At 26.8% G+C, this 121,896-nt stretch overlaps 8 protein-coding genes and 6 long non-coding RNA genes across 24 annotated transcripts; 9 read left to right on the forward strand and 5 right to left on the reverse strand.

Moving 5' to 3' along the window:
- The first annotated feature begins 8,040 nt into the window (after positions 1–8,040).
- Positions 8,041–19,315, forward strand: LOC105252022 (proto-oncogene tyrosine-protein kinase ROS-like). Its single transcript, XM_025410473.1, has 10 exons — positions 8,041–8,242; positions 12,724–12,865; positions 13,419–13,512; positions 13,651–13,983; positions 14,164–14,484; positions 14,718–16,177; positions 17,423–17,524; positions 17,702–17,922; positions 18,189–18,659; positions 18,893–19,315. Exons 1-10 carry the CDS (start codon positions 8,090–8,092, stop codon positions 19,238–19,240), a joined length of 3,645 nt encoding a protein of 1,214 aa, XP_025266258.1. The 5' UTR covers positions 8,041–8,089; the 3' UTR covers positions 19,241–19,315.
- An 11,709-nt stretch (positions 19,316–31,024) lies between these two features.
- On the forward strand, positions 31,025–62,622 carry LOC112638535 (proto-oncogene tyrosine-protein kinase ROS-like). Of its 2 annotated transcripts, XM_025410471.1 has the most exons (15): positions 31,025–31,357; positions 32,877–33,018; positions 33,603–33,696; positions 33,835–34,194; positions 34,503–34,649; positions 34,844–35,146; positions 35,380–36,815; positions 38,446–38,539; positions 55,172–55,504; positions 55,707–56,009; positions 56,233–57,671; positions 58,872–58,988; positions 61,017–61,237; positions 61,492–61,965; positions 62,200–62,622. In XM_025410471.1, the coding sequence occupies exons 1-15, from the start codon at positions 31,211–31,213 to the stop codon at positions 62,545–62,547; spliced, it is 5,958 nt and encodes a 1,985-aa protein (XP_025266256.1). In that variant the 5' UTR covers positions 31,025–31,210; the 3' UTR covers positions 62,548–62,622. The 2 variants fall into 2 exon arrangements, with proteins under 2 accessions (XP_025266256.1, XP_025266257.1); XM_025410472.1 differs by lacking the exon at positions 55,707–56,009 and having other exon boundaries at positions 31,026–31,357.
- On the forward strand, positions 39,892–44,352 carry LOC112638538 (protein sevenless-like). The gene is made up of 5 exons (XM_025410476.1): positions 39,892–41,204; positions 42,491–42,592; positions 42,776–42,987; positions 43,254–43,727; positions 43,959–44,352. Exons 1-5 carry the CDS (start codon positions 39,893–39,895, stop codon positions 44,304–44,306), a joined length of 2,448 nt encoding a protein of 815 aa, XP_025266261.1. The 5' UTR covers position 39,892; the 3' UTR covers positions 44,307–44,352.
- A 3,280-nt stretch (positions 62,623–65,902) lies between the features above and the next one.
- LOC105259110 lies at positions 65,903–67,280 on the reverse strand. Its single transcript, XR_889792.3, has 4 exons — positions 66,978–67,280; positions 66,684–66,779; positions 66,415–66,613; positions 65,903–66,252 (listed from the first exon to the last, which is right to left on the reverse strand). It is a non-coding gene; the product is annotated as an uncharacterized LOC105259110 (long non-coding RNA).
- Positions 67,281–67,815: 535 nt separating this feature from the next.
- Positions 67,816–72,731, forward strand: LOC112638539 (geranylgeranyl pyrophosphate synthase-like). The gene is made up of 7 exons (XM_025410477.1): positions 67,816–68,034; positions 68,153–68,307; positions 70,821–70,965; positions 71,379–71,499; positions 71,759–71,898; positions 71,984–72,083; positions 72,269–72,731. Exons 1-7 carry the CDS (start codon positions 67,972–67,974, stop codon positions 72,475–72,477), a joined length of 933 nt encoding a protein of 310 aa, XP_025266262.1. The 5' UTR covers positions 67,816–67,971; the 3' UTR covers positions 72,478–72,731.
- Positions 72,732–77,222: 4,491 nt separating this feature from the next.
- LOC105252667 lies at positions 77,223–77,736 on the reverse strand. Its single transcript, XR_003123072.1, has 3 exons — positions 77,640–77,736; positions 77,459–77,564; positions 77,223–77,373 (listed from the first exon to the last, which is right to left on the reverse strand). It is a non-coding gene; the product is annotated as an uncharacterized LOC105252667 (long non-coding RNA).
- A 73-nt stretch (positions 77,737–77,809) lies between these two features.
- LOC112638541 lies at positions 77,810–79,670 on the forward strand. 6 transcript variants are annotated; one of them, XR_003123069.1, is made up of 4 exons: positions 77,810–78,379; positions 79,191–79,248; positions 79,324–79,429; positions 79,515–79,670. XR_003123069.1 is itself a non-coding variant. In XM_025410480.1 (4 exons), the coding sequence occupies exons 1-4, from the start codon at positions 77,907–77,909 to the stop codon at positions 79,352–79,354; spliced, it is 348 nt and encodes a 115-aa protein (XP_025266265.1). In that variant the 5' UTR covers positions 77,848–77,906; the 3' UTR covers positions 79,355–79,507. The 6 variants fall into 6 exon arrangements, 3 of the variants coding, with proteins under 3 accessions (XP_025266264.1, XP_025266266.1, XP_025266265.1); XR_003123070.1 differs by having other exon boundaries at positions 79,324–79,425; XR_003123071.1 differs by lacking the exon at positions 79,515–79,670 and having other exon boundaries at positions 77,848–77,920; positions 78,135–78,379; positions 78,544–79,248; positions 79,324–79,507.
- A 655-nt stretch (positions 79,671–80,325) lies between these two features.
- Positions 80,326–88,828, forward strand: LOC112638536 (proto-oncogene tyrosine-protein kinase ROS-like). Its single transcript, XM_025410474.1, has 10 exons — positions 80,326–80,825; positions 82,287–82,428; positions 82,982–83,075; positions 83,214–83,546; positions 83,727–84,047; positions 84,282–85,735; positions 86,999–87,103; positions 87,274–87,428; positions 87,702–88,175; positions 88,409–88,828. The coding sequence occupies exons 1-10, from the start codon at positions 80,679–80,681 to the stop codon at positions 88,757–88,759; spliced, it is 3,576 nt and encodes a 1,191-aa protein (XP_025266259.1). The 5' UTR covers positions 80,326–80,678; the 3' UTR covers positions 88,760–88,828.
- Positions 88,829–89,962: 1,134 nt separating this feature from the next.
- LOC112638543 lies at positions 89,963–93,936 on the reverse strand. 3 transcript variants are annotated; one of them, XR_003123075.1, is made up of 3 exons: positions 93,416–93,934; positions 93,137–93,345; positions 89,963–90,156 (listed from the first exon to the last, which is right to left on the reverse strand). It is a non-coding gene; the product is annotated as an uncharacterized LOC112638543 (long non-coding RNA). The 3 variants fall into 3 exon arrangements; XR_003123074.1 differs by lacking the exon at positions 89,963–90,156 and adding an exon at positions 91,127–91,237 and having other exon boundaries at positions 93,416–93,932; XR_003123076.1 differs by lacking the exon at positions 89,963–90,156 and adding an exon at positions 92,616–92,971 and having other exon boundaries at positions 93,416–93,936.
- Positions 93,937–96,375: 2,439 nt separating this feature from the next.
- LOC112638540 (geranylgeranyl pyrophosphate synthase-like) lies at positions 96,376–101,224 on the forward strand. Its single transcript, XM_025410478.1, has 7 exons — positions 96,376–96,542; positions 96,615–96,769; positions 99,313–99,457; positions 99,870–99,990; positions 100,252–100,391; positions 100,477–100,576; positions 100,768–101,224. Exons 1-7 carry the CDS (start codon positions 96,480–96,482, stop codon positions 100,974–100,976), a joined length of 933 nt encoding a protein of 310 aa, XP_025266263.1. The 5' UTR covers positions 96,376–96,479; the 3' UTR covers positions 100,977–101,224.
- Positions 101,225–105,711: 4,487 nt separating this feature from the next.
- Positions 105,712–107,239, reverse strand: LOC112638542. Its single transcript, XR_003123073.1, has 3 exons — positions 106,097–107,239; positions 105,916–106,021; positions 105,712–105,830 (listed from the first exon to the last, which is right to left on the reverse strand). It is a non-coding gene; the product is annotated as an uncharacterized LOC112638542 (long non-coding RNA).
- Positions 107,240–111,075: 3,836 nt separating this feature from the next.
- Positions 111,076–112,095, reverse strand: LOC112638544. The gene is made up of 3 exons (XR_003123077.1): positions 111,461–112,095; positions 111,280–111,385; positions 111,076–111,194 (listed from the first exon to the last, which is right to left on the reverse strand). It is a non-coding gene; the product is annotated as an uncharacterized LOC112638544 (long non-coding RNA).
- Positions 112,096–112,445: 350 nt separating this feature from the next.
- Positions 112,446–113,463, forward strand: LOC112638545. Its single transcript, XR_003123078.1, has 3 exons — positions 112,446–113,063; positions 113,139–113,244; positions 113,330–113,463. It is a non-coding gene; the product is annotated as an uncharacterized LOC112638545 (long non-coding RNA).
- Positions 113,464–114,153: 690 nt separating this feature from the next.
- On the forward strand, positions 114,154–119,680 carry LOC112638547 (proto-oncogene tyrosine-protein kinase ROS-like). Of its 3 annotated transcripts, none has more exons than XM_025410494.1 (6): positions 114,155–114,635; positions 116,083–116,224; positions 117,798–117,902; positions 118,093–118,249; positions 118,522–118,988; positions 119,222–119,679. In XM_025410494.1, the coding sequence occupies exons 5-6, from the start codon at positions 118,641–118,643 to the stop codon at positions 119,567–119,569; spliced, it is 696 nt and encodes a 231-aa protein (XP_025266279.1). In that variant the 5' UTR covers positions 114,155–114,635; positions 116,083–116,224; positions 117,798–117,902; positions 118,093–118,249; positions 118,522–118,640; the 3' UTR covers positions 119,570–119,679. The 3 variants fall into 3 exon arrangements, with proteins under 3 accessions (XP_025266281.1, XP_025266279.1, XP_025266280.1); XM_025410495.1 differs by having other exon boundaries at positions 118,153–118,249; XM_025410496.1 differs by lacking the exons at positions 117,798–117,902; positions 118,093–118,249 and having other exon boundaries at positions 114,154–114,635; positions 119,222–119,680.
- Positions 119,681–121,896: the final 2,216 nt, after the last annotated feature.

The following is a 121,896-nucleotide window of genomic DNA, read 5'->3' on the forward strand; positions in this document are numbered from 1 at the left end:
TATATGTGTATATGTATAAACAATATTTTTTTCAACATGGAAATATAATTAATTTTTGATATCATGTTTGATATCATGATCGATAATTATAAACTGATTGTAAAATTTATGAGCGAAAGAGGAAACACGAATAAAATCCTTTATAATTGGTTGTGAATATTTAATATAATAAACAAAAAATTTCTAGTTAATTATATTTCCATGTTGAAAAAAATATTGTTTATACATATATATATATATATATATATATATATATATATATATAATCGCAATCATTAGGTTTCGCACCGATTACTCAAAAACACAAATTAAATGTCATTATATTACGTTGTACAATCATGAAAACGGATATGATATTTTTTCTTAATCAAGATTTTATGAAAAGTAAGATTAAAACATTTCTTTTATCTTCATTGATAAATCTAGTTTTGGTCGATTATATTATTTCCAACGATCCTTTAATTAATTGATTAGCGATATTAAGATAATTTATGTTAAATATAATAAAATTTATGTTAAATATAATAATATAATTATTTTTGAATTTTTAAATTTATAACAGTTATCATGTATAAATTTTTGCATCATTCGGGATAAGTATATACATATATTTTATCTTTATATTTAATGACTTACTATATTCAAATTATATTGATGATTACAAAAGTATGCAGTTGTAAAAATGAACATTTGTTGTTCTATCTCCACTAACTATCTAATAAAGCTAATAATGTATAATATTTACACACAAGTACGGTCTATTATTTCGAAAAAATTCTTGTACATATATATCTTTGTTGGTGAATAAAAAGTTTTTATAAATTAAAAAAACCATAGATACAATAATCAGCCTAATACGAGCTAAACTGCGGATGATAAGTCAGTTAAAAAAACAAAAAAGTAGAAAAATGTCGATAAGTCGCATTTATTAAGAGAACGACTAAAAGTGAGACGTTTAGATGCTTACTTGCATCTCTTCAGTCACGAAGTGTTAAAATTCAAAATATAGTGATTGCATCTCGAATATAGGAAGTCAACGTGTGCTGTGTGACAGCTTAGTTTCTGATAAAAATTACATACATAAAATTACACACACAAAATATAAAAGAATGAATAAAGCAAAAAATGCGCAAAAAGTAAGGAACCGTTACAATTAAAATAAATCATTAGTAAAAAATCTTACCAAATCTCCTAAAATTTGAAACCTCCACATAGACTCGAGTCTTAGTATTACAATTAAAAATCATTGTTGCGACAACGGCAGACAGTAAGACAATGAGAAGATACGTTATTCTCACCGCAATATAAATAGACCAAGAACAACAAGTACAATGTGAGACAAACAAACCATCATAAGGAATCCAATAACGGAAAATACATATTATTTAAAGCTGATAAATCCTCAATTTTATTTAATCCATTTTTTTGTTTTTTGATAAAAATAATTTCCGAGATCTTTTAAAGTAATGGGGCTCATAGTCAAGTATTTTAATTTCGTCCCATGCTATGGAATGATTTTCATTAATAATGTGGTCAGTGATGACCGATAGTTTGAAAGGCTGTCTAACATTATTCTTATGTTCCCTTAATCTAGTTTCAAGATGTCTCTTTGTCTGTCCCACATAAGAAGCGTCACAGTCCTTACAATTAATTTTATAAACGACATTATTTTCTTTTAATTTTGAAGTACCTTGTGTACCTTGATGAAACGATTCAAGCGGTTGAAACATTTGAAACCTGTAGAATATTCCGTGTTGTTAAAAACTTTACAAACACTTTCAGATAAACCTTTTATATAAGGAACAGCTATGTATTTTTTATCCTTTGAATCAACATCAATTGAACTGTTATTCGTATTATGATTTTTTGATTTAGTGAAAAGAAGTTTTTTTATTCTAACGGACACGTATTTGAAAATGAACGGAAGAGGGTAGCTATTATTTAATAAGATGTTAATGCTAAGATTGATGTTCTTCCGATGGAAGGTTGTGATAACAGAATTGATTTATCAATTAAGTCATATATCGTACTAATTTTGTGACAAGTAGGATGATTAGAAAAAAAGAAGAGATATCTGCCTGAATAAGTATCCTTATAAAACCAATTTAAAATTAGCTTATTATTATTAATATAAATTTTGAAATCTAAAAAATTAATGCTTCTATTCTGTTCCGGTTCAACCATGAATCTCAATCTATTATAGAAGGAATTGAAAATTTCAACCACATTCTGTAATGCATCTCTATCCAACGCTATCAAAATATCATCAACATAGCGGTAATAAAATTTGATTTTTTTGCCGATTTTAAATAAGGCTTTATTTTCAATGTCCTGTAAGACTAAATCTGCCACTATCGGTGATAATGAGGAGTTCCAAACGTTTGCCTGTACACCCACCTTTCTATCAAAGTTAAAAAAGGTGGAGTCGAGGATAAATTTGATTATTCTTAAAAATTCTTTTTTCGGTAAATTAGTGAATTTTTCTGTATATGACCATCTGTTTGAGATGGCACTAATTGCTAATTCAGTTGGAACATTAGTAAACAAGGACACCACATCCCATGACACCAAAATATGTCCTCTATTATGGTATTCGATAAAATGTTATAGAGCTGGTAACTATTTTTTACAGAACTTCTGGCAGTTGAAAGACTGCTTAAAAGAATTTTTTGGACAAATTTTGCTATGTTGTACAACGGGCTGTTAATAGACGAAACAATGATGCGAAGAGGAAAATTTTGCTTGTGGATTTTCGGTAAACCGTAAATTTTTGGCAATAAGCCATCACAGATCTCAGTATATAATATTGTTGTTTGGATATATAATCATTGTTTAGCCACATTTTTACAATATTATTAAGTTCCAGCTCTATTTTTTTACAAGGATTTTTTAAAATCTCTATGTATGTACTAACATCGCTTAGCATATTATTGATTAAGTCAACATACTTATTTTTGTTAAGAGCCACAGTAATGTTTCCTTTATCTGCTCTAGAGAAAATTATTTCAGGGTGTTTCTTTTTGTATTTCTTGCTTTTTACAGACAGATCAATGAATCTTTTATCATTGTTAGAAATTAAGTGCTTTTTCTCATTAAATTTTTGTAATTGTGGAATAATCAAATTACGAATTTTAAGTCTATCATGTTCCTTGCATTTTCTTAAGTTACTTTCTATGTCTTTTATGAATTCTGTAATTAGTTTTTATAAATTTATAAAATGTTTGAAAATACAGCTATTATTATGCACAAATTTAGAAAGAGACCGTTATATTAATGCTTAAATTATTAAAAATGTTCTTATACAGAATCTTTTTAATAATATAAAAATTTTAAAAATAACAATGTATATTATTTAATATATGAATGGACTTTAATATATGAATGGAAATAAGTCACCAAAGGAGAACAAAGCATCACAGAATTATTTTCAATTATATTTCACGTAAATAAATATTTATCACATTTTTTTGGAAATAAAGTAATTGATATATAGCGAGAGAAAGATGGAATTTAATTGAATGCACTAATGCACACTAAGGCATAATAAAGACTGTCGTATCAAGAGACACGGTAGTGTCTTGAAGTCGAGGCATCATCACTCAGGCGCAAGACACACCGTGTATCTTTACGCGAATAAGATGCGAGTAATGCATATTATCGGTTCTCAATAACCGTTGAATCAATCAAATTCTTATTAGGTTCAATCAATTGCTTGGGTTTGATTTATATAAGGAAAGTGTCTTTATTTTTGCTCTATATGCTCTATAAGAAATATAACGATGCAAAGTCTCAATGTGAAACTTTTTAATAATTAAGATACGTCACCGTCGCCGTCATGGCTACATTTTTCACATATTTTTCTTGTACGACATATTTTTCTTGTTCGCACATTTGACGAAAGAGGCACTGTGTTCTCGTGACGATGAGAGATGTATAATTTTTTATTATGCGAGAAATTACCGACTGTAATTGGAATGAATTGATCGGTACATAGTATACTTTCCGATTCATGCATGATGCGCATGAAGTGACAGAAAATGTATAGTTCATGTCACGCATATTATACATTTTCTGTCACTTTATGCGCATCATGTATGAATCGGAAAGCACCCATAGATGTCAATTATTTGAATCAACCATGCATATCGAATGTAACACTTATCCAAATAATTGCTACCTATGTATCGATTAATTTATTGCAATTGCAATCACCCAGGTAGCAAGCACACGTCATTTTGACGTTTCAAATTGGTCATTCACTGACGTCACGAATTGACGTTTTTATGATGTAAAAGTGACGGTCTAATGTCCCAGATTCTTGATGTCATGACATGTACCGCATTTTGATGTCTTTCTCTTAGCATAATAATATATTTAATAATGTTGTCGAATAAAGCACTCTTTAAAAGTGAATCAGTGTATTATCACTGAAAAACAGTAAACAATCACTGATTACAGTACTTATAAGTACAGCGCTGTAAATCAGTGATATTTTATTGAAAGAATCAATTAATAATTTTGACTATTTCAGTAATATCTCAGTTATATTTCTTTCGTTATTGCCAGTAATACAATTCATCTCTCTATTTCATAAATATAATATAAATATAATAAATATAAAAATAAATATATATATATATATATATATATATATATATATAAAAAAGTCTGATCGCGAAATAAGTCATGTTATATAAAAAATTTTAAAAGATTTTTTTTATGGGATCGATGTACTAACTAATAACATTCATAATAAAATAATCGTCACTTTATGATTGAAAAATGACGTCAAAATAATGTTATATCAAGACGTCAATATAAAGTGACGTGAGTATCATGTAACAATAATCAGTCATTTTGATGACATTATGACCAAAAATGATTAGTTTGGAACGTCAAAATGACGTGTGTTTGCTACCTGGGCAGTAATCCCTCGCATAAAAAAATTGGTACACGAAATAAAACTCATCCTATATGCTGTCTCCTGCACTATCACACTATCTAGTAACATTAATAACAGATTTTTAAAGTTATTTAGAGACGATTTTTCTTCATTGAAAATGTCGAAGGTTTGCAACTAAACCCAAAATTAAAATTTTATTAAAATGAACTTCACCTGGAATTAATTGAAGAATGTAGTTTTGTTAATATTTTAACTTTACGAAGTTTTGCAAAAAGTATGTTAAGTAGAGAAGATCGTCATATTTTAATGAAATGACGGGGCGGATTCTTTGCTTATTTATTTGAATATTTAACATATCTTCAAAAATTACTTTTTTAAAAAGTATAAAAAAGTTAATCATGTGTCAGTATTAAATTGTAAAAATTTTTATATTATTGTAAAAAATTGTTTTATGCAAAAGACATAATATTATTTAAACTACAAAAATGTTACATTAAACAAAGTTAATGTGCAAAATAGTTATTTCTTAATTGTCTACAAAAATTAGTGATATCCTAAAAAAATTACCTTTTCAAAAAAAGGTAAAAAAAAGAAGTCGAGTCATCTCAGTAGTAAAACATTATTGTATAAAACTATTTTACAAAAAATTATTTTAATAAAAAATTGCTGTATTAAAAAAAATTGTGTAAAATAGTTGTCATAATTATCTACTAAATAAATTTGGCAGCGTGGAGTTTTTTAATAATTAAAATTTTTTAAGTTACGAGCTACATGAATCAACTGTTCATCGTTAAAGAAATCAGGATTCTGACTTTTACGACAAAGATGTAATAACTTTCGACGAAAATATAAACATAATTTTTCTTCATCTAATTATTTATCAGCAGTCAATCACATCTAATACACACACACACACATACACACACTATAGGATTATTCAATGCAAATAATGATAATAATACTCGTGCAATTAATTATATTACTTATTTTATATATTACTTATTATATTACTTATTTAGTTTGTATGTGCTGCTGTAAATTTGTACTTATTTATACTAGTGCAAAAATGGCGTTACGCATCTCTTGATTCAAACTGTATTATGTGAATGTACAGAAAACGCATAAACCATTTTTTTAAATTCATTTTTACTTTTTTTTATAATCAGAATATCTTATTATGTAGTAAACGTGTCCTTAGGCCAAAGAGAGGTACTCAGAAATAAATTAATATAAAAAGTTTAATAATATAAGTTTAAAAATATAAAATCCAAACAATTATATATACATATAATTATTTTTATTAATAGAACTATTTTTGTTTTATAATCTTACATATATAACCTTTACATATATAACCTTTTTGTCAAACAATTTTTAAAGACTTTAATTCTTTTCTGTATAACATCAAGTATTTCCGTAGAGAAAAATAAATTACAACGGAATGCAGCTAATAAGACATCATGGTCAGAGACCAGATCTTGTTGTCGTTTTTTCCACTCCAAGTGCATGCTAGCGGCCGAACGCCGCGAAAAGTAGTACCATCTATGTCGGTTTAATGATGGTAGCAAAGAGGACATCGTAGCGTAGAAAAAATAATTTATATTAATAGAATATAGAATATATGTTCATTTAATATTATACATAACATATAAAATAATATAATAAAATAATATATATATATAATATATATATATATAATAATATAATATATATATATATATATATATATATATATATAATATAAAGTATATAAAATAATATAATAAATTATTATATTTTTCTTTTTCTACACGACGATGCCCTCTTTGCTACCATCACTAGACCGGCATAAACCGTATTTGTTGCTGCTTGTACCTATATACCTCTTTGTCAAACAATTTTTAAAGATTTTAATTCTTTTTGAAATAACGCCAAATATTTCCGTAGAGAGAAATAAATTGCAACGGAATGCAGCTAATAAGACGTCATAACCAGAATCCGGATCTTAGTGTCGTTTTTCCCACTCCAAGTACATTCTAGCGGCTGAACCCCGCGAAAAACAGTACCGTCTATGCCAATCTAGTGATGGTAGCACAGAGAGTACCGTCGCATAGAAAAAAAAACATTTATATATATATATATATATATATATATATATATATTAACATAAATATATGTTTATTTAATAATATTCATAATATATAAAATAATATAACAAAATAATACATATATTAAATAAAGTATAAAATAATATAATAAATTATTATATTTTCTTTTTTTACGCGACGGTGCCCTCTTTGCTATCATCACTAGACCGGCATAGACTATACTGCATTCGCGAAGCACTGTCGCTAGCATGTCCTTGGAGAGAGGAAAACGACATCAAGATCCGGTCTTTCAGTCATGGCAACACATGATCAGATTGATTATTCGAAGTCAGTTACTACTGTGATCGCTAGCCAAAACACGCTATCGCGTTACTTATCGTTTAATAACGCTACCGCGTTACTTATCGTTTGATTCAAACTGCATTATAATAAATAAATTGAATATAATAACAAATTATGTACAAAGAATGGATTTATATACCGATTTTTGCTCACCAATAATGGATTTTGAAAAGCATACATAGTAATACAATTGTACGTAGTAACACAAACGTACGAACGAATTGTTATAATTACATATTTAATAAAAGATATAGAAAATATTGAAGTCAATTCGATTACATGTTACGTGTGCTTGAATATAGCTCAAAATGTTACAAGATCTATAATTCTATATCTTCTTTGAGCGTTTGTAATTTGATTGTGATTATCTTTTTATCGACTGTTTTTCTATTATAATATTAATGAAAAAGGAAAACTAATAATAATTATATTTTTGTATTCGTGATACAATCCAATGAATATGAACCATTTTGCATTGTCATTTGTTCTCTTAAAAAAAGGAATAGAAATTATTTACTTACTAGAAATTCTCTAATTTAATCTTAAGATATATACTGTGATCGTGACGTAAAAAGAAATCTAAAAACATAACATTAGAAGATAATAACTTGCAATTCGTTAAAACTGAGTTTTAAGAAATCTATCGAGAATATATGTATATATGTGAATTAATATCAATTCGATCAACACATCAGAATTAGTGAGAAAACAAGTAATTGAAGATTGGAAATCGATTTATTGCAAACATTTACGAAAAATGCAAATTATGTTTGAAAAAATTTTATGTGTATTATTGAAGAGTTTAGTACTGACAAAGGCAACTGTCACGTTTATGCCGACAGATTATAACACTTCAAACAACCCTCAGAAAGAAAATGTTGATATGTGTCCGTATTTAAATATCACGCAGGTAAGAAATATTTTTCGCTTGATTAAGAAACATTTGAATGCTATTGCAGTTAGTAGTATAACTAAAAATGAATGATAGTAAATTACATATTCTATATAATTAGACAAGATAAAATAAAACAATTTAATATAAAAGAAAAAAGTATGTACGTTGTTGTAAAAAAAAGATGGATAAAGTTTCGAAATTTTGTTTACAAATGGATGTTATATAGTATATTAAATTTAATTAAAACGGTATTTTAAAATTTGAGTTTATTATTCTCTCTCTCTCTTTATATACAGGGTGGGGCATTTATCTTGAGACAAGATAATATCTCGATTGGAGTCGATTATTTTGAAAAAAGTTTTAGACAAAAGTTGTATGGTTTCAAGGGGGACATAAGATGGTGTTAATAGTTTGATCTTGAAGAGCTACCTGAAGGACACGCGAAGGTCAGCTCCAACTTTTTAAATGGGACACCCTATATGCTTTTGCATATTCTTGTAGCTCATCTCAAGAGCTTTCCAAAACACTATAATTAAGTTAGTTTTCATTAAGTACTTTCCAAGTTATGAGGTTTGAAATCGTTTTTTAATTTTACATAAACCGTAAAATATCTTGTAAAATATTCATTTTTCGATTATTTTACCTTAATACTTTTATGTACAAAATAATGAGAGGAATCAATTGGTGTAAAGAAAAGACATAGTTATTTTTAAGAAAAAATATGTAATTGTTAATTGCAAATTACATTTTTTTTTTCGAAACAACTATGAGTTTTCTTTACACCAATTGATTTTTCTCATTATTTTGTACATAAAAGTATTAAGGTAAAATAATCGAAAAATGAATATTTTACAAGAGATTTTACGGTTTATGTAAAATTAAAAAATGATTTCAAGCCTCATAACTTGGAAAGTACTTAATGAAAACTAACTTAATTATAGTGTTTTGGAAAGCTCTTGAGATGAGCTACAAGAATATGCAAAAGCATATAGGGTGTCCCGTTTAAAAAGTTGAAGCTGACCTTCGCGTGTCCTTCAGGTAGCTCTTCAAGATCAAACTAATGACACCATTTTATGTCCCCCTTGAAACCATACAACTTTTGTCTAAAACTTTTTTCAAAATAATCGACTCCAATCGAGATATTATCTTGTCTCAAGATAAATGCCCCACCCTGTATATACACGGTGGGCCATTTTAATCGATGCACTCGAATATCTCGAAAACAGCACTCTTCAGAAAGAAATGTTTCAAACAAAAATTGTAGGGTGTGAAGGGGGACATAAGATGGTAGCATTGGTTTGACCTTGGAAAGTCATTTGAAGGTCACATAAAAGTCACCTTCAATTTCTTAAATTGAACCCACTATTTTTCATTACATATTCTTGTAGCTTATCTCGAGAGCTTTTCAAAACACTACAGACAAATGTTTTTTCATTAAGTACTTTTTGAGTTATAAGGCTTCAAAGTTTGCAGTACTTCGATATAAAATGCAAAATATCTCGTAAAATATTTAGTTTTCGGTAGTCTTACCCTAATACTTTTATGCACAGGATAATGAGACAAAACTATTGGTGCAAAGAAAACGCATGATTGTTTATAACAAAAAGTGCATTGCAAATTACACATTTTTTCGAGATAAGCTACAAGAATATGTAATGAAAAATAGTGGGTCATGTAATGAAAAATAGTCAATTTAAGAAATTGAAGGTGACTTTTATGTGACCTTCAAATAACTTTCCAAGGTCAAACCAATGCTACCATCTTATGTCCCCCTTCACACCCTACAATTTTTGTTTGAAACATTTCTTTCTGAAGAGTGCTGTTTTCGAGATATTCGAGTGCATCGATTAAAATGGCCCACCGTGTATATATATATATATATATATATATATATATATATATATATACAGGGTGTTTCTGGATTAAAAGGCCAAATTTAAAATATAAATTTGGGATCTCAAAACAAACAAATATTTCTTCTGGAAGTTTGCTCGCAAATGCTTCGTTCAAGAGATATCGACTTGTTAAGTTACAGAACCATAGAAATAAATAATATCGAAATAATTTAGGTTTATCTTTTTTGTTGCTTTTTTATTGCTTTATAGTAATCAAAATTTTAATTATTAAATATTTTGTTCAAAATAATAGCCTCCAGCTTGGAGACAAGTATTGCACCTATCGACATATTGTATTACTTTACTTCACGAAAGTATTCAATAAACTAACAATTATTTGGTACACTGCGCGAAATCGATTCTGTTTCTAAAAAACAGAAGTCTATGAATGACCTTCAATCTTCAAAACAAAGACAAAACAGAAATATTTCGGTATTATTCATTCTTATGGTTCTGTAACTTAACAAGTCGATATCTCTTGAACGAAGCGTTTGCGAGCAAACTTCCAGAGGAAATTTTTGCTTGTTTTGAGGTCTTAAATTTATATTTTAAATTTGACCTGGGAACACCCTGTATATCACGCGACGCGGTAGCGACGCGACGCCAAGTACATAAAAAACAAGTCCAAGCATTGAGTTCCAAGCATTGAGTTGAGAGTCACTGCTCTTGACGCGGTGCTACCAAGTACCTTATCCAGATTTTCGCGTCAAGTAAACTTTCGGTTAAGATATTTAATAAACTAAAGCCGTAATCAAAAATCTAACGACACTTTTATTATAAAATGTGAATATATGCTTTCGAGTGCGACCTGTTTGAACAAAATCGGTGCAGTCAATCCTGAGAAATGATAATCGAATATCAGAATTGTGACATTTTTCGTTTTCCTTCATTTCCTTCATTTTCTTCATTCCCAGTATCTCACGTACATATGCTCGCACGCACACACGCAAAGCGAATTTGTCCCTCAAGCGGCATTCACATCGCTGCGTATACGATTATTGCTTCGATATGTACAATGCTTTAAATGAGAAAATCATATGTGTGCATGTGCGCACATACGTGTACGATATGTATATGTATGTGTACATACATATGAAAGATAAATTTATTAAAGTATAGTGCGGAATAGTGTAATATGTACGTACGTATGAAAGATAAATTTATTAAAGTATAGTGCGGAATAGTGTAACAAGGAATAGAAGTGACACGTTACTTGTTTAAAAAGACAGAAGAGAAGTGACATATTAATAAAAGTTATTATCAAGTGACGCAATAGTGTCGCGACGCCGAGTGCATTGATTAGTAAAAAAAAAACCCAGATTTGTGACACTTAACGACCACCAAGTGGACTGTGATTGTAAAATTTTTCTCATTTTTAGATTAGACATAATATATTTTGACATATTATATTAATAAAGAGAATAGACAGTTATCATTTTGTGGAATATATTTGTATAATTTATAATTATATATATATATATATATATGTGTGTGTGTGTGTGTGTGTGTGTGTGTGTGTGTGTGTGTGTGTGTGTGTGTGTGTGTATGTGTGTGTAGAAATTTACATATTTGACTGCGCAACCATAATTATAGTTACATAGACATTTGTTACATTTGCCTGCGTAGACACAAATATAAATACGCAGAATATTCATTACATGTATAATGATAATTATATGTATATATGTGCGCCAAGTTTTTGTAAGTTGTTTTAGTCTTAATTTTTTTAGTTCCAAATTTACTTGGAACTTATTTTGAAATTCATTTTTATTTTGTCGAGAATCTAATATATAAATGCAAGATTGAATTTGTGACAAATATTTCAAATTACAAATCCCTATCAATTGCTTCAATGTACTTGGCTAATTAATCATTGATTTCATATTTAGTTTTGATTTTTTTTAGGAAAATTATATATATTTTTTGAGGGAAAATTTTCATAAATTATTTATTATAAGGGTATTTTTTTATTAAACGTTTTGTTGCAAGGTGGAATATTTTTTATGTACTTGGCGTATTTTTTTTACCTTTGTAAGGTTTTTTTGGAAGGATATTTAAGAACTGTAAAGAAACAATATTTTTAACCTTCTTATGCTTCAAGTACAAACATTAATAGAACTTTAGTAATATTGGCAAATTTTTGAAAAAAATTTAAGTTACGTAAAATTGAGAAGAGTTAACTAATTTATCATGAGAAAGAATCAAATTGTTAGACAAAATTGTTTTAATAATTGCAAAGAACTACACTTTCGCTTCTACTACTTGATAAAAGCTGTTATGATTCGTCATTGACTCTTGTTAACCTATATTGATTGATTTTCTTTTTGATATGAGTTATGTTTGATATACAAGATGTTTAAAAAAATAAAAATAAAAAATAGAGTTTACAATATGAATAAAACTACATCGCATTGAATATATATCATTTAGGAATGGTTTATATCAAACCTGTATTATTATACCTATATTATTATACAAAAAACGAATGGTAATTTTTCGTTTAATTTTATAATTTATATAATTTATCATTAAAAGCACCAGAAACAACCGCTTCAACGATATTTATTTTATAATTCTTTTCGTATGTTACACTTTATGAAGAATATTTCAATGTTCGAGAAAAATTATCATCGTATATTAAATTTCAAATCTGACCGATGTCATTCTGATAGTACTGTGAGAAATGAGCGAGAAGTCGATGAAGTTACGCTTGCAAATATTTCTATCATCTCAGAATCTATCGGTAAGTTACAAAAAATGCATCAAACATTAATAACATAATCTATGACGAAAAAGTGTAAATACAATTTAAGTTTAAGAGAGAGTGGAAATAAATTTAAAAATACCTTTCATCAGTGAAAAAAAATATAAATTCTATTTTGTCGAAAAAAGAAATAAAAAAACATAATATAAACATAACATTGTACATAAAAATTGTCATGATTTAAGGTAAAGTCACTTGGATTAATTTGCTACTTGATTATAAAACAATCACAAATATTATATTCCTGATTTCTTACATTGTAGAAATTTTTCGAAAAGTACTTGTCATTTTATTAAAAGTTATTTATTCGTTTTTGCTATGTATTAACAATTACTTTTCTAAGTCTTAAATGACGCAAAAATTTTTTATATCATTTCATTTTTTAAAGATCAATACTGTGCTAATTTTCATATTTTGTAATTTAGATTTATTTTTCCTCTTTCCTTTATTTTCATATTAAATTGTTCTTTCTGATTTACTGAGATATCCACATAATTATTAATATAATTATAATATGTACAATCTATTCTAGAAAACAATTTGAACAAGCCAACATCTCTCAGAGCATTTGTACAATACGACAGTCAATTCACAGAAAAAGTAAACGACATTTTTGTGACATTGAGGTAAAGAATCTAAATTACCAGTTTGTATTCTTTCATTTTTCTCTTTTTTCTTAAATTCAACGACATAAATATATCAAAATGTTAATTCTGTTATAATTTTACTAAATATAAAAAGACTGAAATATTATTCTTTTATAGATGGAACCAACCTAACTTTTCCGATGAAATAATACAAGGGTACACGGTGCAGTGTTTTTTCATCGAGGATTTAAAAGAGATTCAAATCTGTGAGGATAAAAATATTACCACTACAGAATTGGAGCACACGGTTCACAATCTGATCTTTAACACGACATATTATTTTCGAGTACGTGCGCATACTAAAATTGTTGCTGGACCTTACACGGATTTAATTAATGTGTCGACTACACATGAAAATCCAATACCTAAATTATTACTCATAACGTCTGGAGATATCCAAATATGGGACGTGGATTTAAACATCATTACTAATTTAGTAATGACGTCACAGTACGTATACTGATAAAAAAAATAGTTAGAATTATGAAATTATTTTTGACACTATAAAGTTAAACTTATTATTACTACGCACAAGTTTATTATCAACATTATAGTAGTAATAATTATAAAATTAGAAATTTCAACTATAATTTTTTTAATATACTATTATAGTTGGCTTCTTTTTTTCAGATCAGTAAGAAAAGCCGTTTATTCGATACAAGAACATAGAATTTATTGGAGTAACATGGAAGGAGACCTAATGACATTGAAGATTAATGAAAATAATATCACAAAACTAGCTAGCTTTGATGATGATATACTCGTACATGATCTCTGCATTGACTGGGTAGCAAGAAATCTATATTTTACATATGAAGAGTATGATACATCAGACTACTATTACATTGTAAAGTTCGACTTAACAATGTGGGAAAATGGCATAATTAAATTTGATCAGATTTTCAAATCAAGAATTCCTATTAACTATTTAAAAGTATCACCGTCTATGGGGTACGTTTACTAAAGTTCATCATATTTTCAAAAAATAATTTTCCATTAAAGATTTATGCAAATTTGTAATTTTTCTATAATTTTACGTAGTTTTATAATTAAGATCATAAGTAAAAAGACATAATAAGTTATTATATAATTATAAGAATTTCGAATTTTTACCACATATAAATTTCTGTTTTTGTTAAAATAATGTTTTATAAGAGTGAGTAAAATAATTATATCTTTTTTAGAATTTTATATCACATATCATACAATTGGATGAGTGGAAGACAAGTAATGATGAAATATCATCTCGATGGAAAAAACGAGCAAATTGTTAAGAAAAATGCTTCCCTGTTTTATTATATTATATATCCTTTTACTAATATGATAATTGATAACATGAATAATGGAGAGTCGTTAATTTACTGGTTAAATGATTGGAGTATAAATGTAACAGACATTAATATTTCTAAGTTCAATCAGATTTTACACAAGGAAGACATAAGTGAAGTCATAAGTGATAACATCACATTCCAATATATGACGATTGACAAAACAAACATTTACATTTTAACATATAATTCTCAATATAATTCATATACCTTGCTCGTTTTGAAAAAGAAATATGCAAGTCTCACCAAGAACGTCCCATATGCATACAAATATGTTATAAAGATACCAATAAGCTCAGATAAAAATGAGTTTTTTAAAAACACATATATTTACGCTTTTGATAAATCTTCACAACCATATCCTCCAATGAGATGTCTGACATTTGACGAAAAAGTTTATAATTTTGAGAATGTGACTGCAACGACAAACAGCATTATTGTAAATCTTCCGGAGCCAATTGTAAAGAGTGGATGCAAAAAATATAATTTACCAACTACTATATATACTATTTTTGTAAGCCATTGTTGTTTAAACAACAACCTCAACAAGTCTGAAAAATTCAATGTGCAGACGTTCGAGAGATATTACGAGATTCAAAACTTAACATCATTTACAGAGTACAAGTTGAAGTTTACTTTAAGCAATTTTTACTTTGATCAATTATCAATAAATCCATTCGATTCGAACGTGACACGAATAAAAACTAATTTGGGCAAACTTAATGTACCAGAAAATGTAAGTGTTTTAGCTTTGACGCCTACTATAGCAGTAGTTTATTGGATGCCACCCAAAAAATTGAATTGTGTGGTTGTGACCTATGAAGTGCATTGGAAGTTAGTGAACGACAAGCAACAAGAGAATAAACAAATTATCAATGTGCCGAAACGTGTGGCAGACGGCAGATATTTCACAAAGATTAACTTGTCGCTACCAGTACAAGATTTCTTGATATACGTGCGTGTGTATCCAAGTAATTTCAGCGATTTTTACAACGAGAGTAAAAAAAAGATCGATCTCATATACTTAGAACCAAACAATATTACTATGAGCGAGGTCAACACAAATAGCATGAACATTTCTTGGATCTCAAACATCAATCTGACGATCTCTTCTGCACTAGAGTACAAAAACGTTTCAACAGAAAAATGGCAAACAACGAATGATATCAGAATGAATTATAACGAAGAAGTAATATACCATATCAAAAATTTACAATCGGGAACTTTATACCAGTTTCGCTTGATATTGAGATACCTCGAATATGAGGAAACTTTTACATGGCCGTCTGATGAAAGATTTATTTTTTCAACACGTGGTAAGCAAATGAAAATATTCATACAGCACAATAAGGTTGCAGATATAATGAAGAATAATTTCATTGAAACATTGCAAATTGATTGCGAAACCTTGCTGCGTCATTGCTATAAGATGTGATAAAGTTAATCTGTCCGTTTTTTGCAATGAAACATTGTAGCAATATTACAGTTTAATATAGTGAAAAAAATGCAATATTATTATCATTTAATAATATTACGTATAAAATATTTTTGTTTTTGATGGATAAATATCTTAAAAACATATAATTAAATTAAAAAACTTGATATAAATAGAAGTTTGCAATATTTAAGATAATCATATCTAAGATAATATATTGAAAAATTATATTTAAACGTAATCATATAAAATGTGTTTTTATACGAAATAACTTTAAACTCTTATTTACGAATCATTTTTTTTATTTTAAATGTTCTATATACTTTTATAATGGGTACTTTATATATATATATATATATATATATATATATATATATATATCTTTCTCTAATGGTTAATTAATGTTTACACATATATAAACATTAGTTATATAATTAATTAAACATTACTAATTATATTTTTATTTAAAAATTTTAAAAATCCGTTTGTATTTATTTGTATGGGAAAAACATAAAAATACATTGAAAAATAAAATGATAGATATAAAAATATCTATTCTTTATATAATAAAAAGATATCGTATTCGTACATAAAGTAAAAATATATTATAAAATATATTTTAACATTGATATAAAATGTTATCTATATTTTAATATAAAAATAGAAATGCTTATCTTTAGCTTAGAATTGTATTTACTCGACTGATATTATTTCTGTGTCATTAATTCGTTTGACTTGCAAAAAAATAAAATTCATTGCATATATATAAATATAAAAATATATATTATTACATTATTTTTATAAATAAATTAAAGAGTGTAATTTCCCAATGGTTTCAAAATATCAATATTACATTGCTAATACCCAATTCATATTTTGTTAATTTATATTTCTACAATGTTTGTGTAATGTTGCATTGCAATTTGTGATATTGCAATATTGTTGCAAAGTAGTTGTAACATTCTGTACTGTATAGATATTATAATATGATATATTAATATTTTTAAATGTGAATAGGCCTAAAATTAAAAAAAAATAAATTTTTGTAATAAAGTTACAAGTAAAAATAAATTTTGAAAAACATATATACACGAAGATATTAAAATTATATTTTTACTTAATACAGATACTTCAGACACTCCTCGAATAATAGCGAAAACATATTACTCATTGATGTCAGGTTTTATCGTTATAGTTATTATAATCTGCCTCTGCTACTTTTATTGTTGTAAGTATTGTACATTTGATGTTGGTATCAACTTGAATTATAATATCTAAAAATTTACTAAAAATAGTAATTTACTTATATGAAAGTAAATGAATAAATTTAAACTAAAAAATGAAAAATTGTATAATACATAATTAATACATATTATTACATAATTAAGTCGAAATTTTATAACAGTGTGTCGTCAACGCAGAAGTAATAATGAACAATTTTTGTCTTCAACAATGACCGATGATATAGAATTGGGGATGCTACATGAAGTATTTTGCCAATACACTCGATTCAATACGAATTACAGTCCTATGTTACACTATAATCCGGATGAATGTGCGATAACTGAAATTGCACGTAAACAGATTATATTTGGAAAAATTATTGGTAGCGGCGCATTCGGAGAGGTAAAAATTAATGTTTTCAATCAATGTTTCAAATTAATTTCTGAATCAACAAAACAGATATGTATTTTCTAATAAAGATACAAATTATATAAACTTTTATAATAGATTATAAGTAATATAAAATTTGGATGAGACAACAAACATTCACTTTATTATATATTTTTCGTTAAATTATTTAATATAAAGCGACATATAATATTACGTGACATTAAACTATACATTTTCTAATAAAGTACGCATGTAAATTTGTGGGAAATATTTCGCAGGTGTATCAAGGAAATGTGAAAAACTTAGAAAGTTCGGGCACAGAGATATCCATTGCAATAAAAACGCTTCGGAAAGATGCTTCTTCCGATGAGGAAAAGAGATTGTTAAAGGAAGCCAAGCTTATGAATCGTTTTCGACACAAACATATATTAAGATTGTTGGGCGTTTGTTTAGATGGGATTTCACCATTTCTAATATTGGAATTGATGGAAACTGATCTGTTAAAATATTTGAGAGATTGTCGAAATTTGGAAGCGTCAGATTCGCACGCTCTGCGTTTGCAAGATTTGTTCGCCATGTGCGAAGATGTTGCGCAAGGTTGTTGCTACTTGGAAGAATTGCGTTTCGTACATAGAGATCTAGCGTGTCGCAATTGTTTAGTATCTTCGAGAAATCGCGAGAATCGTATTGTCAAAATTGGAGATTTTGGATTAGCTAGAAATATCTACAACGATGATTATTATCGCGTGGTAAATACAATTATTAAAAAAAATTGAAAATGAGTTCTTTTGAAAATACTTTCCATTTTTTTATCATAATAGTATCGTGCATTGTTTCTTCAAGTAATATGGAATATAAATAGTTTTTATTTATATATAGCAAGAGATAACGTTTTTCTTTTTGCACATATTGTAAAAATGAACAACTTGAACCAGAAAATTAAATGTTTTAATGTTTTAATTTTGTTAAAATCATGTTTTAGAGAGGAGAAGGTTTGCTTCCTGTTCGCTGGATGGCACCCGAATCTTTGATGATCAGAATATTTACTTCTCAAAGCGATGTTTGGTCATTTGGTGTTTTAATGTGGGAAATTACATCATTAGGTGAACAACCTTATGTTGACAAGACTAATGAGGAAGTGATAATTTATGTACTTGCTGGAAACAGGTTGCCGATGCCTCTTAACTGTCCGTCCGCATTGTACCAGTTGATGCTACGTTGCTGGAGTTCAGCGGATGCTAGACCAAATTTCGGATTTTGTCTGAAAAATATTATAGCATTGCGAAAGAACATAGAAGATGCCGTACTGAGTCCAGTCAATATTCTTTAGCCGATATAATTAAATTAATGTTTATTTTCTTTTCCGAATGATTCGATAAATCTTAATGTAGGAAAAATATATAGATGTTGCAAAATATTGTAAATATCTCTTTTTTTATATAAAATATAAAGAATTTATATGTACCATTCTATTATAGCCCTTATTTATATATTTTTATTATAATTTCGATATCAGTATAATATTTTTAAGCTTAATGTGCTATATATAATTAAATTATAAAATTTAATATAATTACAAAATAATATTATTATTAATAAATAGGTTGTATGCACACAGTCTTTTAGTTTCTAATCATTTCCAATCGCATTTCTATCCAATATATTTTCTCCTTCGAGTTCTTGGATTGTTATTATGGTTTATTGTATTCCTTTGTTTTAACATCATAAAGATTATCATCACTTGTCATGTTTATTCCTTTCTGTCGAGTTCTTCGGAATATATAAATCACTCACGTTTAAGATATATTCAAATCACTGTAATTGCCTTTTATTCAAATCACTGTAATTGCCTTTTCTCGATTACCATCTCTTTTTCTTTCATTTTATTCAAAAATATTAATGTAATTAATATAATACATTAATTAACATATAATTTATTACGCGAAAATGTCCAAAATATACGTATAATACGAAATTTAGTAAAAAATTTTATATAGTTTAGACAAACCTGATAAGCGATGATTAATTACGCGACATTTATCGTTAATAATCGATATGCAATAATAGAATATAATAAGTAGAATAATAGAATAATAGAATATAATAAGAGCCTAATTCTTTATCTATTTATTAATTTGTTAAAATATAATAAGTTTTATATAACGTAAATAATCGTGATTAAAAGAGTCATTAATAAAATTATTGATCATTTCTTCGATTGTAGAAGAAAGTATTTACATTACTGGCGCCTTTTGTGTAGATTATCAAAGAAAATATTCAAAACGCGAAAAAATAAAATGAGCTTTGATGTAAATCAACAATTAAATTACAAAATAAATCGCGATTTAAAATTCGCGAGAAAACGCGACGAATAAATCGATAATATTCAAAATATTCATATTGCGTATAATTTTTATAATATAATAATCGAAGCCATCAAATACGCTGGTGACAAATCGGTATAATAAAAAGAGGATCGATTTTAAAAATGGAGAAAGATTAACATCTTGTTCCTATATCAGATTTCGCAAGATCAATCTATGAAGAAAAATTAAGTGATCCATTGAACTTCGGGAACTTTACTGTAGAAGGAAACGAATCCCGGATCTTCCGGACTATTCCCAATAGCAATGATTTCATTTACTAAATCAACGACAATTATCCCTCATCATTATTTTCAATTCACCAAATTGATATTCACGTTAGAAAACATGTTCTTTCATTATTAAGAAATATATTTCTTTATTGAAAATTAAGTGGATATAACAATTTTTTAGAAATATGATTACGAACGATTTATAAATAATATTATAAATAATAAAATCCATGCATCATTAGAGTTTGTGTTGAATATGCGAACACATATAATAATTTTCGGGTACCTTTTCACGCGCGCGAAACGAATCGAATCCGATAATAGCAAGATTTAAAATTTTAATTGGAATAGTTTGCAAAAAATAAATGAATTTAAATTTTTAAATCAATTTTAAATAATAATAATTTTAAATAATTTTAATTCTAGAATAATTCTCCAAATTCTTATTCTTATAACGTTTAAATTAATAATTTTTTTTCTTTTAATCAATTTCTTACTGATACAGGGGTACCCATTCGATTTGTCTCGAAATTTTTAAGTATTCGCAGATTTTATGTAACATTCATATATTATTTCGCGTATATATAATATACATATAATATTAATACAAATTATAAAAATATTTTGGATACGTTAATTTATGCATATATTTTATATTATGCATACATATATAAAAATGGCATATATTTAAAAACTAATGTTCTGAAATGGCGATGGATGTCCAATACCTGTAAATAGTTTCAAGAAACTAAAAACTAACATTAATATTTCCAGTATTTAGAAATAATCTTTCAAAAAGGATATTAAAAAGGAATTATATTAATTAATAAAATATATTCGTTCATAATAATTTTCTCAAAAAAGTTAATAAAACCTAATTACAATATGCAATTACTTGAAGAATAGAAATTTACAACACTATATCCATATTTAATCTACTAATAAATCTTTCTGGCATTAGACAATAATAATACCAATCCTAATAATGATAGAACATTTTTTACGAAGAAAAGAAAAGATACATTTCTCTCATCTAAATATATATTATTTAAATTAATTCGACATTAAAGAAGAATATCCGTTGAATTACTACCGAAATCATTGCTTTTGAAAATTGCCAGGTAAAGCTGGGATTAATTCCTTCAATTTTATAATAAAAATTCCCAATTTTCAACAAGACATCGAACTAGACATCGCGAATGGATTTCACAAGAATCAGTGAGAAATAATTCTTCATGATGAAAATCATTTCGACTCCTCGGCAGTACGAGCCACGCAACTTTCGTTAACGTTTATACGGAAGGAACAATGATAACTCTTTTACTAAAAGGACAATCTCGTCTAGGAACGCGGAAAGAAACGCGAGGAAAATATGGTGTTTTCGCAACGGTAATTTATTAATTTATTTATGAATATTTTCCGATACGAAAAAAAAAATACGTAAATATAAATATAACTAAAAACAATTAATTATTAAACTCATAATAATTAACTCATGATTCTATAATATCGAAGGTAATCATTAAATTTTGTGAAACTAATATTTAATCGTTGATTTATCACATGAAATCTTCACTCTCTTATTCGAGATTTCTTTATATTTAATTAGCAATATTTAAGAATATTATCTGACGAGAAGAACAGCGATAAAATTCTTCTGTTAAAATGATAATCTTGTGTAAGGACGCGAAGAGGACGTGGAAAGAACACGGTATTTTCGCAATCATAATTTAATAATTTATTTTAAGAATATTCAGTTTCGCGCGATATAGAATTCATAAATAAATAAAGTTAACGAAAAGCATATTACTAAATTTATAATAATTGACTTGCGATTCTGTAACAAAGGCGTCCGTCAAATTTTATAATACTTATATTTAATCATTAATTTAGCATCGAATTTTTACATTTGATATAAAAATTTTCCGAATTTATTAATAATTCTTTGACATGAATATACAAACCATTACTTTTTTATGAATATTCCAAAAATAAATATATTATAGAACAAACACTTTAATTTAATGAATTACTATTTTGTTAATTACTTAATTATGTAATCATTATACGTATACTTTCGATAATTTTTCGTGTTATTTACATAAGAATTTGCAATTGTAAATATAATTTTATAATACAATAATATAATTATAGTCATAATTGTATTGTATTTTACAATTAAAATATCAATGTTAGATTACAATTAAAATATAATTATATAACTATTTATAAATTACAATTTACAATTTACAAATTTATGATGCTATAATATCAAATAATAATATTCCATTTATTCAAATATTTAATAACATCGATATAATAATTTGATATTGATAGCATTAACATTTGGATTTAATATTATATTTGATTTAATACACATATATTTTTTAAGTTTTTAAAATAAAATATAACATGTTAAGATTTCTTAAACTTTAATAATTGTGCAATTATTTCTTTAATATTACTGGAAATAATTTTGATAATTTAAATTTTACTTTTAAAACATTTTTATTCTTAAAACATGTTATACTTAATTTCACAACGTCTTTAAAAATAAATTCAACTTAATTAAAATTATTTTAATTTACCACTAGGATTATTGGAATATTAAAAGAAAGAATGAATCTTTCTTAATAGATAACCTAACAATCCTATTAAAAGATTCTAATAATTTTAATAGCTCTAACAATCTTATTATTACAAAATTCTAATGATCTTAAGAGCCCTAACAACCCTAATATTAATAGAAGGATTCTAATGATTTTTCTTAATAGCCTTAACAATCCTACTTCCTGATTATCTAAAATTATTCGAGATTTGAAGAACCTATCTCTAATCATCATCTCACCTAATCATGTATATATTTTAATCACGTGCCCTAACCGTACTCTTCAGGCCAGTTGAACCTACCTTTCGTTGATCCTGGCCACTTTCTTTCTCGATCTCTAATCAGAGATCGAAGAAGGAAATAATTACTCCTTTTAATGATAATTCCGGATAATTACTGACAAAAGAGCGTGAAATATTTACGCTCATTTAGTAACGATCGTTCGATTTTACGATCGCTCGTTAAATACTGAATATAACTTTATTTTAACTGAAAATTACTACAAATTACTACAAATTTCTATAAATTATATCTTATAATAAAATACATAATTAATGTGTGTATATTTATCATATTACAAATTATTTAATTAATTAATCATTTGGCTTTATATTAAGTTAGTAAAGTTTAGAAACAATATCTACAAACAAATTCTACGATGGATGAGCTATGAGCAATTAGAAGATAAGTGCGTATTATAAGAATAAATTAGCATCAAAAATTGATAAAATTGATAATTGTTAATGCGTGTCCTTTATTTAATAAATTAGACAAAATCTTTACAAAAAAATAATATTGTCTTGATCTCTTCTTTTTTTAATTAATATTTTAATATATTTTCTCAATAGATGTAAAGCATAAGTTCGAAAGAACTTATTAAACTTATTTAATTTAATTTAATGAATTTAATTTAATTATTTAATTTAATTTATTTAATTCAATCCATTCTAGCTCATCCATTTTATGGCAACGGATTTATCCGCAATCTACAATCTACATTTGCATGTACATCTCTACGAATCCGTTACCTTAAGTTAAATAAAAGTTTTTCGCACTCACCGGCACTGATGCGCAACAGCGGAGTTGTTATTATCGAAGCTAGTTACCTGTAACATACAAATATAAAATTTATTTATAATAATGCTCACCAAATGCAATCAATACTTCAAAAAATTTTTATCGCGCGGAATTTTATATCCGATGTGTAAAATAATAAGCAGATAAACACGTATGGAAAAATTTTATAAATTTTTGAAACTCTTTTTTAAATAGAAAATTTTATGAGTTTTATAAATCTTTCTTTTTAATTCATTTAAATAATAAGATCGAATTATTGTTCGTTTATAATAAGTTAATGATTTATAACAATTAATATACAAACAATAGATATTTACCATCAGGTTGTCCTGCCGTTGCAAGATGCCTCTCCCAAGCCTCCTCCTCCGCTCATGTTGTTGGCGAGCGAAACATTTAACGACACTCCCGCACTCACGAGCGATATTTTTATATCGCTATTTTCGTTATTTTACGCGCGATACTGAACGGCACTCCCGCACTATTTCCATGCGATTAAAAATTTCATATTTGATCGCGCGCTGTATATACTTAATATGTATATACTTTTAACAGCACTCTCGGTTTTGGTACGAGCGTAAATCCCATTTCACTTACAAGAATCCACTTCGAGTCAACAGGTCGGCAAACTCGAACATCTCTGTTAATTGGCATCGGAAGTAGAGACTCGTGACAATAAATGAAATTGGGATTTTATACGAAAAGTCCAAAAGTTCCGCGAAAACGCGACAATGCGAGAATACAACGCGAAAACGCCACGCGTTGACGAAGCGCTTGCTGTCCGTGGCACGTTGATGACGCACCGACGACGCGAAAGGGTACTTAGCTTCCCATTCAGGCACTTTAAGATTTATCATAAATTGAAAAAATTTAAGATAAACCTCAAGACACCATCCAAGTACTAAACCCTCCCACCGCGACAAGGTTTACCCCATGGGAAGGTTATATTATATTATATATAATTTTATATATAATATAATATATAATTAATTTTGTAATATACTATATAAATTTTAATTCGCAAATATAAACGATAAATAAAAATATAAAAGATAAGAGATAATCTATTATATAAAGCAATGCTCAAAATAATTGTTAGAGAAAGAATTTGATAATATATGGAACGTCTCACATCACTACCTCACTGCTCGAAGGCCATTGAGGGAAATGATGGTAGGTCAGAAATATTACCGCGATCCTGTTTATATCGCCAAGATTGACTATAGAGAGAGAATTTGATAATATATGAAACGTCACTACTTTATTGTTCAAGGTTACTGTGCGAATGATCGTAAGTCATAAACATTACCGCGATACTGTTTATATCGCCAAGGCCTACTTATACTATGTTATTGTTATAATTCGTCGTTGAAATATTCTACGAGTGATTGCCGATTAAGAAAATTTAAAGCATTGATGGAAATGACTTAATATTCCAAACACATTTTCGGAAACTCTTCGTGCGCGTGAGAAACGGTAATTAAAAATTCTTTTCCATCTATCTTCCTGAATTTGCGAACCAGGATATGGTCTCAGAAGATATTTTTCGATAAATTTTAATAATTCATAAAATTTACATTGCGGCATTCTAAAATATTGGTAAAATTTATCGTCATATTTCAGTAAATCTTTGAATAATGTCCAATGCTCTCCTTCAAGTTTTCTCTTTTTTAATATTGAACCCATTTTCAGCTTCTTTTCTTTATTTTTTTGACTTCAGCTTCGTCTTCGTCTAAAAGTAAAGCTATAAGAGCCAATTCATTGTCGCTGAATGATTCATCCATTTTATAATTTGTAACTGCTAAATGTCAACTGACGGACAGTTGCCGAAGTTTAAACAAATGCAATAATTTGTCGTGCCGGTGCCGGTATCGTTGTCGATACGTGTCGGTCCGTGCTGTATAGTCCGAATCGAAAATTCAAATTCTTATTTCGTATCGTTATCATATCGTTATCGTATCGAATCGTCTCGTATCATTACCGTATTGTATCGTTACCGTATCGTATCGTTACCGTATCGTATCGTCTCATATCGTTATCGTATCGTATCATATCATATCGTATCGTTACCGTATCGTATCGTTACCGTATCGTTATCGTAATTATTTGTTATTGTAATTATTAGTTTTTCATTCTGCTAATTATTTGCATTTATAATTCGTTTGTTTAACTTCGTGTTTTCTCACAATCCAAATTATGTTTACATTGTCAAGTAGAACGATACGATAACATGGATGAAATATATTTGTGACTCTAAATATTAAACAACAATTTAGTAATTAAGTCCTTTGTAAATTATAAATTAAAAAATAAAAAAGACATAGAAAACTAAAGTGAAATGTCAAGAATTAAAAAAGTTATCGAGCATCAATATATATTTATATCGCACTGCAATATAATACAAAAAGGAATCAGAAAAGAATATGAAATAAGATATGATACATATAATTGTTTATAACGTTATGTGCGAACTTTTATCCACGTTTTAAATAGTTTGGAGGATTTACAATCATAGTGTGATTTAATATAAGCAAAAAATGAATTGTCGGAAAAACGCATAATTTCAGTCTAGCGTATAAATAACAAATATATCTATCTAAATCTATCTAAATCTATCTAAATATTAAAATAATAATTATTGCCCGTAAAAATCGCAACGTAACGATTATTTAATATTTTAGATTCCTATAATTTAATCGATTCTCGATTAAATTGTATATTGTTTAATTAACAAGGATTGAGAAAATTTAAAGCATTGTTCGAAATATATTTAATTTTAATATTGTAATTAGAAATGTATAACTCTTTCTATTATTAAATTAACATTATAATCTAACATAACTCAGCATACATATCATAATTACAATACTTACAGACGACATCACATTTCCCTTTTCTAATCAAAATATATAAAACGACAACTTTATCACAACACTCTTTCTTAAGTAACAGTTAGATATTTGAATTTACGCATACGCCGAAGTCTGTTTCGAAAAATAATCACCATGGGGAATCCAGCTGTGAAAAAACGGAATGGAATAATGCCGATTGGTTAGCTCCCCACCATTCCACCTTTCCGATTCCGTTTCCGATTATTCCGACGTGGAAGAGCTTAGTACTTGGATCGTGCATGGGATGGCACCCACAAGCTCGAAACCGCGCGCCCATGCACATTCCGTACTGGATATACGTTCTGTACGGCCGGCATCACCAAGTGTCGCGATGCACGTTACAGAGCAACGACTCGGTGAAATATCCAAGTTAGTTGGCATCGGAAGTAGAGACTTGTTGAAATAACGAAATTAGGATTTTGAAAACGTGAAAACGCGATAACGCGAAAATGCTACAACGCGAAAATGCGGTGACGAAACGTCGCCGTCCGCGGCACGTTGACGGCACCGACGACGCGAAAAGATACTTAGCTTCCCATTCAGGCACCTTAAGATTTATCATAAATTGAAAAATTTTAGATAAACTTTAAGGCACGATCCAAGTACTAAGCTCTTCCACCGCGACAAGGTGCACTCCATGGGAGGGTTACATTATATATAAATTTATATATAATATATTATATAATTTGGAATTTATCTAATAATAAAGGATTTAAATAGTAATAAAGTATATAAAGTATATAGTCTAGTAATAAAAAATATAAAGTATATAAAAAATATAAAGTATATAAAGTATATAAATTTAAATTTACATAACAAGACCGTAAAACAAAATCATCAGCTCACTGTTTATGTCCCCAAGGTAGGATACTAAGTTATTGTTAATTCATTGTGGAAATATTTTAACATATTAATGTATCTTATATATCCAACATATTAATGTACCGTAAGCTTAAAAGATTAAATTAATATATATATATATATATATATATATATATATGTATATATAGATCATAACACATAATTAATTCTCTTATCTCCTTGTATGTATCGCCTGTTTCAATTTTTATTTGCAGTAATGAATGATTGCGATAAGAATAAAGATTTATCGTTGCAGAACATTTTCATGTCGTTTATCAAAAGTAATTTTTAATTATTAATAATTATAGCAAATTATGTTTCGATACTAATCGTAGTCGTGTTCAAATTATAATATACGAGGCGTTTCGCACCACCACTTTATTACTCGAGTGTCACCGTGCGAATGATGACAAAGCCCTAACATAGCGCGCTACTGTTTACATTTTATATTGCCAAAGCCGAACATCGTATTATCGATAATTCATTGCCGAGATATTTTATATATTATAAAATATACACTAACGCGGAATATTAAATTATAGAAGTATTTTAATTTATTGATTAAAATTGATAATTTATTAAATAATTCATCATGGAACTTTATGCATAAAATATCTAAATAATATATTATTGTGAAGCAATTTATAAAATATTACTATCTCTATAAAGTATTAATTAATACGAGAACATTTTATAGATATTAAGTATATTAAAATAAAATCCAGAATATTTTATATGTTATACTAATGTAATTTAAAAATTTAAATAATTTAGATAATTTAGAATGAGAGAGAGAGAGAGAGATTCGTAATATAAATATTCGTAAATAAATAAAATGAATTATTGAAAATGAATTATTAAATGATTAAAATAAATAAGATGCAGACCCGAGATAACATCATATAAACAGAATCATTGAAATTGAAATTGAATAGGCGATCTCGGAATCACATCATAAAGTACTTATTGACGTCAGCTGCGTTTCATAAAATGTTTCGCCATCTATTGACAACAATTGATGGTAGTTAAAGAATTAACTATCCATTGATTTTAATAATCTGTTGTTGCAATACAGCGAAAATTAGATTCAAATTTTTTCTCAAAAATATTATATTAGAAGTGACATTGAAAAGATAATTTATTGAATCCAATAGATATTATCAAACTGATATAAATAAATTATAGAGGAATAAATTGTAAACAGATATTAATATTGGAATGTTCTTTACAATATTTCATTAAACATGCATATTTTTGTATTTCATGTAAGATTTGCGCTTTAATGTATTAACTAGTATTAATTATTCTGTAAATTTATAAATATGAACACACACACACACACATATATATATATATATATATATATATATATATATATATACAATTGTAATTTTCTTTTAAGTCTTTTTTACATTATGTTTTACAGCTCTTCCATATTTCAATTATATATATAAATTTTTGTACGTACTAATATTATTCTAAAGAGAATAAATTTTTATAAATTTATAAATATTTGTAAAAATATATATATTATTGTGCATCCATTTAAAGAAAACATTATATAAACACTTGTTTAAATTATTAAAATTATTTTTATGCAGAATATTCTTATGTCTCTTTAATAATACAAAAATATTTTTGGAAATAAAAATGTTATATATCATTTAATGAATGAACTGAATGAGTCACAAGAGAAGACCGATTAATATCACATAATTATTTTCTTATAAATATCATATAATTATTTCCTTAATATTACTTAGCAAAATGTGATTAACGTGTTTATCCCAATTTTTGGAAATAAAATTGATTTATAGCGAGAGAAAGAGAAAATTTAGTTTTATGCACTGATGCACATTAGTGCATTATAAAGGTTGTCATATATAAAATTACAGTAGTATAATTTAAATAATAAAATAATTAATACTATAAGTTGTTATAATATATTATAATATTATAAAGTTATATAATATATAATATATAATATATATTATATAATATATATTATATTAATTATAAAGTTATATAAGTTATTATATAACATTATTTAGTACAAATAACGATAATAATAGCTCGTAGAATTAATTATTTTATTTATTTTTGTTATTTATACAATTTACGTGCTATTGTATATTTATTGTATACTTATTTATATTAGTGTAAAAACGCTGCCGTGTTACGTATCGCTTGATTCAAAATGCATTATGTGAACAGAAAACGTGTAAATCACTTTTTTTAAGTCCTTTATTACTTTTCTTATAATCAGAATATTTTTTTATATAATAAATGTTCTTCTTATGCCAAAGAGAAGGTTACGCAAAAATAAATTAAAATAAGAAGCTAATATTATAAAATAAAATTTATTAAACAGTTATATGTATATAAATATATTTATTTATATATAGAATTATTTTTGTTTTATATATATATATATATATATATATATATATATATAACTTTGTCTTATATATATAAATTTTTTGACAAACAATTCTTAAGGATTTAAATGGATTTCTAAGGATTTAAGTTTTTTTTGAAATAACGAGTGTCTTCGTGGAAAAAAATAAATTACAAACGGAATGGAGGTTAATAAAATGTCATGGTAACAGATCGGATTGACCATTCGAAGTCAGTTATTGCTGTGATCGCTAGCCAAACGCTACCATTTATCGCTTGATTCAAACAGTATTATATGAAGATTAGAGAAACCGTGTAATTGTGTATGAATAGTGGATTTTAAAAAACATAGCACGTAGTAACACAATCGTACGAACAAATTGTCATAATTACATATTTAATAACAGATATAGCAAATATTGAGTGAATTCGATTATACGCTGCGTGTGGTTGAATATGACTGAAAATGTTACAAGATCTATAATTCTATAATTTCTTTGTAATTTTATTGTGGTTATCTTTTTATTGATTGCTTTTCTATTAATGAAAAAGGAAAGCTAATAATAATTATATTCCTGTGTTCGCGATACAGTAAAATATATATGTACCATAGAAATTATTTACTTACTAAGAATTCTCTAATTTAATCTTAGATATATTGTAATTGTGATCATAACGAGAAATCTAAAAACATAATATTAGAAGATAATAACTTGCGATTCGTTAAAATTGACTTTTAAAGAATTTATCGAAAATATATGTATGTATGTGAATTAATATCAATTCGATTAACACATCAGAATTAGTAGAGTGAAAAAAACTAATTAATTGAGGGTTGAACGGAAACCGATTGAGTGCAAACGTTTACCAAAAATGCAAATTATGTTTGGAACAATTTTATGTGTTTTATTGAAAGGTTTAATATTGACAAAGGCAACTATTACGTCGAAGGATGATACCACTTCAAACATCTTTCAGGAAGAAAGTATTTCCATGCATCCGGATTTAAATTTCACGCAGGTAGGAGATATTTTTCGCTTGATTAAGAAACAATTGAATGTTATTGCAGCTAGCAGTATGACTAAAAATGAATGAATAAATTATATATTCTATCTATATAATAAGATAAAATAAAATAAAACAATTCAATATAAAAGTAAAAAATATATATGATGTTGTAAAAAACAGATAGATAAAGTTTCGAAATTTTGTTTATAAATGAATGTTATATAGTATATTGAATTTAATTAAAACGATATTTTAAAATTTGACTATGTATTTTCTCTCTTTATTTCTCTCTCTCTCTCTCTCTCTCTCTCTCTATATATATATATATATATATATATATATATATATATGTAATTATATATATAATTATTATTTCCGGAAATAACAATTTTTAATTTTAATGAAGTTTTCTGTCTGCTATCTGCTACATTAGTATATACATATGATGACATTTCAATAGATTTTTATGTTATTTTTCTTCAATTTCTAAAATTTTTTTATCTTTCTAGATATTTACATTAATATATACATATGATGACTTTTCAATAGATTTTTATGTTATTTTTCTTCAATTTCTATATTTTTTTATCTTTCTAGATATTTATGATATTTATAATATTTATTGATATATAGTAAGATTTATACTAATGTAGATTTTATTATAAGAAATTAATTAGGAAAGTTAGCTTGTTAAGAGTAATTATATAAAAACGGAACAGAGCTAAATATCGAGATAGAATATATGTCTAATCAAAAAATCATTCATCAAACATTCTTCAAACTGTATCTATTAACATTAATATTTCGATCGACAATACATTCGATAACAATTGCTAGAATTTATATTAATTTTCATTGCACATATATACATTTATATACAATTACATGCACATATTCTTATCGAATTATCGGTTTATACTATCGGTTTATATTATCATTTTCAGGATTTGATTGTTAAAAATATAACGACACTCGAGAAAAAATTGACAAGGATATAAATAAAAGAATATATATAATTTCTATGACTAACATTTAATAACTGTAAAGAAACAATATTTTTAACCTTTTTATGCTTGAAGTACAAATATTAATAGAACTTTAATAATATCAGAAAATTTTTGAAAAAAATTTAAGTTACGTAAAATTGAGAAGAGTTAACTAACCTATCATGAGAAAGAATCAAATCGTTAGACAAACTGGTTTTAATAATTGCAAAGAACTACACTTTCGCCTCTACTACTTGCTAAAAGCTGTTATGATTCGTCATTGACTCTTGTTAACCTATATTGATTGATTTTTTTTTTATATGAGTTATAAATAGAGGTTACAATATGAATAAAACTACATCGCATTGCATATATATCATTTAGGAATGGTTTATATCAAACCGGTATTATTAAGCAAACAAAAAACGAATGGTAATTTTTCTTTTAATTTGATAATTTATATAATTTATCATTAAAAGCTCTAGAAACAACCGCTTCAACGATATTCATTTTATAATTCTTTTTGTATGTTACACTTTATGAAGAATATTTCAATGTCCGAGAAAAATTATCATCGTATACTAAATTTCAAATCTGACCGGAGTCATTCTGATAGTACTGTGAGAAATGAGCGAGAAGTCGATGAAGTTACACTTGCAAATATTTCTATCATCCCAGAATCTATTGGTAAGATACAAAAAATGCATCAAACATTACTAACATAATCTATGACGAAAAAGTGTAAATACAATTTAAATTTAAGAGAGAGTGGAAATAAATTTAAAAATACCTTTCAGCAGTGAAAAAAAATATAAATTCTATTTTGTCGAAAAAAGAAATAAAAAAACATAATATAAACATAACATTGTACATAAAAATTGTCATGATTTAAAGTAAAGTCAATTTGATTAATTTGCTACTTGGTTTTAAAACAATCACAAATATTATACTCCTGATTTCTTAAACTGTAGAAATTTTTCGAAAAGTACTTGTCATTTTATTAAAAGTTATTTATTCGTTTTTGCTATGTATTAACAATTACTTTTCTAAGTCTTAAATGACACAAAAATTTTTCATATTATTTTCATATTATTTTCATTTTCATATTATTTTATTTTTTAAAGATCATTACTGTGCTAATTTTCATATTTTATAATTTAGATTTATTTTTCCTCTTTCCTTTATTTTCACATTAAATTGTTCTTTTTGATTTACTGAGATATCCACATAATTATTAATATAATTATGTTAATATGTACAATCTACTCTAGAAAACAATTTGGACAAGCCAACATCTCTCAGAGCATTTGTACAATTCGACAGTCAATTCACAGAAAAAGTAAACGACATTTTTGTGACATTGAGGTAAAGAATCTAAATTATCAGTTTGTATTCTTTCATTTTTCTCTCTTTTCTTAAATTCAACGACATAAATATATCAAAATGTTAATTCTGTTATAATTTTACTAAATATAAAAAGACTGAAATGTTATTCTTTTATAGATGGAACCAACTTAACTTTACCAATGAAATAATACAAGGGTACACGGTGCAGTGTTTTTTCATCGAGGATTTAAAAGAGATTCAAATCTGCGAGGATAAAAATATCACAACTACAGAATTGGAGCACACGGTTCACAATCTAACATTTAACACGACATATTATTTTCGAGTACGTGCGCATACTAAAATTGTTGCTGGACCTTACACGGATTTAATCAATGTGTCGACTACACATGAAAATCCAATACCTAAATTATTAGTAACAACGTCTCTAGGTATCCAAATATGGGACATGGATTTAAATATTACTAATTTCATAGTGTCGTTCATTTATGAAATTAGGTTTACTCACTCTGAAAGGTACGTATACTGATAAAAAAATTATTTATAATTATCATAAATTATTTTTAGCACTAACTATAAAGTTAAAATTATTATTATTATGCACAAGTTTATATATATCAACATTATAGTAGTAATGACTAAAATAGTTATAATAGTAACATTACTGCAGTAATAACTAAAATTAGAAATCTCAACTATTAAAGAAAAAACTAAAATTTAAACTTAAATTTAAACTAAAATAAATCTCAAGAAATCTCAACTTTAATTAGAAATCTCAACTATAATTTTTTTACTAAACAATTACAGTTGACATCTTTTTTCAGATCAATAATAAATGCCCCTGGAGGACACAAATATAAAAACTATTTTATTCTTAAGATGATAAGCCAAAGAGGAGGCCTAGTAACATCGAAGATTAATGAAAATAAAATCACAAAAACAGCTAGCTTTGTTAATTATCTATATGATAAGTACGTATACTGATAAAAAAATGGTTATAACTATCACATTATTCTTCTATCTCTTCTCTATTCACTATAAAGTTAAAGTTACTATATTACTACGTACATGTTTATTATCAATATTATAGTAATAATAACTATAAAATTAGAAATCTCAATTATAATTTTTTTATTATACAATTATAGTTGACTCCTTTTTTCAGATCAGTAATAAATGCCGCTTATTCGATACAAGAACATAGAATTTATTGGAGTATCTTTGAAAGAGAACTAATAACACTGATTAATGAAAATAACATTACAAAAATAGCTACATTTGATTATGATCTACATGCTCTCTGCATTGACTGGGTAGCAAGAAATCTATATTGGTCCTATTCAGAGTCAGACTACTATTACATTGTAAAGTTGGACTTAACATTGTGGGAAAATGGCATGATTAAACTTGATGAGATTTTCAAATCAGAAATTGATAATGGCTATTTAAGTATATCGCCGTTTATGGGGTACGTTTACTACCGTTTACTACCATTCGCCTAAAAAAATAATTTTCTATTAAAGATTAATGCAAATTTGTAATTTTTCTATAATTTTACATGGTTTTATACTTAAGATTATAAGTAAAAAAAATAATAAGTTATATAATTATAAGAATTTCGAATTTTTACCACATATAAATTTCTGTTTTTGTTAAAATAATGTTTTATAAGAGTGAGTAAAATAATTATATCTTTTTTAGAATTTTATATCACATATCATACAATAGGAAGAATCGAGAATATGATATGATGAAATATCATCTCGATGGAAAAAACGAACAAATTGTTCAGATAAATGCATCCTTTTGCTTATTTCATTATATAGATTTTTTTCGTGATATGGTAATTGATAACATGATTAATGAAGAGCCGTTAATTTACTGGTTAAGTGAGAATTATACAACTGTAACAGACATTAACGTTTCTATGTGCAATACGATTTTATACAAGAAAAACGTAGGTGATAACATCAATTTCAAATCTATGACGATTGATAAAACAAACATTTACATTTTAGCAATTGATTCGCTCCAATATATTCTTTACGTTTTGAAAAAGAAATACGCAAGTCTCAAGAGCGTAAAAGCAAACAAATATGTTGAAAAGATATTAATAAGCTCACATAAAAATGATTTTTATAGTATTTACGCTTTTAATAAATATTTACAACCATATCCTCCAATGAGATGTCTGACACCTGACGAAAAAGTCAAAAAAATTTATAATTTTGAGAATGTGACTGCAACGGCAAACAGCATCATTGTAAATTTACCGGAGCCGGTTGTAAAGAGTGGATGCAAAAAATATAATTTACCAACTACTATATATACTATCTTTGTAAGTCATTGTTTAGACAACAACCTCAACAAGTCTGAAGAATTCAATGTGCTGACAGCCGAGCGATATTACGAGATTCAGAACTTAACACCATTTACAGAGTACAAGTTGAAGTTTACTTTAAGCAATTTTTACTTTGATCAATTATCAATAAATCCATTCGATTCGAACGTGATACGAATAAAAACTAATTTGGGCAAGCTTAATGTACCAGAAAACATAAGTGTTTTAGCTTTGACGCCTACTATAGCAGTAGTTCATTGGATGCCACCCAAGAAATTGAACTGCGTGGTTGTGACCTACGAAGTGCATTGGAAGTTAGTGAACGACACGCAACAGCAGAATAAACAATTTATCAATGTGCCGAAACGTGTGGCAGACGGCAGATATTTCACAAAGATTAACTTATCGCTACCAGTACAAGATTATTTGATATACGTGCGTGTGTATCCAAGTAATTTCAGTGATTTCTACAACGAGTGTTTTAGCAAGATCGATCACATATACTCAGAACCAAATAATATTACTTTGAGCGGGGTCACCATAAATAGCATGAACATTTCATGGATCTCAAACATCAATCTGACGGTTTTTTTTACACTAGAGTTCAAAGATATTGCAGCAGAAAAGTGGCAAACAATGGAGTATATTAAAATGAATTATAACAATGAAATGAGATATCATTTCGGAAAGTTAAAATCGGGAACTTTATACAAGTTTCGCTTGATATTAAGATATCCCGAATATGAGGAAGCTTTTACATGGCCGACTGATGAAAGATTTATTTTTTCAACACTTAGTAAGTAACCGTAAATACTCATACAGCACAATAAGATTGCATAGATATATTGAAAAATAATTTTATTGAAATATTGAAATATTGCAATAAAATATATATTGTAGCAACAATGCAGTGGAATATATTTGGAAGGATGCAATGTTATTGCAACCATTTAATAATATTACGTATAGAATATTCTTGTTTCTGACAGATAATTATCTCGGAAGCATATATGTATAATTAAATTAAAAAGCTTGATATAACTAGAAGTTTCCAATGATTTCATATCTAATATAATACAATATAATATATTATATATATATATAATATATTATATTATAATATATAATATTATAATATTATATTATACTATATTATAATATATAATATTATAATATATATAATATATTATATAATATATTATATTATATTATATTTGATATGAAATCATTGGAAACTTCTATTATGTTTAAATATAATATTGCAATATATATATATATATATATGTGTATATATATATATATATATATGTGTATATATATATATATATATATGTGTATATATATATATATATATATGTGTGTATATATATATATATATTTATATATATTGTAATATTATATTTAAACATAATCATATAACTAAAATATAAAATATTATATTTTGGATATAAAATTACTTTAAACTTTTACTTATACGAATCACTTTTTTTTATTTTAAATGTTCCATGAATTGTTGTAATGGGGTACAAATATATAAACATTAATTGGAATTCATTATACATTCATAACTAATTATAGTTTTAGTTTAAAAATTTCAAAAATACAATTACATATACTTGCATGTGAAATATACATAAAAATGCATCGAAAAGTAAAAATAAAAAATTATAATGTTAGATAATATATTACCTATTCTCTTAATATAATTAAAAAAATGTATTAAAAATATATCTTTGAAAATCTATTAAAACCATATTTGTATGAGTGTATTGAAAATATACGAGTATGTATAAACTATACGAGTATGTAACAATGATATAAAATGTTATTTGTATTCTTTAATAAAAAAAAAAATAGCAATTTTTATCTTCAGCTTAGAATTATATGTTTTTTTAACACGACCGATTATTTCTGTGCCATTAATTCATTTAACTTTATGTGCAAAAAAATAAAGTTCATCCCATATATACAATAAAAAAATAAATAAATATAAGAAAATATATGATTACATATATATGTGTGTGTGTGTGTGTGTGTGTGTGTGTGTGTGTGTGTGTGTATATATATATTATTATTATTATTAATTTGCTACTTTGTTTTAAAGTAATCGCAAGTATTATACTTCCGATTTCCTAAGCTATAGGAATTTTTCAAAAAGTACTTGTCATTTTATTAAAAGTTATTTATTCGTTTTTGTCTTGAATTAACAATTACTTTTCTAAATCTTAAATGACGCAAAAAATTCTTATAATATTTTTTTGAAGATCAATATTGTATTAATTTACATATTTTAGTTTAATACCATAGTTTAGATTTTTTCTCTTTCCTTTATTTTGACATTAAATTGTCCTTTCTGTGATTTATTGAAATAATCCGCTTAATCTTATATATATTTGTGTTAATATGTACGATCTTAAAATCTCTAGACAGCAGTTTGAACAAGCCAACGTCTCTCAGAGCATTTGTACAATTCGACAGTCAATTCACAGAAAAAGTAAACGACATTTTTGTGACATTGAGGTAAGGAATCTAAATTTTCAGTTTGTATTCTTTCATTTTTCTCTCTTTTTCTTAAGTTTAACGACATAAATATATCAAAATGTTAATTCTTTTATAATTTTGTTAAATATAAAATGGCTAAAATTTTATTTTTTTACAGATGGAACCAACCTGAATCCGATGAAATAGTACAAGGGTTTACGGTGCAGTGTTTTTTCATCGAGGATTTAAAAAAGATTCAAATCTGCGAGGATAAAAATATCACAACTACAGAATTGGAGCACACGGTTCACAATCTAACATTTAACACGACATATTATTTTCGAGTACGTGCGCATACTAAAATTGTTGCTGGACCTTACACTGATTTAATCAATGTGTCGACTACACATGAAAATCCAATACCTAAATTATTACTAACAACGTATCTAGGTATCCAAATATGCGACATGGATTCACGCATCATTATTAGTTATGAAATGTCGCCACAGTATGTATACTGATAAAAAAATAGTTAGAATTATGAAATTATTTTTGACACTATAAAGTTAATGTTAATATTATTACTACGCACAAGTTCATTATTAACATTATAGCACAAGTTTATTATCAACATTATAGTAATAATAACTATAAAATTAGAAATCTCAAGTATAATTTTTTTAATATATTATTATAGTTAATTCCTTTTTTCAGAACAGAATTCATAGATGTCGTTTATTTGATACAAGAATATAGAATTTATTGGATAACCCGAAGAGACCTAAACACATTCAAGATTAATGAAAATACTATCACGAAAATATATAGCTTTGATCATGATCTACATCATCTCTGCGTTGACCGGATAGCAAGAAATCTATATTTGACCTATAAAGAGTCAGACTACTCTTACATTGTAAAATTCGACTTAACAATGTGGGAAAATGGCATAACTAAATTTGAAAATATTTTGAAAAAAAACTTTGTGAACTATTTAAATGTATTACCGTCTATGGGGTACGTCTACTACCGTTCGCCTGAAAAAACAATTTTCCATTAAAGATTTATGCAAATTTGTAACTTTTTTATAAAACGTATTTTACGTAGTTTTAAAATTAAGATCATAAGTAAAAAGACATAATAAGTTATATATTATTATATAATTATAAGAATTTTAAATTTTTACCACATATAAGTTCTGTTTTTGTTAAAATAATGTTTTATAATGAGTAAAATACTTATATATTTTTTAGAATTTTATATTGCATATTATACGATGGGATGAATGAAAAATATAATATTATGAAATATCATCTCGATGGAAAAAACGAGGAAATTGTTGAGATAAGTCATTCCTTTTTTCTACATTATTATATATATCCTTATAATAATATGATAATTGATAACATAAATAATGAAGAGTCGTTAATTTACTGGTTAAATGATGATAATATAATTGTAACAGACATTAATATTTCTAAGTTCAATCAGATTTTACACAAGGAAGACATAAGTGATGACATCAAATTCCGATCTATGACGATTGACAGAACAAACATTTACATTTTAACATATAATTCTCAGTTTGTATATACACTCTACGTTTTCAAAAAGAAATATGCAAGTCTCAAGAACGTCCCATATGAATACAAATATGTTATAAAAATACCAATAAGCTCAGATAAAAATGTGTTTTATAAAAACACATATATTTACGCTTTTGATAAATCTTCACAACCATATCCTCCAATGAGATGTCTGACATTTGACGAAAAAGTTTATAATTTTGAGAATGTGACTGCAACGACAAACAGCATTATTGTATATCTTCCGATGCCGGTTGTAAAGAGTGGATGCAAAAAATATAATTTACCAACTACTATATATACTATCTTCGTAAGCTGTTTAGACAACAATCTCAACAAGTCTGAAGAATTCACTGTGCTGACAGGCGAGCGACATTACAAGATTCAGAACTTAACACCATTTACAGAGTACAAGTTGAAGTTTACTTTAAGCAATTTTTACTTTGACCAATTATCAATAAATCCATTCGATTCGAACGTGATACGAATAAAAACTAATTTGGGCAAGCTTAATGTACCAGAAAACATAAGTGTTTTAGCTTTGACGCCTACTATAGCAGTAGTTCATTGGATGCCACCCAAGAAATTGAACTGCGTGGTTGTGACCTACGAAGTGCATTGGAAGTTAGTGAACGACACGCAACAAGAGAATAAACAATTTATCAATGTGCCGAAACGTATGGCAGACGGCAGATTTTTCACAAAGATTAACTTATCGCTACCAGTACAAGATTACTTGATATACGTACGTGTGTATCCAAGTAATTTCAGCGATTTCTACAACGAGAGTTTAAGCAAGATCGATCACATATACTCAGAACCAAATAATATTACTTTGAGCGGGGTCAACATAAATAGCATGAACATTTCATGGATCTCAAACATCAATCTGACGATCTTTTCTGCACTAGAGTACAAAGACGTTTCAACAAAAAAGTGGCAAACAACGAATGATATTAGAACGAATTATAACGAAGAAGTAATATACCATATCAAAAATTTACAATCGGGAACTTCATACCAGTTTCGCGTGATATTGAGATATCCCGAATATGAGGAAAATTTTACATGGCCAGCTGATGAAAGATTTAATTTTTCAACAGGTGGTAGCAAACGTGGTAAGCAAATGAAAATATCCATACAGCACAATAAGATTGCAGATATATTGAAGAATAATTTCATTGAAACATTGCAAATTAATTGCAAAACTTTTGCTGAGTCATTGTTATAAGATGTGATAAAGTTAAGATGTTCGCTTTTTGCAATGAAACATTGTAGCAATATTACAATTTAATATATTGAAAAGAATACAATGTTATTACAATCATTTAATAATATTACGTATAAAATATTTTTGTTTTTGATGGATAAATATCTTGAAAACATATAATTAAATTAAAAAGCTCAATACAAATAGAAGTTTGCAATATCTAAGATAATCATATCTAAGATAATATATTGCAAAATTATATTTAAACGTAATCATATAAAATATGTTTTTATACAAAATTACCTTAAACTCTTACTTACGAATCATTTTTTTTTTATTTTAAATGTTCTATATATTCTTCTAATGGGTACTTTATATATATATATATATTTTTTTTCTCTAATGGTTAATTAATGTTTATACATATATAAACATTAGTTATAGAATTAATTAAACATTACTAACTATATTTTTATTTAAAAATTTTAAAAATCTGTTATATTTATATTTATTTGTATGAGAAAAACATAAAAATATATCGAAAAATAAAAATGATAGATATAAAAATATCTATTCTTAATATAATAAAAAGATATCGTATTCGTACATAAAGTAAAAATATATCATAAAATATATTTTAACATTGATATAAAATGTTATCTATATTTTAATAAAAGAATAGAAATGCTTATGAAAAGAGATGCTTATCTTTAGCTTAGAATTGTATTTATTCGACTGATATTATTTCTGTGTCATTAATTCGTTTGACTTGTGCAAAAAAGTAAAATTTATCGCATATATATAAATATAAATATAAATTATTACAATATAAAAATATAAAAATATATATTATTACATTATTTTTATAGATAAATTAAAGAGTGTTATAGTTTCCCAATGGTTTCAAAATATTAATATTACATTGCTAATACCCAATTCATATTTTGTTAATTTATATTTCTACAATGTTTGTGTAATGTTGCATTGCAATTTGTGATATTGCAATATTGTTGCAAAGTAGTTGTAACATTCTGTGCTGCATAGATATTATAATATGATATACTAATATTTTTAGATGTGAATAGGCCTAAAATTTAAAAAAAATTAATTTTTGTAATAAAGTTACAAGTAAAAATAAATTTTTAAAAACATACACACACAAAGATATTAAAATTATATTTTTGCTTAATACAGATATTTCGGACACTCCTCGAATAATAGCGAAAACATATTACTCATTAATGTCAGGTTTTATCGTTATAGTTATTATAATCTGCCTCTGCTACTTTTATTATTGTAAGTATTGTACATTTGATGTTGGTATCAACTTGAATTGTTGATTATACGTATATCTGATATAATATCTAAAAATTTACTAAAAATAGTAATTTACTTATATAAAAGTAAACGAATAAATTTATTGAAAAACGAAAAATTTTATAATACATATTATTACATAATTAAATCGAAATTTTATAGTGGTGTATCGTGAACGCAGAAGTAATAATGATTTGACTACAATGACCGATATAGAATTGGGGATTCTACATGAAGTATCTTGCGAGTACACTCAATTCAATACGACTTACAGTTCTATGTTACATTATAATCTGAATGAATGTGCGATAACTAAAATTGCACGTAAACAGATTATATTTACAAAACTTATTGGTACCGGCGCATTCGGAATGGTAAAAATTTATGTTTTTAAGCAATGTTTCAAATTAATTTCTGAATCAACAAAACAGATATATATTTTCTAATAAAGATACAAATTATATAAATTTTTATAATAGATTATAAGTAATATAAAATTTGGATGAGACAACAAACATTCACTTTATTATATATTTTTCGTTAAATTATTTAATATAAAGTGAAATATAATATTACTTGACATTAAACTATACATTTTCTAATAAAGTACGCATGTAAATTTGTGTGAAATATTTCGCAGGTGTATCAAGGAAATGTGAAAAACTTAGAAAGTTCGGACACAGAGATGTCCGTTGCAATAAAAACGCTTCGGAAAGATCCTTCTTCACATGAGAAAAAGAGATTGTTAAAGGAAGCCGAGATTATGAATCGTTTTCGACACAAACATATATTAAGATTGTTGGGCGTTTGTTTAGATGGGATTTCTCCGTTTCTAGTGTTGGAATTCATGGAAACTGGTGATTTGTCAAGATATTTGAGAGATTGTCGAAATTTGGAAGCGTCAGATTCGCACGCTCTGCGTTTGCAAGATTTGTTCGCCATGTGCGAAGATGTTGCGCGAGGTTGTTGCTACTTGGAAAAAATGCGTTTCGTACATAGAGATCTAGCGTGTCGCAATTGTTTAGTATCTTTGAGAAATCGTGAGAATCGTATTATCAAAATTGGAGATTTTGGATTAGCTAGAGATATCTACCAGAATGATTATTATCGCATGGTAAATACAATTATTAAGTAAAATTAAAAAATGAATTCTTTTTAAAATACTTTCAATTTTTATATCATAATAGTATCGTACATTGTTTCTTCAAGTAATATGGAATATAAATAGTTTTTATTTATATATGGCAAGAGACGTTTTTCTTTTTGCACATATTGTAAAAATGAACAACTTGAACCAGAAAATTAAATGTTTTAATGTTTTAATTTTGTTAAAATCATGTTTTAGGGAGGAGAAGATTTACTTCCTGTTCGCTGGATGGCACCCGAATCTTTGATGATCAGAATATTTACTTCTCAAAGCGATGTTTGGTCATTTGGTGTTTTAATGTGGGAAATTACATCGTTAGGTGACAGACCTTATGTTGCCAAGACTAATGCGCAAGTGATAAATTATGTACTTGCTGGAGACAGGTTACCGATGCCTCTTAACTGTCCGTCCGCATTGTACCAGTTGATGCTACGTTGCTGGAGTGCAGCGGATGCTAGACCAAATTTCGAATTTTTTTTGAAAAATATTATAGCATTAAGAAAGAACATAGAAGATGCCTTACTGAATCCAGTCGATATTCTTTAGCCGATATAATTAAATTAATGTTTCTCTTCTTTTCGGTACGATTCGATAAATCTTAATGTAGGAAAAATATATAGATGTTGCAAAATATTGTAAATGTCTCTTCTTTTATATAAAATATAAAGAATTTATATGTACCATTCTATTATAGCCCTTATTTATATATTTTTATTATAATTTTGATATCAGTATAATATTTTTAAGCTTAATTTGCTTTATATAATTAAATTATAAAATTTAATATAATTACAAAATAATATTATTATTTATAAACAGATTGTATGCACACAGTCTTTTAGTTTCTAATCATTTCCAATCGCATTTCTATCCAATATATTTTCTTCGAGTTCTTGGATTGTTATTATGGTTTATTGTATTCCTTTGTTTTAACATCACAAAGATTATCATCACTTGTCATGTTTATTTCTTTCTGTGCAGTTCTGCGGAATATTTAAATCTCTCACATTTAAGATATATTCAAATCACTGTAATTGCCTTTTATTTGTTTCCTCGATTACTATCTCTTTTTCTTTTATTTTATTCAAAAATATTAATGTAATTAATATAATATATTAATTAACATATAATTTATTACGCAAAAATGTCCAAAATATACGTATAATACGAAATTTAGTAAAAATTTTTATACAGTTTAGACAAGCCTGATAAGCGATGATTAATTACGCGACATTTATCATTAATAATCTATATGAAATAATAGAATATAATAAGTAGAATAATAGAATAATAGAATATAATAAGAGCATAATTTATCTATTTATTAATTTGATAGAATATAATAAGTTTTATATAACGTAAATAATCGTGATTAAAAGAGTCATTAATAAAATTATTGATCATTTCTTCGATTGTAGAAGAAAGTATTTACATTACTGGCATCTTGTGTGTAGATTATCAAAGAAAATATTCAAAACGCGAAAAAATAAAATGAGCTTTGATGTAAATCAACAATTAAATTACAAAATAAATCGCGATTTAAAATTCGCGAGAAAACACGACGAATAAATCGATAATATTCAAAATATTCATATTGCGTATAATTTTTATAATATAATAATCGAAGCCATCAAATACGCTGGTGACAAATCAGTAATAAAAAGAGGATTGATTTTTAAATGGAAAAAGATTAACATCTTGTTTCTATATCAGATTTCGCAAGATCAATCTATGAAGAAAAATTAAGTGATCCATTGAACGTCGGGAATTTTACTGTAGGAGGAATCCCGGATCTTCCGGACTATTCCCAATAGCAATGATTTCATTTACTAAATCAACGACAATTATCCCTCGTCATTATTTTCAATTCACGAAATTGATATTCACGTTAGAAAACATGTTCTTTCATTATTAAGAAATATATTTCTTTATTGAAAATTAGCATCGAATTTTTACATTTGATATAAAAATTTTCCGAATTTATTAATGACTCTTTGACATGAATATACAAACCATTACTTTTTTATGAATATTCCAAAAATAAATATACTATAGAACAAACACTTTAATTTAATGAATTACTATTTTGTTAATTACTTAATTATGTAATCATTATACGTATACTTTCTAATTTTTCGTGTTATTTACATAAGAATTTTGCAATTGTAAATATAATTTTATAATACAATAATATAATTATAGTCATAATTGTATTGTATTTTACAATTAAATTTCAATGTTAGATTACAATTAAAATATAATTATATAATTATTTATAAATTACAATTTACAATTTACAAATTTATGATGCTATAATATCAAATAATAATATTCCATTTATTCAAATATTTAATAACATCGATATAATAATTTGATATTGATAGCATTAACATTTGGATTTAATATTATATTTGATTTAAAACGCATATATTTTTTAAGTTTTAAAATAAAATATAACATGTTAAGATTTCTTAAACGTTAATAATTGTGCAATTATTTCTTTAATATTTCTGGAAATAATTTTGATAATTTAAATTTTACTTTTAAAACATTTTTATTCTTAAAACATGTTATACTTAATTTCACAACGTCTTTAAAAATAAATTCAACTTAATTAAAATAATTTTAATTTACCACTAGGATTATTGGAATATTAAAAGAAAGAATGAATCTTTCTTAATAGCCCTAACAACCCTATTAAAAGATTCTAATCATTTTAATAGCTCTAACAATCTTATTATTACAAAATTCTAATGATCTTAAGAGCCCTAACAACCCTAATATTAATAGAAGGATTCTAATGATTTTTCTTAATAGCCTTAACAATCCTACTTCCTGATTATCTAAAATTATTCGAGATTTGAAGAACCTATCTCTAATCATCATCTCACCTAATCATGTATATATTTTAATCACGTGCCCTAACCGTACTCTTCAGGTCAGTTGAACCTACCTTTCGTTGATCCTGGCCACTTTCTTTCTCGATCTCTAATCAGAGATCGAAGAAGGAAATAATTACTCCTTTTAATGATAATTCCGGATAATTACTGACAAAAGAGCGTAAAATATTTACGCTCATTTAGTAACGATCGTTCGATTTTACAATCGCTCGTTAAATACTGAATATAACTTTATTTTAACTGAAAATTACTACAAATTACTACAAATTTCTATAAATTATATCTTATAATAAAATACATAATTAATGTGTGTATATTTATCATATTACAAATTATTTAATTAATTAATCATTTGGCTTTATATTAAGTTAGTAAAGTTTAGAAACAATATCTACAAACAAATTCTACGATGGATGAGCTATGAGCAATTAGAAGATAAGTGCGTATTATAAGAATAAATTAGCATCAAAAATTGATAAAATTGATAATTGTTAATGAGTGTCCTTTATTTAATAAATTAGACAAAATCTTTACAAAAAAATAATATTGTCTTGATCTCTTCTTTTTTTAATTAATATTTTAATATATTTTCTCAATAGATGTAAAGCATAAGTTCGAAAGAACTTATTAAACTTATTTAATTTAATTTAATGAATTTAATTTAATTATTTAATTTAATTTATTTAATTCAATCCATTCTAGCTCATCCATTTTATGGCAACGGATTTATCCGCAATCTACAATCTACATTTGCATGTACATCTCTACGAATCCGTTATCATAAGTTAAATAAAAGTTTTTCGCACTCACCGGCACTGATGCGCAACAGCGGAGTTGTTATTATCGAAGCTAGTTACCTGTAACATACAAATATAAAATTTATTTATAATAATGCTCACCAAATGCAATCAATACTTCAAAAAATTTTTATCGCGCGGAATTTTATATCCGATGTGTAAAATAATAAGCAGATAAACACGTATGGAAAAATTTTATAAATTTTTGAAACTCTTTTTTAAATAGAAAATTTTATGAGTTTTATAAATCTTTCTTTTTAATTCATTTAAATAATAAGATCGAATTATTGTTCGTTTATAATAAGTTAACGATTCTTAACAATTAATATACAAACAATAGATATTTACCATCAGGTTGTTCCGCCGATGCAAGATGCCTCTCCCAAGCCTCCTCCTCCGCTCATGTTGTTGGCGAGCGAAACATTTAACGACACTCCCGCACTCACGAGCGATATTTTTATATCGCTATTTTCGTTATTTTACGCGCGATACTGAACGGCACGCCCGCACTATTTCCATGCGATTAAAAATTTCATATTTGATCGCGCGCTGTATATACTTAATATGTATATACTTTTAACAGCACTCTCGGTTTCGGTACGAGCGTAAATCCCATTTCACTTACAAGAATCCACTTCGAGTCAACAGGTCGGCAAACTCGAACATCCCAGTTAATTGGCATCGGAAGTAGAGACTCGTGACAATAAATGAAATTGGGATTTTATACGAAAAAGTCCAAAAGTTCCGCGAAAACGCGACAACGCGAGAATATTACAACGCGAAAACACCACGCGTTGACGAAGCGCTTGCCGTCCGTGGCACGTTGATGGCACCGACGACGCGAAAGGGTACTTAGCTTCCCATTCAGGCACTTTAAGATTTATCATAAATTGAAAAATTTAAGATAAACCTCAAGGCACCATCCAAGTACTAAGCCCTCCCACCGCGACAAGGTGTACCCCATGGGAGAGTTATATTATATTATATATAATTTTATATATAATATAATATATAATTAATTTTGTAATATACTATATAAATTTTAATTCGCAAATATAAACGATAAATAAAAGATAAGAGAAAATCTATTATATAAAGCAATGCTCAAAATAATTGTTAGAGAGAGAATTTGATAATATATAAAACGTCACTACTTTATTGTTCAAGGTTATTGTGCGAATGATCGTAAGTCATAAACATTACCGCGATACTGTTTATATCGCCAAGGCCTACTTATACTATGTTATTGTTATAATCTATTGTTATATTCGTCGTTGAAATATTCTACGAGTGATTGCCGATTAAGAAAATTTAAAGCATTGATGGAAATTACTTAATATTCTAAACACATTTTCGGAAACTCTTCGTGCGCGTGAGAGACGATAATTAAAAATTCTTTTCGATCTATCTTCCTGAATTTGTGAACTAGGATATAGTCTCAGAAGATATTTTTCGATCAATTTTAATAATTCATAAAATTTACATTGCGGCATTCTAAAATATTGGTAAAATTTATCGTCATATTTCAGTAAATCTTTGAATAATGTCCAATGCTCTCCTTCAAGTTTTTTCTTTTTTAATATTGGTCCCATTTTCAGCTTCTTTTCTTTATTTTTTTGACTTCAGCTTCGTCTTCGTTTAAAAGTAAAACTATAAGAGCCAATTCATTTTGTCGCTGAATGATTCATCCATTTTATAATTTGTAACTGCTAAATATCAACTGACGGACAGTTGCCGAAGCAGTCTGAACAAATGCAATAATTTGTCGTGCCGGTGCCGGTATCGTTGCCGATACGTGTCGGTCCGTGCCGTATAGTCTGAATCGAAAATTCAAATTCTTATTTCGTATCGTTATCGTATCGTTTTCTTATTATTAATTCTCTTATCCCCTTGTATGTATCGCCTGTTTCAATTTTTATTTGCAGTAATGAATGATTGCGATAAGAATAAAGATTTATCGTTGCAGAACATTTTCATGTCGTTTATCAAAAGTAATTTTTAATTATTAATAATTATAGCAAATTATGTTTCGATACTAATCGTAGTCGTGTTCAAATTATAATATACGAGGCGTTTCGCACCACCACTTTATTATTCGAGTGTCACCGTGCGAATGATGACAAAGCCCTAACATAGCGCGCTACTGTTTACAATTTATATTGCCAAAGCCGAACATCGTATTATCGATAATTCGTTGCCGAGATATTTTATATATTATAAAATATACACTAACGCGGAATATTAAATTATAGAAGTATTTTAATTTATTGATTAAAATTGATTATTTATTAAATAATTTATCATGGAACTTTATGCATAAAATATCTAAATAATATATTATTGTGAAGCAATTTATAAAATATTACTATCTCTATAAAGTATTAATTAATACGAGAACATTTTATAGATATTTTAAGTATATTAAAATAAAATCCAGAATATTTTATATGTTACTAATGTAATTTAAAAATTTAAATAATTTAGATAATTTAGAATGAGAGAGAGAGAGAGATTCGTAATATAAATATTCGTAAATAAATAAAATGAATTATTGAAAATGAACTATTGAATGATTAAAATAAATAAGATGCAGATCCGAGATAACATCACATAAACAGAATCATTGAAATTGAAATTGAAATACGCGATCTCGGAATCACATCATAAAGTACTTATTGACGTCAGCTGCGTTTCATAAAATGTTTCGCCATCTATTGACAACAATTGATGGTAGTTAAAGAATTAACTATCCATTGATTTTAATAATCTGTTGTTGCAATACAGCGAAAATTAGATTCAAATTTTTTCTCGAAAATATTATATTAGAAGTGACATTAAAAAGATGATTTATTGAATCCAATAGATATTATCAAACTGATATAAATAAATTATAGAGGAATAAATTGTAAACAGATATTAATATTGGAATGTTCTTTACAATATTTCGTTAAACATGCATATTTTTGTATCTTATGTAAGATTTGCGCTTTAATGTATTAACTAGTATTAATTATTCTGTAAATTTATAAAGATGAACACATACAATTGTAATTTTCTTTCAAATCTTTTTTACATTACGTTTTAGAGCTCTTTCATATTTCAAATTATATATATATAAATTTTTGTACGTACTAATATTATTTCTAAAGAGAATAAATTTTTATAAATTTTTAAATATTTGTAAAAATATATATATTATTGAGCATCCATTTAAAGAAAACATTATATAAACACTTGTTTAAATTATTAAAATTATTTTTATGCAGAATATTCTTATGTCTCTTTAATAATACAAAAATATTTTTGGAAATAAAAATGTTATATATCATTTAATATATGAATGAACTGAATGAGTCACAAAAGGAGACCGATTAATATCACATAATTATTTTCTTATAAATATCATATAATTATTTTCTTAATATTACTTAGCAAAATGTGATTAACGTGTTTATCCCAATTTTTTGGAAATAAAGCAATTGATTTATAGCGAGAGAAAGAGAAAATTTAGTTTTATGCACTGATGCACACTGCATTATAAAGGTTGTCATATATAAAATTACAGTAGTATAATTTAAATAATAAAATAATTAATACTATAAGTTGTTATAATATATTATAATATTATAAAGTTATATAATATATAATATATAGTATATATTATATATATAATATATATTATATTAATTATAAAGTTATATAAGTTATTATATAAGATTATTTAGTACAAAAAACGATAATAATAGCTCGTAGAATTAATTATTTTATTTATTTTTGTTATTTATACAATTTACGTGCTATTGTATATTTATTGTATACTTATTTATATTAGTGTAAAAACGCTGCCGTGTTACGTATCGCTTGATTCAAAATGCATTATGTGAACAGAAAACGTGTAAATCACTTTTTTTAAGTCCATTATTACTTTTCTTATAATCAGAATATTTTTTTATATAATAAATGTTCTTCTTATGCCAAAGAGAAGGTTACGCAAAAATAAATTAAAATAAGAAGCTAATATTATAAAATAAAATTTATTAAACAGTTATATGTATATAAATATATTTATTTATATATAGAATTATTTTTGTTTTGTATATATATATATATATATATATATACATATAATTTATTTATTATATTTTATTTTATATATATATATATATATATATATATATATATATTTTATGTTATTTTATGTTATATTTTATGTTATATATATATATATATATGTATATATATATATATATATATATATATATATAAAACTTTGTCTTATATGTATAAATTTTTTAACAAATAATTCTTAAGGATTTAAATGGATTTCTAAGGATTTAAATTTCAACAAACAATTCCTAAGGATTTAAATGGATTTCTAAGGATTTAAGTTTCTTTTGAAATAACGAGTGTCTTCGTGGAAAAAAATAAATTACAAACGGAATGGAGGCTAATAAAATGTCATGGTAACAGATCGGATTGACCATTCGAAGTCAGTTACTGCTGTGATCGCTAGCCAAATGCTACCACGGTTATTTATCGCTTGATTCAAACAGTATTATATGAAGATTAGAGAAACCGTGTAATTGTGTATAAATAGTGGATTTTAAAAAACATAGCACGTAGTAACACAATCGTACGAACAAATTGTCATAATTACATATTTAATAACAGATATAGCAAATATTGAGTGAATTCGATTATACGCTGCGTGTGCTTGAATATGGCTGAAAATGTTACAAGATCTATAATTCTATAATTTCTTAGATCGTTCGTAATTTTATTGTGGTTATCTTTTTATTGACTGCTTTTCTATTAATGAAAAAGGAAAGCTAATAATAATTATATTCCTGTGTGTTCGCGATACAGTCAAATATATACGTACCATAGAAATTATTTACTTACTAAGAATTCTCCAATTTAATCTTAGGATATATACTGTGATTGTGACCATAAAGAGAAATCTAAAAACATAATATTAGAAGATAATAACTTGCGATTCCTCAAAATTGATTTTTAAAGAATTTATCGAAAATATATGTATCTATGTGAATTAATACCAATTCGATTCATAAATCAGAATTAGTAGAGTGAGAAAAACAATTAATTGTGGATTAAACGGAAACCGATTGAGTGCAAACGTTTACCAAAAATGCAAATTATGTTTGGAACAATTTTATGTGTTTTATTGAAAGGTTTAATATTGACAAAGGCAACTATTACGCCGGAGGATGATACCACTTCAATCATCTTTCAGGAAGAAAGTATTTCCATCTATCCGGATTTAAATTTCACGCAGGTAGGAGATATTTTTCGCTTGATTAAGAAACAATTGCATGTTATTGTAGCTAATAGTGTGACTAAAAATGAATGAATAAATTATATATTCTATTTATATAATAAGATAAGATAAAATAAAACAATTCAATATAAAAATAAAAAATATATATGATGTTGTAAAAAACAGATGGATAAAGTTTCGAAATTTTGTTTACAAATGAATGTTATATAGTATATTGAATTTAATTAAAACGATATTTTAAAATTTGACTATGTATTTTCTCTCTTTCTCTTTCTCTCTCTCTCTCTCTCTCTCTCTCTCTATATATATATATATATATATATATATATATATGTATAATTATATATATAATTATTATTTCCAGAAATAACAATTTTTAATTTTAATGAAGTTTTCTGTCTACCATCTGCTACATTAATATATACATACAATGACATTTCAATAAATTTTTATGTTATTTTTCTTCAATTTCTAAAATTTTTTTATCTTTCTAGATATTTATGATATTTATAATATTTATTGATATATGTAGTAAGATTTATACTAATGTAGATTTTATTCTAAGAAATTAATTTAGAAAGTTAGCACTTAGTCACTTCTTTGTATTAAGAGTAATTATATAAAATAAAACAGAACAGAGCTAAATATTGAGATAGAAAATATGTCTAATAAAAAAATCGTTCATCAAACATTCTTCAAACTGTATCTATTAACGTTAATATTTCGATCGACAATACATTCAATAACAATTGCTAGAATTTATATTAATTTTCATTGTACATACATTCATATACAATTACATGCACATATTCATATCGAGGCATTATATCGGTTCATACTATCGGTTTATATTATCATTTTCAGGATTTGATTGTTAAAAATATAACGACACTCGAGAAAAAAATTAATAAGGATATAAATAAAAGAATATATATAATTTCTATGACTAATATTTAATAACTGTAAAAGAAACAATTTTTTTAACCTTTTTATGCTTGAAGTACAAATATTAATAGAACTTTAGTAATATCGGCAAATTTTTGAAAAAAATTTAATTTACGTAAAATTGAGAAGAGTTAACTAACCTATCATGAGAAAGAATCAAATCGTTAGATAAAATTGTTTTAATAATTGCAAAGAACTACACTTTCGCTTCCACTACTTGCTAAAAGCTGTTATGATTCGTCATTGACTCTTGTTAACCTATATTGATTGATTTTCTTTTTGATATGATAAGTTATAAATAGAGTTTACAATATGAATAAAACTACATCGCATTGAATATATATCATTTAGGAATGGTTTATATCAAACCTGTATTATTATATTATTATTACCTATATTATTATACAAAAAACGAATGGTAATTTTTGGTTTAATTTTATAATTTATATAATTTATCATTAAAAGCGCCCCCCAGAAACAACCGTTTCAACGATATTCATTTTATAATTCTTTTCGTATGTTACACTTCATGAAGAATATTTCAATGTCCGAGAAAAATAATTATCATAATTCATCACTAAATTTCAAATCTGACCGGAGTCATTCTGATAGTACTGTGGGAAATGATCGAAAAGTCGATGAAGTTACACTTGCAAATATTTCTATCATCCCAGAATCTATCGGTAAGTTACAAAAAATGCATCAAACATTAATAACATAATCTATGACGAAAAAGTGTAAATACAATTTAAATTTAAGAGAGAGTGGGAATAAATTTAAAAATACCTTCCAGCAGTGAAAAAAAATATAAATTCTATTTTGTAGAAAAAAGAAATAAAAAGGCATAATATAAACATAACATTGTACATAAAAATTGTCATGATTTAAGGTAAAGTCAATTTGATTAACTTGCGCTACTTGGTTTTAAAACAATCACAAATATTATACTCCTGATTTCTTAAACTGTAGAAATTTTTCGAAAAGTACTTGTCATTTTATTGAAAGTTATTTATTCGTTTTTGTTATGTATTAACAATTACTTTTCTAAGTCTTAAATGACGCAAAAATTTTTTATATTATTTTATTTTTTAAAGATCAATACTGTATTAATTTTCATATTTTGTAATTTAGATTTATTTTTCCTCTTTCCTTTATTTTCACATTAAATTGTTCTTTATGATTTACTGAGATATCCACATAATTATTAATATAATTATGTTAATATGTACAATCTACTCTAGAAAACAATTTGGACAAGCCAACATCTCTCAGAGCATTTGTACAATTCGACAGTCAATTCACAGAAAAAGTAAACATTTTTGTGACATTGAGGTAAAGAATCTAAATTATCAGTTTGTATTTTTTCATTTTTCTCTCTTTTCTTAAATTCAACGACATAAATATATCAAAATGTTAATTCTGTTATAATTTTACTAAATATAAAAAGACTGAAATGTTATTCTTTTATAGATGGAACCAACCTAACTTTACCGATGAAATAATACAAGGGTATACGGTGCATTGTTTTTTCATCGAGGATTTAAAAGATATTCAATTCTGTGAGGATAAAAATATCACCACTACAGAATTGGAGCACACGGTTCACAATCTAACATTTAACACGACATATTATTTTCGAGTACGTGCGCATACTAAAATTGTTGCTGGACCTTACACGGATTTTATCAATGTGTCGACTACACATGAAAATCCAATACCTAAATTATTATTCACAACGAATCAAGATATTCAAATATGGGACGTGGATTTAAACATCATTACTAATTTAGTAATGATGTCACAGTACGTATACTGATAAAAAAAATAGTTAGAATTATGAAATTATATTTGACACTATAAAGTTAAACTTATTATTACTACGCACAAGTTTATTATTAACATTATACCACAAGTTTATTATCAACATTAGTAGTAATAATTATAAAATTAGAAATCTTAACTATAATTTTTTTAATATACTATTATAGTTGGCTCCTTTTTTTAGATCAAAATTAATAGATGTCGCTTATTCGATACAAGAATATAGAATTTATTGGATAACCGAAAGAGACCTAATGACATTTAAAATTAATGAAAATAATATCACAAAAATAGCTAGCTTTGATCATGTTCTACATGATCTCTGCATTGACTGGGTAGCAAGAAATCTATATTTGACATATCAAGAATCAAACTACTCTTACATTGTAAAGTTCGACATAACAATGTGGGAAAATGGCATAATTAAATTTGATATTTTGAAAAAAATCTTTGCTATTGACTATTTAAATGTATTACCGTCTATCGGGTACGTCTACTACCGTTCACCTGAAAAAACAATTTTAAAGATTTATGCAAATTTGAAATTTTTTTACAATACGTATTTTACATAGTTTTATAATTAAGATCATAAGTAAAAAGACATAATAAGTTATTATATAATTATAAGAATTTCGAATTTTTACCACATATAAGTTTCTGTTTTTGTTAAAATAATGTTCTATAATGAGTAAAATAATTATATTTTTCAGAATTTTATATCACATATCATACAATCGGAAGAATCGAGAATATGATATGATGAAATATCATCTCGATGGAAAAAACGAACAAATTATTCAGATAAATGCATCGTTTTGCCTATTTCAAGATATAGATTTTTTTCATGATATGATAATTGATAACATGAATAATGAGGAGCCATTAATTTACTGGTTAAGTGAAAATTACACAACTGTAACAGACATTAACGTTTCTATGTGCAATAGGATTTTATACAAGAAAAACGTAGATGATAACATCAATTTCAAATCTATGACGATTGATAAAACAAACATTTACATTTTAGCAATTGATTCGCTCCAATATATTCTCTACGTTTTGAAAAAGAAATACGCAAGTCTCAAGAGCGTCCCAAATGCATACAAATATGTTAAAAAGATACCAATAAGCTCAGATAAAAATGGGTTTTATAAAATTTACGCTTTTGATAAATCTTCACAATCATATCCTCCAATGAGATGTCTGACACCTGACGAAAAAGTTTATAATTTTGAGAATGTGACTGCAACGGCAAACAGCATCATTGTAAATTTACCGGAGCCGGTTGTAAAGAGTGGATGCAAAAAATATAATTTACCAACTACTATATATACTATCTTTGTAAGCCATTGTTTAGACAACCTCAACAAGTCTGAAGAATTCAATGTGCAGACGTTCGAGAGATATTACGAGTTTCAAAAATTAACACCATTTACAGAGTACAAGTTGAAGTTTACTTTAAGCAATTTTTACTTTGACCAATTATCAATAAATCCATTCGATTCGAACGTGATACGAATAAAAACTAATTTGTACGAGCTTAATGTACCAGAAAACATAAGTGTTTTAGCTTTGACGCCTACTATAGCAGTAGTTCATTGGATGCCACCCAAGAAATTGAACTGCGTGGTTGTGACCTACGAAGTGCATTGGAAGTTAGTGAACGACACGCAACAAGAGAATAAACAATTTATCAATGTGCCGAAACGTATGGCAGACGGCAGATTTTTCACAAAGATTAACTTGTCGCTACCAGTACAAGATTACTTGATATACGTGCGTGTGTATCCAAGTAATTTCAGCGATTTCTACAACGAGAGTTTAAGCAAGATCAATTACATATACTCAGAACCAAATAATATTACTTTGAGCGGGGTCAACACAAATAGCATGAACATTTCATGGCTCTCAAACATCAATCTGATGATCTCTTCTGCACTAGAGTACAAAAACGTTTCAACAGAAAAGTGGCAAACAACGAATGATATCAGAATGAATTATAATAAAGAAGTAATATACCATATCAGAAATTTACAATCGGGAACTTTATATAAGTTTCGTTTGATATTGAGATATTTGGAATATGAGGAAATTTTTATATGGCCGGCTGATGAAAGATTTATTTTTTCAACATATGATAGCAAACGTGGTAAGTAAATAAAGATATCCATAATGCACAATAAAGTTGCCGATATATCAAAGTATAATTTCAATGAAACATTGCAATATTGTAAATCGATTGCAAAACTCTGCTGAATCATTGTTATAAGATCAAAATGAAGTTAAGATGTCCGCTTTTTGCAATGAAATATTGGAGCAACATTGTATTGTAATATATTTAAAAGAATGTAATGTTATTGCAACCATCTAATAATATTACGTATAAAATATTTTTGTCTTTGATATATGAATATCTTGGAAACTTTATAATTAAATTAACAAGTTTGATATAAATAGAAACTTTATATAAATAGAAGCTTGCAATGACTTCATATCTGATACTTTGTTGCAAAATTATATTTAAACATAATTTTATAACATAAAATATTATATTTTCAAAGTTACTTTACATTCTTACTTATCACTTTTTACGAATCACTTTTTTTATTGAAAATGTCGTATATATTCATATAATGAGGTACAAACATTAATTAGAATTAATTATACATTTATTTCTAATCATACTTTTATTTAAAAATTTTAAGAATTTGTTACAATCACATATATATTTACATGAGAAAAACACAAAAATGCATTGAAAAATAAAATGATAAATATAAAAGTATCTATTCTTAATATATAATAAATAAATCTTAATATAATAAAAAAATATTGGATTCGTACATAAAGTGAAAATATATCATAAAATATATTTTAACATTGACATAAATTGTTATCAATATTTTAATAAAAGAATAGCAATGCTTATTTTTAGCTTAGAATTATATTTACTCGACTGATATTATTTCTGTGTCATTAATTCGTTTGACTTCTGCAAAAAAGTAAAATTTATCGCATATAAATATAAAAATATATATTATTACATTATTTTTATAGATAAATTAAAGAGTGTTACAGTTTTTCAATGGTTTCAAAATATCAATATTATATTGCTAATATCCAATTCATACTTTGTTAATTTATATTTCTACAATGTTTGCGTAATGTTGCATCGCAATTTGTAATATTGTAATATTGTTGCAAAGTAGTTGTAACATTCTATGCTGCATGAGATATTATAATATTATGCGATGATATTTTTAGATATGAATAGGCCTATAATTTAAAAAATTAAATATTTATAATAAAGTTGTAAGTAAAATTAAATTTATATTTTTACGTAATATAGATGATATTTCGAACACTCCCGGAATATTAGCTACAAAATATTACCTACCATTGATGTTGACTTCTATTTTTATAGTTACTATAGTTGTTATAGTTACTATAATCTGGCTTTATCGGTGTAAGTATATTTGATATACGTATCGCCTTGAATTGTAGTCATTTATCTATATATGTATATATATATATATATATATATATATATATATATATACATATACACGGTGGGCCATTTTAATCGATGCACTCAAATATTTCGGAAAATAATGAAAAATCAAAAAAATGTTTCAGATAAAAGTTGTATGGCTTGAAGGGGGCCATCATATAGTGGCAATGATTTGATCTTGGAGAGTCATTTGAAGATGACGTAAAGGTAACCTTCAATTTCTTAAATAGAACTCCCTATTTTTTATTACATATTCATGTAGCTTATCTCGAGAGCTTTCCAAAACACTATAATAAAGTATTTCTTCATTGAGTACTTTTCGAGTTATGAGGCTTGAAATCATTTCTTAATTTTGTATAAACCGTAAAATATCTAGTAAAATATTCATTTTTCGATTATCTTGCTTTAATACTTTTATGTACAAAATAATGAGAGGAATCAATTGGTGTAAAAAAAACACATAGTTGTTTCAAAGAAAAAATATGTAATTGTTAATTGCAAATTACATATTTTTTCTTTGAAACAACTATGTGTTTTTTTTACACCAATTGATTCCTCTCATTATTTTGTACATAAAAGTATTAAAGCAAGATAATCGAAAAATGAATATTTTACTAGATATTTTACGGTTTATGCAAAATTAAGAAATGATTTCAAGCCTCATAACTCGAAAAGTACTCAATGAAGAAATACTTTATTATAGTGTTTTGGAAAGCTCTCGAGATAAGCTATACGAATATGTAATAAAAAATAGGGAGTTCTATTTAAGAAATTGAAGGTTACCTTTACGTCATCTTCAAATGACTCTCCAAGGTCAAATCATTGCCACTATCTGATGGCCCCCTTCAAGCCATACAACTTTTATCTGAAACATTTTTTTGATTTTTCATTATTTTCCGAAATATTTGAATGCATCGATTAAAATGGCCCACCGTGTATATACAGGATGGCCCACATAACTCTTAACAGCTCAATATCTCAAAAACTATGCCATCGATTTTAAAGTTCTTGATCTTAAATTGCATGGATCTAAAGGGTCTTTTTAACTATATAAACTTGAAGTGGCCCCCCTTCCCCTTTAAGGGGGGACGAGGGTAACTTTATAATTTTAAATGGAACTCCCTATAAAACGTTACATATTTAAATTCTACAGGAAAAAAACAAGTAAATTTTGGCTGAAACATTTTTTTGTCAGATATTTCCATGATGAGATATAACAGTTTGAAGTTTCGATTTGTAGGTACTTACTTGAAGCGCTCGGAAATAGCGTTGTTAAATTATACGCGCTTGAGTTCTTTGCTTATTCGTGAAGAAATAAAATGTTCTTTAAATTAAATGTTCAAAATGTCCACGGACTTGTAAACATTTATTTACTCGAAACATCAAAGTTGTTCTAACATTTGTTAATATTTCGGAAGTCACTGAAGCGCAAGCGTCACGTATTCTTTGTTTCATATTCTCTAAGGATTATAAGATGGTGTTATTAATTTTACTTTGAAAAGTCGTTTGAAAGTCATATGAAGGTCACCTTCAATTTTTTAAATGGAATCCCTATTTTTTATTACTTATTCTTGTAGATTATTTCAAGAGCTTTCCAAAATACTAGAATAAAATATTTCTTCAGTGAGTATTTTTCAAGTTACGAGGCTTGAAATAAGTTCTTAATTTTACATAAACCATAAAATATCTAGTAAAATATTCATATAGAAAACAATAGAGGCCCTTCCTTCTTAATTTGAGCCGATCTACTTCCTTACTTCGTTAAGATCAAAAATTCCCTGCCACCTTATATATATATATATATATATATATATATATATATATATAAAATTTATACATACATGTATATCTGATGCATTATAATACCTAGAGATTTACAAAAATAGTAATTTACTTACATAAAAGTAAACGAATAAATTTACTAAAAAACGAAAAATTCTATAATACATATTATTACATAATTAAGTTAAAATTTTTTAACAGTGTATCGTCAACGCAAAAGTAATTATGAACTATTATTGCCTTCAACAACAACCGATATAGAATTAGACGATATAGAATTAGAGATTCTACAAGAAGTACCTGAATTCAGTACCATTTATAGTCCTATGTTACATTATAATCCGGATGAATGTGAGATAACTAAAATCGCACGTAAACAAATTACATTTACAAAACTTATTGGTAGCGGCACATTCGGAAAGGTAAAAATTAATCTTTCAAGCAATGTTTCAAATTAATTTCTGGTTCAACAGATGTATTTTCTAATAAAGATATTATATAAATTTTTATAGTAGATTATAAGTAATATAAAATTTAAATGAGACAACAAATATGCACTTTATTATATATTTTTCGTTAAATTATTTAATATAAAGTGAAATATAATATTACTTGACATTAAACTATACATTTTCTAATAAAGTACGTATGTAAATTTGTGTGAAATATATCGCAGGTGTATCAAGGAAAAGTGAAAAACTTAGAAAGTTCGGGCACAGAGATATCCGTTGCAATAAAAACGCTTCGGAAAGATGCTTCTTCCCATGAGAAAAAGAGATTGTTAAAGGAAGCCGAGCTTATGAATCGTTTTAGACACAAACATATATTAAGATTGTTGGGCGTTTGTTTGGATGGAATTTCTCCGTTTCTAGTGTTCGAATTAATGGAAACTGGTGATTTGTCAAAATATTTGAGAGATTGTCGAAATTTGGAAGCGTCAGATTCGCACGCTTTGCGTTTGCAAGATTTGGTCGCCATGTGCGAAGATGTTGCGCGAGGTTGTTGCTACTTGGAAGAATTGCGTTTCGTACATAAAGATCTAGCGTGCCGCAATTGTTTAGTATCTTCGAGAAATCATGAGAATTGTATTATCAAAATTGGAGATTTTGGATTAGCTAGAGATATCTATAAGGATGATTATTATCGCATGGTAAATACAATTATTAAAAAAAATTAAAAAATGAATTCATTTGAAAATACTATCCATTTTTTTATCATAATAGTATCGTGCATTGTTTCTTCAAGTAATATGGAATATAAATAGCTTTTATTTATATATAGCAAGAGATAACGTTTTTCTTTTTGCACATATTGTAAAAATGAACAACTTGAACCAGAAAATTAAATGTTTGAATGTTTTAATTTTGTTAAAATCATGTTTTAGAGAGGAGAAGATTTGCTTCCTGTTCGCTGGATGGCACCCGAATCTTTGATGATCAGAACATTTACTTCTCAAAGCGATGTTTGGTCATTTGGTGTTTTAATGTGGGAAATTACATCGTTGGGTGAGCAACCTTATAGTGCTAAGACTAATGAAGAAGTGATAAATTATGTACGTGCTGGAGGCAAGTTGCTGATGACTCTTAACTGTCCATCAGCATTATACCAGTTGATGCTACGTTGCTGGTGTGCAGCGGATGCTAGACCAAATTTCGAATTTTGTCTGAACAATATTATAGCATTAAGAGAGAACATAGAAGATGCCTTACTGAGTCCAGTCGATACTATTTAGCTGATATTATAATTAAATTAATGTTTATTTTCCTAATGATCCAATAAATCTTACTGTAGGAAAAATATTTCTAGATAATTGATTCTGTCTGTTCTGAATTTAAATTTTAGAAAGAAATTTAAATTTTAGAAAGAAATTTAAATTTTAAAAAGAAATTTAAATTTTAGAAAAAAATTTTATTAGAAAATCATATTAAAAGATAAAGAAATAATGTAAGATAAAATTATGATATATAAGATTAATAATATAAGATTAGAAGATGAAGAAATATGATAATTTTTAAATCTATATATAACATCTGTACATCATATAAAATTTGTATAAAAACTTTTTTTAAAGTTTATATTTTTAATTTGAATAAAATGATAAGAAAGCATAATTGAGCTTTTTTTTTAGCTATATATACATATATATATATTTATTTATTTTTTTAATATTATATTTGCTGAAATCATGTTACATACTAGAAAAGAGAAAGTCTGTTTCTTATTAAAATATTTATGGAACATTTAATTATATATTTTGAGATTTATAACTTTATATTTATTCGAACACATACTTTTCTTCACTTTCTTTTTAGATTTTTCGTTTGTATATAATTATAAAAAATTTTTCTGTTTGTAGAGATGTTTTGAAAGATAATATTTATAAGAATATTATATTATATATTTTAAAATATTTTACTCTAATATAATAGAATTTAATTTAATTTGTAATATTATAATCTTAAATATTTTAGAACAGTGTCATTCTTTTTAATAATAATATATAATTCTTTTAATAATAACTTATCTCTATTACCTTTGTAATTTGTTCGTAGGAACCTTTAATCTATAAATGATTTTGCAATGTCCATTCAATATATTCATCAGATAAATGCCACAGGAAGAGAGCAGGATATCGTATTAAATTTCCATTTATAATTTATATATTTATTACATTCTAGTTTACGATTGAAATATATCATCATGCTGTGTGTTATCAAAAAAAAAACAAACCAAATTTCAATTGCAGACAAGAAAATAAAAATAACATTTGTTATTTTCATTCATTGATTATAAAATGTATTAATTATTAACTTAATATGTTATTAAGACAATTACAATTTACAATTACGTATTATTTTTGACTTATAATTAAGTGTTATTTATTGATATAAAATGTAATATACAATATTACTTGGAATTGCCAATAATTGTCATCAAATTTATACGGTGAATGATATTTGTGATATTTTACTGTGAAAATATTTAACGAATAATTTAGCACGCGCGATATCTTTCTTATATAAAAGTATTCTCCATTATCCCAGTCTTTGTATTACTGAAAATAATAAAAAGATATTCATTATATATATATATATATATATATATATATATATATATATATATAGGTATACATAATTATTTAGATAATTTATTGATTTTCGAACGTTTTGTATATATTCTATTATAGTTTTTGTACAATGTTAATTAATTATTTCATGATTTAATGATCACTCATTTTGGAAGCAGGTTGGAAGCAGGTTGAAAGCATCATCACATTTTTTAACGCATCTTTTCGAAACGTTGCGCGATTTCGAAACCGAGATCTATTATATTACATATTTCCTATTAATTAATAATGCTAATTAAAACTCTATTAACGATTGAAACTTAAATAAAATGAAAGAATGCAACTCAGACTGTATGAAAACTGTAATAGAATATACAAAATGTTCAAAAATCAATAATTAAGTATCTAAATAATTATATCATTGTGAAACATTTTGTAAAATATTAAGATATTTACATAAAAATATAAATTAATCTAAAGTCTGAACAATAGTCTTTCATTTTACAGAGAGTTTCAATCATTACCAGTACACATTAAATAATTTTCTTATGATTTTTTTTATTTTTTTATTATCGCTCGGAGGCGAAGGCTGAAAACGTGTAGTAAAACGAATCGAATAAAAAAACGAAATCAAAAAATTAACGGAAAGCCTTTTGTTTTTTTATGGAATTAATAAATTGATGCATTCATACACACTCTCTATAAAAATGAATTAGTATATTATCACTGAAAACAGTAGACAGAGTCACTGATACAACAGTTATAAGTTATTATAGCACTGTAAATCAATAATATTTTACTGGAAGAATTAGTAATGTTGACTGTTTTAATCAGTAATATTAATTTATCTACCACGTGTAAAATTAAAAATTTTATTTATAGTTACATGCGGATTAGAACAAGAATGTTAAATAGATGATAATTTATATTATATCTTTAAAATATGATGACGAACTAGCGATTACTGATTTGACAGTGAAATTTTACTTCCACTGATTATAATTAGTAAGTTATAAGATAAAGTAATAAAAAAGAAGCGTTTCTACTGAGAGATCAATGAAATACTGATTCTTAGTGATTTTATCCATATATTTATAAATAGAAATTAATATAGTTTTCGTAATAATTATATATTATATATATATATATATATATATATATATATGTTTATATGTATGTATGTGTATGTATATGTATGTATATGTGTATATATAATTTGAAATTAATAAAAATTAATTTTTATTTTGTCTCAAAAACGTGAAAAATACGTTTCCTGAACTATGGTTTTAAAAGCGTTTCTATAAAAACGTTTCTTATTAATGTTTTACGATTAAAAAATATTGGATACATTAAGAAACATATATATAAAATATGTATAAAACGAATGTGTGCTACTTAGAGCATCATAGCATATCTTAAAGTTATTTATTGACGACAGCCATGTGTCATAAATTGTTTCGTTATCTATTGACAATGCGTAATTAAAGGTTAATTGTCCATTTAGACCGAATTTACTGCCAGTGCTGGAAATCTATAATATATGTGACGTAAACTATAGATTTTTATTTTTAGTTTATTGACGTAAACTATAGATTCTTTTGCGCGATCTTATGTTGCAAGAATGGTAAAAGAAACATTATTGGAGCTTGAATGCGAAGTTCTCCCGCACCCGCCTATTCACCAGACTTGGTCTCATCGGATTATCATCTTTTCCTCAATGCAACACGTACTCGACAATACATACTTCTTCAAATACGAAGAAATCCAAAAATGTATCAATCAATGGATTGCTTAGAAAAACAAATCGTTCGCGGAATGCAACTTTTGCAAAAAAGATGAAAAAAATCATAGAAAACAAAGGATTATACTTTGATTAATATATTAATCCATTTTCTTATTGAAATAAATGCATTTTTCAAGTAAAAAAACGACGGGAACTTAGTTATACATCTTATATATATATATATATATATATATATATATATATATATATATATATGTCACGCGGCATGTTCCAGGACGTCCTTTTATTTTTGCATTTAAAAGTCATGTGTGCAATGTATATGTGCGCAATAATGTCATGTGTGCAATCGTACTTTCGTTTCCTTATATTTTTCATGTGTGCAATAATACATGTAGGCAATCAGGAATTTTGGCAATCGGTAATATAGGCAAACGGGTCCCTCTTAATGTTTTTTAATAAAATCATCTTTTAGTCATCATATGTAGATAAGACTAAAATGTCACTCAGTTCAAGTAAGAAACCAGTTCTAGCAATCTTTCCACCGATTTAACGATGTTAATAACAGATGTTTATGACAAAAATATATTCAGTTTCAGTTTAGGAATACTTTTAGACAACTTGCTGCTCTGTGAAATATTACAAAAATAATATTTCTTAATGAAAATTATGCGAAATAATCATAACAATCTAAATATATATATTATAAAGAAATAAAAATGTGTGCAATTGGAATAAAAAAAACATTATGATATAACAAAAAATTATGATATAACAAAATGCAAACTTACATATTGCTCGAGTTGTGAAGCATGATTACTATTTCTTCGATTGCTTTTATTCTGTCAGGCGATATTTTTAGCCAGTAATTAAAAGTCTAAATTAATTATCGTTATCTGCATTCCAGGAACTAGAAGATTGTATCTGATCGGTTCTAATAGTTTTTACAATAAATCATAATTTTCTTAATCCTTTATGTCACTATAATCTCTGTAATCATCATAGATAAATAAAATATCTAAGAAAAAAAGAAAAATTAGAATGAAAGATAAATTCTTACCTCATCTTCTTGTTGCCGCTCAGAAAATAATAAAACGAGTTGTTATTTGTATTCGTCATGTTTTTCAATTCTCAGCGATATCTTTTTCTCGCAAAACTGTAAGAATTTAAGGAAAAAATTATTTTTATATATGATCTAACGAGAAATGACTCGATAGAAATAGGATAATAGGGCCGGTTCTCTGGTTTTACGACATAAAACATTCAACACGTGCGTCCCCCACCCCACAACCACCGCGCCGAAATCCGGCGTGACGTCATATTTCCGCTCCACTGAGATCCCCTCGCACCTCACCTTCCCTGAGAGGACCACCTTGGAATCTGGACACGATTTTGATTGGTTGAAACCCGACATCTTACATAGCGAAACGTATGTTCGAAAAAGAGAGATTGCTGAGATGTTTTTTATTAAGAGATCTGATAATCTCATCAACTTACAGACAGACACAGATAATCTAAATAATATTTATGACAAAATAATAAAGGTCACTTAGTTATGTTTTTCCCTCGAGATTCGTTTAGTTTTTCGAAATCTCACATGGACGCATCAGTCTCTCTCATTTTTTTGAATTTAATTATATAACGTTTTTTATTTGTGACTCGTCATGGTTTTTACAAGCGCTATATTTGTCTCTTGATTATTATATTTCATCGGTAAATTTGGTTACTCTTTATTCTGCTTTGTGTTTTTTACGTATTCAAACCGTTAATTTAATGTATTTTTAATCCTTCCAGTATATACTTGATAAGGACCACAACCATATGGTCGAAACGTCGTATTAAATAAAGGAAATTTCTGGCTAGTTTGGTCGAATATAATTTTTTCAATAATCCTGTAAGAATTTAAATTATTCTTATACATGATCTAACGAGAAATGACTCGATAGAAGGATAATAGGGCCGGTTCTCTGGTTTTATGACATAAAACATTCAACATATACGTGCGTCCTCCACCCCGCAACCACCGCCGAAATCCGGCGTGACGTCATATTCCCACTCCACTGAGATCCCCTCGCACCTCACCTTCCCTGAGAGGACCAGAGTTAATATGCAATTTCATGGACGCTAAAAAGTAGCGTCGGTTGAATAAAGAAGTAACTACTTACTTCTTTGTTCAACCAATGGTTGACGCTACTTTTTAGCGTCAATAAAAAGGCTGCTTCAGAACCGGCGCTATCTTACTTTTATCGAGTCGTTTCTCGCTGGAACATATATAAAAATAATTTTCTCCTTAAATTCTTACAGTTTTGCGAGAGAAAGATATCGTTGCGTTTGTTTGATTGAAAAACATGACGAATACAAATAACAACTCGTTTTATTATTCTCTCAGCGGCAATAAACAAGAAGATGAGGTAAGAATTTATCTTTCATTCTAATTTTTCTCTTTCTCTTAGATATTTCATTTATCTATGATGACTACAAAGATTTTGGTGACATAAAAGATTAAGAAAATTATATGATTTATTGTAGAAACTGTTAGAACCGATCAGATACAATCTTCAAATTCCTGGAATGCAGATAACGACAAAATTAATCCAGACTTTTAATTACTGGCTAAAAATATCACCTGACAGATTAAAAGCAATCGAAGAAATAGTAATCATGCTTCACAACTCGGGCAATATGTAAGTTTATATTTTGCTACATCATAATCTTTCATGTTTTTTTATTCCAATATATATTAAATTCTTATGGTTGTTTAATATAATTTTTATTAAGAAATATTGTTTTTGTAATATTTCACACAACACCAAATCTAAAAGTACCTACTCTTGAAACTGGATATATTTTTGTCATAGATATCTTTTACTGATATTGTTAAGGCTCCTGAGTAGTCATCGCAGCTATATTGAAATCGTGACGTCGGACGCGAGAAATAACACGCTGAGAATTCTTGCGTGCCATTTTTAAATAAAAAGATATTTAAAAAAAATAACACTACAGATCGCTTTAGCACACTTGTAAAATATTTCGAAAACTAAGTTTTCCCTTGACAAGGGATTTAATTAACTGCCTTATAATGAGTATCGAAGTAAGCGAGAAAATGCATGATTTGATAACTGTTGAAAAAAGTGGAAAATGTTTCTTTACACTATATATTTCTTGCTAAACTTAGTTTTCGGAACAGTTTATGGGTTTCACAAACACGTTACACGTCACAGCAGTAGGATAAAGTGAATGATAATGAAATGGCACGCAAGAATTCTTAGTCATGTCATTAGGCTGTCAAAATGTCATTTTCTTTGTCGTTTTGCGTGTGTAGATGATGGATGAGTATGTGTGTAACTGTGTGTTATACACTGATTGATTTCTTATCAATTAGTAACATACTTCACTTATGTGGTAAATCTTATTCTTACCTCGTATTTTTTTTGTCGCCTCTGTCAACTCAGAATTTTACGGTGAATATTCAAGAATCTTAAGTCGATGGAAAAATGGCTACGAACCGTTTCATGACTTGAATTGAGTGACATTTTAGTCTTATCCATATGATGACTAAAAAATGACTTCATTCAAGGACATCTATATAGATTATCGATACTCGGCAATAGGAATACTTTAATACAAGAAATAAATGGACTATTATCATTTATGCATCTAATTTCAAATAATCTTAATATTCTATTTAATATTCTGAATCTCAACAAGAAATATACCTAGTGAAAACAATCTAATCAAAATGATGTCAAAATGTTATCAAATTGACAAAGAATATAATATCAAAAGGAATGATCAAAATAACGGCCAAAAAATGGCAATTCCACTACCTAACTGTCATTTTGATGTCTGTTTGATGTCAAAGTAAACAATTGGTGCACGTAACTAATCTCAATCATTACAATAAGCTATTAAATAAAGTACGATGTATAAAATGCAAAAATATATTATACAATTAATAATATTTACTTGCCATCCATGTTAACGGACTAGCGATTACTGGTTTTACAGTGAAATTTACTGATTTTACAATGAATTTTAATTTAACAATTGTTAAAGTCTGATCGAAAGTCATGTTATATAATAAATTTTAACAGATTTTTTATAGGATCGATGTACTATTATAATGACATTAATAATAAAATAATCGTCACTTCATGTCTAAAAAATGACGTCAAAATAATGTTATATCAAGACGTCAATATAAAGTCATGTAACAAATCAGTCATTTTGACGACATATGACCAAAAATGACCAGTTTGGAACTTCAAAATGATGTATACTTGTTACCTGAATAAATTTGGTCAAATTATCTTACCATAATATACTCATTTTCATGTCAATATGACATTGAATTTTTCTCATTAATATTATATATATAATTAATCACTTAAGGATGCTTTGTATGCACAATCCTAGCAAAAAGTAGCTGAAAATCAATATCGACGAATATATCCACTTTTAGTGTATTTTGAGTATGAGAAATTGCATGGAATATTACAATTTGATCTCAGCTACAGAGTGCGGAGATGTACTTTTTAATATCTATTGCGTTTCTACTGAAATATTCCGAATTTTATTAATCGAAATGATTAACTTTTGGCAAAGAATTTCGCCTTGTCACAGATACATGGCTAATTTCATTGAATTATATTTAATATCTTTTTAACCAGTTAGTACTTGTATAATATTATTTGATCAAATATTTCCTTTGTATCTAACACACTTTTCCAAATTTTAAACAGATTCTGAATATTATTCCCATATGTTTTTATCGTTTGAATCGACGTGATAATACGACGTAGTTTTCCATAAGAACACATGCTAATTCGGCATGCAAATTAAAATCCTTATAACTTGTGAACGCTTTAGAATCGATTTAAAAATTGTACTGAAGATTGTAAACATATGCAAGAACATTCTGATTGCCTCGGAGGACTCTTGATGCATCGTTGACCAAATAAGTGGTGAAAGTATTCGCGTGTACTACATGCTGGCTTTCGACTGGTCTTTCGTAAGAAATGGCATCGACGAGCACAACATAATTTTTACATTACATTTATTTCTATATTATTATTTCTATACTACGTGTATTTTATATTACATTTTTTTTTGTTTAAATGGATAAAATTAAATTTATATATCAAACGTGCAATTTTCTATACATTCTTAATATTATGATTTGTTTTATTTTTTACAGAGTTGATGACATTCAAGATAATTCCATTTTGAGGAAAGGTATACCTGTCACTCATTCTGTTTTTGGGATTGCTAGCTCACTAAGTGCTGCCGCTTATATATTGTTTATTGCTTTAGAACGAGTTATTAATTTACAACATCCTGCAGTAAGTAGCCATTATACTTCCAAAAAAAAGATAAAGTATACAGTATTTTAGTCGCATTATCTTTACAAAGCAAAATTGAAAATAACAGATCTTATTTTCTATTAGTTTTTAAATATTATCAAAATATGCAAAATTTAAATACTATCCTTGGATTATATGGCATTTATATATTTAAATAAATCGAAAAAAATTAAAGATTAATTTGTTATAGAAAAAATAAAAATTATTTCTACGAATTGACTGAAAAAAAAACATGCATAAATGTTTTATCGTTAAAAAAAACATTTTATGATATTTTAACATAATTAATATAAAGCATTAAATATAGTTAAAATTGTAAAAGATAAGCTTCATAATGCATGTTAGATAAAATTGTGTGTTGTATTATTGTACTAACTACATTTTCTTTTCAGGCACCAAAAGTATGTATAGAACAATTGTTGGAACTTCAAAGAGGTCAAGGAATAGAAATTTATTGGCGGGATAATTTCATTTGTCCAAGTGAGGAAGATTACAAGGCTATGGCAATAAAAAGTAAATGTTTATATTTGGGTGTGCATATATATTTCTTTGAAATAAAAAAATTACATATAAAAAATTATATATATATATATATATATATATATATATATATATATATACGTACTCAGCAAACTTCAAGTTATACATGTTATATAACTGTAACAATTATATTATTGATTGGGAAATTATAACTAATAATTATATTACTGTTTCTTAGTGTTTACTGGGTATACATATATACACATAATTGAAATATCTATTAATTTTACAGAGATTGGTTGTCTCTTTTTCTTGCCAATAAGATTAATGGATTTGTTCTCAACTTACGAAGAAGATTTATCGCCGCTATTAACTCTTTTGAGTTTATACTATCAAATACATGACGATTATTGTAATTTATGCCTCAGTGATGTGAGTAATAATATATATATTTGCAACATTATACGTACTTAAATAAACTGAAAAAATTGAATTATCAATATATTTTTTGTTATAGTATACCGAAAATAGTTACTGTGATGATTTGACTGAAGGAAAATTCAGCTTTCCAGTTATTCATGCGCTTAAAACCAATCCTGATGATAAGCAAATAATGAGTATCCTTTATTATATATTATTTGTTTATATTTTTTAATTAACACACTAGTAACACATTTACTAAAGAAATGTAACCAGCCCTACATTTCTCATCATACACATACACATATACAATTTTCAGATACTTTATAATTTTATGTATAATTTTATTATATATATGTTTCCTTAATAATGCCTGATAAAGATATTTTGAAACAACGAACAAAAGATATCGAAATAAAACGTCATTGCATTAACTTGTTAGAGAAATTTGGCTCTCTCAAGTATACAAGAAGCGTACTTGAAGAATTGGACTTGAAAGTAAGAGCTGAGATTGATCGCTTAGGAGGCAATCCGTTCCTAATAAAAATTCTGGATGAGTTGAAGAATTGGGATAGCAAAGAAGCGACCTAGGATCCTTTAACACGGACATTTTTATAAGAAAAAAAGTACAGAAATGTTCAAGCTTTAATTCGAGCTGTTATATCATTTGAATTGTTTCATCTCAGCATGATAATTTTTCACTGATTTATTGCTAATGAAAGATGTTAAAAAATTGTGCTACAATTTAGTGGGCCGTTTTTCTTGCATGTGATATAGATATGAGAATAATATGTGTATATCTAGTGGATATCTTTGATAGTTACTTAATGGATATGGATATATGGATGGTATATATATATATATATATATATATATATATATATATATAGATCTACTAGTTATCTATAGAAGACATAGATCTTATATAGCCATTTAGATATCTTTAGATCCAATTTTTTCTGTGTGGGTATTAAATTTATGTATTTGTTTATCATATAAAGTGTCTTCCTTAGTGCGTTAAAAATACTGACAGTACTGTTTTCGCAAAGTTGTTTTCAGCGTGCTGCAAGAGAATAATAATTATTACCATTTTAATGAAAATAGATCCTGAGGAGGTGCTAACTTCTGATTCCGCACATATTCTCGAGGTAATACAAATTCAGTAATACATATGGCGACTGGTCTTTTCTAAATTTTTTGTAACGTTTGAAAAAAAGAAGGAATATCATTAATAAATCTATAATTTTGTCATTAATAAATATATCATTTTATACGTCATTACATATTTTTACATTATTATTTATACTTTTATTTATTTATTATTATTTATATTTATTTATTTATTTATTTATTATATTTATTTATTATTATTATTATTTATTTATACTTTTAGTTATAATGATTAATTTTTCTATTTCAATATTTTTCACTCTTTTTTGTTGCTATAAAATTTATTACGCGTTATCAAGATTTAACTCTCTCTCCCTCTTCTCTCCCGCTCCTCTCTCAATCCATCTATTTATCCCTTTATCCATGTCTATGTCTACAATACTACATCAAATGTATTCCGATTTTCATTGCTGCCACAGTCTACAGACAATTTCGGAACTGTTGATTGCAGTAGCAGTACTGTGTACTGTCAATATATTTTCAGCGCATTTCGAAAAACATCCAATGTTACAACTATTATTATTACTCAAAGTTATTTGTTTTTGATAGCGAAATAGAATAAGGGATTGGGTGAAACAAATAATATACGACATATGATACTAATATGAAAGACTAATATATGAATTAAAAATAAAATAATATATAAAAAAATAATACGACGATAACTAATATAGCAAAACAATTGTAATAAAAAATGCAATTAATAAATGCAAAATAAAATTTCTTGATAGGAAACTTCTTGAAACTTCTTGAAACTTCTTGAAACTTCTTGAAACTCCATGAAACTTCTTGAAACTTTTTGATCAAAGGAAAAGGCTTGTAAAAATGTATTCAAGAATAAGAATAATAATTATGTTACATCCAGACTCTTGAATGGATATGTCATCTGGAAGAGCGTAACTTATTTACCCCGATACACTTTACAAGAACGTGAGTGATTCTGGTCGAACAAACTGTTTGAGCACATACGCTATTTTATTATTTCACAAGAAATATGTATGTTAAGTAAATGTCGCTATTTTTAAAACAATTTATTTAATGAAAAAGCATTTTCTATTTGATATTACCGAAGCAATGACGACTAAAATTAAATTAAATAACATGTGAATAATTTTGGATCAAAATTATTGTTCCAACGTTCTAAGAATTTTTTTGACTATAGAAAGGATCAGTTAATATTTTAAAGCATATTTCAAAATGTATACTTTCTTTGTATACACAATTTGCTCTGCAAATAAGATTTTCTTGTATAATTGAATCATTTCTGATGTGACGATTGCTATTGCACAATGGAACTGTTTTTCTAAATTTAATATGTGTGGATCGTCATCAAAATTAAAATCATCAATCTGCCGTGAATCTGTAAAAAGCAGGACAGAGCAACACGCATTCTATGAGACGCCAAAACAAAAATGAATTGCAAGAAAAGAGACAAAGAAACAAATAAGATAAAAGAGTTAATATCTGGATGAAAAAGAGAAAAGTCGTTATATAATAATGCGCGAAGGAGCAACATGAAATTATTATTAGCAGGCCAGGCAAATCAAGTCTGCAAGAAAGCCATAACGAAAGCGTTAACGCCATCTCATTACACGTGCTCCTATCATTGTCATGCGCTGCCATTTTCAGTCTTTGTTTGGACATAATATCAGCTGCGTGGCTTTCTTGCTTACTTGATTATTATTTTATAATGACTTCATTTTTGTCTGCTTTTGTCAATAAGAATATATGGTTAATTATTGATCATGACACCTAATTCTATTATTTTATTTTTACAAATAGCGTTCTTGCAATTATATGTTTGAAATCTGACAAGTCAATTTTTTACCTTTTTATACGCTACGTCCATCTCAGCGCAGTGGTTTCGCCTTCCAATATTTATTTTATTTTGATTGTTATCTATCAACCACTTATCAACCATTAATTTTAATTCCTTTATAATATTTCATAATTCCTACGCAAAGAAGCTTCTTCAGTCTTTTTAAGTCAAGATTTCATCAACGTATTCTTCTTACTTCCTCAGTCAAAAATTCTTCTACAAATCATACGAAAAAGTAGTAAAAGATGATAAAAGTCTATAAACAAATTCAATAATATAATTTTGAAAAAAATGTATTATATATATATTTTTTTATATATTGATGAAAATGATAAAATACTATCAAAAGTAGAAAAGTTATGTCAAAATATATTCAACTAGAAGAAATTAATAAAAAGACAAACATACACACATTATAAAATTTATTAAAAGAGAAAGGCTAAGGACCGTGGCGTAGGTTACTACCTTTTCAAAAAAAGGTAAAAAAAAGAACTCGAGTCCTCTCAGTAAAACATTATTATATAGTACTATTTTACAAAAAATTATTTTAATAAAAAATTGCTGTATTAAAAAAATTGTGTAAAATAGTTGTCATAACTATCTACAAAAATTAATGATATATTTAAATACAAAATTACGTCGAGAATAAAAGAGTGCGATTTTATTTTATGTTTATCAACAGTGTGTGTGTGTGTGTGTGTGTGTGTGTGTGTGTGTGTGTGTGTGTGTGTATGTGTGTGTGTTAGATGTGATTGATTGCTGATAAATAATTAGATGAAGAAAAATTATGTTTATATTTTCGTCGAAAGTTATTACATCTTTGTCGTAAAAGTCAGAATCCCGATTTCTTCAACGATGAACAGTTGATTCATGTAGCTCGTAATTTAAAAAATTTTAATTATTAAAAAACTCGACACTGCTGAATAATATACAAATAAATTTGGTACATTTTTTAAAATTAGAATCCCTATTTTTGACACGTTTCTTAAACGTATCCAATATTTTTAAATTTTATAAAACGAATGTATGCTACTTGGAGTATCATAGGATATCTTAAAGTTATTTATTGACGACAGCCATGTGTTATAAAACGTTTCGTCATCTATTGATAATGCGTAAAAGGTTAACTGTCCATTTGATAATGCGTTAAAGGTTAACTGTCCATTCGATAATAATCCTATCTTGTTGCAATGTAGCAGGAATTAAATCAAACTTCAAATATTGTTTCGAAAATATTATAGTGCTAAGAAGTGATATATAAGAGATGGTATATAGAATCCAATAAGAGATGGTATATAGAATCCAATAAATATTATTGTTATATGTACTACATAACTGATATAACATAGTTAATGAAGAAAAAATTGTAAATTGATATATATGTATTAATTTACAATTTTTTCTTCATTAACTATGTTACTTGAATGTTTGTTTTCTTATAATACTTATTAGATATTTAACATGTGTATTTTTGTATTTTATATATTATATAAGATCTGCACTTTTTGATGTAATATTAACTATTTTGTAAATTCATAAATGGTACAACACACAATTGTAAATTCATAAATGATACAACACACAATTGTAATTTTCTTTTCAAGTTTTTTTGTATTGCGTTTTAAAGCTTTTTCCTATTTCAAACTGTACATATAAATTTTGTACATACATATTATATATCATTGTTGTGGAGCGAATAAATATTTAAAAATATTATAAAATATTTAAAAATATGTCTATTATTACACTGGAGGGAAAAATTTTTTTAAATCAAATAAATTTGTTTTTTTGAAACTTTTGCTTTAAATGCAAGGAATTGTTTATTTCATTTAAGCAAAAGTATTTAATTTTAATTAAATATGCATGTTATATTAAGAACATTATTTTCATATATATTTCATATATATTTTTTATATTTAAATACTATTTTCGTAAAATATATACTATAATTTATTAAATTAAATATAATATTTTTTTAAATTAAAGATTTAAAATTTTTGGAAACAAAAATGCATTTTAATAAATATTTTGTAAAATTAAAATAAAAATATTTAATTAAAAATTATATTTTTTAAGCATATACATTTTTTAAACATATGTAAATAAATACTTAGCTTAAACAAACAGACGTTTTGAATACAAGTAAATACGTGACACGTAGTACCCACCGAATAAACAGTTTTCTTGAGTGAACTAAAATTTTTTTATTTCAAGATAATTTTTTCCTCAGTGTATGAATTTAAAAAGAGATTATAATATAAATACTTGTTTAATTACTTTTAGTTATTCTTAACAGAATTATTCCTAATTATTTTTAGCAGAAGTTTCTTTAATGATATAAATATATTTTTAAAAGTAAAAATGTTGTAAAGAGCAAACGCAGTTGTAAGGCGTGTTTTTGAAGAAAAAAATAATCCATGAAACGATCACATTAAACGATCTTTCTTCTTTATTGACCTCAAACGTTTCGGACTCAGTTCGAGTCTTCTTCAGTGATTCTGACAAAACAAAAAAGAACCAAATAAGATAACATTAAAAACGCAGTCATTAATAGATAAGAGAGAAAAAATGTAGTTATCATACGTGCATAGTCTTAGAGAGTGAACGTGAACTCGTCAAGGCAAGTCGACTCGAAGGAAACCAAATGCAAGTAGCCCTTTAAGCGGTGCAAGGCGCAAAGAGTGATGCACTAACAAAATAAAGGTATACAATCTAGAAACAAAGCCTTGCAATAAAAAATTAAAATTAGACAAAAACAACTCACTCGGACTCGAGAAGACGAAACAGAAACGGAGACGAATACTCAGCACGCACATAGCCGACTAAGCAAAAAGATTCGAATGCTAACGATAAAAAGACGTCATAGTGCGATCGACAAATCAATCCGTATACACTGAGGACAAGAACAGTCCTAACAAACAACAAACTATTAAATTTTAGACATGTTTTCAATAATTGATAAACACGAAGTATTCAATTTTAAGGTGTTACTATGGAGATTCAACTTGGCGATTGATAGTCTGTTGAACAGATGGGACTATATAGGTAAGAATTGTCGAATACCTCGCGATGAATTTTTAACGACAGTTCGCCTCGTTTTAAACTCTACATTTTTTATGTTCAACGGTGTTTGCTATCAACAAACATTCGGCACGCCCATGGGCTCTCCTCTTTCGCCGATTATTGCTGAGATCACGCTCCAAGATTTGGAGTCAAGGGCCATCGCGACTCTTCCTGTAGATCTCCCATTTTATTTTAGATATGTTTACGACGTTGTGTTGGCGGCTCCCTCCTCAATGCTTAGTACCATTCTGGACACTTTCAACTCGTTCCACACAAGGTTGCAGTTTACTATGGAGGAGAGTGCCGACAATCGTTTGAATTTCCTTGATGTCACTATCATTTTGGAGGATGGATTGATTCATTTTAATTGGTTTCATAAACCGACTTTCTCGGGGAGATACCTCCATTTTGAGTCGCGACACCCCCTTTGCCAGAAGATGGGTACGATAAATGGTCTTACTGATAAAGTTTTCTGGCTTTCTCATCCAAAATTTCATAAAAAGAATTTTGAATTTATTATCAACATTCTGTTGAACAATGGGTATCCTAGCTCTCTTTTTTATTTTCCATACAATTATTGACCGACTTAATATTTTATTACCTAGATTTAACAATAGACTTAATGATGCTTTGACTATAGATAGAAATGTGAGTGACGATGTTAATGAAGGAGTGAGGATCTCATATTTTAATGATCCGTATATTAATAACATATCTGAGCGTTTCCGGCTTTGCGTCAGAGATCTTGATGTCAAACTTTCCTACACTGGAATAAATAATTTGCGCCGTTTTATTAAAGTCAGCAAAGATAAGATGGATAAAGACTCGCGCAGCAATATAGTTTACAAGATCAACTGTGGATTGCGACGCTTCTTACGTTAGACAAACAAGACGCTTATTAAGGACGAGAATTAAAGAACATAAAAGGAACCTTACGTCCATCATTGCCGAGCACAGAGCGTTAGAACATACATTTGATTTTGACGACATTGAGGTTTTGGATGAGGAAACATTTTTAGGAAAGAGATTAATATCGGAGATGATCTATATTAAGCGTCAAAAAAATGCGTTTAATCTCCATAGTGACACCGTAAAATTGAATACTTCGTGTTTATCGATTATTGAAATCATGTCTAAAATTTAATAGTTTGTTGTTTGTTAGGACTGTTCTTGTCCTCAGTGTATACGGATTGTTTTTGTCGATCACACTATGATGTCATTTTATCGTTAGCATTCGAATCTTTTTGCTTAGTCGGCTATGTGCGTGCTGAGTATTCGTCTCCGTTTCTGATTCGTCTTCTCGAGTCCAAGTGAGTTGCCTTTGTTTAATTTTAATTTTTTATTGCAAGACTATGTTTCTAGATTGTATACCTTTATTTTGTTAGTGCATCACTCTTTGCGCCTTGCACCGCTTAAAGGGCTACTTGCATTTGGTTTCCTTCGAGTCGACTTGCCTTGACGAGTTCACGTTCACTCTTTAAGACTATGCAAGTTTGATAACTACATTTTTTCTCTCTTATCTATTAATGACTGCGTTTTTAATGTTATTTTATTTGCTTCTTTTTTGTCTTGTCAGAATCACTGAAGAAGGCTCGAACTGAGTCCGAAACGTTTGAGGTCAATAAAGAAGAAAGATCGTTTAATGTAATCGTTTCATGGATTATTTTTACTTTAAAAACACGCCTTACAACTGCGTTGGCTCTTTATGGCCTATTATTATATTTTATTTTAATTTGTTAATATCAAGTGCCTTTAATTTTGTTTATTTTTTATTTTAAAAATGTTGTATATCGTTTAATATATGAATGGATTGAATAACTTCACAAAAGGCGACCGAAACATTACAAAATTATTTTCATTTTAATTAAAGTGCTTATCATTAATTTGGAAAGTCGCCATATCAAATTACATAACATAATACTCGATGTTTATTGGTCCATAATACTCGATGCTTATTGGTCTTATGTTATGCATATGTAGCTATACAATTTGTGTGTGAGGGCCCTAAGACATCAAGCAACACATGATCAGATTGATCATTCGAAATCAATCACTACTGTGATCGTTAGTCAAAAAAGATTATCGCGTTACTTGTCGCTTAATTTAAACTACATTATATGAATATCACAGGAAACGTGTAATTGTGTACGAATAGTGGATTTTAAAAAGCATAGCTCGTAGTAACACAATCTTACGAACAAATTGTCATAACTACATTTTTAATAAAACCAAAGATATAGCAAATATTTAAGTGAATTCGATTACACGCTGCGTGTGTTTGAATATGTTACATGATCTATAATTTTATAACTTTTTTGATCATTTGTAATTTGATTGCTATTATCTTTTTATCGATTGCTTTTCTACTATAATATTAATAAAAAAGGAAAGCTGATAATAATTATATTCCTGTGTTCGCGATACAATCAAATGAATATGTAAAATTTTGCATTGTCATTTGTTCTCTTAAAAAAATAGAAGTTATTTACTTACTAGGAATTCTCTAATTTAATCTTAAGATAAATACTGTGATCGTGACCATGAAGAGAAATCTAAAAACATAATATTAGAAAATAATAACTTGCTATTCGTTAAAACTGACATTTAAAGAATTTATCGAAAATATATGTATATATGTGAATTAATATCAATTCGATTCATACATCAGAATTAGTAGATTGAGAAAAACAATTAATTGTGGATTGAACGGAAACCGATTGAGTGCAAACGTTTACGAAAAATGCAAATTATGTTTGGAACAATTTTATGTGTTTTATTGAACAGTTTAGTACTGACAAAGGCAACTATCACGCCGAAGGATGATAACACTTCAAACATCTTTCAGGAAGAAAGTATTTCCATATATCCGGATTTAAATTTCACGCAGGTAGGAGATATTTTTCGCTTAAACTTAAGAAACAATTGAATGTTATTGCAGCTAGTAATGTGACTAAAAATGAATGAATAAATTATATATTAAATCTATATAATAACATAAGATAAAATAAAACAATTCAATATAAAAGTAAAAAATATATATGATGTTGTAAAAAACAGATGGATAAAGTTTCGAAATTTTGATTACAAATGAATGTTATATAGTATATTAAATTTAATTAAAACGATATTTTAAAATTTGACTATGTATTTTCTCTCTCTCTCTCTCTCTCTCTCTCTCTATATATATATATATATATATATATATATATATATAATTATATATATAATTATTATTTCTAAAAATAACAATTTTTATATTTAATGAAGTTTTCTGTCTACTATCTGCTACATTAATATATACATACGATGACACTTCAATAGATTTTTATATTATTTTTCTTCAATTTCTAAAATTTCTTTATATTTCTAGATATTTCTGATATTTATAATATTTATTGATATATAGTAAGATTTAAGTAGATTTTATTTTAAGAAATTATTTTAAAAAGTTAGCATTACTTCTTTGTGTTAAGGGTAATTATATAACGGAATAAAGCTAAGTATCGAGATAGAAAATTTGTCTAATAAAAAAATCGTTCATCAAACATTCTTCAAATTGTATCTATTAACGTTAATATTTCGGTCGACGATACATTCGATAACAATTGCTAGAATTTATATTAATTTTCATTGTACATATATTCATTCATATACAATTACATGCACATATTCTTATCGAAGCATTATCGGTTTATACGATCGGTTTATATTATCATTTTCAAGATTTGAGTGTTAAAAATATAATGACACTCGAGAAAAAACTTGACAAGGATATAAATAAAAGAATATATATAATTACTATAATTAATATTTAATAACAGTAAAGAAACAATATTTTTAACCTTTTTATGCTTGAAGTACAAACATTAATAGAACTTTAATAATATTGGCAAATTTTTGAAAAAAATTTAAGTTACGTAAAATTGAGAAGAATTAACTAACCTATCATGAGAAAGAATAAAATCATTAGACAAAATTGTTTTAATAATTGCGAAGAACTACTTTCGCTTCTACTACTTGCTAAAAGCTGTTATGATTCGTCATTGACTCTTGTCAACCTATATTGATTGATTTTTTTTTTTGATATGATGATTTATGTTTGATATACAAGATGTTTTTAAAAAAAATAAAAAATAGAGTTTACAATATGAATAAAACTAAAATTGCATTGAATATATATTATATAAAAATGGTTTATATCAAACAGGTATTATTAAGCATACAAAGAAGGAATGGTAATTTTTCGTTTAATTTTATAATTTATATAATTTATCATTAAAAGCACCAGAAATAACCGCTTCAACGATATTCATTTTATAATTCTTTTTGTATGTTATACTTTATGAAGAATATTTCAATGTCCGAGAAAAATTATCATCGTATATTAAATTTTAAATCTGTCCGGAGTCATTCTGATAGTACTGTGAGAAATGAGCGAGAAGTCGATGAAGTTACGCTTGCAAATATTTCTATCATCCCAGAATCTATCGGTAAGTTACAAAAAATGCATCAAACATTAATAACATAATCTATGACGAAAAAGTGTAAATACAATTTAAATTTAAGAGAGAGTGGAAATAAATTTAAAAATACCTTTCAGCAATGAAAAAAAATATAAATTCTATTTTGTCGAAAAAAGAAATAAAAAAACATAATATAAACATAACATTGTACATAAAAATTGTCATGATTTAAGGTAAAGTCAATTGGATTAATTTGCTATTTGGTTATAAAACAATCACAAATATTGTACTCCTGATTTCTTACATTGTAGAAATTTTTCGAAAAGTACTTGTCATTTTATTAAAAGTTATTTATTCGTTTTTGCTATGTATTAACAATTACTTTTCTAAGTCTTAAATGACGCAAAAATTTTTTATATCATTTTATTTTTTAAAGATCAATACTGTGCTAATTTTCATATTTTGTAATTTAGATTTATTTTTCCTGTTTCCTTTATTTTCATATTAAATTGTTCTTTCTGATTTACTGAGATATCCACATAATTATTAATATAATTATAATATGTACAATCTATTCTAGAAAACAATTTGAACAAGCCAACATCTCTCAGAGCATTTGTACAATTCGACAGTCAATTCACAGAAAAAGTAAACGACATTTTTGTGATATTGAGGTAAAGAATCTAAATTATCAGTTTGTATTCTTTCATTTTTCTCTCTTTTCTTAAATTCAACGATATAAATATATCAAAATGTTAATTCTGTTATAATTTTACTAAATATAAAAAGACTGAAATATTATTTTTTTATAGATGGAACCAACCTAACTTTTCCGATGAAATAATACAAGGGTACACGGTGCAGTGTTTTTTCATCGAGGATTTAAAAGAGATTCAAATCTGTGAGGATAGAAATATTACCACTACAGAATTGGAGCACACGGTTCACAATCTGACATTTAACACGACATATTATTTTCGAGTACGTGCGCATACTAAAATTGTTGCTGGACCTTACACGGATTTAATTAATGTGTCGACTACACATGAAAATCCAATACCTAAATTATTACTCATAACATATGGAGATATCCAAATATGGGACGTGGATTTAAACATCATTACTAATTTAGTAATGACGTCACAGTACGTATACTGATAAAAAAAATAGTTAGAATTATGAAATTATTTTTGACACTATAAAGTTAAACTTATTATTACTACGCACAAGTTTATTATCAACATTATAGTAGTAATAATTATAAAATTCGAAATCTCAACTATAATTTTTTTAATATACTATTATAGTTGGCTCCTTTTTTTCAGCTCAGTAACAAATGCCGTTTATTCGATACAAGAACATAGAATTTATTGGAGTACCTGGGAAGGAGACCTAATGACATTGAAGATTAATGAAAATAATATCACAAAAATAGCTAGCTTTGATCATGATATACTCGTACATGATCTCTGCATTGACTGGGTAGCAAGAAATCTATATTTTACATATAAAGAGTATGATACATCAGACTACTATTACATTCTAAAGTTCGACTTAACAATGTCGGAAAATGGCATAATTAAATTTGATCAGATTTTCAAATCAAAATTTCGTATTAGCTATTTAGAAGTTTCACCGTCTATGGGGTACGTTCACTAAAGTTCGTCATTATTTTCAAAAATTAATTTTCCATTAAAGATTTATGCAAATTTGTAATTTTTCTATAATTTTACGTAGTTTTATAATAAAGATCATAAGTAAAAAGTCATAATAAGTTATTATATAATTATAAGAATTTCGAATTTTTATCACATATAAATTTCTGTTTTTGTTAAAATAATGTTTTATAAGAGTGAGTAAAATAATTATATCTTTTTTAGAATTTTATATCACATATCATACAATTGGATGAGTGGAAGACATGTAATGATGAAATATCATCTCGATGGAAAAAACGAGCAAATTGTTAAGATAAATGCTTCCCTATTTTATTATATTATATATCCTTTCAGTAATATGATAATTGATAACATGAATGATGAAGAGTCGTTAATTTACTGGTTAAATGATTGGAGTATAAATGTAACAGACATTAATATTTCTAAGTTTAATCAGATTTTACACAAGAAAGACATAAGTGATGACATCAAATTCCAATATATGACGATTGACAAAACAAACATTTACATTTTAACATATAATTCTCAATATAATTCATATACCTTCCTCGTTTTGAAAAAGAAATATGCAAGTCTCAAGAACGTCCCATATGCATACAAATATGTTATAAAGATACCAATAAGCTCAGATAAAAGTGAGTTTTTTAAAAACATATATATTTACGCTTTTGATAAATCTTCACAACCATATCCTCCAATGAGATGTCTGACATTTGACGAAAAAGTTTATAATTTTGAGAATGTGACTGCAACGACAAACAGCATTATTGTAAATCTTCCGGAGCCAGTTGTAAAGAGTGGATGCAAAAAATATAATTTACCAACTACTATATATACTATTTTTGTAAGCCATTGTTTAGACAACAACCTCAACAAGTCTGAAGAATTCAATGTGCCGCCAGGCGAGCGACATTACAAGATTCAGAACTTAACACCATTTACAGAGTACAAGTTGAAGTTTACTTTAAGCAATTTTTACTATGATCAATTATCAATAAATTCACTCGATTCGAACGTGACACGAATAAAAACTAATTTGGGCAAACTTAATGTACCAGAAAACATAAGTGTTTTAGCTTTGACGCCTACTATAGCAGTAGTTCATTGGATGCCACCCAAGAAATTAAACTGCGTGGTTGTGACCTATGAAGTACATTGGAAATTAGTGAACGACACGCAACAAGAGAATAAACAATTTATCATTGTGCCGAAACGTGTGGCAGACGGCAGATTTTTCACAAAGATTAACTTGTCGCTACCAATACAAGATTACTTGATATACGTGCGTGTGTATCCAAGTAATTTCAGCGATTTCTACAACGAGAGTTTAAGCAAGATCGATCACATATACTCAGAACCAAACAATATTACTATGAGCGAGGCCAACACAAATAGCATGGACATTTCATGGATCTCAAACGTCAATCTTACGGTCTTTCTTACACTAGAATACAAGGAGATTGCAACAGAAAAGTGGCAAACAACGAATAATTTTAAAATGAATTATAACAAGGAAGTAATATATCATATCGAAAATTTACAGTCGGGAAATTTATACAAGTTTCGCTTGATATTGAGATATCCCGAATATAAGGAAACTTTTACATGGCCGACTGATGAAAGATTTATTTTTTCAACACGTGGTAGCAAACGTGGTAAGCAAATGAAAATACCCATACAGCAAAATAAGATTGTAGATATATTGAAGAATAATTTCATTGAAACATTGCAAATTGATTGCGAAACTTTGCTGAGTCATTGTTATAAGATGTGATAAAGTTAAGATATCCGCTTTTTGCAATGAAATATTGTAGCAATATTACGGTTTAATATATTGAAAAGAATGCAATGTTATTACAATCATTTAATAATATTACGTATAAAATATTTTCGTTTTTGATGGATAAATATCTTGAAAACAAATAATTAAATTAAAAAGCTTGATATAAATAGAAGTTTGCAATATCTAAGATAATATATTGCAAAATTATATTTAAACGTAATCATATAAAATATGTTTTTATACAAAATTACTTTAAACTCTTATTTACAAATCATTTTTGTTATTTTAAATGTTCTATATACTCTTATAATGGGTATTTTATATATATATATATATATATATATATATATATATAAATGTATATCTTTCTCTAATGGTTAATTAATGTTTATACATATATAAACATTGGTTATAGAATTAATTAAACATTACTAATTATATTTTTATTTAAAAATTTAAAAAATGCGTTATATTTATATTTATTTGTATGAGAAAGACATAAAAATACATTGAAAAATAAAATGATAGATATAAAAATATCTATTCTTAATGTAATAAAAAGATATCGTATTTGTACATAAAGTAAAAATATATCATAAAATATATTTTAACATTGCTATAAAATGTTATCTATATTTTAATAAAAGAATAGAAATGCTTATGAAAAGAGATGCTTATCTTTAGCTTAGAATTGTATTTAATCGACTGATATTATTTCTGTGTCATTAATTCGTTTGACTTGTGCAAAAAAGTAAAATTCATTGCATATATATAAATATAAGAATATATATTATTACATTATTTTTACAGATAAATTAAAGAGTGTTATAGTTTCCAAATGGTTTCAAAATATTAATATTACATTGCTAATACTCAATTCATATTTTGTTAATTTATATTTCTACAATGTTTGTGTAATGTTGCATTGCAATTTGTGATATTGCAATATTGTTGCAAAGTAGTTGTAACATTCTGTGCTGCATAGATATTATAATATGATATACTAATATTTTTAAATGTGAATAGGCCTAAAATTTAAAAAAATTAAATTTTTGTAATAAAGTTACAAGTAAAAATAAATTTTTAAAAACATACACACACGAAGATATTAAAATTATATTTTTGCTTAATACAGATATTTCGGACACTCCTGGAATAATAGCGAAAAAATATTACTTATTATTGATGTTAGGTTTTATCGTTATAGTTATTATAATCTGCCTCTACTACTTTTATTGTTGTAAGTATTGTATATTTGATGATGGTATCAACTTGAATTGTTGATTATACATATATATCTGATATAATATCTAAAAATTTACTAAAAATAGTAATTTACTTATATAAAAGTAAACGAAAAATTTTATAATACACATATTATTACATAATTAAGTCGAAATTTTATAACAGTGTATCGTCAACGCAGAGGGAATAATGAACAATTTTTGTCTTCAACAATGTCCGATATAGAATTGGAGATTCTACCGGATGAATGTGCGATAACTAAAATAGCACGTAAACAAATTAGATTTACAAAACATATTGATACCGGCGCATTCGGAATGGTAAAAATTAATGTTTTCAAGCAATGTTTCAAATTAATTTCTAAATGAACAAAACAGATATGTATTTTCTAATAAAGATACAAAAGAAATTATATAAATTTTTATAATAGATTATAAATAATATAAAATTTGGATGAGACAACAAACATTCACTTAATTTCATATTTTTCGTTAAATTATTTAATATAAAGTGAAATATAATATTACTTGACATTAAACTATACTATTTTCTAATAAATTACTTAATGTAAATTTGTGTGAAATATTTTGCAGGTGTATCAAGGAAAAGTGAAAAACTTAGAAAGTTCGGGCACAGAGATATCCGTTGCAATAAAAACGCTTCGGAAAGATGCTTCCTCCCATGAGAAAAAGAGATTGTTAAAAGAAGCCGAGCATATGAATCGTTTTCGACACAAACATATATTAAGATTGTTGGGCGTTTGTTTGGATGGAATTTCTCCGTTTCTAGTGTTCGAATTAATGGAAACTGGTGATTTGTCAAAATATTTGAGAGATTGTCGAAATTTGGAAGCGTCAGATTCGCACGCTCTGCGTTTGCAAGATTTGTTCGCCATGTGCGAAGATGTTGCGCGAGGTTGTTGCTACTTGGAAGAATTGCATTTCGTACATAAAGATCTAGCGTGTCGCAATTGTTTAGTATCTTCGAGAAATCGCGAGAATCGTATTATCAAAATTGGAGATTTTGGATTAGCTAGAGATATCTACAAGAATGATTATTATCGCATGGTAAATACAATTATTTAAAAAAATTAAAAAATAAATTCATTTGAAAATACTATCCATTTTTTATCATAATAGTATCGTGCATTGCTTCTTCAAGTAATATGGAATATAAATAGTTTTTATATATATATAGCAAGAGATAACGTTTTTCTTTTTGCACATATTGTAAAAATGAACAACTTGAACCAGAAAATTAAATATTTTAATGTTTTAATTTTGTTAAAATCATGTTTTAGAGAGGAGAAGATTTGCTTCCTGTTCGCTGGATGGCACCCGAATCTTTGATGATCAGAACATTTACTTCTCAAAGCGATGTTTGGTCATTTGGTGTTTTAATGTGGGAAATTACATCGTTGGGTGAGCAACCTTATAGTGCCAAGACTAATGAGGAAGTGATATTTTATGTAATCGCTGAAAACAGGTTGCCGATGCCTCTTAACTGTCCGTCACTATTGTATCAGTTGATGGAACGTTGCTGGAGTGAAGCAGCGGCTGCTAGACCAAATTTCGAATTTTGTCTGAACAATATTATAACATTAAGAGAGAACATAGAAGATGCCTTACTGAGTCCAGTCGATACTATTTAGCTGATATTATAATTAAATTAATGTTTATTTTCCAAATGATCCAGTAAATCTTACTGTAGGAAAAGTATTTGTAGATAATTGATTCTGTCTGTTCTGAATTTAAATTTTATTAGTAAATTATATTAAAAGATAAAGAAATAATATAAGATAAAATTATGATATATAAAATTAATAATATAAGATTAGAAGGTGAAGAAATATGATAATTTTTAAATCTATATTTAACATCTGTACATCATATAAAATTTGAATAAAAACTTTTTTTAAAGTTTATATTTTTAATTTGAATAAAATAATTGAATTTTTTTATATATATATATATGTATATATATATATATATATATATTTTTTTTTTTAATATTATATTTGCTGAAATCATGTTACATACTAGAAAACAGAAAGTCTGTTTCTTATTAAAATATTTATGGAACATTTCATTATATATTTTAAGATTTATAACTTTATATTTATTCGAACATAATTTTGTTCAAATGGCTTGATAATTGTTTCAAAAAGTTAAAAATTAAAAAATTAAAAATTAGAAGAAAAATTGAAAAGTTAATAATCTCTCTTATATCTAAGATCGACGTGATAGAGATAACAATTTTAAATTTACAACTATCATTCACTTGCAACTTTGCTTTACTTTCTTTTTAGATTTTTCGTTTGTATATAATTATAAAAAATTTTTCTGTTTTTAGAGATGTTTTGAGAGATAATATTTATAAGAATATTATATTATATATTTTAAGATATTTTAATCTAATATAATAGAATATATTTTAATTTGTAATATTATAATCTACTTAAATATTTTGCAGAACAGTGTCATTCTTTTTAATAATAATAATGTATAATTCTTTTAATAATAATTTATCTCTATTACCTTTGTAATTTGTTCGTAGCAACCTTTAGTCCATAAGTGATTTTGCAATGTCCATTCAATATCTTCATCAGATAAATGCAACAGGAAGAGAGCGGGATATCGTATTAAATTTCCATTTATAATGTATATATTTATTACATTTTAATTTACGATTGAAATATATTATCATGCTGTATGTTATCAAAAAAAAACAAATCAAATTTCAATTGCAAACAAGAAAATAAATTAATGTTTGTTATTTTCATTCATTGATTATGAAATGTATTAATTATTATCTTAATATGTTATTAAGACTTACAAGTACGTATTATTTTTGACTTATAATTAAGTGTTATTTATTGATATAAAATGTAATATAAAATATTACTTGGAATTGCCAATAATTGTCATCAAATTTATACGGTGAATGATATTTGTGATATTTTCCTGCGGAAATATTTAACGAATAATTTAGCACGCGCGATATCTTTCTTATATAAAAGTATTCTCCATTATCCCAGTCTTTGTATTACTAAAAATAATAAAAAAATATCTATTATATTGTATATATACAGGCATACATAGTTATTTAGATAGTTTATCGATTTTCGAACGTTTTGTATATTCTATTATAGTTTTTGTACAATATTAATTAATTTTTTCATGATTTAATGATCACTTGGAAGCAGATTGAAAACATTATCACATTTTATAATGTATTTTTTCGAAATGTTGCGCGATTTTCGAAATCGAGATCTATTATACAGATTTCCTATTAATTAACAATGTAATTAAAACTCTGTTAATGATTGAAACTTATAAAATGCAACTCAGACTGTATGAAAACTGTAATATAATATACAAAGTGTTCAAAAATCAATAATTAAGTATCTAAATAATTATATCATTGTGAAACATTTTGTAAAATATTAAGATATTTACATAAAAGTATAAATTAATCTTAAGTCTGAACAATAGTCTTTCATTTTACAGAGAGTTTCAATCATTAGCAGCACACATTAAATAATTTTCTTATGATTTTTTTATTTTTTTTATTATCGCTCGGAAGCGAAGGCTGAAAAGTGTAGTAAAACGAATCGAATAACAAAATCATATAATTAACGTAACGGAAAGCCTTTTGATTTTTTTATGGAATTTTTTATGGAATAAAATAATGCATTCACACTCTCTATAAAAATAAATCAGTATATTATCACTGAAAACAGTAGACAAAGTCACTGATGCAGCAATTATAAGTTATTATGGCACTGTAAATCAATAATATTTCACTGAAAGAATTAGTAATTCTTCGCCCCGATATTTTTCTCGTCTACGTCTCTTCAGGGGGGTAAAGAGGGTTTTATAGAATTTCTCAAAAATGAGAATCTATATCTTGGTTAAATGCACCAAGTAAAATATATGCATATGCCGTGTTTTCGTTTTAAAATTTCGCGTAAAATTAAAAAGAATTTTTCAGGCATTACCATTCGCTGTGGCTCGTAGACGCTAGTTTTCTTATCATGCTCTTTAATATATAACGAGCCTATTTCCTTTCGATTTAGAATTAGTAATGTTGACTGTTTTAATCAGTAATATTAATTTATGTACCTCATCTAAAATTAAAAATTTTATTTATATTTACATGCGTATTAGAACAAAAATGTTAAATAGATGATAGTTTATTTTACATCTTTAACATATGATGACGAACTAGCGATTACTGATTTTACAGTGAAATTTTACTTCCACTGATTATAATTAGTAAGTCATAAGATAAAGTAATAAAAAAGAAGAGTTTCTACTAGATCAATACTGAAATACTGATTCTTAGTGATTTTATCCATATATTTATAAATAGAAATTAATATAGTTTTCGTAATACTTATATATATTATATATATATATATATATATATATATATATATATATGTTTATATGTATGTATGTATATGCATATGTATGTATATGTGTATATATAATTTGAAATTAATAAAAATTAATTTTTATTTTGTCTCAAAAACGTGAAAAATACGTTTTCTTAACTGGTTTCAAAAGCGTTTCTATAAAAACGTTTCTTATTAATGTTTTACGGTTAAAAAATATTGGATACGTTTAAGAAACATATATAAAATATGTATAAAACGAATGTGTGCTACTTGGAGCATCATAGCATATCTTAAAGTTATTTATTGACGACAGCCATGTGTCATAAATTGTTTCGTTATCTATTGACAATGCGTGCAATTAAAGGTTAACTGTCCATTTAAACCGAATTTACTGCCAGTGCTGGAAATCTATAATATACGTGACGTAAACTATAGATTTTTATTTTTAGTTTATTGACGTAAACTATAAATTCTTTTGCGCGATCTTATGTTGCAAGAATGGTAAAAGAAACATTATTGGAGCTTGAATGCGAAGTTCTCCCGCACCCGCCTATTCACCAGACTTGGTCTCATCGGATTATCATCTTTTCCTCAACAATGCAACACGTACTCGACAATACACACTTCTTCAAATACGAAGAAGTCCAAAAATGTATCAATCAATGGATTGCTTAGAAAAACAAATCGTTCGCGGAATGCAACTTTTGCAAAAAAGATGAAAAAAATCATAGAAAACAAAGGATTATACTTTGATTAATATATTAATCCATTTTCTTATTGAAATAAATGCATTTTTCAAGTAAAAAAACGACGGAAACTTAGTTATACACCTTATATATATATATATATATATATATATATATATATATATATATATAAGGTGTATAACTAAGTTTCCATCGTTTTTTTACTTGAAAAATGCATTTATTTCAATAAGAAAATGGATTAATATATTAATCAAAGTATAATCCTTTGTTTTCTATGATTTTTTTCATCTTTTTTGCAAAAGTTGCATTCCGCGAACGATTTGTTTTTCTAAGCAATCCATTGATTGATACATTTTTGATTGATACATTTATATATATATATATATATATGTCACGCGGCATGTTCCAGGACGTCCTTTTATTTTTGCATTTAAAAATCATGTGTGCAATGTATATGTGCGCAATAATGTCATGTGTGCAATCGTACTTTCGTTTCCTTATATTTTTCATGTGTGCAATAATACATGTAGGCAATCAGGAATTTTGGCAATCGGGAATATAGGCAAACGGGTCCCTCTTAATGTTTTTTAATAAAGTCATCTTTTAGTCATCATGTAGATAAGACTAAAATGTCACTCAGTTCAAGTAAGAAACCAGTTCTAGCAATCTTTCCACCGATTTAACGATGTTAATAACAAATGTTTATGACAAAAATATATTCAGTTTTAGGAGTACTTTTAGACAACTTGCTGCTCTGTGAAATATTATTACAAAAATAATATTTCTTAATGAAAATTATGTGAAATAATCATAACAATCTAAATATATATATTATAAAGAAATAAAAATGTGTGCAATTGGAATAAAAAAAACATTATGATATAACAAAAAATTATGATATAACAAAATGCAAACTTACATATTGCCCGAGTTGTGAAGCATGATTACTATTTCTTCGGTTGCCTTTATTCTGTCAGGCGATATTTTTAGCCAATTAAATAAGCTAATTAAAAGTCTGAATTAATTATCGTTATCTGCATTCCAGGAACTAGAAGATTGTATCTGATCGATTCTAACAGTTTTTACAATAAATCATAATGTTCTTAATCTTTTATGTCACCATAATCTCTGTAATCATCATAGATAAATGAAATATCTAAGAAAAAGAGAAAAATTGGAATGAAAGATAAATTCTTACCTCGTCTTCTTGTTTGTTGCCGCTCAGAGAATAATAAAACGAGTTCTTATTTGTATTCGTCATGTTTTTCAATTCTCAGCGATATCTTTCTCTCGCAAAACTGTAAGAATTTAATAAATGTAGAAAAGGTATAATCGCTAGTCGAATAATCAAAGGATTATTGAAAAAATTATATTCGACCAAACTAGCCAGAAATTTCCTTTATTTAATACGACGTTTCAACCATATGGTTGTGGTCCTTATCAAGTATATACTGGAAGGATTTAAAATAGATTAAATTAACGGTTTGAATACGTAAAAAGCACAAAGCAGAATAAAGAGTAACCAAATTTACCGATGAAATATAATAATCAAGAGGCAAACATAGCGCTTGTAAAAACCATGACGAGTCACAAATAAAAAACGTTATATAATTAAATTCAAAAAAATGAGAGAGACTGATGCGTCCATGTGAGACTTCGTCGAAAAACTAAACGAATCTCGAGGGAAAAACACAACTAAGTGACCTTTATTATTTTGTCATAAATATTATTTAGATTATCTGTGTCTGTCTGTAAGTTGATGAGATTATCAGATCTCTTAATAAAAAACATCTCAGCAATCTCTCTTTTTCGAACATACGTTTCGCTATGTAAGATGTCGGGTTTCAACCAATCAAAATCGTGTCCAGATTCCAATCTGTGTTTGGTAATTGCGGAGTGATTAGAATCATGTAACTTTATATTATTACAATGTTTCTTCACTCGTGTACGTAGATGTCTTTTTGTTTGACCTATGTATGATATGTTGCAATCTTTGCAATTTAATTTATATACAACGCTTGTCTTGTCGTTATTATGTAATCTGTCTTTACCGCGTCTAATTAAATTATTTAGTTTTTTTGTTATTGTGTAAACAACCCTAAAACCGTTATTTCGCAAAAGGCGGTGCAGATCATGGCTCGTATTCTCTACGTATGGTATTGTAATAATTTGAGCCTTATCTACACGAGTAAGATTGTCGTCAGTATTGTCATTACGGTCACGATTATTTAAAAAATTGATTCTCTTTCGAATGTGTCTATATATGATGTGTTTAGGAAAACAATTATTGATTAAAGTGTCATAAACTAGTTTGATATTTTCTTGCTTAAAGCAATCGTCAGATAATAAAATAGCATGGTCGACTAAATTGTAAATCGTATTAATTTTATACTTAAGCGGGTGATTCGAATAAAAGTTAATATATCTACCAGATCATGTAGGTTTCCTAAACCATTTAGTGATAAGTTTAGTGCCTGACCTAATGACTTTTACATTAAGAAAGTTGATCGACGAATCAATTTCAATCTCGTGTGTGAAACGTAAACGTACATGGTAATTATTGAAAATCGTTAGAATCTCATCAACTTTTGTACGTGGCACGATTGCGAAAACGTCATCTACATATCTATAATAAATAGGCGCCGCAAAACTAAGTGAATTTAAACATTGCGTCTCCAGATCGTCCATCACCATATCTGCTAAAATAGGTGATAGTGGGGAACCCATAGGAGTGCCGAAGATCTGTTCATAAAAACGTCCGTTGAAAGAAAAGCAAGTTGAGTCCAATATCAGTTCTATAGTATGTAAAAACTGTGACAGATTAAATTTTGTATTTTTAGAGATGTCCACCCAACGCTTTCTTATGGCATTCTCAACTAATTCTTTTGGAACGTTGGTGAATAGAGAAGCAACATCCAATGAAATCATTATGTTATCTTCTTCAATGCAAGTGGTTCTTAATACTGTCAACAAAGGACCATCCATCTTTAATATGTGAGTTAAATTTCTTAATCGATTTGTGAAGAATGTTATGAATATATGTAGAAATATTATAAACCGGACTTCCCAGAACGGATACAATAATTCTCAACGGGACAGATAAAGACAGATTACATAATAACGACAAGACAAGCGTTGTATATAAATTAAATTGCAAAGATTGCAACATATCATACATAGGTCAAACAAAAAGACATCTACGTACACGAGTGAAGGAACATTGTAATAATATAAAGTTACATGATTCTAATCACTCCGTAATTACCAAACACAGATTGGAATCTGGACACGATTTTGATTGGTTGAAACCCGACATCTTACATAGCGAAACGTATGTTCGAAAAAGAGAGGTTGCTGAGATGTTTTTTATTAAGAGATCTGATAATCTCATCAACTTACAGACAGACACAGATAATCTAAATAATATTTATGACAAAATAATAAAGGTCACTTAGTTGTGTTTTTCCCTCGAGATTCGTTTAGTTTTTCGACGAAGTCTCACATGGACGCATCAGTCTCTCTCATTTTTTTGAATTTAATTATATAACGTTTTTTATTTGTGACTCGTCATGGTTTTTACAAGCGCTATGTTTGCCTCTTGATTATTATATTTCATCGGTAAATTTGGTTACTCTTTATTCTGCTTTGTGCTTTTTACGTATTCAAACCGTTAATTTAATCTATTTTAAATCCTTCCAGTATATACTTGATAAGGACCACAAGCATATGGTCGTAAGCGAAACGTCGTATTAAATAAAGGAAATTTCTGGCTAGTTTGGTCGAATATAATTTTTTCAATAATCCTGTAAGAATTTATATTATTCTTATACATGATTTAACGAGAAATGACTCGATAAAAGTAGGATAATAGGGCCGGTTCTCTGGTTTTATGACATAAAACATTCAACACACACGTGCGTCCCCCACCCCGCAACCACCGCCGAAATCCGGCGTGACGAAATATTCCCGCTCCACTGAGATCCCCTCGCACCTCACCTTCCCTGAGATGACCAGAGTTAAGATGCAATTTCATGGACGCTAAAAAGTAGCGTCGGTTGAATAAAAAAGTAACTATTTACTTCTTTGTTCAACCAATGGTTGATGCTACTTTTTAGCGTCAATAAAAAGGCTGCTTCAGAACCGGCGCTATCTTATTTTTATCGAGTCGTTTCTCGCTGGATCATATATAAAAATAATTTTCTCCTTAAATTCTTACAGTTTTGCGAGAGAAAGATATCGTTACGTTTGTTTAATTGAAAAATATGACGAATACAAATAACAACTCCTTTTATTATTCTCTGAGCGGCAACAAACAAGAAGATGAGGTAAGAATTTATCTATGATGACAAAGATTTTGGTGACATAAAAGATTAAGAAAATTATATGATTTATTGTAGAAACTCTTAGAACCGATCAGATACAATCTTCAAATTCCTGGAATGCAGATAACGAAAAAATTAATCCAGACTTTTAATTACTGGCTAAAAATATCGCCTGACAGATTAAAAGCAATCGAAGAAATAGTAATCATGCTTCACAACTCGAGCATTATGTAAGTTTGTATTTTGCTACATCATAATCTTTCATGTTTTTTTATTCCAATATATATTAAATTCTTATGGTTGTTTAATATAATTTTCATTAAGAAATATTGTTTTTGTAATATTTCACACAGCACCAAGTCTAAAAGTACCTACTCTTGAAACTGGATATATTTTTGTCATAGATATCTTTTACTGATATTGTTAAGGCTCCTGTGTAGTCACCGCAGCCATATTGAAATCGTGACGTCAGACGCGAGAAATAACACGCTGAGAATTCTTGCGTGCCATTTTTAAATAAAAAGATATTTAAACAAAATAACACTACAGATCGCTTTAGCACACTTGTAAAATATTTCGGAAACTAAGTTCTTCCCTTGACAAGGGATTTAATTAACTGCCTTAAAATGAGTATCGAAGTAAGCGAGAAAATGCATGATTTGATAACTGTTGAAAAAAGTGAAAAATGTTTTTTTACACTATATATTTCTTGCTAAACTTAGTTTTCGGAACAGTTTATAGGTTTCACAAACACGTTACACGTCACAGCACTAGGATAAAGTGAATGATAATGAAATGGCACGCAAGAATTCTTAGTCATGTCATTAGGCTGTCAAAATGTCATTTTCTTTGTCGTTTTGCGTGTGTAGATGACGGATGAGTATGTGTGTAACTGTGTGTTATACACTGATTGATTTTTTATCAATTAGTAACACACTTCACTTATGTGGTAAATCTTATTCTTACCGTATATTTTTTTTGTCGCCACTGTCAACTCAGAGTTTTACGGTGAATATTCAAGAGCCTTAAGTCGATGGAAAAATGGCTACAAACCGTTTCATGACTTGAATTGAGTGACATTTTAATCTTATCCATATGATGACTAAAAGATGACTTCATTCAAGGACATCTATATAGATTATCGATACTCGGCAATAGGAATACTTTAATACAAGAAATAAATGGACTATTTATCATTTATGCATCTAATTTCAAATAATCTTAATATTCTATTTAATATTCTGAATCTCAACAAGAAATATACCTAGTGAAAACAATCTAATCAAAATGATGTCAAAATGATGTCAAATTGACAAAGAATATAATATCAAAAGGAATGATCAAAATAACGGCCAAAAAATGGCAATTCGACTACCTAACTGTCATTTTGATGTCTGTTTGATGTCAAAGTAAACAATTGGTGCACGTAACTAATCTCAATCATTACAATAAGCTATTAAATAAAGTACGATGTATAAAATGCAAAGATATATTACACAATTAATAATATTTACTTGTCATCCATGTTAACGGACTAGCGATTACTGGTTTTACAGTGAAATTTACTGATTTTACAATAAATTTTAATTTAACAATTGTTAAAGTCTGATCACGAAAGTCATGTTATATAATAAATTTTAACAAATTTTTTTATAGGATCGATACTATTATAATTAATAATAAAATAATAATACACATTAATAATAAAATAATCGTCACTACATGACTAAAAAATGACATCAAAATAATGTTATATCAAGACGTCAATATAAAGTAATGTAACAAATCAGTCATTTTGACGACATATGACCAAAAAAGACCAGTTTGGAACTTCAAAATGACGTATACTTGCTACCTGAATAAATTTGGTCAAATTATCTTACCACAATATACTCATTTTGATGTCAATATGACATTGAGTTTTTCTCATTAATATTATATATATAATTAATCACTTAAGGATGCTTTGTATGTACAATCCCAGCAAAAAGTAGCTGAAAATCAATATTGATGAATATATCCACTTTTGGTGTATTTTGAGTATGAGAAATTGCATGGAATATTACAATTTGATCCCAGCTACAGAGTGCAGAGATGTATTTTTTAATATCTATTGCGTTTTTACTGAAATATTCCGAATTTTATTAATCGAAATGATTAACTTTTTGCAAAGAATTTCGCCTTGTCACAGATACATGGCTAATTTCATTGAATTATATTTAATATCTTTTTAACCAGTTAGTACTTGTATAATATTATTTGATCAAATATTTCCTTTGTATCTAACACACTTTTCCAAATTTTAAACAAATTCTGAATATTATTCCCATATGTTTTTATCATTTGAATCGACGTGATAATACGACGTGGTTTTCCATAAGAACACATGCTAATTCGGCATGCAAATTAAAATCCTTATAACTTGTAAACGCTTTAGTAAATCGATTTAAAAATTGTACTGAAGATTCTAAACATATGCAAGAATATTCTGATTGCCTCGGAGGACTCTTGATGGGTCGTTCGCTGACCAAATAAGTTTCGGTGAAAGTATTCGCGTGTACTACATGCTGGCTTTCGACTGGTCTTTCATAAGAAATGGCATCGACGAGCACAACATCATTTTTACATTACATTTATTTCTATATTATTATTTCTATACTACGTGTATTTTATATTACATTTTTTTTGTTTAAATGGATAAAATTAAATTTATATATCAAACGTGCAATTTTCTATACATTCTTAATATTATGATTTATTTTATTTTTTACAGAGTTGATGACATTCAAGATAATTCCATTTTGCGGAAAGGTATTCCTGTCACTCATTCTGTTTTTGGGATTGCTAGCTCACTAAGTGCTGCCGCTTATATATTGTATATTGCTTTGGAACGAGTTATTAATTTACAACATCCTGCAGTAAGTAGCCATTATACTTCCAAAAAAAAAATAAAGTATACAGTATTTTAGTCGCATTATCTTTACAAAGCAAAATTGAAAATAACAGATCGTATTTACTATTAGTGTTTAAATATTATCAAAATATGCAAAATTTAAATACTATCCTTGGATTATATGGCATTTATATATTTAAATAAATCGAAAAAGATTAAAGATTATTTTGTTATAGAAAAAATAAAAATTATTGCGACGAATTGACTGAAAAAAAACATACATAAGTGTTTTATCGTTAAAAAAAATAAACATTTTATGATATTTTAACATAATTAATATAAAGCATTAAATGTCGTTAAAACTGTAAAAGATAAGCTTCATAATGTTAGATAAAATTGTGTGTTGTATTATTGTACTAACTACATTTTCTTTTCAGGCATCAAAAGTATTTATAGAACAATTGTTGGAACTTCAAAGAGGTCATGGAATAGAAATTTATTGGCGGGATAATTTCATTTGTCCAAGTGAGGAAGATTACAAGGCTATGGCAATAAAAAGTAAATGTTTATATTTGGGTGTGCATATATATATTTCTTTGAAATAAAAAAATTACATATAAAAAATTATATATATATATATATATATATATATATATATATATATATACGTACTCAGCAAACTTCAAGTTATACATGTTATATAACTGTAACAATTATATTATTGATTGGGAAATTATAACTAATAATTATATTACTGTTTCTTAGTGTTTACTGGATATACATATATACACATAATTGAAATATCTATTAATTTTACAGAGATTGGTTGTCTCTTTTTCTTGCCAATAAGATTAATGGATTTGTTCTCAACTTACGAAGAAGATTTATCGCCGCTATTAACTCTTTTGAGTTTATACTATCAAATACATGACGATTATTGTAATTTATGCCTCAGTGATGTGAGTAATAATATATATATTTGCAACATTATACGTACTTAAATAAACTGAACAAATTGAATTATCAATTTATTTTTTGTTATAGTATACCGAAAATAGTTACTGTGATGATTTGACTGAAGGAAAATTCAGCTTTCCAGTTATTCATGCGCTTAAAACCAATCCTGATGATAAGCAAATAATGAGTATCCTTTATTATATATTATTTGTTTATATTTTTTTAATTAACATACTAGTAACACATTTACTAAAGAAATGTAACCAGCCCTACATTTCTCATCATACACATACACATATACAATTTTCAGATACTTTATAATTTTATGTATAATATAATTTTATTATATATATGTTTCCTTAATAATGCCTGATAAAGATATTTTGAAACAACGAACAAAAGATATCGAAATAAAACGTCATTGCATTAACTTGTTAGAGAAATTTGGCTCTCTCAAGTATACAAGAAGCGTACTTGAAGAATTGGACTTGAAAGTAAGAGCTGAGATTGATCGCTTAGGAGGCAATCCGTTCCTAATAAAAATTCTGGATGAGTTGAAGAATTGGGATAGCAAAGAAGCGACCTAGGATCCTTTAACACGGACATTTTTATAAGAAAAAAAGTACAGAAATGTTCAAGCTTTAATTCGAGCTATTATATCATTTGAATTGTTTCATCTCAGCATGATAATTTTTCACTGATTTATTGCTAATGAAAGATGTTAAAAAATTGTGCTACAATTTAGTGGGCCCTTTTTCTTGCATGTGAATATAGATATGAGAATAATATGTGTATATCTAGTGAATATCTTTGATAGTTACTTAATGGATATGGATATTTGGATGGTATATATATATATATATATATATATATATATATATAGATCTACTAGTTATCTATAGAAGACATAGATCTTATATAACCATTTAGATATCTATTAGATCCAATTTTTTCTGTGTGAGTATTAAATTTATGTATTTGTTTATCATATAAAGTGTCTTCCTTAGTGCGCTAAAAATACTGACAGTACTGTTTTCCAAAGTTGTTTTCAGCGTGCTGCAAGAGAATAATAATTATTACCATTTTAGTGAAAATAGATCCTGAGGAGGTGCTAACTTCTGATTTCCGCACATATTCTCGAGGTAATACAAATTCAGTAATACATATGGCGACTGGTCTTTTCTAAATTTTTTGTAACGTTTGAAAAAAAGAAGGAATATCATTAATAAATCTATAATTTTATGTCATTAATAAATATATCATTTTATACGTCATTACATATTTTTACATTATTATTTATACTTTTATTTATTTATTATTATTTATATTTATTTATTTATTTATTTATTATATTTATTTATTATTATTATTATTTATTTATTATTTATACTTTTAGTTATAATGGTTAATTTTTCTATTTCAATATTTTTCACTCTTTTTTGTTGCTATAAAATTTATTACGCGTTATCAAGATTTAACTCTCTCTTCCTCTTCCCTCCCGCTCCTCTCTCAATCCATCTATTTATCCTTTTATCCATGTCTATGTTTACAATACTACAAATGTATTCCGATTTTCATTGCTGCCACAGTCTACAGACAATTTCGCAACTGTTGATTGCAGTAGCAATACTGTGTACTGTCAGTATATTTTCAGCGCATTTCGAAAAACATCCAATGTTACAACTATTACTATTACTCAAAGTTATCTGTTTTTGATAGCGAAATAGAATAAGGAATTGGGTGAAAAAAGTAATATATGACATTTGATACTAATATGAAAGACTAATATATGAAAAAATAAAATAATATATAAAAAAATAATACGATGATAACTAATATAGCAAAACAATTGTAATAAAAAATGCAATTAATAAATGCAAAATAAAATTTCTTGATAGGAAACTTCTTGAAACTTCTTGAAACTTCTTGAAACTTCTTGAAACTCCATGAAAGTTCTTGAAACTTTTTGAACAAAGGAAAAGGCTTGTAAAAATGTATTCAAGAATAAGAATAATAATTATGTTACATCCAGACTCTTGAATAGATATGTCATCTGGAAGAACGTAACTTATTTACCCCGATACACTTTACAAGAACGTGAGTGAGTCTAGTCGAACCAACTGTTTGAGCACATTCGCTATTTTATTATTTCACAAGAAATATGTATGTTAAGTAAATGTCGCTATTTTTAAAACAATTTATTTAATGAAAAAGCATTTTCTTTTTGATATTACCGAAGCAATGATGACTGAAATTAAATTAAATAAATTAAATAACATGTGAATAATTTTGGATCAAAATTATTGTTCCAACGTTCTAAGAATTTTTTTGACTATAGAAAGGATCAATTAATATTTTAAAGCATATTTCAAAATGTATACTTTCTTTGTATACACAATTTGCTCTGCAAATAAGATTTTCTTGTATAATTGAACCACTTCTGATGTGACAATTGCTATTGCACAATGGAACTGTTTTTCTAAATTTAATATGTGTGGATCGTCATCAAAATTAAAATCATCAATCTGTAAAAAGCAGGACAGAGCAACACGCATTCCATGAGACGCCAAAACAAAAAGGAATTGCAAGAAAAGAGGCAAAGAAACAAATAAGATAAAAGAGTTAATATCTGGATGAAAAAGAGAAAAGTCGTTATAAAATAATGCGCGAAGGAGCAACATGAAATTATTATTAACAGGCCAGGCAAATCAAGTGAGCAAGAAAGCCATAACGAAAGCGTGAACGCCATCTCATTATACGTGCTCCTATCATTGTGATGCGCTGCCATTTTCAGTCTTTGTTCGGACATAATATCAGCTGAGTAGCTTTCTTGCTTACTTGATTATTATTTTATAATGACTTCATTTTTGTCTGCTTTTGTCAATAAGAATATATGGTTAATTATTGATCATGACACCTAATTCTATTATTTTATTTTTGCAAATAGCATTCTTGCAATTATATGTTTGAAATCTGACAAGTCAATTTTTTACCTTTTTATACGCTACGTCCATCTCAGCGCAGTGGTTTCGTCTTTCAATATTTATTTTATTTTGATTGTTAACTATCAACCACTTATCAACCATTAATTTTAATTCCTTTATAATATTTCATGATTCCTACGCAGACAAGCTACTTCAGTCTTTTTAAGTCAAGATTTCATCGACGTATTCTTCTTACTTCCTCAGTCAAAAATTCTTCTACAAATCATACGAAAAAGTAGTAAAAGTAGATAAAAGTCTATAAACAAATTCAATAATATAATTTTGAAAAAATGTATTATATATATATTTTTTATATATTGATGAAAATGATAAGCTATCAAAAGTAAAAAAGTTATGTCAAAATATATTCAACTAGAAGAAATTAATAAAAAGACAAACATACACACATTATAAAATTTATTAAAAGAGGAAGGCTAAGGACCGTGGCGTAGGTTATTACCTTTTCAAAAAAAGGTAAGAAAAAGAAGTCGAGTCATCTCAGTAGTAAAACATTATTGTATAGAACTATTTTACAAAAAATTATTTTAATAAAAAATTGCTGTATTAAAAAAATTGTGTAAAATGGTTGTCATAACTATCTACAAAAATTAATGATATATTTAAATACAAAATTACGTCGAGAATAAAAGAGTGCGATTTTATTTTATGTTTATCAACAGTGTGTGTGTGTGTGTGCGTGTGTGTGTGTGTGTATGTGTGTGTGTGTGTTAGATGTGATTTACTGCTAATAAATAATTAGATGAAGAAAAATTATGTTTACATTTTCGTCGAAAGTTCTTACATCTTTGTCGTAAAAGTCAGAATCCCGATTTCTTCAACGATGAACAGTTGATTCATGTAGCTCGTAATTTAAAAAATTTTAATTATTAAAAAACTCGACGCTGCTAAATAATATACAAATAAATTTGGTACATTTTTTAAAATTAGAACCCCTATTTTTGACACGTTTCTTAAACGTATCCAATATTTTTAAATTTTATAAAACGAATGTGTGCTACTTGGAGTATCATAGCATATCTTAAAGTTATTTATTGACGACAGCCATGTGTTATAAAACGTTTCGTCATCTATTGATAATGCGTAAAAGGTTAACTGTCCATTTGATAATGCGTTAAAGGTTAACTGTCCATTTGATAATAATCCTATCTTGTTGCAATGTAGCAGGAATTAAATCAAACTTCAAATATTGTCTCGAAAATATTATAGTTCTAAGAAGTGACATATAAGAGATGGTATATAGAATCCAATAAGAGATGGTATATAGAATCCAATAAATATTATTGTTATATGTACTACATAACTGATATAACACAGTTAATGAAGAAAAAATTGTAAATTGATATGCATGTATTAATTTACAATTTTTTCTTCATTAACTATGTTACTTGAATGTTTGTTTTCTTACGATACTTATTAGATATTTAACATGTATATTTTTGTATTTTATATATTATATAAGATCTGCACTTTTTGATGTAATATTAACTATTTTGTAAATTCATAAATGGTACAACACACAATTGTAATTTTCTTTTCAAGTTTTTTTGTATTGCGTTTTAAAGCTTTTTCCTATTTCAAACTGTACATATAAATTTTGTACATATATATTATATATCATTGTTGTGGAGCGAATAAATATTTAAAAATATTATAAAATATTTGAAAATATGTCTATTATTACACTGAGGGAAAAATTTTTTTAAATCAAATAAATTTGTTTTCTTGAAACTTTTGCTTTAAATGCAAGGAATTGTTTATTTCATTTAAGCAAAAGTATTTAATTTTAATTAAATATGCATGTTATATTAAGTACATTATTTTCATATCTATTTCATATATATTTTTTATATTTAAATACTATTTTCGTAAAATATATACTATAATTTATTAAATTAAATATAATATTTTTTTAAATTAAAGATTTAAAATTTTGGGAAACAAAAATGCATTTTAATAAATATTTTGTAAAATTAAAATGAAAATATTTAATTAAAAATTATATTTTTTAAGCATATACATTTTTTAAACATATGTAAATAAATACTTAGCTTAAACAAACAGACGTTTTGAATACAAGTAAATACGTGACACGTAGTACCCACCGAATAAACAGTTTTCTTGAGTGAACTAAAATTTTTTTATTTCAAGATAATTTTTTCCTCAGTGTACGTATGAATTTAAAAAGAGATTATAATATAAATACTTGTTTAATTACTTTTAGTTATTCATAACAGAATTATTCCTAATTATTCTTAGCAGAAGTTTCTTTAATGATATAAATATATTTTTGAAAATAAAAATGTTGTAAAGAGCCAACGCAGTTGTAAGGCGTGTTTTTGAAGAAAAAAATAATCCATGAAACGATCACATTAAACGATCTTTCTTCTTTATTGACCTCAAACGTTTCGGACTCAGTTCGAGCCTTCTTCAGTGATTCTGACAAGACAAAAAAGAACCAAATAAGATAACATTAAAAACGCAGTCATTAATAGATAAGAGAGAAAAAATGTAGTTATCATACGTGCAAAGTCTTAGAGAGTGAACGTGAACTCGTCAAGGCAAGTGGACTCGAAGGAAACCAAATACAAGTAGCCCTTTAAGCGGTGCAAGGCCCAAAGAGTGATACACTAACAAAATAAATGTATACAATCTAGAAACAAAGCCTTGCAATAAAAAATTAAAATTAGACAAAGGCAACTCACTCGGACTCGAGAAGACGAAACAGAAACGAAGACGAATAATCAGCACGCACATAGCCGACTAAGCAAAAAGATTCGAATGCTAATGATGACGTCATAGTGTGATCAACAAAAACAATCCGTATACACTGAGGAAAAGAACAGTCCTAACAAACAACAAACTATTAAATTTTAGACATGATTTCAATAATCGATAAACACGAAGTATTCAATTTTACGGTGTCACTATGGAGATTCAACTTGGAGATTGATAGTCTGTTGAATAGATGGGATTATATTGGAAAGAATTGTCGGATACCTCGCGATGAATTTTTAACGGCAGTTTGCCTCGTTTTAAACTCTACATTTTTTATGTTCAACGGTGTTTGCTATCAGCAAACATTCGGCACCATGGGCTCTCCTCTTTCGCCGATTATTGCTGAGATCACGCTCCAAGATTTGGAGTCAAGGGCCATCGCGACTCTTCCTGTGGATCTCCCATTTTATTTTAGATATGTTGACAACGTTGTGTTAGCGGCTCCCTCCTCAATGCTAGTACCATTCTGGACACTTTCAACTGTCGTTCCACACAAGATTGCAGTTTACTATGGAGGAAGGTGCCGACAATCGTTTGAATTTCCTTGACGTCACTATTATTTTGGAGGATGGATTGATTCATTTTAATTGGTTTCACAAACCGACTTTCTCGGAGATACCTCCATTTTGAGTCGCGAGACACTCCTTTTGCCAGAAAAAGGGTACAATAAGTGGTCTTACTGATAAAGTTTTCTGGCTTTCTCATCCAAAATTTCATAAAGAGAATTTTGAATTTATTATTAACATTCTGTTGAACAATGGGTATCCTCTCTTTTTTATTTTCCGTACAATTATTGACCGACTTAATATTTTATTACCTAGATTTAACAATAGACTTAATGATGCTTTGACTAGATAGAAATGTGAGTGACGATGTTAATGAAGGAGTGATGATCTCATTCTATTTTAATGTTCCGTATATTAATAACATATCTGAGCGTTTCCGGCTTTGCGTCAGAGATCTTGATATCAAACTTTTCTACACTGGAATAAATAATTTGCGCCGTATTATTTAAGTCGGCAAAGATAAGATGGATAAAAATCGCGCAGCAATATAGTTTACAAGATCAACTGTATGGATTCCGACGCTTCTTACGTTGGACAAATGGGACGCTTATTAAGGACGAGGATTAAAGAACATAAAAGAAACCTTACGTCCGTCATTGCCGAGCACAGAGCGCTAGAACATACGTTTAATTTTGACGACATTGAGGTTTTGGATGAGGAAACATTTTTAGAAAAGAGACTAATATAGGAAATGATCTATGTTAAGCGTCAAAAGAATGCGTTGAATCTCCATAGTGACACCTTAAAATTGAATACTTCGTGTGTTTATCGATTATTGAAAACATGTCTAAAATTTAATAGTTTGTTGTTTGTTAGGACTGTTCTTGTCCTCAGTGTATACGGATTGTTTTTGTCGATCACACTATGATGTCATTTTATCGTTAGCATTCNAATGCAAAATAAAATTTCTTGATAGGAAACTTCTTGAAACTTCTTGAAACTTCTTGAAACTTCTTGAAACTCCATGAAAGTTCTTGAAACTTTTTGAACAAAGGAAAAGGCTTGTAAAAATGTATTCAAGAATAAGAATAATAATTATGTTACATCCAGACTCTTGAATAGATATGTCATCTGGAAGAACGTAACTTATTTACCCCGATACACTTTACAAGAACGTGAGTGAGTCTAGTCGAACCAACTGTTTGAGCACATTCGCTATTTTATTATTTCACAAGAAATATGTATGTTAAGTAAATGTCGCTATTTTTAAAACAATTTATTTAATGAAAAAGCATTTTCTTTTTGATATTACCGAAGCAATGATGACTGAAATTAAATTAAATAAATTAAATAACATGTGAATAATTTTGGATCAAAATTATTGTTCCAACGTTCTAAGAATTTTTTTGACTATAGAAAGGATCAATTAATATTTTAAAGCATATTTCAAAATGTATACTTTCTTTGTATACACAATTTGCTCTGCAAATAAGATTTTCTTGTATAATTGAACCACTTCTGATGTGACAATTGCTATTGCACAATGGAACTGTTTTTCTAAATTTAATATGTGTGGATCGTCATCAAAATTAAAATCATCAATCTGTAAAAAGCAGGACAGAGCAACACGCATTCCATGAGACGCCAAAACAAAAAGGAATTGCAAGAAAAGAGGCAAAGAAACAAATAAGATAAAAGAGTTAATATCTGGATGAAAAAGAGAAAAGTCGTTATAAAATAATGCGCGAAGGAGCAACATGAAATTATTATTAACAGGCCAGGCAAATCAAGTGAGCAAGAAAGCCATAACGAAAGCGTGAACGCCATCTCATTATACGTGCTCCTATCATTGTGATGCGCTGCCATTTTCAGTCTTTGTTCGGACATAATATCAGCTGAGTAGCTTTCTTGCTTACTTGATTATTATTTTATAATGACTTCATTTTTGTCTGCTTTTGTCAATAAGAATATATGGTTAATTATTGATCATGACACCTAATTCTATTATTTTATTTTTGCAAATAGCATTCTTGCAATTATATGTTTGAAATCTGACAAGTCAATTTTTTACCTTTTTATACGCTACGTCCATCTCAGCGCAGTGGTTTCGTCTTTCAATATTTATTTTATTTTGATTGTTAACTATCAACCACTTATCAACCATTAATTTTAATTCCTTTATAATATTTCATGATTCCTACGCAGACAAGCTACTTCAGTCTTTTTAAGTCAAGATTTCATCGACGTATTCTTCTTACTTCCTCAGTCAAAAATTCTTCTACAAATCATACGAAAAAGTAGTAAAAGTAGATAAAAGTCTATAAACAAATTCAATAATATAATTTTGAAAAAATGTATTATATATATATTTTTTATATATTGATGAAAATGATAAGCTATCAAAAGTAAAAAAGTTATGTCAAAATATATTCAACTAGAAGAAATTAATAAAAAGACAAACATACACACATTATAAAATTTATTAAAAGAGGAAGGCTAAGGACCGTGGCGTAGGTTATTACCTTTTCAAAAAAAGGTAAGAAAAAGAAGTCGAGTCATCTCAGTAGTAAAACATTATTGTATAGAACTATTTTACAAAAAATTATTTTAATAAAAAATTGCTGTATTAAAAAAATTGTGTAAAATGGTTGTCATAACTATCTACAAAAATTAATGATATATTTAAATACAAAATTACGTCGAGAATAAAAGAGTGCGATTTTATTTTATGTTTATCAACAGTGTGTGTGTGTGTGTGCGTGTGTGTGTGTGTGTATGTGTGTGTGTGTGTTAGATGTGATTTACTGCTAATAAATAATTAGATGAAGAAAAATTATGTTTACATTTTCGTCGAAAGTTCTTACATCTTTGTCGTAAAAGTCAGAATCCCGATTTCTTCAACGATGAACAGTTGATTCATGTAGCTCGTAATTTAAAAAATTTTAATTATTAAAAAACTCGACGCTGCTAAATAATATACAAATAAATTTGGTACATTTTTTAAAATTAGAACCCCTATTTTTGACACGTTTCTTAAACGTATCCAATATTTTTAAATTTTATAAAACGAATGTGTGCTACTTGGAGTATCATAGCATATCTTAAAGTTATTTATTGACGACAGCCATGTGTTATAAAACGTTTCGTCATCTATTGATAATGCGTAAAAGGTTAACTGTCCATTTGATAATGCGTTAAAGGTTAACTGTCCATTTGATAATAATCCTATCTTGTTGCAATGTAGCAGGAATTAAATCAAACTTCAAATATTGTCTCGAAAATATTATAGTTCTAAGAAGTGACATATAAGAGATGGTATATAGAATCCAATAAGAGATGGTATATAGAATCCAATAAATATTATTGTTATATGTACTACATAACTGATATAACACAGTTAATGAAGAAAAAATTGTAAATTGATATGCATGTATTAATTTACAATTTTTTCTTCATTAACTATGTTACTTGAATGTTTGTTTTCTTACGATACTTATTAGATATTTAACATGTATATTTTTGTATTTTATATATTATATAAGATCTGCACTTTTTGATGTAATATTAACTATTTTGTAAATTCATAAATGGTACAACACACAATTGTAATTTTCTTTTCAAGTTTTTTTGTATTGCGTTTTAAAGCTTTTTCCTATTTCAAACTGTACATATAAATTTTGTACATATATATTATATATCATTGTTGTGGAGCGAATAAATATTTAAAAATATTATAAAATATTTGAAAATATGTCTATTATTACACTGAGGGAAAAATTTTTTTAAATCAAATAAATTTGTTTTCTTGAAACTTTTGCTTTAAATGCAAGGAATTGTTTATTTCATTTAAGCAAAAGTATTTAATTTTAATTAAATATGCATGTTATATTAAGTACATTATTTTCATATCTATTTCATATATATTTTTTATATTTAAATACTATTTTCGTAAAATATATACTATAATTTATTAAATTAAATATAATATTTTTTTAAATTAAAGATTTAAAATTTTGGGAAACAAAAATGCATTTTAATAAATATTTTGTAAAATTAAAATGAAAATATTTAATTAAAAATTATATTTTTTAAGCATATACATTTTTTAAACATATGTAAATAAATACTTAGCTTAAACAAACAGACGTTTTGAATACAAGTAAATACGTGACACGTAGTACCCACCGAATAAACAGTTTTCTTGAGTGAACTAAAATTTTTTTATTTCAAGATAATTTTTTCCTCAGTGTACGTATGAATTTAAAAAGAGATTATAATATAAATACTTGTTTAATTACTTTTAGTTATTCATAACAGAATTATTCCTAATTATTCTTAGCAGAAGTTTCTTTAATGATATAAATATATTTTTGAAAATAAAAATGTTGTAAAGAGCCAACGCAGTTGTAAGGCGTGTTTTTGAAGAAAAAAATAATCCATGAAACGATCACATTAAACGATCTTTCTTCTTTATTGACCTCAAACGTTTCGGACTCAGTTCGAGCCTTCTTCAGTGATTCTGACAAGACAAAAAAGAACCAAATAAGATAACATTAAAAACGCAGTCATTAATAGATAAGAGAGAAAAAATGTAGTTATCATACGTGCAAAGTCTTAGAGAGTGAACGTGAACTCGTCAAGGCAAGTGGACTCGAAGGAAACCAAATACAAGTAGCCCTTTAAGCGGTGCAAGGCCCAAAGAGTGATACACTAACAAAATAAATGTATACAATCTAGAAACAAAGCCTTGCAATAAAAAATTAAAATTAGACAAAGGCAACTCACTCGGACTCGAGAAGACGAAACAGAAACGAAGACGAATAATCAGCACGCACATAGCCGACTAAGCAAAAAGATTCGAATGCTAATGATGACGTCATAGTGTGATCAACAAAAACAATCCGTATACACTGAGGAAAAGAACAGTCCTAACAAACAACAAACTATTAAATTTTAGACATGATTTCAATAATCGATAAACACGAAGTATTCAATTTTACGGTGTCACTATGGAGATTCAACTTGGAGATTGATAGTCTGTTGAATAGATGGGATTATATTGGAAAGAATTGTCGGATACCTCGCGATGAATTTTTAACGGCAGTTTGCCTCGTTTTAAACTCTACATTTTTTATGTTCAACGGTGTTTGCTATCAGCAAACATTCGGCACCATGGGCTCTCCTCTTTCGCCGATTATTGCTGAGATCACGCTCCAAGATTTGGAGTCAAGGGCCATCGCGACTCTTCCTGTGGATCTCCCATTTTATTTTAGATATGTTGACAACGTTGTGTTAGCGGCTCCCTCCTCAATGCTAGTACCATTCTGGACACTTTCAACTGTCGTTCCACACAAGATTGCAGTTTACTATGGAGGAAGGTGCCGACAATCGTTTGAATTTCCTTGACGTCACTATTATTTTGGAGGATGGATTGATTCATTTTAATTGGTTTCACAAACCGACTTTCTCGGAGATACCTCCATTTTGAGTCGCGAGACACTCCTTTTGCCAGAAAAAGGGTACAATAAGTGGTCTTACTGATAAAGTTTTCTGGCTTTCTCATCCAAAATTTCATAAAGAGAATTTTGAATTTATTATTAACATTCTGTTGAACAATGGGTATCCTCTCTTTTTTATTTTCCGTACAATTATTGACCGACTTAATATTTTATTACCTAGATTTAACAATAGACTTAATGATGCTTTGACTAGATAGAAATGTGAGTGACGATGTTAATGAAGGAGTGATGATCTCATTCTATTTTAATGTTCCGTATATTAATAACATATCTGAGCGTTTCCGGCTTTGCGTCAGAGATCTTGATATCAAACTTTTCTACACTGGAATAAATAATTTGCGCCGTATTATTTAAGTCGGCAAAGATAAGATGGATAAAAATCGCGCAGCAATATAGTTTACAAGATCAACTGTATGGATTCCGACGCTTCTTACGTTGGACAAATGGGACGCTTATTAAGGACGAGGATTAAAGAACATAAAAGAAACCTTACGTCCGTCATTGCCGAGCACAGAGCGCTAGAACATACGTTTAATTTTGACGACATTGAGGTTTTGGATGAGGAAACATTTTTAGAAAAGAGACTAATATAGGAAATGATCTATGTTAAGCGTCAAAAGAATGCGTTGAATCTCCATAGTGACACCTTAAAATTGAATACTTCGTGTGTTTATCGATTATTGAAAACATGTCTAAAATTTAATAGTTTGTTGTTTGTTAGGACTGTTCTTGTCCTCAGTGTATACGGATTGTTTTTGTCGATCACACTATGATGTCATTTTATCGTTAGCATTCGAATCTTTTTGCTTAGTCGGCTATATGCGTGGTGAGTATTCGTGTCCGTTTCTGTTTCGTCTTCTCGAGTCCGAGTGAGTTGCCTTTGTCTAATTTTAATTTTTTATTGCAAGGCTTTGTTTCTAGATTGTATACATTTATTTTGTTAGTGTATCACTCTTTGGGCCTTGCACCGCTTAAAGGGCTACTTGTATTTGGTTTCCTTCGAGTCCACTTGCCTTGACGAGTTCACGTTCACTCTCTAAGACTTTGCACGTATGATAACTACATTTTTTCTCTCTTATCTATTAATGACTGCGTTTTTAATGTTATCTTATTTGGTTCTTTTTTGTCTTGTCAGAATCACTGAAGAAGGCTCGAACTGAGTCCGAAACGTTTGAGGTCAATAAAGAAGAAAGATCGTTTAATGTGATCGTTTCATGGATTATTTTTTTCTTCAAAAACACGCCTTACAACTGCGTTGGCTCTTTATGGCCTATTATTATATTTTATTTTAATTTGTTAATATCAAGTGCCTTTAATTTTCTTTATTTTTTATTTTAAAAATGTTGTATATCGTTTAATATATGAATGGATTGAATAACTTCACAAAAGGCGACCGAAACATTACAAAATTATTTTCATTTTAATTAAAGTGCTTATCATTAATTTGGAAAGTCGCCATATCAAATTACATAACATAATACTCGATGCTTATTGGTCCATAATACTCGATGCTTATTGGTCTTATGTTATGCATATGTATATGTAGCTATACAATTTGTGTGTGAGGGCCCTAAGACATCAAGCAACACATGATCAGATTGATCATTCGAAATCAATCACTACTGTGATCGTTAATCAAAAAACATTATCGCGTTACTTGTCGCTTAATTTAAACTACATTATATGAATATCACAGAAAACGTGTAATTGTGTACGAATAGTGGATTTTAAAAAGCATAGCTCGTAGTAACACAATCTTACGAACAAATTGTCATAACTACATTTTTAATAAAACCAAAGATGTAGCAAATATTTAAGTGAATTCGATTACACGCTGCGTGTGCTTGAATATGTTACATGATCTATAATTTTATAACTTTTTTGATCATTTGTAATTTGATTGCTATTATCTTTTTATCGATTGCTTTTCTACTATAATATTAATAAAGAAGGAAAGCTGATAATAATTATATTCCTGTGTTCGCGATACAATCAAATGAATATGTAATATTTTGCATTGTCATTTGTTCTCTTAAAAAAATAGAAGTTATTTACTTACTAGGAACTCTTAAGATAAATACTTTGATCGTGACCATGAAGAGAAATCTAAAAACATAATATTAGAAAATAATAACTTGCTATTCGTTAAAACTGATATTTAAAGAATTTATCGAAAATATATGTATATATGTGAATTAATATCAATTCGATTCATACATCAGAATTAGTAGATTGAAAAAAACAATTAATTGTGGATTGAACGGAAACCGATTGAGTGCAAACGTTTACGAAAAATGCAAATTATGTTTGGAACAATTTTATGTGTTTTATTGAACAGTTTAGTACTGACAAAGGCAACTATCACGCCGAAGGATGATAACACTTCAAACATCTTTCAGGAAGAAAGTATTTCCATATATCCGGATTTAAATTTCACGCAGGTAGGAGATATTTTTCGCTTAAACTTAAGAAACAATTGAATGTTATTGCAGCTAGTAATGTGACTAAAAATGAATGAATAAATTATATATTAAATTTATATAATAACATAAGATAAAATAAAACAATTCAATATAAAAGTAAAAAATATATATGATGTTGTAAAAAACAGATGGATAAAGTTTCGAAATTTTGATTACAAATGAATGTTATATAGTATATTAAATTTAATTAAAACGATATTTTAAAATTTGACTATGTATTTTCTCTCTCTCTCTCTCTCTCTCTCTCTATATATATATATATATATATATAATTATATATATAATTATTATTTCTAAAAATAACAATTTTTAAATTTAATGAAGTTTTCTGTCTACTATCTGCTACATTAATATATACATACGATGACACTTCAATAGATTTTTATATTATTTTTCTTCAATTTCTAAAATTTCTTTATATTTCTAGATATTTCTGATATTTATAATATTTATTGATATATAGTAAGATTTAAGTAGATTTTATTTTAAGAAATTATTTTAAAAAGTTAACATTACTTCTTTGTGTTAAGGGTAATTATATAACGGAATAAAGCTAAGTATCGAGATAGAAAATCTGTCTAATAAAAAAATCGTTCATCAAACATTCTTCAAATTGTATCTATTAACGTTAATATTTCGGTCGACGATACATTCGATAACAATTGCTAGAATTTATATTAATTTTCATTGTGCATATATTCATTCATATACAATTACATGCACATATTCTTATCGAAGCATTATCGGTTTATACGATCGGTTTATATTATCATTTTCAGGATTTGAGTGTTAAAAATATAATGACACTCGAGAAAAAACTTGACAAGGATATAAATAAAAGAATATATATAATTACTATGATTAATATTTAATAACAGTAAAGAAACAATATTTTTAACCTTTTTATGCTTGAAGTACAAACATTAATAGAACTTTAATAATATTGGCAAATTTTTGAAAAAAATTTAAGTTACGTAAAATTGAGAAGAATTAACTAACCTATCATGAGAAAGAATAAAATCATTAGACAAAATTGTTTTAATAATTGCGAAGAACTACTTTCGCTTCTACTACTTGCTAAAAGCTGTTATGATTCGTCATTGACTCTTGTCAACCTATATTGATTGATTTTTTTTTTTGATATGATGAATTATGTTTGATATACAAGATGTTTTTAAAAAAAATAAAAAATAGAGTTTACAATATGAATAAAACTAAAATTGCATTGAATATATATCATATAAAAATGGTTTATATCAAACAAGTATTATTAAGCATACAAAGAAGGAATGGTAATTTTTCGTTTAATTTTATAATTTATATAATTTATCATTAAAAGCACCAGAAATAACCGCTTCAACGATATTCATTTTATAATTCTTTTCGTATGTTACACTTTATGAAGAATATTTCAATGTCCGAGAAAAATTATCATCGTATATTAAATTTCAAATCTGACCGGAGTCATTCTGATAGTACTGTGAGAAATGAGCGAGAAGTCGATGAAGTTACGCTTGCAAATATTTCTATCATCCCAAAATCTATCGGTAAGTTACAAAAAATGCATCAAACATTAATAACATAATCCATGACGAAAAAGTGTAAATACAATTTAAATTTAAGAGAGAGTGGAAATAAATTTAAAAATACCTTTCAGCAGTGAAAAAAAATATAAATTCTATTTTGTCGAAAAAAGAAATAAAAAAACATAATATAAACATAATATTGTATATAAAAATTGTCATGATATAAGGTAAAGTCAATTTGATTAATTTGCTACCTGGTTTTAAAACAATCACAAAAATTATACTCCTGATTTCTTAAACTGTAGAAATTTTTCGAAAACTTGTTATACTTGTTATTTTATTAAAAGTTATTTATTCGTTTTTGTTAAGTATTAATAATTACTTTTCTAAGTCTTAAATGACACAAAAATTTTTTATATCATTTTATTTTTTAAAGATCAATACTGTGCTAATTTTCATATTTTGTAATTTAGATTTATTTTTCCTCTTTCCTTTATTTTCATATTAAATTGATCTTTCTGATTTACTGAGATATCCACATAATTATTAATATATTGTAATTATAATATGTACAATCTATTCTAGAAAACAATTTGAACAAGCCAACATCTCTCAGAGCATTTGTACAAAATTATATTTAAACGTAATCATATAAAATATGTTTTTATACAAAATTACTTTAAACTCTTATTTACAAATCATTTTTGTTATTTTAAATGTTCTATATACTCTAATGGGTACTATATATATATATATATATATATATATATATATATATATACATATATATATATATACATATATATATATATATATATATATATCTTTCTCTAATGGTTAATTAATGTTTATACATATATAAACATTAGTTATAGAATTAATTAAACATTACTAATTATATTTTTATTTAAAAATTTAAAAAATCCGTTATATTTATATTTATTTGTATGAGAAAGACATAAAAATACATTGAAAAATAAAATGACAGATATAAAAATATCTATTCTTAATGTAATAAAAAGATATCGTATTCGTACATAAAGTAAAAATATATCATAAAATATATTTTAACATTGATATAAAATGTTATCTATATTTTAATAAAAGAATAGAAATGCTTATGAAAAGAGATGCTTATCTTTAGCTTAGAATTGTATTTATTCGACTGATATTATTTCTGTGTCATTAATTCGTTTGACTTCTGCAAAAAAGTAAAATTCATCGCATATATATAAATATAAAAATATATATTATTACATTATTTTTACAGATAAATTAAAGAAGTTATAGTTTCCCAATGGTTTCAAAATATTAATATTACATTGCTAATACCCAATTCATATTTTGTTAATTTATATTTCTACAATGTTTGTGTAATGTTGCATTGCAATTTGTGATATTGCAATATTGATGCAAAGTAGTTGTAACATTCTGTGCTGCATAGATATTATAATATGATATACTAATATTTTTAAATGTGAATAGGCCTAAAATTTAAAAAAATTAAATTTTTGTAATAAAGTTACAAGTAAAAATAAATTTTTAAAAACATGCACACACGAAGATATTAAAATTATATTTTTGCTTAATACAGATATTTCGGACACTCCTGGAATAATAGTGAAAAAATATTACTTATTATTGATGTTAGGTTTTATCGTTATAGTTATTATAATCTGCCTCTGCTACTTTTATTGTTGTAAGTATTGTATATTTGATGATGGTATCAACTTGAATTGTTGATTATACATATATATCTGATATAATATCTAAAAATTTACTAAAAATAGTAATTTACTTATACAAAAGTAAACGAATAAATTTACTAAAAAAACGAAAAATTTTATAATACATTATTATTACATAATTAAGTCGAAATTTTATAACAGTGTATCGTCAATGCAGAGGGAATAATGAACAATTTTTGTCTTCAACAATGTTCGATATAGAATTGGACATTATGGACCGGATGAATGTGCGATAACTAAAATAGCACGTAAAGAAATTAGATTTACAAAACATATTGATACCGGCACATTCGGAATGGTAAAAATTAATGTTTTCAAGCAATGTTTCAAATTAATTTCTAAATGAACAAAACAGATATGTATTTTCTAATAAAGATACAAAAGAAGAAATTATATAAATTTTTATAATAGATTATAAATATAAAATTTGGATGAGACAACAAACATTCACTTTATTACATATTTTTCGTTAAATTATTTAATATAAAGTGAAATATAATATTACTTGACATTAAACTATACATTTTCTAATAAAGTACGTAATGTAAATTTGTGTTAAATATTTCGCAGGTGTATCAAGGAAAAGTGAAAAACTTAGAAAGTTCGGGCACAGAGATATCCGTTGCAATAAAAACGCTTCGGAAAGATGCTTCTTCCCATGAGAAAAAGAGATTGTTAAAGCCGAACATATGAATCGTTTTAGACACAAACATATATTAAGATTGTTGGGCGTTTGTTTGGATGGAATTTCTCCGTTTCTAGTGTACGAATTAATGGAAACTGGTGATTTGTCAAAATATTTGAGAGATTGTCGAAATTTGGAAGCGTCAGATTCGCACGCTCTGCGTTTGCAAGATTTGTTCGCCATGTGCGAAGATGTTGCGCGAGGTTGTTGCTACTTGGAAGAATTGCATTTCGTACATAAAGATCTAGCGTGTCGCAATTGTTTAGTATCTTCGAGAAATCGCGAGAATCGTATTATCAAAATTGGAGATTTTGGATTAGCTAGAGATATCTACAAGGATGATTATCGCATGGTAAATACAATTATTTAAAAAAATTAAAAAATGAATTCATTTGAAAATACTATCCATTTTTTTATCATAATAGTATCGTGCATTGTTTCTTCAAGTAATATGGAATATAAATAGTTTTTATATATATATAGCAAGAGATAACGTTTTTCTTTTTGCACATATTGTAAAAATGAACAACTTGAACCAGAAAATTAAATGTCTTAATGTTTTAATTTTGTAAAATCATGTTTTAGAGAGGAGAAGATTTGCTTCCTGTTCGCTGGATGGCACCCGAATCTTTGATCATCAGAACATTTACTTCTCAAAGCGATGTTTGGTCATTTGGTGTTTTAATGTGGGAAATTACATCGTTGGGTGAGCAACCTTATAGTGCCAAGACTAATGAGGAAGTATTTTATGTAATTGCTGGAAACAGGTTGCCGATGCCTCTTAACTGTCCGTCACTATTGTATCAGTTGATGGAACGTTGCTGGAGTGAAGCAGCGGCTGCTAGACCAAATTTCGAATTTTGTCTGAACAATATTATAGCATTAAGAGAGAACATAAAAGATGCCTTACTGAGTCCAGTTGATACTATTTAGCTGATATTATAATTAAATTAATGTTTATTTTCCAAATGATCCAATAAATCTTACTGTAGGAAAAATATTTCTAGATAATTGATTCTGTCTGTTCTGAATCTTTAAATTTTATTAGCAAATCATATTAAAAAATAAAGAAATAATATAAGATAAAATTATGATATATAAGATTAATAATAAAAGATTAGAAGATGAAGAAATATGATAATTTTTAAATCTATATTTAACATCTGTACATCATATAAAATTTGTATAAAAACTTTTTTTAAAGTTTATATTTTTAATTTGAATAAAATTATAAGAAAACATAATTGAATTTTTTTAGCTATATATATATATTTTTTTTTTAATATTATATTTGCTGAAATCATGTTACATACTAGAAAACAGAAAGTCTGTTTCTTATTAAAATATTTATGGAACATTTCATTATATATTTTGAGATTTATAACTTTATATTTATTCGAACATAATTTTGTTTAAATGGCTTGATAACTGTTTCAAAAAGTTAAAAATTAAAAATTAGAAGGAAAAATTGAAAAGTTAATAATTTCTCTTATATCTAAGATCGATGTGATAGTGATAACAATTTTAAATTTACAACTATCATTCACTTGCAACTTTTCTTCACTCTCTTTTTAGATTTTTCGTTTGTATATAATTATAAAAAATTTTTCTGTGTTTAGAGATGTTTTGAAAGATAATATTTATAAGAATATTATATTATATATTTTAAAATATTTTAATCTAATATAATAGAATATATTTTAATAGAATATATTTTAATTTGTAATATTATAATCTACTTAAATATTTTGCAGAACAGTGTCATTCTTTTTAATAATAATATATAATTCTTTTAATAACTTTTATAATAAATTAATAACTTTTATAATAACTTTTCTCTATTACCTTTGTAATTTGTTCATAGCAACCTTTAATCCATAAATGATTTTGCAATGTCCATTCAGTATCTTCATCAGATAAATGCAACAGGAAGAGAGCGGGATATCGTATTAAATTTCCATATAATTTTTTTCCATTATAATTTATATATTTATTACATTCTAGTTTACGATTGAAATATATCATCATGCTGTGTGTTATCAAAAAAAAACAAACAAAATTTTAGTTGCAGACAAGAAAATAAAAATAACGTTTGTTATTTTCATTCATTGATTATAAAATGTATTAATTATTAACTTAATATGTTATTAAGACTTACATTATTAAGTACGTATTATTTTTGACTTATAATTAAGTGTTATTTATTGATATAAAATGTTATATAAAATATTACTTGGAATTGCCAATAATTGTCATCAAATTTATACGGTGAATGATATTTGTGATATTTTCCTGTGAAAATATTTAACGGATAATTTAGCACGCGCGATATCTTTCTTATATAAAAGTACTCTGCATTATCCCAGTCTTTGTATTACTGAAAATAATAAAAAGATATCCATTATATATATACAGGCATACATAATTATTTAGATAATTGATCGATTTTCGAACGTTTTGTATATTCTATTATAGTTTTTGTACAATATTGATTAATTTTTTCATGATTTAATGATCATTCGGTTGGAAATAGGTTGAAAGCATTATCACATTTGTTAATGTATTTTTTCGAAACGTTGCTCGATTTTCGAAACCGAGATCTATTATACAGATTTCCTATTAATTAACAATGCTAATTAAAACTCTGTTAATGATTGAAACTTATAAAATGAAAGAATGCAACTCAGACTGTATGAAAACTGTAATAGAATATACAAAATGTTCAAAAATCAATAATTAAGTATCTAAATAATTATATCATTGTGAAACATTTTGTAAAATATTAAGATATTTACATAAAAGTATAAATTAATTTAAAGTCTGAACAATAGTCTTTCATTTTGCAGAGAGTTTCAATCGTTAGCAGCACACATTAAATAATTTTCTTATGATTTTTTATTGTTTTTATTATCGCTCGGAAGCTCAGGCTGAAAAGTGTAGTAAAACGAATCGAATAATAAAATCAAATAATTAACGTAACGGAAAGCCTTTTGTTTTTTTATGGAATTTTTTATGGAATAAAATAATGCATTCACACTCTCTATAAAAATAAATCAGTATATTATCACTGAAAACAGTAGACAAAGTCACTGTTGCAGCAATTATAAGTTATTATAGCACTGTAAATCAATAATATTTCACTGAAAGAATTAGTAATGTTGACTGTTTTAATCAGTAATATTAATTTATCTACCTCATCTAAAATTAAAAATTTTACTTATATTTACATGCGTATTAGAACAAGAATGTTAAATAGATGA

Source organism: Camponotus floridanus, unplaced genomic scaffold (assembly GCF_003227725.1).
Source record: "Camponotus floridanus strain SB8 unplaced genomic scaffold, Cflo_v7.5 scaffold32, whole genome shotgun sequence".
In the NCBI taxonomy this organism is placed as follows: Eukaryota; Metazoa; Arthropoda; class Insecta; order Hymenoptera; family Formicidae; genus Camponotus; species Camponotus floridanus.

Coding starts and splice junctions, on each gene's coding strand:
- LOC105252022 (XM_025410473.1), top strand. CDS start 8,090: ATGCAAATTATGTTTGAAAAAATTTTATGTGTATTATTGAAGAGTTTA. Junction 17,923..18,188: donor GTAGCGGCGCATTCGGAGAG/GTAAAAATTAAT, acceptor AATATTTCGCAG/GTGTATCAAGGAAATGTGAA. Junction 18,660..18,892: donor ACGATGATTATTATCGCGTG/GTAAATACAATT, acceptor ATCATGTTTTAG/AGAGGAGAAGGTTTGCTTCC.
- LOC112638535 (XM_025410471.1), top strand. CDS start 31,211: ATGCAAATTATGTTTGGAACAATTTTATGTGTTTTATTGAAAGGTTTA. Junction 36,816..38,445: donor ATTTATTTTTTCAACACTTA/GTAAGTAACCGT, acceptor TAAAATCTCTAG/ACAGCAGTTTGAACAAGCCA. Junction 38,540..55,171: donor GACATTTTTGTGACATTGAG/GTAAGGAATCTA, acceptor ATTCTTTTATAG/ATGGAACCAACCTAACTTTA.
- LOC112638547 (XM_025410496.1), top strand. CDS start 118,641: ATGAATCGTTTTAGACACAAACATATATTAAGATTGTTGGGCGTTTGT. Junction 118,989..119,221: donor ACAAGGATGATTATCGCATG/GTAAATACAATT, acceptor ATCATGTTTTAG/AGAGGAGAAGATTTGCTTCC.
- LOC112638539 (XM_025410477.1), top strand. CDS start 67,972: ATGACGAATACAAATAACAACTCGTTTTATTATTCTCTCAGCGGCAAT. Junction 71,500..71,758: donor CAAGGCTATGGCAATAAAAA/GTAAATGTTTAT, acceptor TTAATTTTACAG/AGATTGGTTGTCTCTTTTTC. Junction 72,084..72,268: donor TGATGATAAGCAAATAATGA/GTATCCTTTATT, acceptor TGCCTGATAAAG/ATATTTTGAAACAACGAACA.
- LOC112638538 (XM_025410476.1), top strand. CDS start 39,893: ATGATAATTGATAACATAAATAATGAAGAGTCGTTAATTTACTGGTTA. Junction 41,205..42,490: donor AACAGGTGGTAGCAAACGTG/GTAAGCAAATGA, acceptor TGCTTAATACAG/ATATTTCGGACACTCCTCGA. Junction 42,593..42,775: donor CCTCTGCTACTTTTATTATT/GTAAGTATTGTA, acceptor GAAATTTTATAG/TGGTGTATCGTGAACGCAGA.
- LOC112638536 (XM_025410474.1), top strand. CDS start 80,679: ATGCAAATTATGTTTGGAACAATTTTATGTGTTTTATTGAACAGTTTA. Junction 85,736..86,998: donor AACACGTGGTAGCAAACGTG/GTAAGCAAATGA, acceptor TGCTTAATACAG/ATATTTCGGACACTCCTGGA. Junction 87,104..87,273: donor CCTCTACTACTTTTATTGTT/GTAAGTATTGTA, acceptor ATTTTATAACAG/TGTATCGTCAACGCAGAGGG.
- LOC112638541 (XM_025410479.1), top strand. CDS start 77,818: ATGTTTTCAATAATTGATAAACACGAAGTATTCAATTTTAAGGTGTTA. Junction 78,380..79,190: donor CCCCCTTTGCCAGAAGATGG/GTACGATAAATG, acceptor CTTTTTGCTTAG/TCGGCTATGTGCGTGCTGAG. Junction 79,249..79,323: donor ATTCGTCTTCTCGAGTCCAA/GTGAGTTGCCTT, acceptor TTATTTTGTTAG/TGCATCACTCTTTGCGCCTT.
- LOC112638540 (XM_025410478.1), top strand. CDS start 96,480: ATGACGAATACAAATAACAACTCCTTTTATTATTCTCTGAGCGGCAAC. Junction 99,458..99,869: donor TTAATTTACAACATCCTGCA/GTAAGTAGCCAT, acceptor TTTTCTTTTCAG/GCATCAAAAGTATTTATAGA. Junction 100,577..100,767: donor TGATGATAAGCAAATAATGA/GTATCCTTTATT, acceptor TGCCTGATAAAG/ATATTTTGAAACAACGAACA.